The 143,747-nt window shown below is 46.1% G+C and overlaps 4 protein-coding genes across 7 annotated transcripts; 2 read left to right on the forward strand and 2 right to left on the reverse strand.

The window, feature by feature from the left end:
* The first annotated feature begins 22,035 nt into the window (after positions 1 to 22,035).
* Positions 22,036 to 54,453, forward strand: SPMIP6 (sperm microtubule inner protein 6). Of its 3 annotated transcripts, none has more exons than XM_060761131.2 (7): positions 22,036 to 22,355; positions 27,669 to 27,816; positions 29,164 to 29,276; positions 32,668 to 32,743; positions 36,061 to 36,274; positions 42,334 to 42,423; positions 54,294 to 54,453. In XM_060761131.2, exons 1-7 carry the CDS (start codon positions 22,221 to 22,223, stop codon positions 54,397 to 54,399), a joined length of 882 nt encoding a protein of 293 aa, XP_060617114.2. In that variant the 5' UTR covers positions 22,036 to 22,220; the 3' UTR covers positions 54,400 to 54,453. The 3 variants fall into 3 exon arrangements, with proteins under 3 accessions (XP_060617114.2, XP_060617116.2, XP_060617117.2); XM_060761133.2 differs by lacking the exon at positions 22,036 to 22,355 and adding an exon at positions 24,856 to 25,125; XM_060761134.2 differs by lacking the exon at positions 22,036 to 22,355 and adding an exon at positions 24,856 to 25,125 and having other exon boundaries at positions 36,061 to 36,269; positions 54,294 to 54,380.
* A 9,244-nt stretch (positions 54,454 to 63,697) lies between these two features.
* MYORG (myogenesis regulating glycosidase) lies at positions 63,698 to 107,623 on the forward strand. 2 transcript variants are annotated; one of them, XM_060761130.2, is made up of 2 exons: positions 63,698 to 63,912; positions 100,129 to 107,623. In XM_060761130.2, exon 2 carries the CDS (start codon positions 100,331 to 100,333, stop codon positions 102,365 to 102,367), a length of 2,037 nt encoding a protein of 678 aa, XP_060617113.1. In that variant the 5' UTR covers positions 63,698 to 63,912; positions 100,129 to 100,330; the 3' UTR covers positions 102,368 to 107,623. The 2 variants fall into 2 exon arrangements, with proteins under 2 accessions (XP_060617113.1, XP_067320799.1); XM_067464698.1 differs by lacking the exon at positions 63,698 to 63,912 and adding an exon at positions 94,354 to 94,376.
* Positions 107,624 to 117,269: 9,646 nt separating this feature from the next.
* On the reverse strand, positions 117,270 to 119,909 carry LOC132766395 (myogenesis-regulating glycosidase-like). Its single transcript, XM_060760789.2, has one exon. It carries the CDS (start codon positions 119,570 to 119,572, stop codon positions 117,494 to 117,496), a length of 2,079 nt encoding a protein of 692 aa, XP_060616772.2. The 5' UTR covers positions 119,573 to 119,909; the 3' UTR covers positions 117,270 to 117,493.
* A 10,187-nt stretch (positions 119,910 to 130,096) lies between these two features.
* On the reverse strand, positions 130,097 to 131,736 carry LOC137096216 (fibrous sheath CABYR-binding protein-like). Its single transcript, XM_067464862.1, has 2 exons — positions 131,690 to 131,736; positions 130,097 to 131,456 (listed from the first exon to the last, which is right to left on the reverse strand). The coding sequence occupies exons 1-2, from the start codon at positions 131,734 to 131,736 to the stop codon at positions 130,097 to 130,099; spliced, it is 1,407 nt and encodes a 468-aa protein (XP_067320963.1).
* Positions 131,737 to 143,747: the final 12,011 nt, after the last annotated feature.

Below are 143,747 nucleotides of genomic sequence, written 5' to 3' on the forward strand. Positions count from 1 at the left end.
TGACAGATGGCCATCCAGCCTCTGTTTCAAAGCTTCCAAAGAAGGAGCCTCCACCACACTCCAGGGCAGAGAGTTCCACTGCTGAATGGCTCTCACAGTCAGGAAGTTCTTCCTCATGTTCAGATGGAATCTCCTCTCTTGTAGTTTGAAGCCATGGTTCCATTGCATCCTAGTCTCCAGGGAAGCAGAAAGGAAGCTTGCTCCCTCCTCCCTGTGGCTTCCTCTCACATATTTATACATGGCTATCATATCTCCTCTCAGCCTTCTCTTCTTCAGGCTAAACATGCCCAGCTCCTTAAGCCGCTCCTCATAGCGCTTGTTCTCCAGACCCTTGATAATTTTAGTCGCCCTCCTCTGGACACATTCCAGCTTGTCAATATCTCTCTTGAATTGTGGTGCCCAGAATTGGACACAATATTTTAGGTGTGGTCTTACCAAGGCAGAATAGAGCATGGGGAGCATTACTTCCCTAGATCTAGACACTATGCTCCTATTGATGCAGGCCAAAATCCCATTGGCTTTTTTTGCCGCCACATCACAGACCCCAGAATCCTCCCTAAACTACAGACCCCAGAATTCTGCAGTAGGCAACAACTGGATTTAAAGTGGATTAATTCTCTAGTGTGATGAGGTCCCTTGGTGTTGACCACTTTGGAAGTGCAATGCAAGAGAACATCTCTCTTCCCCAGTCCAGAAAGAGACACACGCATGGGTAGACCATAGATAGGTTGAGTCTCCCTTATCCAAAATATTCAGGATCTGATTTTTGGGTGGATTTTGGAATGCCTATATTTGCATATATTGTATGTCTCAAAAAATGGGGTGCACCTTAGATTTGCAAAGAACGACAAGTGGCACCCCACATTTTGTTTTAACACCTAAACCCTGTCTCAGAATTTGACCATTCTTGCTCCATCAGCTCTCTCATTGAATAAAGTGATGCATTTGCAAGCATGATGCCACTGTTATTCCATTATAGTGGAGCTCAGTCACTGACAACTATTGGCAGCAAGTCCTGGTTGTATCTTTGATCCCTTATGGCACACCTGAGATTGCACTACAAAGCCACATTGAAACAAAAGGTTATTGCAAATGCAGAAGAACAAGGGAATAGTCCGGCAAGTCAGTGTTTTATTTCTTCTTAGAATCAAAGCAATTTATTTTGTTGGTGGTTCTGAAATGAGCATGTGTCTTACAATTGATGACATCCGAGAAATGTCCATAGTGAATGATGGACTGGGAAGAAAGGGGGCTAGTTGCACATCCAGCGTCGGATGAGTGTTTCCTCAAGGAGCCCAGACGAAGACTGAGAAGAAGGGGAAGTGGGAAATACTTGGGTTACACTGTAAAACAAAGTCATTCCAGACATTTCCATGATTGTCGAAGGCTTTCATGGCCGGAATCACTGGGTTGTTGTGGGTTTTTCCGGGCTATATGGCCATGTTCTAGAGGCATTTTCTCCTGACGTTTCGCCTGCATCTATGGCAAGCATCCTCAGAGGTAGTGAGGTCTGTTGGAAGTAGGAAAATGGGTTTATATATCTGTGGAATGACCAGGGTGGGACAAAGGACTTTTGTCTGCTGGAGCAAGGTGTGAATGTTTCAACTGACCACCTTAATTAGCATTTGATGGCTTGGCAGTGCCTGGGGGAATCTTTTGTTGAGAGGTGATTAGATGTGCCTGATTATTTACTCTCTGTTGTTTTGCTGTTGTAATTTTTGAGTTTTTTAATATTGGTAGCCAGATTTTGTTCATTTTTATGGTTTCCTCCTTTCTGTTGAAATTGTCCACCTGCTTCTTGTGGATTTCAATGGCTTCTCTGTGTAGTCTGACATGGTGGTTGTGAGAGTGGTCCAGCATTTCTGTGTTCTCCAATAATATGCTGTGTCCCGGTTGGTTCCTTAGGTGCTCTGCTATGGATGATTTCTCTGGTTGGAGTAGTCTGCAGTGCCTTTCATGTTCCTTGATTCTCACAACCACAATGCCAGACTACACAGAGAAGCCATTGAAATCCACAAGAAGCAGGTGGACAATTTCAACAGAAAGGAGGAAACCATGAAAATGAACAAAATCTGGCTACCAATATTAAAAAAAAAACTCTAAAATTACAACAGCAAAACAACAGAGAGTAAACAATCAGGCACATTTAATCACCTCTCAACAAAAGATTCCCCCAGGCACCGCCAAGCCATCAAATGCTAATCAAGGTGGTCAGTTGAAACATTCACACCTAACTCCAGCAGACAAAAGTCCTTTGTCCCACCCTGGTCATTCCACAGAGATATAAACCCATTATCCTAATTCCAACAGACCTCACTACCTCTGAGGATGCTTGCCATAGATGCAGGCGAAACGTCAGGAGAAAATGCCTCTAGAACATGGCCATATAGCCCGAAAAAACCCACAAGAACTGAATGTAATGTTTGTTTGTGGGATTAGCAGAACTCAAAAACCACTGGACGAATTGACATCAAATTTGGGCGCAAGACACCTAACAACCCAATGTACGTCCTTCACTCAAAAAAATTGATTTTGTCATTTGGGAGTTGTAATTGCTGGGATGTATAGTTCACCTACAATCAAAGAGCATTCTGAACCCCACCAAAGATGGACTTGAACCAAACTTGGCACACAGTTCTCCCATGACCAACAGAAAATACTGGAAGTGTTTGGTGGGCAGTGTCCTTTGGTTTTGGAGTTGTAGTTCACCTACATCCAGAGATCACTGTGGACTCAAAAAATGGCCATATAGCCCAGAAAAACCTACAACAACCCATTTCCATGATTGTTGGCACACTTTTTGCCCTTTGAGAAAAGTAGCTGGGAAGGGAGGGGGACATATTTACTAATCTTGGCTGGGTGGTGGTCAGTGGAGTTGACCCATGTTTGCAGCTGCATCTGGGATATTTCAAGGGTCATTGTGTAAGAGTAGTCGCTCCCCTCTTTTTGTCTATCAGGTCTCCTTGAAGGAAAGCTCGACCAATGCTGGATGTGGGACTGGCCCCCTTTCCCCAAAGGCTGGCAAATGAAGTGTTTCTGGTTTTGGGATATTTGGGGTTTCCCGATGAGGGAGACTCGACCTTCTTCTACCCAATGCTGTTTCAATGCCCTCTCATTTGGAGTGTCTCTCCTCCTAAGCCCCCCACCTCCAGATCTCCTTGAAGGGAAGCTCAGCCAATGCTGGATGTGGGACTGGCCCCCTTTCCCCAAAGGCTGGCAAATGAAGTGTTTCTGGTTTTGGGGATATTTGGGGTTTCCCAATGAGGGAGACTTGACCTTCTTCTACCCAATGGTGTTTCGATGCCCTCTTATTTGGAGTGTCTCTCCTCCTAAGCCCCCCACCCCCAGATCTCCTTGAAGGGAAGCTCAGCCAATGCTGGATGTGGGACTGGCCCCCTTTCCCCAAAGGCTGGCAAATGAAGTGTTTCTGGTTTTGGGATATTTGGGATTTCCCGATGAGGGAGACTCAACCTTCTTCTACCCAATGCCGTTTCAATGCCCTCTCATTTGGAGTGTCTCTCCTCCTAAGCCCCCCACCTCCAGATCTCCTTGAAGGGAAGCTCAACCAATGCTGGATGTGGGACTGGCCCCCTTTCCCCAAAGGCTGGCAAATGAAGTGTTTCTGGTTTTGGGATATTTAGGATTTCCCAATGAGGGAGACTCGACCTTCTTCTACCCAATGCCATTTCAATGCCCTCTTATTTGGAGTGTCTCTCCTCCTGAGCCCCCCACCTCCAGATCTCCTTGAAGGGAAGCTCAGCCAATGCTGGATGTGGGACTGGCCCCCTTTCCCCAAAGGCTGGCAAATGAAGTGTTTCTGGTTTTGGGATATTTGGGATTTCCCGATGAGGGAGACTCGACCTTCTTCTACCCAATGGTGTTTCAATGCCCTCTTATTTGGAGTGTCTCTCCTCCTAAGCCCCCCACCTCCAGATCTCCTTGAAGGGAAGCTCAGCCAGTGCTGGATGTGGGACTGGCCCCCTTTCCCCAAAGGGAAATGAAGTGTTTCTGGTTTTGGGATATTTGGGATTTCCCAATGAGGGAGACTCGACCTTCTTCTACCCAATGCTGTTTCAATGCTCTCTTATTTGGAGTGTCTCTCCTCCTAAGCCCCCCACCTCCAGATCTCCTTGAAGGGAAGCTCAACTAATGCTGGATGTGGGACTGGCCCCCTTTCCCCAAAGGCTGGCAAATGAAGTGTTTCTGGTTTTGGGATATTTGGGATTTCCCGATGAGGGAGACTCAACCTTCTTCTACCCAATGCTGTTTCAATGCCCTCTTATTTGGAGTGTCTCTCCTCCTAAGCCCCCCACCTCCAGATCTCCTTGAAGGGAAGCTCAGCCAATGCTGGATGTGGGACTGGCCCCCTTTCCCCAAAGGCTGGCAAACGAAGTGTTTCTGGTTTTGGGATATTTGGGATTTCCCGATGAGGGAGACTCAACCTTCTTCTACCCAATGCTGTTTCAATGCCCTCTCATTTGGAGTGTCTCTCCTCCTAAGCCCCCCACCTCCAGATCTCCTTGAAGGGAAGCTCAACCAATGCTGGATGTGGGACTGGCCCCCTTTCCCCAAAGGCTGGCAAATGAAGTGTTTCTGGTTTTGGGATATTTAGGATTTCCCAATGAGGGAGACTCGACCTTCTTCTACCCAATGCCATTTCAATGCCCTCTTATTTGGAGTGTCTCTCCTCCTGAGCCCCCCACCTCCAGATCTCCTTGAAGGGAAGCTCAACCAATGCTGGATGTGGGACTGGCCCCCTTTCCCCAAAGGCTGGCAAATGAAGTGTTTCTGGTTTTGGGATATTTGGGATTTCCCGATGAGGGAGACTCAACCTTCTTCTACCCAATGGTGTTTCAATGCCCTCTCATTTGGAGTGTCTCTCCTCCTGAGCTGGCGTTTGAGAAGGGCGGGGTACAAATATCTGAAATAAATAAAATCAATATTGGGTTCCTCTGGGGCTGAAAGAGGGACTGATGGAAAAAGGGTCCTAAGAAAAGCCAGAGGATGAGCCAGGTTTCAAATTTCACAAGCAAATGGGAGTCTCCCTCCAAATTGGCCCTTTGGGGTTTGGAGAGCTTGGCTCGTTGCTTAAGAGCCCTTTTGGGGTGCCTGTCATATCGCTGCCCCTCGAACCTTGCCCCACAAAGGCAGACCCCCAGCGGGGACCCCCTTGGTTTGTGCCGCTCCTCCTCGCAAGTCAGCCTCCATCTCCTCGCCAATGTCCGTCTTCTTTTGCTTTCCTGATTCAGACGATGTAGCACAGTCCTTCTTCTTTTCCCCATCATGTAGAATACTGCCTTAAACAGATCTGTTCGGTTGTGTTTTCTCTCTCTCTCTCTTTCTCTCTCTCTCTCTCTAATTTGCCATCAGGTTTATGTATTACTTAATTTATTTTTTTTGAAATGTGGTTTTTGGAAAATCATGATACATGTATAATATTTTTTTAACGTTTCCATTGCAGTATTTATCATTGTTACTGGTTGTGTGTAGTGTAACAGAATTAATATTAAAAAAAAGAAGCATACATATGACATCTGCCTCCGGAACTTTTGTCACCTGTTCTTTAACCGGGGGAGGAAAAGTGGGGAGGGCCTTTGGAAAATGCTTATCATACCAAATAATCATTAGAGAGCAATCATCAGAGATTGGTTCTGGTTGCTTCTGGAGTGAGAGAATCAGCCGTCTATGAAGACGTTGCCCAGGGGACGCCCGGATGTCTTGCAATCCTGCGAGGAGGCTTCTCTCATGTCCCCCATGGGAGAACACTATTACAGGGAAAACCAGCTGATCCCTAATCCATCTAAAACACAGACTTGTGCCTTTCACCTTAAGAACAGACAAGCATCCCGAGCTCTGAGGATAATTACCTGGGAAGGAAGGAATCCCACTGGAGCATTGCAGCACACCCAAATACCTGGGAGAAGTCACTCTGGACCATGCTCTGACCTACAAGAAGTACTGCCTGAATATCAAGCAAAAAGTGGGTACTAGAAACAATATCATACGAAAGCTGACTGGCACAACCTGGGGATCACAACCAGACACAGTGAAGACATCTGCCCTTGCACTTTGCTACTCTGCTGCTGAGTATGCATGGAACACATTTTACCACGCTAAAACAGTGGATGTCGCTCTTATGAGGCATGCCGTATCATAACGGGGTGTCTGCGCCCTACACCACTGGAGAAATTACACTGTTTAGCCAGTATTGCACCACCTGACATCCACCGGGAAGTAGCAGCCAATAGTGAAAGGACCAAGGCAGAGACATCTCCAGCCCATCCCTTGTTTGGGTATCAGCCAGCACGTCAACGACTTAAATCAAGAAATAGTTTTCTAAGATCTACAGAGACACTCGCTGGAACACCTCAGCAAGCGAGAGTCCAAAAGTGGCAGGCTCAAACCCAGAACCTCAATCAGTGGCTGATACCCAATGAGAGACTCCCCCCTGGGCACACAGAAGACTGAGCGACTTGGAAGGCGCTGAACAGACTGCGCTCTGGCACCACGAGATGCAGAGCCAACCTCAAGAAATGGGGCTACAAAGTGGAATCCACGACATGCGAGTGTGGAGAAGAGCACACCACTGACCACCTGCTGCAATGCACCCTGAGCCCTGCCACATGCACAACGGAGGACCTTCTTGCGGCAACACCAGAGGCACTCCAAGGGGCCAGATACTGGTCAAAGGACATTTAATCCACTACCAAGCCTGCAAACTTTGTGGTTTTTTTTAATCTGTTTGTTTGTTTTGTTCTGTTAGAAATTTAATACAATGGTCTGGTTGCCCCTGACACGATAAATAGATAAATAATCAGAGATTGGAAAATACTGCAACCCAAAACTTGGTGATAGCTTCGCTTCTCTTGCCATTAGTAATGCACAGCCAGAGATGTCCCTACCATTTTCCCAGCCATCCTGTTTCCCAATTCCTCTGTTCTTATTTATTTATCATATCAGAAGCAAACCAAGAGTACAGTTGTAATATATTTACACAACACAGAGTTTAAAAACTTGGCATGATACTAAATGTCCTTTGGATAGAAGCTGGCCACTTGGGAGTGCCTCTGGTGTTGCTGCAAGAAGGTCCTCCATTGTGCACATGGCAGGGATCAGGTTGCATTGTAGAAGGTGGTCAGTGGTTTGCTTTTCTCCACACTCCCATGTCGTGGACTCCACTTTGGGACCCCATTGCATAAGGTTGGCTCTGCATCTCGTGGTGCCAGAGTGCAGTCTGGGTGACACTTGGTTGGAAAACAGCTCATACGTCCAGAGAAGGGTGACTGACCAAATGCCCTTTCCTATGGAGCAAGCATGGACCAACTTCAGTCCTTGTCATGTATCATGTCTTGCAGTTGATGGTGGCTGGTGGTGGCAGACCTAGCAGTTGGTTAATATAAGTCTTAGTTCTAAAGGGCTGAGTAATTTGTAAGTAACAGTTTACAGGTAAAAGCAACTAAGGATGGAGGCATGCACGGGATAGGTTGCAGCTGGGTGTTACTAGATTTAAGGAGCTAACCTTGAGGCTGATCTTTGGAAGAAAAGTATTTGTCTTATCTTGGTGGTAGATGCTGCTTTAATTAAACTGTTTGATTCAAACTGGGTGTTTGTTTGATTCACCTCTGCCTGAATACTGGCAGAGCACTGGCATCGTGACAGCCCTCCCTCCAGGTGTTGTGGACTATAGGCTGTTAGGAATTGAGGGAGTTGAAGTCCAAAACACCTGGAGGGAGGGCCGAAGTTGGCCTGTGCCCGAAGTATCTTATAATGACGGAATGCTCAACACCTGTCAAACCTGACTTGTACATTATGATCAACCTGCACCATGGAATCTGTTGGCCGGAATGTTGTTACAGATAGATATTTCTTCTCCACACTTGCATGTTCTGGACTCCACTTTGGGACCCCATTGCATAAGGTTGGCTCTGCATCTCATGGTGCCAGAGTGCAGTCTGGGTGACACTTGGTTGGAAAACAGCTCATATGTCCAGAGAAGGGTGACTGACCAAATGCCCTATCCAATGGAGCAAGCATGGACCAACTTCAGTCTTTGTCATGTATCATGTCCTGCAGTTGATGGTGGCTGGTGGTGGCAGACCTAGCAGTTGGTGATGGAAGGGTTAATGTAAGTCTTAGTTCTAAAGGGCTGAGTAATTTGTCAGTAATAGTTTACAGGTAAAAGCAATTTAGGGTGGAGGCATGCAAGGGATAGGTTGCAGCTGGGTGTCACTGGATTTAAGGAGTTAACCTTGGGGCTGAAAAGTATTTGTTTTATCTTGGTGATAGATGCAAATGTCTGGTTGCTGATGACACGATAAATACATCTTGGTGGTAGATGCTGCTTTAATTAAACTGATACAAACTGGGTGTTTGTTTGATTCATCTCTGCCTGAATACCGGCAGAGCACTGGCATCGTGACAGCCCTCCCTCCAGGTGTTGTTGCAATCCAGAGCAGGGAACGAGGCCCTAAGATAACTATCCATCACACTTGGCTGTGAAAAACAATCCTTTTTATTGAAGAAAAATGGTTACAAAATAAAGGAAAAATGCAAGTCAAGAGCCACAGCAAAATCAGCAAACATGAATTTAAATGGACAAAGCAAAACCAAAAGCCTCACTGTGAAATACTGGAACCTGTTAGCAATCCACTAACCGTACTTGATATCCTAGAAATCTTCCCAAACTATGGCCAGGGAACCGGGAGAACTGCCAAGGTCTTCATCAATTCTGAAACGATGCCTGAACTGAGACAGTCAGCCCGGCGTAAGGCAATTAAAACTCAAGAATCGGTTCCGTGAACCGCCCTTCTGTTTTGAAGCCAATGTTTTTAATTCTTGAATTCGGGAGGATCGACGCAAACTGAGTGATTTACTTCTGTCTTCCCAAATTTGGCCCCTTCTGTTGTCATTACAGTTAACAGGTGCAGAAGGGAGGGAAAGTTCAAGGTCTCCCTCTGAAACATTCTCAGGAACACTGGTACTTTCATTTTCCAAATCTACAGAAGTTCCTTCCTCACTAATTTCAGGAACATTGGCATTTTCCAAACCTACAGCAGATTCTTCCTCACTAATTTCAGGAGCATTGGCATCAAAAGGTACATTTCCACTAGCATCAGTAAATATACTTTCATTAGCATCAGGAGGAACAAACAGAGAATTAGGTTCAAGTTCAAACTCAGGCTGAACCCCAACAGGTGTTTTGGACTGTAGGCTGTTAGGAATTGAGGGAGTTGAAGTCCAAAACACCTGGAGGGAGGGCCGAAGTTAGTCTGTGCCTGATGTATCTTATAATGACAGAATGCTCAACACTTGCCCAACCTGACCTGTACAATGTGATCAACCTGCACCATGGAATCTATGGCCTGGTACATTATGATCAACCTGCACCATAGAATCTGTGGCCCGGAATGCTGTTACGGATAGAGATTTCTTGATAGAACAAATCTAAGGTGGAAAGCAAGTTTGGAAACTTTGGGGAGGAAGTGTGTGTGATTGCATTTTTCCATTACTCCACTGGAGGGAGCATTTGGCAAAGTCACAGGAGCCGCATTACAAGGCTGATGGTCCAGCTCTCTTCTCCATAACACCAGAACGCAAGCTGCCTCAATGGAACATCCTTCCCAATAATTAAACATGTCCTCTTCTCTCTGTCATATTTCCTCCCAGCTAAACAGACCCTTCTCCTTCATTCCCCAAGGCTGTTTCTATTGCCCTTCCCTCAGTTTTGCTTGTTTGGAAGTTCTTGTTTTCCATCTGTTTCAGAGCAGAAAACAGCCCAACTATGTTGAGAGCTGGACCTTCGGGAAGGCTGAGCGAAGGAAGAGAGATGCTTTTGAGCTGTGGTGTTGGAGGAAAGTGCTGAGAGTGCCTTGGACTGCGAGAAGATCCAACCAGTCCATCCTCCAGGAAAGAAAGCCCGGCTGCTCACTGGAGGGAAAGATACTAGAGACAAAGTTGAAGTACTTTGGCCACATCATGAGGAGACAGGAAAGCCTAGAGAAGACAATTATGCTGGGGAAAGTGGAAGGCAAAAGGAAGAGGGGCTGACCAAGGGCAAGATGGATGGATGGCATCCTTGAAGTGACTGGACTGACCTTGAGGGAGCTGGGGGTGGTAACGGCCGACAGGGAGCTCTGGCGTAGGCTGGTCCATGAGGTCACGAAGAGTCGGAGACGACTGAACGAATGAACAACAACAACATGTTGAACCAACCACACTTAACCAGCTTTAGAAACACCAACAGACATGAATGGAAGAGGAACAATCCTGAAAAGCATTTCCAAAGCAACACTCTTCTGTCAGTTTTGGGGGGAGAAGCACAAAAGGGCAGAAATACATACATCTGTATAAATAAAAATGTAATGTTCGTTTGTGGGATTGACAGAACTCAAAAACCACCGGGCGAATTGACACCAAATTTGGACACAATACACGTATTAGGCCAACAAGTGACTGTCACTCATAGAAACACTGAAAAACACAGTGAATTAAAAAGGAAAAAAAAAACACCATTACAACACATGTGCAAAACCACACACACACACATTATTATTAAACGTTATTTAAACTTTATTTGTACCCCGCTACCATCTCCCCAAGGGACTCGGTGCGGCTTACATGAGGCCGAACCCACAATTTTATTTATTTATTTACAGCTTTTATATTCTGCCCTTCTCCTCACCCCGCAGGGGACTCGGGGCGGATTACATTGTACACATATATGGCAAACATTCAATGCCAATTTTTGACATACAAACATATACAGACATGAACCCAAAGAGGTTCCTGTTCTTTTGTGCAGAGTGTATAAGGAATAGTTAGGTAGTTTAGATCAATGAGACACTTTGGAGACCAAATTTGGTTTTGACACTATTCATGTAACATTTATTGAAATACAATCATCACAGAATCATATCAGAATCACGTCAAGAAGAACTCTCGTGCACACACACATTCATTCATACTTACGCACACACAGGCCTTCTCCAGACGAAGATGATCAGCTTTCCTCTAAGAAGGTATGGACGTTCCCATTGCCGCAGATCAGAAACGTGCCGATTGTCAGGGGTCCCCTGCATTTATAGGCCAAAATCCATTTTTCTTCATTTCAGTAGTCAGGTTGTTCTGTTCTCTTTCAAGTCCTATCAAATCTTTGTTCTCTCCAAAGTTCAAGACATTCGCATTCCAGGCCTCATGACTTATGGGGTACCTCCTGCATACGTCCTGTACTCCTTACATGCTCAGCCGCACACCTAATTGTCCATTGTCATGGAATCATAGAATCATAGAATCAAAGAGTTGGAAGAGACCTCATGGGCCATCCAGTCCAACCCCATTCTGCCAAGAAGCAGGAATATTGCATTCAAATCACCCCTGACAGATGGCCATCCAGCCTCTGTTTAAAAGCTTCCAAAGAAGGAGCCTCCACCACACTCCGGGGCAGAGAGTTCCACTGCTGAACGGCTCTCACAGGAAGTTCTTCCTAATGTTCAGATGGAATCTCCTCTCTTGTAGTTTGAAGCCATTGTTCCATTGCGTCCTAGTCTCCAAGGAAGCAGAAAACAAGCTTGCTCCCTCCTCCCTGTGGCTTCCTCTCACATATTTATACATGGCTATCATATCTCCTCTCAGCCTTCTCTTCTTCAGGCTAAACATGCCCAGTTCCCTAAGCCGCTCCTCATAGGGCTTGTTCTCCAGACCCTTGATCATTTTAGTCGCCCTCCTCTGGACACATTCCAGCTTGTCAATATCTCTCTTGAATTGTGGTGCCCAGAATTGGACACAATATTCCAAATGTGGTCTAACCAAAGCAGAATAGAGGGGTAGCATTACTTCCTTAGATCTAGACACTATGTTCCTCTTGATGCAGGCCAAAATCCCATTGGTTTTTTTTTGCTGCCACATCACATTCCTGGCTCATGTTTAACTTGTTGTCCACGAGGACTCCAAGATCTTTTTCACACGTACTGCTCTCGAGCCAGGCGTCACCCATTCTGTATCTTTGCATTTCATTTTTTCTGCCAAAGTGGAGTATCTTGCATTTGTCACTGTTGAACTTCATTTTGTTAGTTTTGGCCCATCTCTCTAATCTGTCAAGATCGTTTTGAATTCTGCTCCTGTCCTCTGGAGTATTGGCTCTCCCTCCCAATTTGGTGTCGTCTGCAAATTTGATGATCCTGCCTTCTAGCCCTTCATCTAAGTCATGAATAAAGATCCTGAACAGGACCGGGCCCAGGACGGAACCCTGCGGCACTCCACTTGTCACTTCTTTCCAAGATGAAGAGGAAGCATTAGTGAGCACTCTCTGTGTTCGTCCACTTAACCAATTACAGATCCACCTCACCGTAGTTTTGCCTCGCCCACATTGGACTAGTTTCCTTGCCAGAAGGTCATGTCATTCAGTTATGCCTTGCTGCGTCCTCGCTTCGACTGCCAAGGCCGTCCCACAAAATGCTTTGCGAGAACTCCATGTTGTTTTCTTCAGGCCTGTTTCTTCTGCCCTTCTACATGCATGCATACAGACATTCATTCTTTACATAGAGAGGCTATTTAACTTTTTCTGGCTGCCAGGGAGCTGTCGCTTTCATCGTCCATCTGCAATGCTGATGAAGCACTTCCGCATTCCCCACATGCTTCCCCGCTGGAATGCTTTGCTGGAGTCTTCTTTATGACCTCATAAATCAGTTAATTTACAATACAACAATAAAACAATAGCAACAATAACACAACAATAAATAAAGTTCACAAAGAGAAAACAGAAAATAGCAATAAATATTAACAATAACACAGCGACGTTTAAAACCTATGGCAAGGCCAAATGTACTAATTAAAATTTAAAAAAAATAATGCTGGGTGTGTGTGCATACACACACACAAACACATATACACAAATATACACACACACCTATACACACATAAAACCCATACACACAGACTGGGCCACAGCAACGCATGGCAGGGGACGGCTAGTACATACATAATATTATTTGCTACTTTCCTTGCCTCACAGCTCAAGGGAGGGCACAACATAATTAAAACGCATCACCATGAAACATATGCTAAAATGCATATATCAAAATACATTGTTATAAAATGCATATATGAAAATATAATTATAATAGAAATAACAGGAAAGTAGATGTAAACATCATGTAGAAGAAAGCACTTGGCTCTGCCATAGAAAACATGTTCCTAGCGATCCTAAGAAAAGGTAAACAACAGGTACGAAGCATTCGGAGTCACGTTCCTAGATGTCTCCTTTTGTTCTGCTGCGATAACAAAGGTGATAACCCAGGAAAGAGCGTCACATACATAATTTAGATGCAGTCTGTTGTTCCGTGCCTTCAAGTCAACTCCAACACACGGCAACTCTCTCGGCAAGGCTTGTTAAGGGATGCTTTGCCACAATCTCCTTCTGAGGCCGAGAGAGTGTGTTTCCAGAACCAAGAGGCAATTTGGACCCTGTTGTCCCAGAGCCTTCATCCCACCTTCAGACCATTGCTTCAGCCGGAAAGATTGCTTGGTGAGTCTTTATGGTCTTGGGTTTCCCAAAGGCTGTCACTTCACCAATTTATAAGAATTAAGCTGTATTAATTCTTAATACAGCTTAATGTAATAATGTATATAATTAATGTAATAATACAGCTTAATGGTGTCACATTAGAAAATGTGGACCATTTCCGCTACCTTGGCAGCCACCTCTCCACCAAAGTCAACATCGACGCCGAAATACACCGCCTGAGCTCTGCAAGTGCAGCATTTTCCAGAATGAAGCAGAGAGTGTTTGAGGACCGGGACATCCGTAGGGAGACCAAGGGGCTTGTTTATAAAGCTATTGTCCTCCCAACCCTGCTCTATGCCTGTGAGATGTGGACTGTCTACAGACGTCACATGCAGCTCCTGGAACGTTTCTATCAGCGCTGCCTCCGGAAAATCCTGCAAATCTCCTGGGAAGACAAGCGGACAAACGTCAGTGTGCTGGAAGAAGCAAAGACCACCAGCATTGAAGCGATGGTCCTCCAACATCAACTCCGCTGGGCCGGCCACGTAGTCCGGATGCCTAACCACCGTCTCCCAAAGCAGTTGCTCTACTCCGAACTTAAGAATGGAAAATGGAACGTTGGTGGGCAGGAAAAGAGATTGAAAGATGGGCTCAAAGCCAACCTTAAAATCTCTGGCATAGGCACTGAGAACTGGGAAGCCCTGGCCCTTGAGCGCTCCAGCTGGAGGACAGCTGTGACCAGCAGTGCTGCAGAAATTGAGGAGGCACGAGTGGAGGGTGAAAGAGAGAAACGTGCCAAGAGGAAGGCGCATCAAGCCAACCCCGACCGAGACCGCCTTCCACCTGGAAACCAATGCCCACACTGCGGAAGAAGATGCAGAGCAAGAATAGGGCTCCACAGCCACATACGGACCTACAAGGAAATCCATAATGGAAGACCATCTTACTCGTCCAACGAGGGATCGCCTAAGCCTAAGTTATAAGAATATAAAGTGGGTTAAAGTGCTCGTTTGGAGTGGCACCGTGGATTTTAAACATCCCCTTTAAGTTGAAGTACATTGCTCCATTGTGTCCTAGTCACTTGAACAGCAGGAAACAAGCTGACCTCTTCAAAGTGATGTCCTTTCAAACATTGAAAGAGGGTCCTCGTGTCCCCTTCTCCCAACCTTCTCATCTCCAAGCTAAACATCCTCAGCTCCCTAAACGGTTTCTTAGAGGGATTCATCTGTGGCTAATCGCATCTGCAGAGGTTCTGTTGGCTGTGAAGCAAGTGAAGTGTATACATGGCAGTGAAATGATGTCAAGGGTGGGAGAAAAACCCTCATCTGTTTGAAGCAGTGGTTCTCAACCTGTGGGTCCCCAAGTGTTTTGGCCTACAACTCCCAGAAATCACAGCCAGTTTACCAGATGTTAGGATTTCTGGGACTTGAAGGCCAAAACACCTGGTGACCCAAAGGTAGAGAATCACTGGTTTAAAGCAAGTGTGGATGTTGCAATTAGCAAGCTTGAATAGCATTGCACTGCCATGACCGTACCTCGTGAAGGCGGATCTGGCCAGGGTGGTCCATGTCTTAGTCACCTCCAGATTGGACTTCTGTCATTCACTCTATGTGGGGCTGCCCTTGAAAACGTCTCGGAAATTTCAATTGGTTCAGCGGCCAGCAGCCAGAATGTTAACTGGTGCTCTTTACAGGGAGAGGTCAACCCTCCTGTTTAAGGAACTCCATTGGCTGCCATTCATTTTCCGGTCCCAATTCAAGGTGCAGGTGCTTACCTACAAAACCCTAAACGGTTTGGGACCCACCTACCTGCGTGACCGCATTTCTGTATATGAACCCACACGATCTCTTTGATCATCTGGAGAGACCCTGCTCGCGCTCCCACCTCCATCACAGGCACAATTGGTGGGGACGAGGGACAGGGCCTTCTCGGTGGTGGCCCCTCAACTCTGTAACTCACTCCCCAAGGACATCAGGCATGCCCCAACACTGGCAGTCTTTAGGAGGAGCTTGAAAACGTGGTTGTTCCAGTGTGCCTTCCCAGAATAAGGAAACTCCAAGCAATTTGTCCCAAATGCACTTTATTAGAGATTTAGGATCGTCTGCACGCCCTACCTATCTTCAAAATACCTATCCTATTTCACCTGGTCATGCCTAGCATTTTTTTAAAACAATTTTAATTATTACACTTGGCCCTGCCATAGGTTCTTAATGCATTGTGGTGTTATTGTTGATGTTTACTGCTTGTTTATGAGTTTATTTATTGTTGTGTTGTTGTTGTTTTACTGATGTATTTGGGCTCAGCCTCTTGTAAGCCGCACCGAGTCCTTCGGGAGATGGTAGCGGGGTACAAATAAAGGATTATTATTATTATTATTATTATTATTATTATTATTATGAAGCTGCAAAGTCAATCAGTGAGGGTTTTGGCATGGATGTAACCTGGCCTCTGTTGCCTGGAGGCATCCTCTGTTTGGGAGGTGTTAATTGGCATTTGAATTCTTCTTATCTGGAGTTCTCCAGTTTCCGAGTGGTGTTCTTTATTTACTATCTTGATTCTAAATATTGGTAACCAACTCTTGCTCTTTTTCATGGTTTCCTCCTTTCTGATGACATTGTCCACATGCTTCTTGTGGGTTTCAGTGTCTTCTTGTCCAGAGGAGGGCGACTAAAATGATCAAGGGTCTGGAGAACAAGCCCTATGAGGAGCGGCTTAGGCAACTGGGCATGTTTAGCCTGAAGAAGAGAAGGCTGAGAGGGGATATGATAGCCATGTATAAATATGTGAGAGGAAGCCACAGGGAGGAGGAGGGAGCAAGCTTGTTTTCTGCTTCCTTGGAGACTAGGACGCGGAACAATGGCTTCAAACAAGAGAGGAGATTCCATCTGAACATGAGGAAGAACTTCCTGACTGTGAGAGCCGTTCAGCAGTGGAACTCTGCCCCGGAGTGTGGTGGAGGCTCCTTCTTTGGAAGCTTTTAAGCAGAGGCTGGATGGCCATCTGTCAGGGGTGATTTGAATGCAATATTCCTGCTTCTTGGCAGAATGGGGTTGGACTGGATGGCCCATGAGGTCTCTTCCAACTCTTTGATTCTATGATTCTATGATTCTCTGTGTCATCTGACATGATGGTGGTCAGAGTGGTCCAGCATTTCTGTGTTCTCAAATAATATTCTGGGTCCAGGTTGGGCCATGACTACTCAATGCTATTCAAGCTTGCTAACTGCAACATTAACACTTGCTTCGAACAAACTTCTTCCTTTCATATATGTGGAATACACACACACACACACTCCACTCACTTCACTGCCAACAGAACCTCTGAAGATATCACCAGCCACAGATTCAGGAGAAATGCCAGGAGAGAATGCTGCCAGAACATGGCCAGACAGCCCAAAAAACTCACAGCAACCCAGTGGCTCCAGCCATGAAAGAGTTTGACAATACATTGACCTAGAATTACATTGGCTTTTTTAGCTGCTGCATCCCACTCTTGACTCATGTTCACCTTGTGGTCCACTACGACTCTTCTTCCCTTCACTTCACTTCACTTTATGTCTTAATTAGTGGCTCTCCACCTAGGTGCTCTGAGTGACTTACAATCTAAAATAGCATTTACACAATATAAAAACATTCAACGTAAAAACATTCAACAATGACTATTTGGCAAATTAGATCTGATGACTTAAATGCACAACCACACAGCCAAGTCATTAGTGCCTTTACAAAAGGTGGCAACTCCGACATTGCTCTAATGTATGGAACCAGACATCCTGAGGAGTGAGGTTGAATGGGCCTTAAGAAGCATTGCTAACAACAAGGCAGCAGGAGACGACGGGATCCCAGCTGAACTGTTTAAAATCTTAAAAGATGATGCTGTCAAGGTGATGCATGCCATTTGCCAGCAAATATGGAAAACACAAGAATGGCCATCAGACTGGAAAAAATCAACTTATATCCCCATACCAAAAAAGGGAAATGCGAAAGACTGCTCAAACTTCCGTACAGTGGCCCTTATTTCTCATGCCAGTAAGGTAATGCTCAAGATCCTGCAAGGAAGACTCCAGCAATACATGAAGAGAGAGAGAGTTGCCAGACATTCAAGCTGGGTTTAGAAAAGGCAGAGGAACGAGAGACCAGATTGCCAATATCCAGATGCTGGATAATGGAGAAAGGCAGGGAGTTTCAGAAAAACATCTACTTCTGCTTCATTGACTATTCTAAAGCCTTTGACTGTGTGGATCATAATAAATTGTGGCAAGTTCTTGGTGGGATGGGCATACCAAGCCCCCTTCCCTCTCTCCTGAGGAATCTGTACAAGGACCAAGGAGCAACAGTCAGAACTGACCACGGAACAACAGACTGGTTCAAGATTGGGAAAGGCGTACGGCAAGGCTGCATCCTCTCACCCAACCTTTTTAACTTGTATGCAGAACACATCATGCGAGGATGTGTGGGGCTTGAGGAATGCAAAGCTGGGGTGAAAATGGCTGGAAGAAACATTAACAACCTCAGATATGCAGATGACACCACTCTGATGGCCGAAAGCGAGGAGGAGCTGAGGAGCCTTCTAATCAAGGTGAAAGAAGAAAGCGCAAAAGCCGGGTTGCAGCTAAACGTCAAAAAAACCAAGATGATGGCAACAAGAATGATTGACAACTGGAAAATAGAGGGAGAAACCGTGGAGGCCGTGACAGACTTTGTATTTCTAGGTGCAAAGATTACTGCAGATGCAGACTGTAGCCAGGAAATCAGAAGACGCTTCCTTCTTGGGAGGAGAGCAATGTCCAGTCTCGATAAAATAGTGAAGAGTAGAGACATCAGACTGGCAACAAAGATCCGCCTAGTCAAAGCCATGGTATTCCCTGTAGTAACCTACGGATGTGAGAGCTGGACCTTAGGGAAGGCTGAGCGAAGGAAGATCGATGCTTTTGAGCTGTGGTGCTGGAGGAAAGTGCTGAGAGTGCCTTGGACTGCGAGAAGATCCAACCAGTCCATCCTCCAGGAAATAAAGCCCGACTGCTCACTGGAGGGAAAGATACTAGAGACAAAGTTGAAGTACTTTGGCCACATCATGAGGAGACAGGAAAGCCTAGAGAAGACAATGATGCTGGGGAAAGTGGAAGGCAAAAGGAAGAGGGGCCGACCAAGGGCAAGATGGATGGATGGCATCCTTGAAGTGACTGGACTGACCTTGAGGGAGCTGGGGGTGGTAACGGCCGACAGGGAGCTCTGGCGTAGGCTGGTCCATGAGGTCACGAAGAGTCGGAGACGACTGAACGAATGAACAACAACAACATGGAGGCAATGAGTTCCACAGAATTGGAGCATAGGTCGAGAAAGCTCTACTACGCCTTGTAGCTTCCAGGTGTGCCTCCCTCCCTCGGGCCCGGTATGTAGAGGAGATTTTCCTGGGTGGATCCAGGTGACCACTGATGGAGAAAAGGAATGAGGCGGTCCCTAAGATATAAAGGGCCTTGGCCATTTTGAGCTCTCAATGTCAGGATCAGGATCTTGCAAGAGATCCGATGTTCTATGGGTAGCCAATGCAGTTGTTGCAGAATCGGCGTAACATGGGATCTTATAGATGATCCCGCTAGCAGCCTGGCCACCGCATTTTGGACCATCCGAATCTTCTGGGTTGTTGACTTTGGAAGGCCGGCATATAAGGCATTGCGATAGTCCAACCTCGTGGTGACTGTTGCGTGGATGACCGTTGCCAATGCTTCTACCAAAAGGTCGAATGCCAATTTCCTTGCCTGGCGAAGATAAGAAAAGGCTTGCTTCCTTATGGCAGTGATCTGGGCCTCCATCGTCAGCGATGAGTCCAACACAACCCCTTGAAGGCTTTGAACAGTGGCAGGCGGAACCAGAGCTTCCCCATCGAAATCAGGCAGAGACTGGGTTAATTCTGGCGGCTGGCTGGGACAGAGGATCTCCATTTTTGCAGGATTCACTTTGAGTCTGCTCGCTCGTAGCCAACTCATCACTGCTTCCAAACACAGCCTAAAGTTCTCAGGAATCGGTGTTGTCCCAGGTTCGAGATGCAAGAGTAGCTGGGTATCAATTCAAGAGAGATATTGACAAGCTGGAATGTGTCCAGAGGAGGGCGACTAAAATGATCAAGGGTCTGGAGAACAAGCCCTATGAGGAGCGGCTTAGGGAACTGGGCATGTTTAGCCTGAAGAAGAGAAGGCTGAGAGGAGATATGATGAGAGCCAGGTATAAATATGTGAGAGGAAGCCACAGGGAGGAGGAGGGAGCAAGCTTGTTTTCTGCTTTCTTGGAGACTAGGATGCAATGGAGCCATGGGTTCAAACTACAAGAGAGGAGATTCCATCTGAACATGAGGAGGAACTTCCTGACTGTGAGAGCTGTTCAGCAGTGGAACTCTCTGCCCTGGAGTGTGGTGGAGGCTCCTTCTTTGGAGGCTTTGAAACAGAGTCTGAATGGCCATCTGTCAGGGGTGCTTTGAATGCAATATTCTTGCTTCTTGGCAGAATGCGGTTGGACTGGATGGCCCATGAGGTCTCTTCCAACTCTTTGATTCTATGATTCTATGATTCTATGATAGTCCAACCTCGTGGTGACTGTTGTGTGGATGACCGTTGCCAATGCTTCTACCGAAAGGTCGGATGCCAATTTCCTTGCCTGGCGAAGATGAGAAAAGCCCTGCTTCCTTCTGGCAGTGATCTGGGCCTCCATCGTCAGCGATGAGTCCAACACAACCCCTTTAAGGCTTTGAACAGTGGCTGATGGAACCAGAGCTTCCCCATCGAAATCAGGCAGAGGCTGGGTTAATTCTGGCAAGTATCTCATTTTTGCAGGATTCACTTTGAGTCTGCTCGCTCGTAGCCAACTCCTCACTGCTTCCAAACACAGCTTAAAGTTCTCAGGAATCACTGTTGTTCCAGGTTCGAGACGCAAGAGTAGCTGGGTATCATCTGCATACTGGGACCACTCTCGGCCAAAGCTCCGCACCAGTCCAGCAAGACATACATGTGAAATAACAGGGGCGAGAGGATGGCACCCTGGGGAACTCACTCCACAGCCAAGGCAGGAGCTTTCAGAGCTTTGGCTTCACCACTCCACCCTCATGACTTCCCTAGATCTAGACACTATGCTCCTGTTGATGCAAGCCAAAATCCCATTGGCTTTTTTTGCCGCCGCATGACATTCCTGGTTCATGTTTAACTTGTTGTCCACGAGGACTCCAAGATCTTTTTCACACGTACTGCTCTCGAGCCAGGCATTGCCCCCCATTCTATATCTTTGCATTTCGTTTTTTCTGCCTAAGTGGAGTATCTTGCATTTGTCACTGTTGAACTTCATTGTGTTAGTTTTGGCCCATCATCTCTCTAATCTGTCAAGATCGTTTTGAATCCTGCTCCTGTCCTCTGGAGTACTGGCTCTCCCTCCCAATTTGGTGTCGTCTGCAAACTTGATGATCCTGCCTTCTAGCCCTTCATCTAAGTCGTTAATAAAGACATTGAACCTTGTCGAAGGCCTTCCTGAAATCCAGGTACGCTACATCCACGGCATTCCCCACATCTATCCAGTTTGTAATTCTGGATAGATATGTTGTCTCCGGTCCCGGAGGAACGAATTCATAGAATCATAGAATCATAGAATCAAAGAGTTGGAAGAGACCTCATGGGCCATCCAGTCCAACCCCATTCTGCCAAAAAGCAGGAATATTGCATTCAAATCACCCCTGACAGATGGCCATCCAGCCTCTGCTTAAAAGCCTCCAAAGAAGGAGCCTCCACCACACTCCGGGGCAGAGAGTTCCACTGCTGAACAGCTCTCACAGTCAGGAAGTTCTTCCTCCTGTTCAGATGGAATCTCCTCTCTTGTAGTTTGAAGCCATTGTTCCGCGTCCTAGTCTCCAAGGAAGCAGAAAACAAGCTTGCTCCCTCCTCCTCCCTGTGGCTTCCTCTCACATATTTATACATGGCTATCATATCTCCTCTCAGCCTTCTCTTCTTCAGGCTAAACATGCCCAGTTCCCTAAGCCGTTCCTCATAGGGCTTGTTCTCCAGACCCTTGATCATTTTAGTCGCCCTCCTCTGGACACATTCCAGCTTGTCAATATCTCTCTTGAATTGTGGTGCCCAGAATTGGACACAATATTCCAGATGTGGTCTAACCAAAGCAGAATAGAGGGGTAGCATGACTTCCTTAGATCTAGACACTATGCTCCTATTGATGCAGGCCAAAATCCCATTGGCTTTTTTTGCCGCCACATTGAACCATTTCAGGGCTAAACCTCGTACACCAGACAGAGCCAATCCATGAATCAGCAAGCCATGGTCCTCTTGGAGGTCCCTTTCACAAATGGACTGTTTCTAAGCCACCCAAATGTGGGTCCATTTGTGGGTCCACCCCAGAGACAGCAGCAGCAGCAGCCCCTTCCTCTCCCAACTGTGACATCAGCGTGATGCAAGAGGGCATGGCTGCTGGGGAGGGTCCTGCTCCTCAAGGGGAGGGCCAGTGGCCCCCTCAGCCCCACCGTAACCAGGAGCCCCTCTCCATCCTTCCCTCCCTCCCTCCTTCCCTCCTCATTCAGGGCAGCCAAAGGAGAGGGCCAAAAGATCTCCAAACTCCAAGTGCCGGAGGCTGAAGCAACTCTCGCCGATGACGTGTCTCCCGCCCGTTGTCTCCGTGACCAGCGCCACTGAACCCGAGACCGCAGGGACCCTCCCCGGCTCCCATCCGAGATGTTCCTCTTTGCGCGCAAAACCAGGACGCCCATCAGCACCTACACCGACTCCTACCGGCCCCCCAACACCTTGAAGAAGAGCTTTGAGGACCCACCGCTGGCCCTATGGAGCGAGAACAAGTTCATCACACAGGTAACGCATTGCCTGGCTCTCCTTGTCGCAGGGCCAAGAGTCACAAACCTTGAGGAAGGAAGGGAGGAAGGAAGGAAGGAAGGAAGGAAGGGAATGAAAGGAATGAAGGGAAGGGAAGGGAAGGGAAGGGAAGGAAGGAAGGAAGGAAGGAAGGAAGGAAGGAAGGAAGGAAGGGGAAGGGGAAGGGAAGGAATGGGAGGAAGGAAGGAAGAAAGGGAAGGAAGAAAGGGAAGGAAGGAAGGAAGGAAGGAAGGAAGGAAGGAAGGAAGGAAGGGAAGGAAGGAAGGAAGGAAGGAAGGAAGGAAGGAAGGGAAGGAAGGGAAGGAAGGAAGGAAGGAAGGAAGGAAGGAAGGAAGGAAGGAAGGAAAGGAAGGGAAGGGAAGGGAAGGGAAGGAAAGGAAGAAAGGGAAGGAAGGAAGGAAGGGAAGGGAAGGAAAGGAAAGGAAGAAAGGGAAGGAAGAAAGGGAAGGAAGGAAGGAAGGAAGGAAGGAAGGAAGGAAGGGAAGGGAAGGGAAGGAAAGGAAGGAAGGAAGGAAGGAAGGGAAGGAAAGGAAAGGAAGAAAGGGAAGGAAGGAAGGAAGGAAGGAGGGGAGGAAGGAAGGAAGGAAAGAAGGAAGGAAGGAAGGGAAGAAAGGAAGGAAGGAAGGAAGGAAGGAAGGAAGGAAGGAAGGGAGGGAGGGAGGGAGGGAAGGGAAGGAAAGGAAGAAAGGGAAGGAAGGAAGGAAGGAAGGAAGGAAAGGAAGGAAGGAAGGGAAGGAAAGGAAGGAAGGGAAGGAAAGGAAGGAAGGAAGGAAGGAAGGAACAAAACTGGGGAGGAACTCACTGAGTGGTCCACTTTGAACTTCTCAAGGAGCTCTCCAAGGTGCTATGTAAGCCTTGAGAAGCTCTTTGAAATAGTAGGTTGCAATGCAAGAGCAGGTCTCCATATTCCTACAGATCTGGAAATTCCCAGCAACTCTTTTGCAGCACCAGTTTCCAGAATAGAATAGAAGGGGAGCAGGACTTCCCTGGATCTAGACACTGGGCTCCTATTGATGCAGGCCAAAATCCCATTGGTTTTTTTAGCCGCTGCATCACATTGTTGGCTCATATTTAACTTGTTGTCCACGAGATCTTCCTAAAGTTTCTGTGGAATCTCTTTTTCCTGTAGTTTGAATGTGTTGCTGCACTGAGTCCCATTCTCTGGAGCAGCAGAAAGGAAACCTGTCTCCTTCGTCAATGGGACAGCCTTTCAAATAAATCAATGTAAACAGGACCCTCAATATAAGAGTCAGAATAGCAAGACTTGGACTTCAACACATCTGGAAGAAAGCAAGCAAACATCTCCAGGTTGCCATTCCTTGCAGCGCTTGGCTTCCAAACCTCTGCTTATTTTGGTTGCCCTTCTCTGGACATCTTGCAGCGTTTGTATTTGGGTGGGTACCCAAAACCAGACACAGTGAAGTCATAGGAAAACACATGGCAGACACACACAGAATCTGGCAGGGCCTGAGGATAGGGACCTCTCACAGAGAAGAAGTCAATTCTCTTTGGGTTAGAAACATAGAATCAGAGAGTTGGAAGAGACCTCATGGGCCATCCAGTCCAACCCCATTCTGCCAAGAAGCAGAAAAATTGCATTCCAATCACCCCTGACAGATGGCCATCCAGCCTCTGTTTAAAAGCCTCCAAAGAAGGAGCCTCCACCACACTCTGGGACAGAGAGTTCCACTGCTGAACGGCTCTCACAGTCAGGAAGTTCTTCCTCATGTTCAGATGGAATCTCCTTCCTTGTAGTTTGAAGCCATGGCTCCATTGCATCCTAGTCTCCAGGGAAGCAGAAAGGAAGCTTGCTCCCTCCTCCTCCCTGTGGCTTCCTCTCACATATTTATACATGGCTATCATGTCTCCCCTCAGCCTTCTCTTCTTCAGGCTAAACATGCCCAGCTCCTTAAGCCGCTCCTCATAGGGCTTGTTCTCCAGACCCTTGATCATTTGAGTCGCCCTCCTCTGGACGCATTCCAACTTGTCAATATCTCTCTTGAATTGTAGTGCCCAGAATTGGACACAATATTCCAGGTGTGGTCTAACCAAAGCGGAATAGAGGGGTAGTATTACTTCCTTAGATCTAGACACTATGCTCCTCTTGATGCAGGCCAAAATCCCATTGGCTTTTTTTGCCGCCACATCACATTCCTGGCTCATGTTTAAATTGTTGTCCACGAGGACTCCAAGATCTTTTTCACATGTATTGCTCTCAACCCATTCTGTATCTTTGCATTTCCTTAGCCACCTTCTGAGATCTTTGGAAGCCAAGGGAAAGAGCTCCTTTGTGCTAGAGCCAAGGTCTAGAACCAAGCCGGGCTCCCTTTTTGGCCCCTTTGCCTTGTGTCTGGTGTCTGCCCTCCCTGACTGTGACATCGTGGCTGATGCGGCTGATGCAGTCAGGGCTGGTGTCCAGAGGCTGGGACTTTTGAAGCCCATTTGTAGTTTGATACTAGAGAATAGAGCACATTTTTTTATTTTCGTATTGCTCAGAGCGTTCTAGCCCGCGGGTTCTCGAGCAGAGCTCATTCCCCTTTGTACAAAGAAGCCTAGCCAAGATTAGGAAACCCAGTTGCGGTGGTCCGAGGCGGAAAGCCAGCCGTTTGGAGAGATGTTCATCTTTTCGCACAAAACCGAGACTCCCATCAGCACTTACACGGATTCCTACAGGCCACCACGGTCCACCAAGGACAACTACCACGAGCCTTCTTATGAGGCATTCGAAACAAATAAGTTCATATCCAAGGTAAATGGGCTTGAAAACTGTCTGTGGGAATGGTATGAACGTGAGCCAACACTGATGGGTTGTCAAAGGCTTTCATGCTGGAATCACTGGGTTGCTTTGAGTTTTTTGGGCTGTCTGGCTATGTTCCAGTAGCATTCTCTCCTGAGTTTTCACCTGCATCTGTGGCTAACGGAATCTTTAGAGGTCTGCTGGAAATGAGGCAAGTGTAGTGTGCATAATGTATTGTCGAAGGCTTTCACAAGAGAAGAGAGAAACTACAAGAGAGGAGATTCCATCTGAACATTAGGAAGAACTTCCTGACTGTGAGAGCCGTTCAGCAGTGGAACTCTCTGCCCCAGAGGGAATGTGGTGGAGGCTCCTTCTTTGGAAGCTTTTAAGCAGAGGCTGGATGGCCATCTGTCAGGGGTGATTTGAATGCAATATTCCTGCTTCTTGGCAGAATGGGGTTGGACTGGATGGCCCATGAGGTCTCTTCCAACTCTTTGATTCTATGATTCTATGATTCTATGATTCATGGCTGGAATCACTGGGTTGCTGTGAGTTTTTTGGGCTGTCTGGCTATGTTCCAGTAGCATTCTCTCCTGATTTTTCACCTGCATCTCTGGCTAATGGCAGAGGTCTGCTGGAAATGAGGCAAGTGTAGTGTGCATAATGTATTGTCGAAGGCTTTCATGGCTGGAATCACTGGGTTGCTGTGAGTTTTTTGGGCTGTCTGGCTATGTTCCGGTAGCATTCTCTCCTGATTTTTCACCTGCATCTGTGGCTAATGGTGTCTTTAGAAGTCTGCTGGAAATGAGGCAAGTGTAGTGTGCATAATGTATTGTCGAAGGCTTTCATGGCTGGAATCACTGGGTTGTTGTGAGTTTTTTGGGCTGTCTGGCTATGTTCCAGTAGCATTCTCTCCTGATTTTTCACCTGCATCTGTGGCTAATGGCGTCTTTAGAAGTCTGCTGGAAATGAGGCAAGTGTAGTGTGCATAATGTATTGTCGAAGGCTTTCATGGCTGGAATCACTGGGTTGCTGTGAATCTTTTGGGCTGTCTGGCTATGTTCCAGTAGCATTCTCTCCTGATTTTTCACCTGCATCTCTGGCTAATGGCAGAGGTCTGCTGGAAATGAGGCAAGTGTAGTGTGCATAATGTATTGTCGAAGGCTTTCACGGCCAGAATCACTGGGTTGTTGTAGGTTTTTTCGGGCTATATGGCCATGTTCTAGAGGCATTCTCTCCTGACGTTTCGCCTGCATCTATGGCAAGCATCCCCACTACCTCTGAAATGTTTGCCATAGATGCAGGTGAAACGTCAGGAGAGAATGCCTCTAGAACATGGCCAACATTTTCTAATGTTACACTATTAAGCTGTATCTCTGGCATTGGCGAGGGATTGGCTGGTGACTGCTGGAAGAGGACTTTGGTTTTCTCGATGTTTAATAACAGGCCGAGCTTCTCGTATGCTCCTGTAAAGGTGTTTAGAGTGGCTTGCAGGTCTTCTTCTGAATGCGCACATACGACGTTGTCATCAGCATACTGGAGTTCTATAACAGATGTTGTTGTAACCTTGGTTTTGGCTTTTAGTCGGCTGAGGTTAAACAGCTTGCCATCTGTCCAATAGATTATTTCCACTCCACTGGGAAGCTTCCCATCAACAAGGTGAAGTATCCTAGCGATGAAGATGGCGAATAATGTTGGGGCAATAACGCATCCCTGTTTGACGCCTGATTCCACCTTAAATGGGTCACTTTGGGAGCCATTGCTGTCCAAGACTGTTGCCATCATGTCATCATGGGTATATATACACTCCGCTTATCACTGCCAACAGAACCTCTGTAGATACCATTAGCTATAGATGCAGGCGTAATGTCAGGAGAGAATGCTGCTGGAACATGGCCATACAGCCCAAAAAACTCATAGCAACACACTGATCTGGTGGCTAAAAGATCCAAAGCAATTCTAGGCTGTACCTATAGTTGTGTAGGGATTAGGTGAATGGAAGCCCTCGTCCCCTTCTCTTTTGCTTTGGTCAGATCCCTTCACTTGGAGTAATACTCTTGTGTCCAGTTCTGGGCAAAGCAATTCAAGAAGGAGATGATGGGCACAAGAGTGTCCAGAGAAGGTCTGGAAACTACGGAGCGTGCTGGGGATGCTTAGCTTGGAGAAGAGAAGGTCCAAAGAAATGGACTTGAAGAGAGACATATTTAAATACCTGAAAGGAGGTCACATTGAGGAGGGAGGCAGCTTGTTTCCTGTTGCTTTGGAGACCGGGACACAACACAGCCAAGGATTCAAACCGCAGGGAACAAAGAGATTCCACCTCAACATTAGGAAGAATGTCATGATGGTTAGAGCTGTTTGGTAGTGGAACACATTGCCTGGGAGTGCGGCAAACTCTCCTCCTCTGGATGGCCATCTGTCGGGAGGGCTTTGATTGTGTTTTCCTGCCTGGATGGTCCTTGGGGTTTCTTCCAACTCTAGGATTCTGGGCATATGGATGTGCTTGCATGCATGTTCACACTTTGCGCTGCCTGACCTGCCTTCCTCCCTTGCAGGGCTTGACCGTGCCCAGAGTGGACCATCCGATTGACCAAAACCACCTGGATAAGATGGTCAAGAGGGCGGTCCAGGAATACGCCTACAAGAACTCGACAGAGGCCTCGGCTTACCGGCCGTACAAGTATTGGGTCACCCGGGAAGAAGGTAATTAATTCAGTGGTCGGCGTTCCTTCCTTCGGCTCCTGCGCTGGACACTTCCTTTTGCTTTCCACCTTTGGCCCACACTATATATGTTGTGTATCTATGGCATTAAATGTTTGCTATGTATATGTACATTGTAATCCGCCCTGAGTCCCCTGTGGGGTGAGAAGGGTGGAATATAGATAGATAGATAGATAGATAGATAACAGTAAATAAAGAACAACACTGAAAAAGTGAGGAATTCCAGACAAGAAACTATCAGGGCCAGCTAATCACCTTCCAACAAAGGATTCCCTCTGCAGAGGTCAAGATAGGATGGGATATAAATGTCTGAAATCAATCAATAAATAAATAATTTCCTCAGGCAGGAAGTAGCCAGGCTTTGAAGCTGCAAGGCCATTCCATGCTCATCAAGATTGCCAATTGCAACATTTCCACCTGGCTCCAACAGACAAGAGTTCTTTCTCCCACCCTGGACATTCTACAAATATATAAACCCCATGTTTTCCTAGTTTCCAACAGACCTCGCAACCTCTGAGGATGCCTGCCATAGATGCAGGCGAAACGTCAGGAGAGAATGCTTTCTGGAACATGGCCAGACACTCCAGAAAACTCACAACAACCCAGTGAGTCCAGCCATGAAAGCGCTACACAATACATAGAACTCTAGTGATGCAACTCCATAGCAGTGAGCCATAGCAGCTCAAGTGGGGTCAAACTGCACTAATTCTGCAATGCAGATGCACCCTCTGCTCCATCCAGTAGTTGCTACTCCATGCAGCTCTCTCTGGGAGTCCCAGGATTTGAGGAAGTTCCTTTCCCTTCCAAAAAACATTCCCAAGTCACTAGCAAAAAGGCTACTCCTTGCACACTTCTTCCAAACTTCTTATCCAGTGGTAAACAATTGTGCAGACTTAAACATATTGCTGGAATAGAACTCCTAGCATTCTTCAGCATTGGGTAGGACTTCTGGGATTTGTAGTCTAATAGCATCCTTTAGCCCCTTCCCAGGGTTGATTGCTATAACTCAGGTGTAGCCACACTGCAAGGTTAATGCAGTTTAACCCCTCTTGAAGTGCTATCGTGATGGAAGCCTTGGAGTTGTAGAGAGACACCAGCACTCTTTTGCAGAGAAGGCTAAAGGCCTTGTAGAACTACAACTCCTAGGATAGCATAGCATTGAACCATGGCAGTGAAAAGGGAGTCAAGTTGCATTCATTCTGCACCCTAGATCGCTTGGTCCCTGCCTCTCAGGGTTTGGCTAGTTGCCCATTCATTCCCCTTGGCTCTCACTCTCTTTGTGCCTTTGCTAGGCACTGAAACTCCTTCTCCCATTGTTTGAATTCACAGAGAAGTTCAACCCAGTCTTTGTTGGAGACGACAGGTACGCAACGTGGCGAACCGGGCCGTACAACAGCGCAGCCTGGAACCGATACACCACGTACCTTCCGCGGATCCCCAAGGTAAACCTGGATTTTTTTTCCAGCATATATTTCCACTACACAGTTGTTGGGATCTGAAATTCCAAAAATCAGTGGGTAAGGAAATGTTTTGTTTACGTTCCAATCACAGCCCATTCCAGGTGGTACTATACGGTTCTGGACCAGCTTAGTTGTCTGAACGCATCTGCCTCTACGTCCCACCTTGTAACTTACTATCATCCAGGGAGGCCCTGCTCTCGCTCCTGCCAACATCGCAAACGCGGCTGGTGGGGATAGAATCATAGAATCCAAGAGTTGGAAGAGACCTCATGGGCCATCCAGTCCAACCCCATTCTGCCAAGAAGCAGGAATATTGCATTCAAAGCACCCCCGACAGATGGCCATCCAGCCTCTGTTTCAAAGCCTCCAAAGAAGGAGCCTCCACCACACTCCAGGGCAGAGAGTTCCACTGCTGAACGGCTCTCACAGTCAGGAAGTTCTTCCTCATGTTCAGATGGAATCTCCTCTCTTGTAGTTTGAAGCCATTGTTCCATTGCGTCCTAGTCTCCAAGGAAGCAGAAAACAAGCTTGCTCCCTCCTCCTCCCTGTGGCTTCCTCTCACATATTTATACATGGCTATCATATCTCCTCTCAGCCTTCTCTTCTTCAGGCTAAACATGCCCAGTTCCCTAAGCCGCTCCTCATAGGGCTTGTTCTCCAGACCCTTGATCATTTTAGTCACCCTCCTCTGGACACATTCCAGCTTGGCAATCTCTCTCTTGAATTGTGGTGCCCAGAATTGGACACAATATTCCAAGTAACGTGGTCTAACCAAGGCGGAATAGAGCATGGGGAGCATTACTCTCTTAGATCTAGACACTATGCTCCTCTTGATGCAGGCCAAAATCCCATTGGCTTTTTTTGCCGCCACATCACATTGTTGGCTCATGTTTAACTTGTTGTCCACGAGGACTCCAAGATCTTTTTCACACATACTGCTCTCGAGCCAGGCATCCCCCATGAGAGACAGGGCCTTCTCGGTGGTGGCCCCCCCACCTGTGGAACGTGCTTCCAAATGAAATACGATTGACCCAATCCCTCCTGGCGTTCAGGAAGTAATTAAAATCTTGGTTTTGAGACCAGGCTTTCGGACAATAAACATAAAGCAGCGCTTTGACTGGAAATGGATTGGCAAGACGATATGTATGAGGATACAGTTTTATGGTTCTATCATTGGGTTTGTGGACTGAGTATTGTTTTAATAACTGTTATTATAATTGGTTATAATTAATTGCTATTGTTTTAACTATGTATGTATTTATGGTTTTATACTGTGTTATTTATGGCATTGAATGGCTGCCTTTGTTAGCCGCTCTGAGTTTGAGAAGGGCGGGGTAAAAATGCTGTAAATAAATAATAATAATAATAATAATAATAATAATAATAATATTTATTGTAATAATGGCAGCATCACTTCCGCCTTTCCCCCCAAAGTCAGCATTCTTTGCAGGCAAAACTCATTATGCATTGTCGAAGGCTTTCATGGCTGGAGTCACTGGGTTGTTGTAGGTTTTTCGGGCTATATGGCCATGTTCTAGAAGCATTCTCTCCTGACGTTTCGCCTGCATCTATGGCATCACAGTAGCAGGCGAAACGCCAGGAGGGAATGCTTCTTGAACATGGCCATATAGCCCGAAAAACCTACAACAATCCAATGCTCATTATCCCCCCCCCCCCTTTTTTTTGCACCTTTATGGCCAGCTTCTCTTGCCAATCCGGTTCTGCAGAAAACAGTTCCCGGCAAAGGGATCGGGATTCAGATTAGTGGTGGCTGACCAGCTAGTTCCCTGTGATGGTCAGGGTCTTGGCTCGGTCTGGTCCATAGGGTCCTAGCCATGAGGCGCTTACTCTGAGAGCATTATTATAATTATTGTGCTGCTGTGAGTTTTTCAAGCTGTATGGCCATGTTCCAGCAGCATTCTCTCCTAACATTTCGCCTGCATTTGTGACCCATGGAATACTCTGAGGTCTGTTGGAAGTGAGGCAAGCGTAGTGTATATACCTGACTTTGCAGCTTCGTGGCTACCCAATGCTGATCAAGCTTCTTTTCGGTTTTCCTGGGATGGGCTGAGCTCCCACCTTTCGCCAATCCACTCAAAGAAGGGGAGGGTTCCTTTTTGGATAAGAGTTAAGGTACACTGCCCACACTGACCTATGGATAAGCCAACCCGGGTTAGTTTCTAAACTTATATGTGAGTATATACGGTAACAGTTTTGGAAAAGGAGATCTTCAGAGGAGAGAGAAACATTTAGTTTCCCCTCTCCAAATGTTGCTGTGACGATGTGTACGGACCTCCTCACAGTTGCTGACAGGAGGACCTTAATATTGTCAGGATCATTGAGGTATGCATGTGTGTTTTTCAACGTGTTTCTATGTAATTCAAGATGGATTAAGATGTGTTTCAAGATGGATTTTATGTTGTTCAATTGTGTATAAGAAATACTGTGAAAAGCAGAGAAAATGTAACCTTGACAGAAGTGAGATGACATGTTCTCTGGCTGTGGGAAGTAGAAGGAGGATCCGGTTGCAGCCAGAGGTCTGATAAGCAGGTGTTCTGAAACTGTTTACGCTGTGCTTTGTAGTTCCTGATTATAGCCCGCTAAGAATGGATGTGTGCAGATGTGCTTAGTAAACTTTGTGTTATTTTTGCAACTGTAAGACTGCAGAGTCCTGATTTTTGGAGTCCTGTGTCTCTTGATCTAGCAACCTCTTCCGCTGCGCATACACCCCCAAAATTCTCTGACAATCTGGTAGCAGAGGATGGAATCCCAGACTGAATTGCCATGGCATAAATGCAATTAAAGTGGTGTCAAGCTGTGTTAATTCTAAAGTGTAGATGCACACCATAGGGGTCTACACTGTGTCTACACTGTAGAATTAATGCAATCCGACACCAGTTACAACTGCTGTGACTGTGTTTAGCGGGATCCTGGGATGTGCAGTTTCTTGGAGGTACCTTCCTCTGAAGCATGTGAGTTTTCTAAAAGAATATTGTGACCACCCTTTACAGAACTACAAATCTCAGGGTCCACTAGGATGGAGACATAGGCGTGCTATGATTGTGTAGTGTGGACTTGGCCTAAGTCTATTTCCTCGGACCTCTTAATACCCACCCACTACACAACCTACATATCGAGGGACAAATGTGCCCACTCCTGCTTCAAATATAAAGCAATTAATGTGCGCCAACCTATTTTTAAGTAGCTCCGTGTTTAATTCTATTTTAGCAGATATAGGTTGTAAAATCGAAATTGTGTATTATGTTGTGTTTAGCTTTGTTAGCTGCTTTGAGTCTCTTAAGAGAGAAGTGGAAAATAATTACAATGATGATAATGATGATGGTGATGATGGTACCACCACCTTGTTTTGCAGGAGGCTGGAATGGAGTCCATACTCCGCGGGATGCCCATGCAGTACCCTCCGAAACCGGAACGTCTCAACAATTATGGTAACTAAGGCCCGTTCTCCCTTTATTTGGGTGGGAGGGGGTCACAAAGTCATCCAGATGTTGCTGAAAGGCGGTCAAAGCACCCTCTTCCCAGCATAGCCAAAGGTGAGGAATGCTGGGAGTTGGAGTAGAACCATATTCCAGGGTGAAGATAGTCATCTAGGAGAGGTTTTTGCCAGACCTCCTTTGCCCCTTTCCTCCCCTCCCTGTAGAGGGGAGGACTCCCCTAGGTGGCCCTGTTGACTGGACCTACTCTGTTGACCCTGACCTCTAGACTCATTGACTTGTCTTGGTGGTCTTTCATAGACCTATCTAGGTGACACTGGATCCCATTGCCATTATTTACCCTGGCAGATCTGTGTCCCATTGACCTGACCCCTCAGGGTGGGCCCTCTTCTGGTTGACCTGACCCCTTCTTGAGTTCTAGCTCCATTGACTTCACTTGGTTGTCCCTAAGTCCCTAGACCTATATAGGGTTCCATTGGCTTGACTCCTTTGGATGGTCCCTTCATCAGTTGACTTGACCTCCTCTGTTAACCCTGACCTCTATCCCAGTTGACTTGACTTGGTGTCCTTTAAGTCCCGAGACCTACCTAGGTTTCCCTGGGTCCCATTCCTATGACTGCATCCCATGGACCTGATTCCTCATGCTAGGACATTCTCTGACTTGGCCCCTTCCAATGTCCCTATCCCCATTGGTTATATCTCATTGTCCCTAGGTTTGTAGACTTTCTTAGATGACCCTGGGTCCCACTCCCATGACTGATTTGGGAGGCCTGCATCTCATGGACCTGACTCCTTGGAGTGGATCATTGGGCTTGACCATCTCCATTGACCTTGAGCTTTAGCTCTGTTGACTTGACTTGGATGCCTTTAGGCTCCTAAACGTCTTTAGGACACTCAGGGCTCACTCCCATGACTGACTTGGGAGACCTGCATCCCATGGCCCTTAGTCCCCCTGGGTTGGCCCCTCCCTGGTTGACTTGACCCCTTCCAGTCACCCTGACTTTTAGCCCCACTGACTTGAATTGGTTATCCCTAGGTCCCTAGACATCTTTAGATGCGTGACTCACACCCATGACTGGCTTGGGAAGCCTGGGTCCCATGGACCTGATTCCTTGGGGTGATTCTTCCCCAGTTGACTTGAACCTTCCAGTGACCCTGACCTCTAGCTCCATTGTCTTGAATAGGTTGTCCCTAAGTTCCTAGACCTCTTTAAGTGTCTCTGTCCCACACCCATGACTGACTTGAGTAGACCTGTGTCCAATGGATCCAATTCCTTGGGGTGTCCCTTCCCTGGTTGACATGACCCCTTCTAGTAACCCTGACTTTTAGTCCCATTGACTTGAATGGACCTGATTCCTTGGGGTGGCCCTTCCCTGGTTGACATGACCCTTTCCAGTGACCCTGACTTTTAGTCCCATTGACTTGAATGGACCCGATTCCTTGGGGTGACCCTTCCCTGGTTGACATGACCCCTTCCAGTGACCCTGACTTTTAGTCCCATTGACTTGAATGGACCCGAATCCTTGGGGTGACCCTTCCCCGGTTGACATAACCCTTTCCAGTGACCCTGACTTCTAGTCCCATTGACTTGAATGGACCTGATTCCTTGAGGTGGCCCTTCCCCGGTTGACATAACCCTTTCCAATGACCCTGATTTCTAGTCCCATTGACTTGAATGGACCCGATTCCTTGGGGTGGCCCTTCCCCGGTTGACATAACCCCTTCCAGTGACCCTGACTTTAGTCCCATTGACTTGAATGGACCTGATTCCTTGAGGTGGCGCTTCCCTGGTTGACATGACCCCTTCCAGTGACCCAGACTTTTAGTCCCATTGACTTGAATGGACCTGATTCCTTGAGGTGGCCCTTCCCTGGTTGACATGACCCCTTCCAGTGACCCTGACTTTTAGTCCCATTGACTTGAATGGACCCAATTCCTTGGGGTGCCCCTTCCCCGGTTGACATGACCCCTTCCAGTGACCCTGACTTTTAGTCCCATTGATGTGAATGGACCCGATTCCTTGGGGTGGCCCTTCCCTGGTTGACATGACCCCTTCCAGTGACTTGAATGGACACGATACCTTGGGGTGGCCCTTCCCTGGTTGACATGACCCCTTCCAGTGACCCTGACCTTTAGTCCCATTGACTTGAATGGACCCGAATCCTTGGGGTGACCCTTCCCCGGTTGACATAACCCTTTCCAGTGACCCTGACTTCTAGTCCCATTGACTTGAATGGACCTGATTCCTTGGGGTGGCCCTTCCCTGGTTGACATGACCCTTTCCAGTGACCCTGACTTTTAGTCCCATTGACTTGAATGGACCTGATTCCTTGAGGTGGCCCTTCCCTGGTTGACATGACCCCTTCCAGTGACCCTGATTTTTAGTCCCATTGACTTGAATGGACCCGATTCCTTGGGGTGGCCCTTCCCTGGTTGACATGACCCCTTGCAGTAACCCTGACTTTTAGACCCATTGACTTGAATGGACCTGATTCCTTGGGGTGGCCCTTCCCTAGTTGACATGACCCCTTCCAGTAACCCTGACTTTTAGTCCCATTGACTTGAATGGACCTGATTCTTTAGGGTGGCCCTTCCCTGGTTGACATCACTCCTTCCAGTGACCCTGATGTTTAGTCCCATTGACTTGAATGGACCCGATTCCTTGGGGTGGCCCTTCCCTGGTTGACATGACCCCTTCCAGTGACCCTGATTTCTAGTCCCATTGACTTGAATGGACCTGATTCCTTGAGGTGGCCCTTCCCCGGTTGACATAACCCTTTCCAATGACCCTGATTTCTAGTCCCATTGACTTGAATGGACCTGATTCCTTGGGGTGGCCCTTCCCTGGTTGGCGTGACCCTGACGTTTAGTCCCATTGACTTGAATGGACCTGATTCCTTGAGGTGGCCCTTCCCTGGTTGACATAACCCTTTCCAATGACCCTCATTTCTAGTCCCATTGACTTGAATGGACCTGATTCCTTGAGGTGGCCCTTCCCCGGTTGACATAACCCTTTGCAATGACCCTGATTTCTAGTCCCATTGACTTGAATGGACCTGATTCCTTGGGGTGGCCCTTCCCTGGTTGACATGACCCCTTCCAGTGACCCTGAGCTTTAGCCCCATTGACTTGAATGGACCTGATTCCTTGGGTGGTCCTTCTGTGGTTGACCCTCCTCGTCCTCCTCCTCCCGGAGTTGTAACCCGCTCTCCCCTCCCTCTCCAGCTCCCCGGGGCACCAGCTCCCCCCTCTTTCACTTCACGCCCTCCACCTCACGCTGCCCTCCTCCTCCTCCTCCCCGTTGCCTCCAGAGCGGGAAGTGGTGGTGAACATGCTGAACAGCCTGTCCCGGAAGCAGCTCCCGTCCCTGCAGCACCACTACACCATCCCGGGACGGATGCCCTACCAAGGCTACTACAGCCCCTGCACCGGGCGCCACTACTGCTTGCGCGGCATGGACTACTACGTGGACGGAGCCCCCACCAACGAGAGGCAGATCAGCCAGCTAGTTGAGAAGATTGTAAGGTTCGGAGGGCCCTCGCGCCCACACTCCTCTCCCCACACCCCTCATGTATTTTTTTTTTGGGGGGGGTCTTGGATGTTGGGGAGCACAGGGGTCAATATGACTTTTGTCTTCCACAGCCACAGACTCGGAAGGGAATGTGGGTTAGTGGTTTGGGGGCAGGACTGAGGAGATGTTCACACCACACTGTTAAAACGCTGCTATTCCAGTTTAAATCCTAACACAGGGGTCCTCAAAGTCTTTAATCTGAGGGCTGGTTTGCGGTCCCTCAGACTTTTGGGGGGCTGGACTATCATCTGAAAAAAAACACACACACACACACCCCTCTATTCTGCTTTAGTTAGACCACATCTGGAATATTGTGTCCAATTCTGGGCACCACAATTCAAGAGAGATATTGACAAGCTGGAATGTGTCCAGAGGAGGGTGACCAAAATGATCAAGGGTCTGGAGAACAAGCCCTATGAGGAGCGGCTTGGGGAACTGGGCATGTTTAGCCTGAAGAAGAGAAGGCTGAGAGGAGATATGATAGCCATGTATAAATATGTGAGAGGAAGCCACAGGGAGGAGGGAGCAGATCAAGGGTCTGGAGAACAATCCCTATGAGGAGCGGCTTGGGGAACTGGGCAAGTTTAGCCTGAAGAAGAGAAGGCTGAGAGGAGATATGATGAGGGCCATGTAGAAATATGTGAGAGGAAGCCACAGGGAGGAGGAGGGAGCAAGCTTGTTTTCTGCTTCCTTGGAGACTAGGACGCAAGGGAACAATGGCTTCAAACTACAAGAGAGGAGATTCCATCTGAACATGAGGAAGAACTTCCTGACTGTGAGAGCCGTTCAGCAGTGGAACTCTCTGCCCCGGAGTGTGGTGGAGGCTCCTTCTTTGGAAGCTTTTAAGCAGAGGCTGGATGGCCATCTGTCAGGGGTGATTTGAATGCAATATTCCTGCTTCTTGGCAGGGGGTTGGACTGGATGGCCCAGGAGGTCTCTTCCAACTCTTTGATTCTATGATTCTATGATTCTATGAAATGAATTCCCATGCACACTACACACATCTTATTTGCAATGCAAAAAAAAAAAATGGAAGAACAAAATGAAGGACAATTTTAACCAACTTCCCAGTATTTCATTGGGAAGTGTGGGCCTGCTTTGGATTGATGAAAGAGTCAAGTTAATGAGTGTTGTTGTTGAGTGCTTTCTTAGCTTGAATCTTCAAAGCAAGGCTTCCATGAAAACAAGGATGAGAACTTGGCGTGATTCTAAACAATGCTTCATCTGACTACACATCCCAAACTTGAGACTTTTCTCCCCTCGTTAGCTAGGTCACTAGCGGTCAGAAATTGGTTTCTCTTTAGTTGAGGCTTTGTATTGTCGAAGGCTTTCATGGCTGGAATCACTAGGTTCTTGTGGGTTTTGTCAGGCTATATGGCCATGTTCTAGAGGCATTCTCTCCTGACGTTTCGCCTGCATCTATGGCAAGCATCCTCAGAGGTAGTGAGGTCTGTTGGAAGTAGGACAATGGGTTTATATATCTGTGGAATGACCAGGGTGAGACAAAGGGCTTTTGTCAGTTGGGCTAGGTGTGAATCTTCCAACTGACCACCTTGATTAGCATACAATGGGCTGACTGTGCCTGGAGCAAACTCTTCTTGAAAGGTGATTAGATGTCCCTGCCTGTTTTTCTCTCTGCTGTTTTTGCTGTTGCAATTTTAGAATTTTTTAATACTGGTAGCCAGATCTTGTTCATTTTCATGGTTTCCTCCTTTCTGTTGACATTGTCCACATGTTTGTGTATTTCAATGGCTTCTCTGTGTAGTCTGACATGGTGGTTGTGAGAGTGGTCCAGCATTTTGAGAACACAAACCCACAAGAACCTAATGCTTTCAAGTTGTTTCAGACTTAGGGCGACCCTAAGACTCTGGTGGAGTATCCTTCCTAACTTGAGGTTTTTAGGCAGAAGCTGATTCCTTCAGGAGGGATTGGATTGTGTCTTTCTCTACGGCCAAAAGGGGTTGGACTGGATGGACCTTGGAGTCCCTCCAAACTCTAGTGGAATATGTTGCGCAGCAAGTGGATCTTAGCCACGTCCCATGCACAAGACACACAGACAAGAGTATGTTGCACTCCAGAGCAGGAAACAGGGCCCTCTTGTCATTAATACACCACACCATGGTTTCAGGAAAAATACAATCCTTTTTATTGAATGAGGAATATAAAATATATAGAAGTCCAAAGGTAAAAAAAGCCAAAATGAAATAGCAAAGTCCAGAAAGCTTGCAGAAAATCCAAAGCAGTAATGTCCAGAAAACTCTAAATAGAAATCCATGAATAGACTAGCCCCTTGCTAAATCTCACTTGAATAGCAAGAATTTCCCTTAGAGACCAGACCACTGGAAACTGGAAAACCCAGGAGGTTTGTACTTGATACTAAACAATGCTTGGTCTGAGGAAATCCCCCTCATGGCCACTCTTAAATCCCAAAAACTGATTCTGGCTAACTCTAATCTTTGGTTTCAGTTGTCAGATTCTCTCGGACCTATGTAAACATTGAGCCTCCCTGCGGTTCTGGCTTATCTCCAAACTGCAGTTGTTATCACTGACCCAACCGGAATGTAGGGTGGGTCTGTGTGCCAAGTTTGGTCTTGATTGGTCATTAGATGAGGGTTGCAGCAGTCTTGGGAAGGGAGTGGAGGTACTTGAAGTACCATCATCCGTAGTCTGTTCTCCTCCAAACCTCACCAGAATATTGAGTTGGCCATGGGGGCTCTCTGTGCCAAGTTTGGTCTTTATTGGTATTTGGATGAGTATCACTGTGGTTTCAGGAAATGAATGAAGGCACTGCAAGTCCCATCATCCATCGTCTGTCCTCCTTCAAACAGCCCCACGTAGAGAGCGTTGCAGTAGTTATGGGATGTAACCAGAGCGTGGACTACAAAACTTGCAAAACTACAACTCCTAGGCTTCTCTGCTGCTGATTCATGGCAGTTAAAGTGGGATCAAACTGCATTAATTCTAAAGTACAGATGCACCACAAGTTAGTTATAGCTCTTGAGGCATTTCCTGGCATTTTGAGCTGTGCCTGCGGCACATTAAAAGCAAGGAGTTGCAAACTAATTGATTATTGATTGCAACAAAGTAAACCCGTCCCCTGCCACGCGTTACTGTGACCCAGTCTATGTACATGTGTTTTGTATGTTTACGTTATGTGTATATGTCTGTATACATTTGTGCATATGTTTATATATGTGTGTTTGCGTATATATGTGGTTTTGTGCATGTCTTGCAATGTATTTTTGTTTTCTGCCTTTTTAAGTCCCTTCCGCTGTGTTTTTATGAGTGATGGTCACTCATTGGCCTGACAGCTGTCTTGTGTCCAAATTTGTTGTCAATTTATCCAGTGGTTTTTGAGTTATGTTAATCCCGCAAACAAACATTATTTATTTTATATATTTACACTATTTCTATTCCACCCTTTGCCTCAGGGCAAATTACAATGTACACATACATGGCAAGCATTCAATGCCAAAGATACACAACAGATACAGACAGACGTCAGAGGCTATTTAACTTTTTCTGGCTGCCAGGGGAGCTGTCGCTTTCATCGTCCATCTGCGACACTGATGAAGTACTTCCTCATTCCCCGCATGCTTTTTGCTGGAGCCTCATAAATTAGTTAAATAAGCCTCCCCACACATAGGTGGTACCTAATTTTCCTACTTGACAGATTTATTTATTATTTATTTATTTAAAAGTTTTGTATACGGGCCTTCTCACCTCTCTTGAGGGACTCAGACCGGTTTCCAACCATAATATCACATACAATCAATAAAACATCATAATACATATTACAGTAAAACATTAAAACAGCAATTACAATCGATAACTATAATGCTCAGTCGTCACACTGAAATCGCTGCTCATCCTCCTCCATCCATATCTCAGGGTATTGGCTCACTCGTCGAATGCCTGTCTCCATAACCACGCCTTCACCTGTTTCCTGAATGTCAGGATAGACGGGGCGGTTCTGATCTCCAGTGGGAGAGAGTTCCAGAATCGAGGGGCCACCACCGAGAAGGCCCTGTCCCTCGTCCCCACCAGACGCGCTTGCGAGGCCGGTGGGACCGAGAGCAGGGCCTCTCCAGACGATCTTAATAACTGTCTTTCAGGTTGCAAAGGTCGACAACAAGCTACAGAATTGGTTGGAAGCTCACTCTGACCCAGGCTGGCTTCGCACTCATGGTCAGAAGTGATCTTAATGCAGCTAACACTCAGCCAACTGCGTCACAGTCCCGGTGCCGGGATAAATAAAAAAATTACATTTTTATTTATATAGAATATCATATGGGCTTGAAGATTTTGGGGACACCCTGGAGTTTAAAGGAGCCTCTGCGTACAAATGCCATCCCTTCCAAATTGGGACAGTTCTGATCCAAATTCCCACTTCGTTCTCAATGCTTTTTGGACCCCGCATTCTCTTGCAAGAGATGGACAATTGCAGAGTTCAATGTATTGTCGAAGGCTTTCGTGGTTGGAATCACTAGGTTCTTGTGGGTTTTTTCGGGCTATAGGGCCATGTTCTAGAGGCATTTCTCCTGACGTTTCGCCTGCATCTATGGCAAGCATCCTCAGAGGTAGTGAGGTCTGTTGGAATTAGGACAATGGGTTTATATATCTGTGGAATGGCTGGGGTGGGGCAAAGAGCTCTTCCCTGCTGGAGCTAGGTGTGAATGTTTCAACTGATCACCTTCATTAGCATTTGAAGGCCTGGCTGAGCCTGGGAAAATCTTTTGTTGAGAGGTGTTAAGATGTGCCTGGTTGTTTCCTCTCTGCTGTTGTGCTGTTCTAATTTTAGAGTTTTTTAATACTGGTAGCCAGATTTTGTTCATTTTCATGGTCTCTTCCTTTCTGTTGAAATTGTCCATATGTTTGTGGATTTCAATGGCTTCTCTGTGTAGTCTGACATGGTGGACAAGTCTACATAGGGAACACCAAACACAGCGTTGCCCAAACATGAATCAAGGAACATGAAAGGCACTACATGCAGACTCCTTCAACCAGAGAACTCAGCCATAGCAGAGCACCTGATGAACCAACCTGAACACAGAATATTATTTGAGAAGACAGAAGTGCTGGACCACTCTCACAACCACCATGTCAGACGACACAGAAAAGCCATTGAAATCCACAAGAAGCATGTGGACAATTTCAACAGAAAGGAGGAGACCATGAAGATGAACAAAATCTGGCTACCAGTATTAAAAAAACTCTAAAATTACAACAGCAAAACAGCAGAGAGGAAACAACCAGGCACATCTTAACACCTCTCAACAAAACATTTTCCCAGGCTCAGCCAGGCCTTCAAATGCTAATGAAGGTGGTCAGCTGAAAGAGAGAAGAAAGAGAAGAGCTCCTTGCCCCACCCCAGCCATTCCACAGATATATAAACCCACTTTCCTAGTTCCAAGAGACCTCACTACCTCTGAGGATGCTTGCCATAGATGCAGGCGAAACGTCAGGAGAAAATGCCTCTAGAACATGGCCATATAGCCTGAAAAAACCCACAAGAACCTAATTGCAGAGTTCTCCTTCATCGGTATGCAGGGTATTCCTTTGCCCTCTTGCAAAGGGTTTTTTTTGTTTGCCTTTTGGAGGAATGCAAGTTCTCTTTTTGCATCGTGTGCAGAACACTCCTTGCAAACGAATACTTTTGCCAATGTACGAAAACACCCCCAAAAAGAGGTTGTGTTGGGAAGACATTTGGCAAAACATTATCTTGCGAGACTTTCTTTTAACCAGCCTATAAAACCCCCCAGTCTGCCAGATTCTGTTTTTCCCACACACAAAGCCTTCCTCCTCCAACCTATAAAACACACCTTTTATCAACATGCAAAGGCAGTCCTTTCCTTGGCAAGCGACCAAACGCTGTTTTGCAAGCATGCAAAAAAATCCCATTTTGCAAGACTCTCCTTCGACCAGCCTGCAAAACTCTGCATTTGTCCACACAGCAAACGCTTTCCTTGTTTGTAACTGAAGCTTTTCTCTTCTTCCTCCTTTTTCTTTGCAGGAATTTCCCATATTGCGACCACCACCAAGAGACGACGCTCTGTGCACGCATGCCCGCCCCGCCGCCATCTTTCCCGTATATGAACCTTAGGTAAGAAGGGATGGAAGGAGGCACAAAGGGCAGGAAAAGGGATTCAAACCTAAACATAGAATCATAGAGTGGGAAGAGACCTCATGGGCCATCGAGTCCAACCCCATTCTGCCAAGAAGCAGGAATATTGTATTCAAATCACCCCTGACAGATGGCCATCCAGCCTCTGCTTAAAAGCTTCCAAAGAAGGAGCCCCCAACACACTCCGGGGCAGAGAGTTCCACTGCTGAACGGCTCTCACAGTCATGAAGTTCTTCCTCATGTTCAGATGGAATCTCCTTTCTTGTAGTTTGAAGCCATTGTTCCATTGCGTCCTAGTCTCCAGGGAAGCAGAAAACAAGCTTGCTCCCTCCTCCTCCCTGTGGCTTCCTCTCACATATTTATACATGGCTATCATGTCTCCTCTCAGCCTTCTCTTCTTCAGGCTAAACATGCCCAGCTCCTTAAGCCGCTCCTCATAGGGCTTGTTCTCCAGACCCTTGATCATTTGAGTCGCCCTCCTCTGGGCACATTCCAGCTTGTCAATATCTCTCTTCAATTGTGGTGCCCAGAATTGACAGTCAAAGCTGTTCAACAGAAAAATATATTGGGTTGCTGTGAGTTTCCCCGGCTCTCTGGCCATGTTCTAGCAGCATTCTCTCCCGACATTTCACCTGCATCTCTGGGTGATTGAGGTGTTGATTCAGAAAAGGGCATTGAACAGATTGCAACAGCTCTAGTTTCTTACACGTGGCTACTAGGCTTGGGCAATCCATGGTTCTAAATGGTTCTAAAGTACTTACAAAACTAAAGTTCTGGTGGTGAAAATTTCAGAACTCTAACAAAACTCTCAAAATTTCATAATAAATGGCAGTTCCTAATTGGTTCTGTCATTAAAATCGCCGATAATGAAATAATAATTACATTTTGAAAGTTTTGTTAGAGTTCTGAAATTTTCACCACCAGAACTTTAGTTTTGTAAGTACTTTAGAACCATTTAGAACCATGGATTGCCCAAGCCTAGTGGCTACCATGTTTTTCTATGGGTGACTGGTCAAGGTCATATATATAAGATTAGAGCTGATAGGGGAAACGTGTGCCTTTTTTGGAATTAACAAGTGCAATCTACCCAGAAGCAGGGCCAACATTTGAGGCACCCAAAGGTGTTGCATTTGTGTTGCGAGAGCCTTGGGTTGTGTGGAGGCACGTTGGGAACGGAATGGGTTTTCTCTCTGGCCTTGAAAGTGTGAGATGTGACAAATTTCCAAAGTAAAGCCCGTTTAGGATAAAGTAGCACAAAGAAAGGCATTTCCTAATTAACTAGGAGCCCCAATTAGCACGGAGCATGGATTCTATGCATGCTTATCATGCGCAGGCACGAAATGTCTTTGGAAAAGACCTTCACAGCCTTTTGGAGGCACTAGTTGCACCATGCAGAACACCTAGACTGAGGGAAACACACCTGCATTGTTGATTTTGTTTACATCTATGTCATGGATGAAGATACGACCTCAAGAGAACACACAACAAGCATGCATTAGACTTTTCCCCCCTTTCAAACTACAAACTTATAGCACTTTGGCACCACTTTTGTTGCCATTGAGTTTTGGGATTTGTAGTTTGGGGAAGCAAACTGCCAAACTACAAATCCCAGAATTCTGCCAGAGGCAACCAGGAAAGTTAATGTGGGATCATAGTGCTTATCGCTCTTTGCAACATTTCCTAAGGAGAGAGCATCTACATTGCATAAATCATGCACTCAATGTTATCGAGTCCTGGGAGTCGTAGTTTTGCATGCTCTGCCAAAGAAGGCCGTCCACTCACCAAACTACAGCTCCCATGTTTCCAACACATTGAGACATGGCAGTGAAAGTGGTGCCAAATTTAATGTGCATCTATGCGGTGGCGCAGTGGGTTAAACCACTGAGCTGCCGAGCTTGTTGACCGAAAGGTCGCAGGTTCGAATCCGGGGAGCGGCGTGAGCTTCCACTGTCAGCCCCAGCTTCTGCCAACCTAAAGGTAAAGATAAAGGTAGTCCCCTGACATTAAGTTCAGCTGTGTCCGACTCTGGGGAGTGGGGCTCATCTCCATTTCTAAGCCAAAGAGCCGGCGTTGTCCATAGACACCTCCAAGGTCATGTGGCTGGCATGACTGCACGGAGCGCCGTTACCTTCCCGCCAGAGCGGTACCTATTGATCTACTCACATTTGCATGATTTCAAACTGCAAAAACATGCAAATGTGAGTAGATCAATAGGTACCGCTCAGGTGGGAAGGTAACTGCACTCCATGCAGTCATGCTGGCCACATGACCTTGGAGGTGTCTATGGACAACGCCGGCTCTTTGGCTTGGAAATGGAGATGAGCACCAACCCTCAGGGTCGGACACAACTGGACTTAATGTCAGGGGACTACCTTTACCTTTACCTATGGGGAATAAGTTCAAAATGTAGGCATACAATCACAGAGTTGGAAGGGTTCCCCCAAAGGTCATCTAGTCCAATCCCATTGCACAGGAATCCACATCTAGAACACTCTTGAGAGATGACCATCCAAATAAGAGGAGTCTAGCATACTTTAAGATAATGAATTCCAGCAAAGACGAGTTTTCCTAACTTTTAGGGAGAATCTCTTTTCTTCCCATTTAAATCCAAATGTCTCTGGAGCAGCAGAAAGCAAGCTCAGTCCACCTTCAACGTGGCACCTCTTAAATTGTGTGCATCTACACTGTAAAATGAATGCAGTTTGGCACCACTTCAACTGCCATGGCTCAATCCTATTGAATCATGGGTGTTGTAGTTTTTCAAGGTCTTGGCTTCTCTGCCTAAAGATTTCTGGTGTCTTCTAAACTATAACTCCCAGGATCCAATAGCACTATGTCATGGCACAGTCTTGGACAGCAGTGGCTCCCAAAGTGACCCATTTAAGGTGGAATCAGGTGTCAAACAGGGATGTGTTATTATTGCCCCAACTTTATTCTCCATCTTCATCGCTATGATACTTCACCTTGTTGATGGGAAGCTTCCCACCGGAGTGGAAATCATCTATCAGAGTGGAAATCATCTATCACCGGAGTGGAAATCATCTATCAGAGTGGAAATCATCTATCACCGGAGTGGAAATCATCTATCTCTCAGACAGATGGCAAGCTATTCAACCTCAGCAGACTGCAAGCCAAATCCAAGGTCACAACAACATTTGTTATAGAACTCCAATATGCTGATGACAATGTCATCTATGTGCATTCAGAAGAAGACCTACAAGCCACTCTAAACACCTTCGCAGAAGCATACGAGAAGCTCAGCCTGTCATTGAACATCGAGAAAACCAAAGTGCTCTTCCATCAGTCACCAGCCAACCCTTCTCCAATGCCAGTGATACAGCTTAATGGTGGAACATTAGAAAATGTGGACCATTTCCGCTCCCTTGGCAGCCACTTCTCCACCAAAGTCAACATCAACATCAAAATACAGCACCGCCTGAGCTCTGCAAGCGCAGCATTTGTCCAAATGAAGCAGAGAATGTTTGAGGACCAGGACATCCATAGGGATACCAAGGTGCTTGTCTATAAAGCTATTGTCCTCCCAACCCTGCTCTATGCCTGCGAAACATGGACTGTCTACAGATGTCAACATCGACACAGAAATACAACACCACTTGAGCTCTGCGAGTGCAGCATTTGTCCAAATGAAGCAGAGAATGTTTGAGGACCGGGACATCCGTAGGGAGACCAAGGTGCTTGTCTATAAAGCTATTCCCCTCCCAACCCTGCTCTATGCCTGCGAAACCTGGACTGTCTACAGACGTCACATGCAACTCCTGGAACGATTCCATCAACGCTGCCTCCAGAAAATCCTGCAAATCTCTTGGGAAGACAGGTGGACAAATATCAGCGTGCGGGAAGAAGCAAAGACCACCAGCATTGAAGCGATGCTCCTCTGCCATCAACTCCGCTGGACTGGCCACATTGTCCGGATGCCCAAAGACCACCGTCTCCCAAAGCAGTTGCTCTACTCCGAACTCAAGAATAGGAAACGTAATGTTGGAGGACAGGAAAAGAGATTGAAAGATGGGCTCAAAGCCAACCTTAGAAACTGTAGTATAGACACTGAGAACTGGGAAGCCCTGGCCCTTGAGCGCTCCAGTTGGAGGTCAGCTGTGACCAGCAGTGCTGTGGAGTTTGAAGAGGCATGAATGGAGGGTGAAAGAGAGAAACGTGCCAAGAGGAAGGCCCATCAGCCAACCTCAACCGGGACCTGGAAAGCAATGCTCTCACTGCGGGAGAAGATGCTCCACGGTCACCTACAGACCCGCCTTGGAGGATTATCCTACTCGGACAACGAGGGATCAACATCGAAGGCATGTCAGCTGCCTTCGATGTTGATCGCAATCAACATCGAAGGCATGTCAGCTGCCAAAGAACAACTGCTCTATGAACTGTGCCGAGATAAGAAATGTGACGTGCTGTGTGTCCAAGAAACACACAGGGATGAACGACAGAAACGACCCAAAGTTCCAGGAATGATCCTAGTAGCGGAAAGACCACATGCGCAGTATGGAAGTGCTGTCTTTGTCAAACCAGGCCTCCAAGTCAGCAGTGCCCACAACACTGAAGAAAACAATATCGAGGTTATAACAGTAGAGCTTAATAACATCACCATCACCTCTGTGTACAAGCCCCCAAATGAAGATTTCTGCTTCTCCTCCCCCGAGAACTTTGACAGGCACCAAAGGGCGGTAGTAATTGGTGACTTCAACAGCCATAGCCATGTATGGGGCTATGCCCAAGAGGACAGAAATGGAGAGGCTGTCCTGTCCTGGTCTGAACTGCACAAACTATCACTCATCCATGATAGCAAGCTCCCACCATCCTACAACAGCGGGAGATGGCACCGAGGTTATAACCCAGACCTCTTATTTGTGAGCGACAGCATCGTACAGCAATGCACCAAATCAGTGGGACCACCAATCCCAAACACACAGCACCGACCAATAATATGCCAACTGTTCCCAACAATAAGGCCTCAGGAAGTTCGATTTAAACGAAGATACAACTTCAGAAAGGCAGATTGGACTAAATTCTCAGACATGTTAGACGACATGATCACATCGGTCGCGCCAGTCCCTGAGGAGTACGAACATTTTATTGAAATAGTGAAAACCTGCTCACGGGCCTCGATACCGAGAGGCTGCAGAACCCACTACCTCCAGGGCATTACTCCTGAAACAGCCGCCTTGTTGGAAAACTATTACAGGCTCCACAACGAAGACCCATTCAGTGAGCAGACTCTTCAGGCAGCGCAGAGCATTGTGTCCTCCATCTCTGAAGCCAAGAAAGAACAGTGGATCAAGTTGATCACAGAGGTCGACATGGGCAGGAGCAGCCAGAAGGCGTGGAGGCTGCTGAGACGGCTGAGCAACGATCCCTCACAAACTAATACCCATGCCAACATAAAGGCAGATCAGATAGCACACCAACTCTTGAAGAATGGGAAACCCAACCTTGCCACCAAAGTAGGAAAGAAACCAATAGCCAGACAACCAGAGATTGAGAACAACAACCTCCATGAACCCTTTACATCTACTGAATTGGACATGGCTCTCAACAAATGTAAGAATGGCAAAGCAGCTGGCTTGGATGATCTACGGATGGAACAAATCAAGAACTTTGGTCCAAAAGCAAGGCGCTGGCTGCTGGAGCTGATGAACAACTGCACTGCATCCTGTCAGATCCCCAAAATCTGGAGGAAAGCAAGAGTCATCGCCATCTTGAAGCCAGGCAAAGACCGTAATGACCCAAAAAGCTACAGACCAATCTCCCTGTTGTGCCACCTCTACAAAGTTCTGGAGAGACTTATTTTGCATAGAATTATGGAAAATATAGACCCCTGTCTGATCCCACAGCAAGCTGGCTTCAGAAAAGGCAAAAGCTGCACATCGCAAGTGCTGAACCTGACCCAGCACATAGAAGATGGCTTTGAAAGGCAGCAGATCACAGGAGCTGTCTTCATAGACTTGTCAGCAGCCTATGATACTGTGAACCACCGCCTCCTCCTGAGAAAAATGTATAATATCACAAAGGACTACCACCTCACCCGCCTGATAAGAAACCTGCTACAAAACAGGAGCTTTTTTGTTGAGTTCCAGGGCCAGAGAAGCAGATGGCGGAAACAGAAGAACGGCCTGCCTCAGGGGAGCGTGCTTGCTCCATCCATGTTCAACATCTACACAAATGACCAGCCACTGCCAGAAGGGACAGAGAGTTTCATCTATGCTGACGATCGTGCCATTACTGCTCAAGCAGGGAGCTTTGAGATGGTAGAACAGAAGCTCTCCGAAGCTCTAGGTGCTCTTACTGCCTATTACAGGGAAAACCATCTGATCCCTAATCCATCTAAAACACAGACATGCGCCTTTCACCTTAAGAACAGACAAGCATCCCGAGCTCTGAGGATTACCTGGGAAGGAATCCCACTGGAGCATTGCAGCGCACCCAAATACCTGGGAGTCACTTTGGACCGTGCTCTGACCTACAAGAAGCACTGCCTGAACATCAAGCAAAAAGTGGGCGCTAGAAACAACATCATACGAAAGCTGACTGGCACAACCTGGGGATCACAACCAGACACAGTGAAGACATCTGCCCTTGCGCTATGCTACTCTGCTGCTGAGTATGCATGCCCAGTGTGGAACACATCTCATCACACTAAAACAGTGGATGTGGCTCTTAATGAGACATGCTGCATTATCACGGGGTGTCTGCAACCCACACCACTGGAGAAATTACACTGCTTAGCCGGTATTGCACCACCTGACATCCGCCGGGAAGTAGCAGCCAATAGTGAAAGGACCAAGGCAGAGACATCTCCAGCCCATCCCTTGTTTGGGTATCAGCCAGCACGTCAACGACTTAAATCAAGACATAGTTTTCTTAGAACTACAGAGACACTCGCTGGAACACCCCAGCAAGCGAGAGTCCAAAAGTGGCAGGCCCAAACCCAGCACCTCAATTCATGGGTGATACCAGATGAGAGACTCCCCCCTGGGCACTCAGAAGACTGGGCGACTTGGAAGGCGCTGAACAGATTGCGCTCTGGCACCACGAGATGCAGAACCAATCTTAAGAAATGGGGCTACAGGGTGGAATCCTCGGCATGCGAGTGCGGAGAAGAACAAACCACTGACCACCTGCTGCAATGCACCCTGAGCCCTGCCACATGCACGATGGAGGACCTTCTTGCAGCAACCCCAGAGGCACTCCAAGTGGCCAGATACTGGTCAAAGGACATTTAACCAAATACCAAATTTACAAAATCTGTGTGGTTTTTTTTCTTTTTCTTTTTCTTTTTAATCTCTGTGTTTGTTTTGCTCTGTTCGAATTGTAATACAATGGTTGCTGATGACACGATAAATAAAATAAATAACGAGGGATCGTCCAAGTAAGTAAGTAAGCCATGGCAGCTCAGATGGTGCCAAACATTCATTTTACAGTATAAATCAGGCATGGGTGAACTTGGGCCCTCCAGGTGTTTTGGACTCCAACTCCCACCATTCCTAACTGCCTATCGGCGGTTAGGAATGGTGGGAGTTGAAGTCCAAAACACCTGGAGGGCCCAAGTTCACCCATGCCTGATGTAGATGAACCTCTTGTAAAAATACTAGCTAGCTCACCGGACTCGTCTTATCCAAATGCCGCTGCCTTTCTGTAAACAGACCTTCCTGTTGTGAAGGTCACTCCCTTCCTGCTTCAACTGAGCTTTGGCCTTTGACCTGACCCCTTAATCTCTGCAAAGCCCCTTCTCAGGAGATATATAGCACTAGCCTTGGACACTGGACACGATGGTCATTATACATCCAAGATATGCTCAATTCTGAACTTACATTGATATATGGCTATCTATATGCCATCCAAAATAAGTGCCGTTCACGTCAAGACCTGCAACTGGAACTTAGAAAGGTCATTTGGTACTACAGATCCCAGAATCCCCCAACCAGATGGATGTTGTCATTTAGCAAAGTAGCTTGATGTTTTGAGTTAGGAATCATCGAATCATAGAATCAAAGAGTTGGAAGAGACCTCCTGGGCCATCCAGTCCAACCCCATTCTGCCAAGAAGCAGGGATATTAAGTTCTTGTGGGTTTTTTCGGACTATATGGCCATGTTCTAGAGGCATTTCTCCTGACGTTTCGCCTGCATCTATGGCAAGCATCCTCAGAGGTAGTGGACCTCATTCTGCCAAGAAGCAGGAATATTGCATTCAAAGCACCCTTGACAGATGGCCATCCAGCCTCTGTTTCAAAGCTTCCAAAGAAGGAGCCTCCACCACACTCCGGGGCAGAGAGTTCCACTGCTGAACGGTTCTCACAGTCAGGAAGTTCTTCCGCATGTTCAGATGGAATCTCCTTTCAATGCAAGAGAGAAAGGTTGTATCTGCACTGTAAACCCCACTTTCACTGCAGTGGCACAATGCAGTTGACTCCTGGGAGTTATAGTCTGGATGAGGGCGAACAAAATGAAGTTGAATCCAGACAAGACAGAGTTCCTCCTGGTCAGTCGCAAGGCTGAACAGGGTATAGGGCCACAGCTTGTGCTGGAGGGGGTGATCCTGGACTCACAGCTTGGGGATGATCCTGGACTCATCGCTGAGCCTGGAACCCCAGGTTGCGGTTGTGGCTAGTGATCGTTTCCACAATTAAAACTTGTGCACCAGACTTGGCTACGGTGGTCCATGCTCTGGTCACATACAGGATAGACTACTGCAACGCACTCTACGTGGGGTTGCCTTGAAGACTGTTGAGAAACTTCAAATAGAGTTACAAGCTGGGTAGATGTGGGGAATGCTGTGGATGTAGCGTACCTGGATTTCAGTAAGAAATTTCAAGAGTATTGAAGGAACTAGCGGAAGTCATTTCGGAACCATTGGCAACCATCTTTGAGAGTTCTTGGAGAACGGGAGAAGTTCCAGCAGATTGGAGGAGGGCCAATGTGGTCCCAATCTTCAAGAAGGGAAAAAAGGATGACCCAAACAATGACCCATGTCTGGTCGGCCTCACGTTGATACCAGGCAAGATTCTGGAAAAGATTGTGAAGGAAGTGGTCTGCAAACACTTAGAAACAAATGCGGTCGTCGCTAAGAGTCAACATGGATTGATCAAAAACAAGTCATGCCAGACTCATCTGATCTCTTTCTTCGATAGAGCTACAAGCTGGGTAGATGCGGGGAATGCCGTGGATGGAGCGTGTCTGGATTTCAGTAAGGCCTTCTTCGACAAGGTCCCCCATGACCTTCTGGCAAGGAAACTAGGCCAATGTGGGCGAGGCAAAGCTACAGTGAGGTGGATCTGGAATTGGTTAAGTGGACGAACACAGAGAGTGCTCACTAATGCTTCCTCTTCATCTTGGAAAGAAGTGACGAGTGGAGTGCTGCAGGGTTCCGTCCTGGGCCCGGTCCTGATCAGGATCTTCATCAATGACTTAGATGAAGGGCGAGAAGGCAGGATCATCAAGTTTGCAGACGACACCAAGTTGGGAGGGAGAGCCAAGACTCCAGAGGACAGGAGCAGGATTCAAAGGGATCTTGACAGATTAGAGAGATGATTGGCCAAAACTAACACAATGAAGTTCAACAGGGACAAATGCAAGATACTCCACTTTGGCAGGAAAAACGAAATGCAAAGATACAGAATGGGGGACAATGAGGCCTGGATCGAGAGCAGTACGTGTGAAAAAGATCTTGGAGTCCTCGTGGGGAGGAAGGGGAACATGAGCCAACAATGTGATGTGGCGGCAGAGGCGGCCCTAGGTAATTTTCAATGGTAAGCAAACAGTATTTTGCCCCCCCCCCCCCAAACCAATCACTGATATATATTTTCTGTTCATTGTGGGAGTTCTGTGTGCCATATTTGGTTCAATTCCATCATTGGTGGAGTTCAGAATGCTCTTTGATTGTAGGTGAACTATACATCCCAGTAACTACAACTCGCATATGTCAAGGTCTATTTTCCCCCAAGAGCGCCTCAAGAGAGCCCCTGGGCAAAATCAACTCTACTGCAAATGCTTACTTTGCGTAATGGGTTGAGCCGCCCCTGTGTGGCGGCAAAAAAAGCCAATGGGATTTTGGCCAGCATCAAGAGGAGCATAGTGCCTAGATCCAGGGAAGTCATGCTCCCCATGCTCTATTCTGCTTTGGTTAGACCACACCTGGAATATTGTGTCCAATTTTGGGCACCACAATTCAAGAGAGAGATTGACAAGCTGGAATGTGTCCAGAGGAGGGCGACTGAAATCTGTGGAATGACCAGGGTGGGACAAAGAACTCCTGTTTGTTGGAGCTAGGTGGGAATGTTTCAACTGACCACCTTGATTAGCATTTGATGGCCTGGCAGTGCCTGGGGCAATCTTTTGTTGAGAGGTGATTAGCATGTGGACAATTTCAACAGAAAGGAGGAATCCATGAAAATTAACAAAATCCACTATTTGAAAACTCTAAAATTACAACAGCAAAACAATAGAGAGGAAACAATCAGGGACAGCTAATCACCTCTCAACAAAAGATTCCCCCAGGCACTAACAAGCCACACCATAGAATCATAGAATCATAGAATCATAGAGTTGGAAGAGACCTCATGGGCCATCCAGTCCAACCCCATTCTGCCAAGAAGCAGGAATATTGCATTCAAATCACCCCTGACAGATGGCCTTCCAGCCTCTGTTTAAAAGTTTCCAAAGAAGGAGCCTCCACCACACTCCGGGGCAGAGAGTTCCACTGCTGAACGGCTCTCACGGTCATGAAACAAATGCCAGGCCATCAAATGCTAATTAAGGTGGTCAGTTGAAACATTGCCACCTAGCTTCAGCAGACAAGAGTCCTTTGTCCCACCGTGGTCATTCCACAGATATATAAACCCAATTCCCTAGTTCCAACAGACCTCACTACCTCTGAGGATGCTTGCCATAGATAGAATCATAGAATCGTAGAATCATAGAATCAAAGAGTTGGAAGAGACCTCCTGGGCCATCATCCAGTCCAACCCCATTCTGCCAAGAAGCAGGAATATTGCATTCAAATCACCCCTGACAGATGGCCATCCAGCCTCTGCTTCAAAGCTTCCAAAGAAGGAGCCTCCACCACACTCCGGGGCAGAGAGTTCCACTGCTGAACGGCTCTCACAGTCAGGAAGTTCTTCCTCATGTTCAGATGAAATCTCCTTTCTTGTAGTTTGAAGCCATTGTTCCATTGCGTCCTAGTCTCCAAGGAAGCAGAAAACAAGCTTGCTCCCTCCTCCTCCCTGTGGCTTCCTCTCACATATTTATCCATGGCTATCATATCTCCTCTCAGCCTTCTCTTCTTCAGGCTAAACATGCCCAGTTCCCTAAGCCGCTCCTCATAGGGCTTGTTCTTCAGACCCTTGATCATTTTAGTCGCCCTCCTCTGGACAGATGCAGGTGAAATGTCAGAATGCCTCTAGAACATGGCCATATAGCCCGAAAAAACCTACCACAACCTACTTATGGTTGGATGTCACCACAACATGAGGAACTGTATTAAGGGGTCGCAGCATTAGGAAGGTTGAGAACCACTGGCGTAGATGGTGTCTTCCCGTATGGCAGAAGGGGGTTGGACTGGATGGCCCAGGAGGTCTCTTCCAACTCTTTGATTCTGTGATTCTATGATTCTACTCAACATGTAGTGTTTAAAGTCAGAAGATTATTCCTATCCTGGAGTGCAACATATTCCTTCTCTGGAAAGGTTGGATGACCATCTGTCAGGAGGGCTTGGATGAGGTCTTCCCGTATGGCAGAAGAGGGTTGGACTGGGTGACCATTGCTTGGGTTTCTTCAATGGGCGTCCTCTCCTGATGCGTGTTTTGTCTGTCTTCCTCTCATTTCAGGTGGGACACAAGCCATTTCAAGAGGGCCGGAGGGGCCCTGAGGGACAGCTACATCATCCACCCCGAGTTCGTGTCAGAGTCATACCCGATCCCCCATTACTGGTAGCAAAGAGCCGAGACAGGCTGGCATTAAAATCGCCGCTGGTGACTTATAGCACCGCCTCTCCGCTTTTCTTGGGCTGAAGAAGGCCTTCCTTCAAAGGTTCCGTTCTCGAGATCCGGGACTCCAAGATCCTCAATCGGATGGCCACAGAGGGTCCCACCAGCTGGTCTTTGGGAATGAATGAGCTTCCCCCAAGATACACAGTAGGCTTGGGCAATCCATGGTTCTAAATGGTTCTAAAGTACTTACAAAACTATAGTTCTGGTGGTGAAAATTTCAGAACTCTAACAAAACTCTCAAAATTTCATAATAAATGGCAGTTCCTAATTGGTTCTGTCATTAAAATCACCAATAATGAAATAATAATTAAATTTTGAAAGTTTTGTTAGAGTTCTGAAATTTTCACCACCAGAACTTTAGTTTTGTAAGTACTTTAGAACCATTTCTAAAGTACACAAAAGTTCCATCACACTCCGGGGCAGAGAGTTCCACTGCTGAATGGCTCTCACAGTCAGGAAGTTCTTTCTAATGTTCAGATGGAATCTCCTCTCTTGTATCATAGAATCATAGAATCATAGAATGAAAGAGTTGGAAGAGACCTCCTGGGCCATCCAGTTCAACCCCATTCTGCCAAGAAGCAGGAATTGCATTCAAATCACCCCTGACAGATGGCCATCCAGCCTCTGCTTAAAAGCTTCCAAAGAAGGAGCCTCCACCACACTCCGGGGCAGAGAGTTCCACTGCTGAATGGCTCTCACAGTCAGGAAGTTCTTCCTAATGTTCAGGTGGAATCTCCTCTCTTGTAGTTTGAAGCCATTGTTCCATTGCGTCCTAGTCTCCAAGGAAGCAGAAAACAAGCTTGCTCCCTCCTCCTCCCTGTGGCTTCCTCTCACATACTTATACATAGCTATCATATCCCCTCTCAGCCTTCTCTTCTTCAGGCTAAACATGCCCAGCTCCCCAAGCCGCTCCTCATAGGGCTTGTTCTCCAAACCCTTGATCATTTTAGTCGCCCTCCTCTGGACACATTCCAGCTTGTCAATATCTCTCTTGAATTGTGGTGCCCAGAATTGGACACAATATTCCAGATGTGGTCTAACCAAAGCAGAATAGAGGGGTAGCATTACTTCCCTGGATCTAGACACTAGGCTCCTATTGATGCAGGCCAAAATCCCATTGGCTTTTTTTGCCGCCACATCACATTGTTGGCTCATGTTTAACTTGTTGTCCACGAGGACTCCAAGATCTTTTCCGTGGACAACAAGTTAAACATGAGCCAACAATGTGATGTGGCAGCAAAAAAAGCCAATGGGATTTTGGCCTGCATCAATAGGAGCATAGTTGTTGTAGGTTTTTTCGGGTTACATGGCCATATTCTAGAGGCATTCTCTCCTGACGTTTCGCCTGCATCTATGGCAAGCATCCTCAGAGGTAGTGAGGTCTGTTGGAACTAGGAAAAAAATGGAACTAGGAAAATCACCTCTCAACAAAAGATTGCCCCAGGCACTAACAAGCCACACCAAACAACTGCCAGGCCATCAAATAGTAATCAAGTTGGTCAGTTGAAACACTCACACCTAGCTCCAGCAGACAAGAGTCCTTTGTCCCACCCTGGTCATTCCACAGATATATAAACCCATTTTCCCAGTTCCAACAGACCTCACAAGTTCTGAGGATGCTTGCCATGGATGCAGGCGAAACGTCAGGAGAGAATGCCTCTACCTCTTTCTTTCATTTCTTCCTTCGCTTTTTGGTTTCATCCTTTCTTCTCTCTTTCCTTCCTTCCCTCCCCCTTTCTCTACTTCTTCCTTTGTATCCTTTCTTCCCTCTCTGTTTCCTTCCTTCTTTCACTTTTTTTTCCTTTTCTCCTTCCTTCCTTCTTTATCTCATTCCTGCCTTTCCTCCCCTTTTTCTTTGCTTTCTACTTTCTTTTCTTCCTTTGGTATCTCTTACTTTTCTTCCTTCTCTCCTTCCTTCTCTCCTTCCTTTCTTCCTTCCTTCCGTCCTTCCTTCCTTCCTTCCTTCTTTCCCTTCCTCCTTCTCGCTTTCCTTCCCTTCCCCTTCCCCTCCTTCCTTCCCTTTTTCCCTCCCTCCTTTCTTTTCTCCTTACTTCTTTATCTCATTCCTGCCTTTCCTCCCCTTTTTCTTTCCTTTCTACTTTCTTTTCTTTCTTTGGTATCTCTTTCTTTTCTTCCTTCTTCCTTCCTTCCTTCTCTCTTTCCTTCCTCCCCCCTTTCCCTCCTTCATTCCTTCCCTTTTTCCCTCCCTCCTTTCTTCTCTCCTTCCTTCCTGTCTGTTCTCCCCCAATACCATGGTAGAGTCCCTTCTAACTCTATTCTAGGAGTCTATTTAATATCTATATATATAAGAACCTTAAGGTCGTAATTAAGCGGTCAAAAATGGCTAAACCACCGGACAAATTTTCACCACATTTGCCCTGCTAATACCTCTTCCCCCAAGGTATGACCAACAACCCTGCGCCAGCTGCGACTGTACCTCGTGAAGGCTGATCTGGCCGGGGTGGTCCATGCCTTGGTCACCTCTAGAATGGATTACTGCAATGCGCTCTACGTGGGGCTGCCCTTGAAGACGGCTCGGAAACTTCAATTGGTCCAGCGGGCAGCAGCCAGGATGCTAACCGGGGCTCATTATCAAGAGAGGTCTACCCCTCTGTTTAAGGAGCGCCACTGGCTGCCGTTTATTTTCCGAGCCCAATTCAAGGTGCAGGTGCTCACCTACAAAGCCCTGAACGGTTTGGGACCACCCTACCTGCGTGACCGCATCTCCATCTACGAACCCACACGCTCGCTCCGGTCATCTGGGGAGGCCCTGCTCGTGATCCCACCCACGTCGCAAGCGCGCTTGGTGGGGACACGGGACAGGGCCTTTTCTGTGGCGGCCCCCCGACTTTGGAACGCCCTTCCAAAAGATCTTCGACAGGCCCTTACTCTAGCAGCTTTCAGAAAGAACCTAAAACCTTGGCTGTTCCGATGTGCCTTCTCAGATTAGGAATTCCCCATCCCAAGTCCTAGAAGCACTTTAGTACAATTAAGATTGCTGCACACCGCACTATTTTAATCCTACGTTCCTCCTGCCATTTCAGCACTTTTAACCCGTACCCCACTGCTCTGGCCGGCCCAGTTTTTAAAGTGTCCTGATGTATTGTCACTGTTGTTGTTATTCGGCTTAACTATTTGATTTGCTTTTGTTATTGTTGTGTTATGTTTTTACTGTATTGTGTTTTGCGGTTTCGGCCCGTGTAAGCCGCATCGAGTCCTTCGGGAGATGCTAGCAGGGTACAAATAAAGTTAATAATAATAATAATAATAATAATAATAATAATAATAATAACCCTCAAAACACCAATACGCAACAACACAAACACACAATACCTGAAAAACACGGAGCATGCGCAGAGGCCTCGGAAGGAAAACGATGAAGGACTCCATTTCCCAGCTTCCCCCGCGCCCAAATCTCCCTCCGCATGCGCACTGCCATCTGCCTGCCTCCCTCTACATGAGCCCAGCCTGAGAAAGCCCACCAAACCGATGTAAGCACTCATGCTCGGGGAGGGCATGGGAGCTGCAGGGGGCCGCTGAGGGCAACTAAAACGACACAAAACGGGAGAGAAAGAGGGAAAGAAGGAGGGAAAGAAGGAGGGAAGGAAAGAAAGAAAGCAGGGTAGGGAAGGAAGGAAGGGGAGAGGAGGGAAAGAAGGAGAGAAGGAAAAAAAGAAAGGTATAGAAGGAAGGAAAGAGAGAAGGAAATAAAAAAGTGAAAGAAGGAAGGAAAGAAAGAGAGAAGGAACAAAAGAGGGAAGGAAGGAAGGAAGGAAGGAAGGAAGGAAGGAAGGAAGGAGACAAGGAGGGATGAAACCAAACAGCAAAGGAAGCGAGAAAAGAAACAGTAGAGAAGGAAGAAAGAAGAAGAGAAAGATAAAGAGGGAAAGAAGGAAAGAGGGAGGGAAGGAAGGAAGGAGAGAGAAAAAGAAGGAGGAGAAAGAGGGAGGGAAGGTTTGCCACAGCAACGCGTGGCGGGTACAGCTAGTAGTAATATATAATAGTAACATTATATTATATAGTAATATACGTAACAAGAATATATATAATATATATGTATCATAGAGCAATATATATGTATTATATAGCAATATATATAATAGTAATATATAAAGTGTGTGTGTATATATATATATATATATATATATATATATATATATATATTAGACACACACCAGTCATCCAGTATCCACCCATATATGTGTGTGTGTGTCTACACTGCCATATAATCCAGTTCTAAGTAGATAATCTGGATTTTACATGGCAGTGTGGAAGGGGTGACACTGGGTGCATCTACACTGTAGACTTAATAAAGGAGGATGAATCTGGTGAGGGGAGGAGAAAAAGGAAAGAAAGAAAGGGAGGAAGAGAAGGGATGGAAGGAAAATGGCTCTCTATGTATTCTTTGCCTTTATGATTTGAAAATGTCTCTCTTTCCGACATCCACTCTTGCCAAAGTGAATAAACCTCTGATCCTTGCCTTCACCCCATTCGTGTCTGATTTGGAACTTCAGAGCTAAGGCAGCCGGGACCCCGAAACACCAGTTCATGCGGAGCTAAAATCACACAACAGTTGCATCTACACTGCAGAACTGACCCCATTTCAACTGCCAAGGCTCTGTGCTAGGGAATCCTTGGTGAAGCACCAGTCCTCGTGCGCAGAGAAGGATACCAACTTTGTAAAACTACAAACCACAGGGTTCCACTGCATTGAGCCATGGCAGTTGAAGCAGAATCAAATTGCATTAATTCTGCACTGTAGATGCACCCCAGGTTTTGAATTCCTTCTAGAACATGAAAACCCACGGGAAGAATTTGGGCAAAGTCACACACTCTCAGCCTCAGAGGAAGGAGCCCTTGGTGGTGCAGTGGGTTCGACTGGTTGACCAACAGGTTGGCAGTTCAAATCCAGGGAATGGGGTAAGCTCCTGTCTATTAAGCTCTAGCTTCTCATGCAAGGACTTGAGAGAAGTCTCCTACAGGATGGAAACGCATCAATTATCCGGGTGTCCCCTGGGCAACTTCCTTGCAGATGTCCAATTCTCTCACACTAGAAGCAACTTGCAGTTTCTCAAGTAGCTCCTGACACGAAAAAGAAAGAGGAAGGCAATGGCGAACCCCCTCTGAACCATCACTTCCAAGAAGACTCTATGATAGTGTTACCATAATTTGGAAGACCTCAATAGCAGATGACTCCAGCAAACAGGTAACTCTATGCCCTGTTCAGTCTTGCAACTGACCCGGAGGTCCTCTGTCTTGTCTGGATTCAAGTTCAATGTGCTTGCCCTCATCCAGACGGTCACAGCGGCCAGGCACCGGTTCAGGACTTGGACAGCCTCCTTAGCATCTGGTGGAAAGGAGTGATAGAGTTGGACATCATTGGCATACAGATGGCATACAGACAGCTTGGGTGTGATCCTGGATTCATTGCTGAGCCTGGAACCTCAGGTCTTGGTGGTGACCAGGGGAGCATTTGCACAGTTAAAACTTGTGCGCCAGCTGTGCCCGTACCTTGGGAAGTCTGACTTGGCCACAGTAGTTACATCCCGTATAGACTACTGCAACACTCTCTACGTGGGGTTGCCTTTGAAGACTTTCCGGAAGCTTCAACTAGTCCAACGAACGGCAGCCAGGTTGTTAACAAGAGCGGCGCTCAGGGCGCATACAGCCCCCTTGTTGCGCCAGCTCCACTGGCTGTCGGTTTGCTACCGGGCCCAATTCAAAGTGCTGGCTTTGGCCTATAAAGCCCTAAACGGTTCTGGCCCAACTTACCTGTCTGAACGTATCTCCCCTTACGAACCACTGAGGACTTTAAGATCATCTGGGGAGGCCCTGCTCTCGGTCCCGCCTTCGTCACATGCACATTTGGCGGGGACGAGAGACAGGGCCTTCTCAGTGGTGGCCCCTCTGCTATGGAATGCCCTCCCTAGGGAGACAGATCTGCTCCCTACCTCTTGATGTTTCGGAGGCAAGTTAAAACATGGCTATTCAAGCAAACATTTACAAATGCAGAGTAGCTAATATTGGAAATCAAACTATTTGACAATGGAACTGGACAACGCTTGAGAATAATGAGACGCTGATGATGTTGCTTTTATTGCTTTTTTTAATGAAGTCTTATACTGTTTAATGTTTTTACCTATACTATGTTTTATGTATATTGATTTGTTGGAAACCGCCTTGAGTCGCCGATTGGCTGAGAAAAGCGGTATACAAATACAGTAAATAAATAAATAAATGGCACTGAACTACAAAACTCTGGATAATGTTACTCAACGGCTTCATGACGATGTTAAACAACATAGAATCATAGAATCCTAGAGTTGGAAGAGACCTCCTGGGCCATCCAGTCCAACCCCATTCTGCCAAGAAGCAGGAATATTGCATTCAAATCACCCTTGACAGATGGCCATCCAGCCTCTGTTTCAAAGCTTCCAAAGAAGGAGCCTCCACCACACTCCCTCTGGGGCAGAGAGTTCCACTGCTGAACGGCTCTCACAGTCAGGAAGTTCTTCCTCATGTTCAGATGGAATCTCCTCTCTTGTCGTTTGAAGCCATTGCTCCATTGCGTCCTAGTCTCCAAGGAAGCAGAAAGGAAGCTTGCTCCCTCCTCCTCCCTGTGACTTCCTCTCACATATTTATACATGGCTATCATATCTCCTTCTCATCCTTCTCTTCTTCAGGCTAAACATGCCCAGCTCCTTAAGCTGCTCCTCATAGGGCTTGTTCTCCAGACCCTTGATCATTTTAGTCGCCCTCCTCTGGACACATTCCAGCTTGTCAATATCTCTCTTGAATTGTGGTGCCCAGAATTGGACACAATATTCCAGATGTGGTCTAACCAAAGCAGAATAGAGCATGGGGAGCATGACTTCCTTAGATCTAGACACTAGGCTCCTATTCATGCAGGCCAAAATCCCATTGGCTTTTTTTGCCGCCACATCACATTCCTGGCTCCACGAGGACTCCAAGATCTTTTTCACACGTACTGCTCTCAAGCCAGGCATTCCCCATTCTGTATCTTTGCATTTCATTTTTCCTGCCAAAGTGGAGTATCTTGCATTTGTCCCTGTTGAACACGTACTACTCTCGAGCCAGGCCTCATTGTCCCCCATTCTGTATCTTTGCATTTCGTTTTTCCTGCCAAAGTGGAGTATCTTGCATTATTCCGTATGCCCAAATATAAACCTTGACATTTGGGAGTTGTAGTTACTGGGATTTATAGTTCACCTACAATCAAACAGAATTCTGAACCACACCAGTGACAGAATTGGGCAAACTTCCCACACAGAAACTCCATGACCAAGAGAAAATACTCAAGGCCATCCAGTCTAACTCCCTTCACCAGGGCAAGAAAACAATCAAAGCCCTCCTGACAAAGAGCCATAGATATAGATAGATAAATATTTTGAGAGTGAAAATAAAATGTCATTTGGGGGCAGAATTATTGTTTGACACCCTCTATTTTAGCTGTTTGGGGAGCTTCTCGGCCTTTTCGCTAGGATCCAAGTGTAGTATCTGGGGCTCTGAGTCGAAATATGGGGAGAAGGAAAGAACTCTTCTTCTGGTTGTTATTCTTGCCTTGGTTGGAGGCAGGAATGTTGACCGAGTCAATGTTTAATGTCTGGGGAGATGGACCTTGCTCTGCTGATTCATGCAAAGAGAAAAATCCAGAGTAAAGACTCCAACATATTTGAGTTGCCCGGCCGGCGGCACTGACCCCAGGCCAAAGTCCAGTTCAGTCCTGGCCGGTCTTTCCTGGGTGGATTTGGGGCCCGTGTTGCAGGACAGACAAGATCCTATGCTGTGTAATGTAACTCTGGAATCATAGAATCATAGAATCAAAGAGTTGGAAGAGACCTCCTGGGCCATCCAGTCCAACCCCATTCTGCCAAGAAGCAGGAATATTGCATTCAAATCACCCCTGACAGATGGCCATCCAGCCTCTGCTTAAAAGCCTCCAAAGAAGGAGCCTCCACCACACTCCGGGGCAGAGAGTTCCACTGCTGAACGGCTCTCACAGTCCGGAAGTTCTTCCTCATGTTCAGTTCTTCCTAATGTTCAGATGGAATCTCCTCTCTTGTAGTTTGGGGACTGCTCTCAGTCCCCCCACCATTGCAAACACGTTTGGTAGGGACGAGAGACAGGGCCTTCTCTGTGGTGGTCCCACGGCTATGGAATTCCCTCCCAAACGATATCAGATCTATTGTCGAAGGATTTCATGGTTGTTGTAGGTTTTTTTGGGCTATATGGCCATGGTCTAGAGCAGGCATGGGGAACCTTCGGCCCTCCAGGTGTGGTGGACTTCAACTCCCACAATTCCTTGAGGCTCGGCATTTGCCCCAAAGGCTTACCTTGGCCCAAGGAATTGTGGGAGTTGAAGTCCACCACACCTGGAGGGCCGAAGGTTCCTGACCCCTGGTCTAGAGGCATTCTCTCCTGACGTTTCACCTGCATCTATGGCAAGTATCCTCTGAGGTTTTGAGGTCTCTTGGAACTAGGAAAATTGGGTTTATATATATGTGGAATGACCAGGGTGGGACAAAACAACAGAGAGGAAACAATCAGGGACAGCTAATCACCTCTCAACAAAAGTTTGCTCCAGGCACTTCCAGGCCATCAAATGCTAATCAAGGTGGTCAGTTGAAACATTCACCCCTAGCTCCAGCAGACAAGAGTCCTTTGTCCCACCCTGGTCATTCCACAGATATATAAACCCCTTTTTTCCACTGAGATGTCCAAGAGAACCAGCAGGGTCACACTCCCCCTGTCCAGCTCCTTGCGGAGGTCATCCACCAAGGCGACCAAAACCGTTTGGGTTCTGTGCAAGGCAGAAACAAGGGGGTGGGTGGGCTGGATGACCTCTGGGGACCCCTTCCAAAGTTGTGTTTCTTGGGTCCAGTCAAGGGATTCCCTTCAAGCAGAGGGATCCAGACAAGATTCCACATTTGCAAGGAAACTGCATTTTTAGGGATGGAATTGGCTCTGCCAAGGGGGTGGGCGGGCTGGATGACCTCTGGGGACCTCTTCCAAAGTTGTGTTTCTTGGGTTGAGTCAAGGGATGCCCTTCAAGCAGAGGGATCCAGACAAGATTCCACATTTGCAAGGAAACTGCATTTTGAGGGATGGAATGGGCTCTGCTTTCCTTCCTCGGATCCACCACTGGAGGGAGAAGGAAGGGAAGGAGGAAGCCAGGAAGGCAGGAGGAGGAGGAGGAGATCCAAAGGGTTGGGATCCCTCCCCCTGGGCGAACTACAATTCCCAGAGTCCTCCTCTCGGCTCTTGGCAAACCTCTTCCCCTCCCCTTCACACCTGAAGAGCAACACAAGCAGAAGCAGAAGCAGAAGCAAGAGGAGGAGGAGGTGGCAAGGCTTTGGGCAGCAGGCGCCTCGGGACGGAGGCTCTTCTTCCTCCTCTTCTTCTTCCTCTCCTCGGGTGACCTTTACAGGAGAAGGCGGTGAGCTTCGTGCCTCTGGGAAGGGGAAGGGGAGGGCATGGGGTGGGGACCCCCCCCCTCACCCCCCGGCTTGGCCCCTCTCTGCACATTGCAGGACTCCCTTTGCATTCCCCTTTGCATTGGCCATGAGTCTCCCCATGCCTTGGAGTGGTGGAAGGGACACACCACTGGCTTGCAGGACTTTGGAAGACTTTGACATTATTGTTGCATGACTTGGCTTCTTGGGAATGACACTTGCTTAACTTGCTTGACCCTTCTTTGAATTTACTCTTGGATTGTGAATACTCCTAATGTTCCAGCAGAGGCTGGGTGGCCATCTGTCGGGGGTGCTTTCATAGAATCATAGAATCAAAGAGTTGGAAGAGACCTCCTGGGCCATCCAGTCCAACCCCATTCTGCCAAGAAGCAGGAATGTTGCATTCAAATCACCCCTGACAGATGGCCATCCAGCCTCTCTTTAAAAGCCTCCAAAGAAGGAGCCTCCACCACACTCCGGGGCAGAGAGTTCCACTGCTGAATGGCTCTCACAGTCAGGAAGTTCTTCCTCATGTTTGTGTTTTTTTCCTTCATGGAAGGAGTTAAACTAGATAGCCTATGTGATACTTTCCAACTTTTATTATTCGTGTGGCCGTCCCCTGCCACGCGTTGCTGTGGCCCACATGGGGGTTCTGAGTAGAAGGTTTGGCCCAATTCTGTCATGGGTGGGGTTCAGAATGCTCTGATTGTAGGTGAACTATAAATCCCAGCAACTACAACTCCCAAATGTCAGGATTCTATTTTCCCCAAACTCCGCCAGTGTTCACATTTGGGCATACTGAGTATTCATGTAGAGTTTGGTCCAGATCCATCATTGTTTGAGTCCACAGTGACCTCTGGATGGAGGTGAACTACAACTCCAAAACCACAGGACACCCTTCCAGTATTTTCTGTTGGTCATTGGAGTTCTGTGTGTCAAGTTTGGTTCAATTCCATCCTTGGTGGGGTTCAGAATGCTCTTTGATTGTAGGTGAACTATAAATCCCAGCAACTACAACTCCCAAATGTCAGGATTCTATTTTCCCCAAACTCCACCAGTGTTCACATTTGGGCATATGGAGTATTCGTGTAGAGTTTGGTCCAGATCCATCATTGTTTGAGTCCACAGTGACCTCTGGATGGAGGTGAACTACAATTCCAAAACCAAAGGACACCCTTCCAGTATTTTCTGTTGGTCATGGGAGTTCTGTGTGTCAAGTTTGGTTCAATTCCATCCTTGGTGGGGTTCAGAATGCTCTTTGATTGTAGGTGAACTATAAATCCCAGCAACTACAACTCCCAAATGACAAAATCAATTTTTTGAGTGAAGGACATATATTGGTTGTTTGATGTCTTGTGTCCAAATTTGGGGTCAGTTCATCCAGTGGTTTTTGAGTTCTGTTAATCCCACAAACGAACATAACATTTTTATTTATATAGATTGTTCCCATGCCTTGGAGTGCTGGAAAGGGGCACACAGCTGACTTACATGACTTTTGAGGACGTTGTTGTTGTTGTTGTTGTTGTTGTTGTTGTTGTTGCTGCTGCTGCTGCTGCTGCTGCTGCTGCTGCTGCTGCATGACTTGGTTTGTTGGGAGGGCCAGACAATTGACTTGCTTGACACTTCTTTAAATTTATTATTGGATTGTGAGTATTCCTAATGTTCCAACAGAGGCTGGGTGGCCATCTGTCAGGGGGGCTTTGGTTGTGATTTTTTCCTGCATGGCAGGGAGTTAGACTAGATAGCCTATGTGATCTCTTCCAGCTCTTATTATTCTATTGTTCCCATGCCTTGGAGTGCTGGAAGGGGCACACAGCTGACCTGGATGATTTTTGAAAACTTTCATATAATAATAATAATAATAATAATAATAATAATAACAATTGTTGTTGTTGCATGACTTGGGTTGTTGGGAGGGGCACTCGGTTAACTTGCTTGACCCTTCTTTTAATTTACTCATGGATTGTGAAAATTCCTAATGTTCCAGCAGGGGCTGGATGGCCATCTGTCAGGGGTGCTTTGATTGTGTTTTTCCTGCATGGGAGAAGGGGGTTGGACTAGATAGCCTATGCGGTCTCTCCCAACTCTTATTATTCTGTTGTTCCCATGCCTTGCATTGCTGGAATGGGTACAGACCTGACCTGGATGATTTTTTAAGACTTTCTAGTAGTAATAATAATAATAATAATAATAATAATTGTTGTTGTTGTTGTTGTTGTTGTTGTTGTTGTTGCATGACTTGGGTTGTTGGAAAGGGCACTCAGTTAACTTGCTTGACCCTTCTTTGAATTTATTCTTGGATTGTGAATACTCCTAATGTTCCAGCAGAGGCTGGGTGGCCATCTGTCAGGGGTGCTTTGATTATGTTTTTCCAATAATAATAATAATAATAATTGTTGAAGTAGTAGTAGTAGTAGTAGTAGTTGCATTACTTGGCTTGTTGAGAGGGGCACACAGTTGCCTTGCTTGACTCTTACTTAAATTTACTCTTGGATTGTGAGTATTCCTAATGTTCCAGCAGAGGCTAGATGGCCATCTGTCAGGGGTGCTTTGATTGTGTTTTTTTCCTGCATGGCAGGGAGTTAAACTAGATAGTCTTTGTGATCTTTTCCAACACTTATTATTCTATTGTTCCCATGCCTTGGAGTGCTGGAAGGGGGCACACAGCTGACCTGGATGATTTTTGAAGACTTTCATGTAGTAGTAATAATAATAATTGTTGTTGTTGTTGTTGCATGACTAGCCTATGTGATCTCTTCCAACTCTTATTATTCTATTGTTCCATGCCTTGGAGTGCTGGAAGGGGCACAGAGCTGACTTGGATGATTTTTAAGACTTTCATATAATAATAATAATAATAATAATAATAATAATAATAATAATAATAATTGTTGTTGTTGTTGTTGTTGTTGTTGTTGTTGCATGACTTGAGTTGTTGGAAGGGCCACTCAGTTACCTTGCTTGACTCTTACTTAAATTTACTCTTGGATTGTGAATATTCCTAATATTCCAGCAGAGGCTGGATGGCCATCTGTCGGGAGTGCTTTGATTGTGTTTTTCCTGCACGGCAGGGAGTTAGACAAGATAGTCTATGTGATCCTATTGGATTGTGAATGATCCTAATGTTCCAACAGAGGCTGGATGGCCATCTGTCGGGAGTGCTTTGATTGTGTTTTTCCTGCACGGCAGGGAGTTAGACAAGATAGTCTATGTGATCCTATTGGATTGTGAATATTCCTAATGTTCCAGCAGAGGCTGGGTGGCCATCTGTCGGGAGTGCTTTGATTGTGTTTTTCCAGCACGGCAGGGAGTTAGACAAGATAGTCTATGTGATCCTATTGGATTGTGAATATTCCTAATGTTCCAGCAGAGGCTGGGTGGCCATCTGTCAGGAGTGCTTTGATTGTGTTTTTCCTGCATGGCAGGGAGTTAGACAAGATAGTCTATGTGATCCTATTGGATTGTGAATATTCCTAATGTTCCAGCAGAGGCTGGGTGGCCATCTGTCGGGAGTGCTTTGATTGTGTTTTTCCAGCACGGCAGGGAGTTAGACAAGACAGTCTATGTGATCCTATTGGATTGTGAATATTCCTAATGTTCCAGCAGAGGCTGGGTGGCCATCTGTCGGGAGTGCTTTGATTGTGTTTTTCCTGCACGGCAGGGAGTTAGACTAGATAGCTTATGTGGTCTCTTCCAACTCTATTATTAGTTACTACTTCATCACACTAGAGATTGAATCCACTTTAAATCTGGTTTCTGCCCTCTGCAGAATTCTGGGGTTTGTAGTTCAGGAATGGGCCTTTAACATCCCCACTAAACTACAAACTCCAGAATTCTGCAGGAGGCAGAAACTGGGATTAGAGTGGATTCATTCTCTAGTGTGATGAGGCTATTGTTTATTATTGTATGATTCCATTGTTCCCATGCCTTGGATTGCTGGAAGTGGCACACAGCTGTCTTGCTTGACTTTTATATGGATTTGTTACTACTACTACTACTACTACTACTAGTATTAGTGATGATGATTAGCCTGCCTGGGCTCTCTGCAAGGCAACTTTGATCCGAACCTTGCTATATTGTTTCTGTTCTGACTTCCACGTTCAGGGTTTGCCTGGAAACTTGCACTTCCTGTTTATGAGTTTATTTGGAAAGGCGGTGCGCTTGGGGCGTTGCGCCCTGGGAACCCACGCCTGAAGTGGATCGTCCGCACGGGAGGCCAAGGAGGGGATCTAATGTGTGACAGCTCCTGTCTGGACCCCCCCCCCCCTTCCCTCCTTCCTTGCTTTGGGGGAGCTTTGCAAATCTTGGCAAGAGCTCTGCCTGCTTGTGTGGCAGCTGCCGACTCTCTCTCACTGTGGTTCTGCCTTTGCTCTGGATTCCTCCCCCAGAAAGGGATCTGGAGCCTGTTCTTGCAAACTCTTTGGCTCTGGATTAGAATCCACTCCCTCAGACCCAAGAATCATAGAATCAAAGAGTTGGAAGAGACCTCCTGGGCCATCCAGTCCAACCCCATTCTGCCAGGAAGCAGGAAAATTGCCTTCAAAGCACCCCTGACAGATGGCCCATCCAGCCTCTATTTAAATCATAGAATCATAGAATCAAAGAGTTGGAAGAGACCTCTTGGGCCATCCAGTCCAACCCCATTCCACCAAGAAGCAGGAAAATTGTCTTAGAATAATAGAATCATAGAATCATAGAATCAAAGAGTTGGAAGAGACCTCATGGGCCATCCAGTCCAACCCCCTGCCAAGAAGCAGGAATATTGCTTTCAAATCACCCCTGACAGATGGCCATCCAGCCTCTGCTTAAAAGCTTCCAAAGAAGGAGCCTCCACCACACTCCGGGGCAGAGAGTTCCACTGCTGAACGGCTCTCACAGTCAGGAAGTTCTTCCTAACGTTCAGATGGAATCTCCTTCCTTATAGTTTGAAGCCATTGCTCCATTGCGTCCTAGTCTCCAGGGAAGCAGGAAGGAAGCTTGCTCCCTCCTCCCTATGACTTCTTCTCACGTATTGATCCATGGTCCTCATCATGTCTCCTCTCAGCCTTCTCTTCTTCAGGCTAAACATGCCCAGCTCTTTAAGCCGCTCCTCATAGGGCTTGTTCTCCAGACCCTTGATCTGCTCCCTCCTCCCTGTGGCTTCCTCTCACATATTTATACATGGCTATCATATCTCCTCTCAGCCTTCTCTTCTTCAGGCTAAACGTGCCCAGCTCCTTAAGCCGCTCCTCATAGGGCTTGTTCTCCTGGTCCTTGATCATTTGAGTCGCCCTCCTCTGGACACATTCCAGCTTGTCAATATCTCTCTTGAATTGTGGTGCCCAAAATTGGACACAATATTCCAGGTGTGGTCTAACCAAGGCAGAATAGAGCATGGGGAGCATGACGTCCTTGGATCTAGGCACTAGGCTCCTATTGATTCAGGTCAAAATAGTTTGTAGGTTGTGTTTCCTCATCAGCTTCCCTCTGTGGTCAGTGGTTCCCTTGGTGTATGTCAAGAACACTTTTCCTCTGGGTGGATCCTTGCCCTTACTCTCATGGCATTACTGTTTTCTAACTTCTAACTCTGACGTCTGTACTCAAGCTGACTCAAGGCTCAACCGTCATCATATTTACAATGATCTGCAGCCCCTCCCACTGCCTCAAATATATAGAGCTAACAAAACTCCAAATCAGAAAAGACATACACTTCAGGAAACGACACATTATAAATAGACGTAACATTAAATAGAGGAGGCTTGAGAAGATCGTTGTCTCCAACATACATTCACTTGAAACATTAAAAATACTATACAACTATTTAAACAATCCAATGTGCCCTCTGGCATGCTTTGCCCACCTTGCCATAGATCAGTGGTCCTCCACCTTCTTAATGTCACGACCCCTTAATGCCGTTCCTCATGTTGTGTTGACCCTCAACCATAACATTATTTTCGTTGATACTTCACAACTGTCCTTTTTCTATTGTTATGAATCGTAATGTAAATATCTGATATGCAGGATGTATTTTCATTCACTGGAACACCTGATACACCCAAATTTCAATACTGGTGGAGTTGGGATTAATTTTGTCACCTGGGAGTTGTAGTTGCTGAGATTTATAGTTCACCTACAAGCAAAGAGCATTCTGAACTCCACCAACAATGGAATTGAACCAAACTTGGTACACAGAACTCCCATGACCAACAGAAAATACCAGAAGGGTTTGGTGGGCATTGACCTTAGTTTTGGAGTTGTAGTTCACCTACATCCAGAGAGCACTATGGACTCAAAATGATGATGGATCTGGACCAAACTTGGTACAGATACTCAATATGCCCAAATGTGAACACTGGTGGAGTTTGGGGAAAATAGACTTGACATTTGGGAGTTGTAGTTGCTGGGATTTATAGTTCGCCTACAGTTTAAAGAGCATTCTGAACTCCACCAACAATGGAATTGAACCAAACTTGGTACACAGAACTCCCATCACCAACAGAAAATACTGGAAGGGTTTGGTGTGCATTGACCTTGAGTTAGGGAGTTGTAGTTCACCGACATCCAGAGAGCATTGTGGACTCAAACAATGATGGATCTGGACTAAACTTGACATGAATACTCAATATTCCCAAATGTGGACATGGGTGGAGTTTGGGGGAAAATAGACTTTGACGTTCGGGAGTTGTAGTTGCTGGGATTTATAGTCCAGCTGCAGTCAAAGAGCATTCCGAACTCCACCAATGATGGCATTGAACCAAACTTGGCGCACAGAACTCCCATGACCAACAGAAAATACCAGAAGGGTTTGGTGGGCATTGACCTTAGTTTTGGAGTTGTAGTTCACCTACATCCAGAGAGCACTATGGACTCAAAATGATGATGGATCTGGACCAAACTTGGTACAGATACTCAATATGCCCAAATGTGAACACTGGTGGAGTTTGGGGAAAATAGACTTGACATTTGGGAGTTGTAGTTGCTGGGATTTATAGTTCGCCTACAGTTTAAAGAGCATTCTGAACTCCACCAACAATGGAATTGAACCAAACTTGGTACACAGAACTCCCATCACCAACAGAAAATACTGGAAGGGTTTGGTGTGCATTGACCTTGAGTTAGGGAGTTGTAGTTCACCGACATCCAGAGAGCATTTTGGACTCAAACAATGATGGATCTGGACTAAACTGGACATGAATACTCAATATGCCCAAATGTGGACATGGGTGGAGTTTGGGGGAAAATAGAATCTTGACATTTGGGAGTTGTAGTTGCTGGGATTTATAGTTCACCTACAGTCAAAGAGCATTCTGAACTCCACCAATGATGGAATTGAACCAAACTTGGCACACAGAACTCCCACGACCAACAGAAAATACTGGAAGGGTTTGGTGTGCATTGACCTTGAGTTAGGGAGTTGTAGTTCACCGACATCCAGAGAGCATTTTGGACTCAAACAATGATGGATCTGGACTAAACTGGACATGAATACTCAATATACCCAAATGTGGACATGGGTGGAGTTTGGGGAAAATAGACTTTGACGTTCTGGAGTTGTAGTTGCTGGGATTTATAGTCCAGCTGCAGTCAAAGAGCATTCTGAACCCCATCAACGATAGAATTGGGTCATGATTCAAGAGAGACGTTGACAAGCTGGAATGTGTCCAGAGGAGGGAGACTAAAATGATCAAGGGTCTGGAGAACAAGCCCTATGAGGAGCGACTTAAGGAGCTGGGCATGTTTAGCCTGAAGAAGAGAAGGCTGAGAGGGGATATGATAGCCATGTATAAATATGTGAGAGGAAGCCACAGGGAGGAGGAGGGAGCAAGCTTCCTTTCTGCTTCCCTGGAGACTGGGACGCAATGGAACAATGGCTTCAAACTACAAGAGAGGAGATTCCATCTGAACATGAGGAAGAACTTCCTGACTGTGAGAGCCGTTCAGCAGTGGAACTCTCTGCCCCGGAGTGTGGTGGAGGCTCCTTCTTTGGCAGCTTTTAAACAGGGGCTGGATGGCCATCTCTCAGGGGTGATTTGAATGCAACATTCCTGCTTATTGGCAGAATGGGGTTGGACTGGATGGCCCAGGAGGTCTCTTCCAACTCTTTGATTCTATGATTCTATGATGGAACTGATGAGGAAATGACATCTATAACCCAAGAACAAAAATCATCATGTTATATAGTGTTGGTTTTAGGAGTCATCGGCCACTTATATTATATTTTTCAGCCTGACCTACCTTTCAAGGTTGTGTGTCTTGCAGGGAAGAGAAGCAGAAGTACATATCAAACCACCTTGAGCTCAGTGCAAGAAAGGAAGGATAAATAAGTAACCGATCAATGAATCGGATGGCGTATCACATTGACAGATGACACCGAATCAGGGAGGATAGTAGATAACCCAGAGGACAGGCTCAAGGTTCAAAAGGATCCTGGTTGCATCTGCATTGGAGAATTAATGCAGTTTGATACCACTTGGGTTGCTGTGGAATCTTGTGAATCATACATCGTTTGCAGAGGCACCATCACTCTTTGGCTAACTATACATAGTTTGCAGAGGCACCATCATAGAAGGCTAAAGGCCTTGCAAAACTACAGTTCCATAATTCCATAGCATTTAAGTACAGCCATTAAAGTGGTCTCAAATTGCATTAATAATTCAACAATACAGCGCCACCCATTTAGCACAAATACCTGGGAGTCACCCTGGACCGTGCTCTTACCTACAAGAAGCACTGCCTGAACATCAAGCAAAAAGTGGGGGCTAGAAACAATGTCATAAGAAAGCTGACTGGCACAACCTGGGGATCACAACCAGACACAGTGAAGACATCTGCCTTTGCGCTGTGCTACTCTGCTGCTGAGTATGCATGCCCAGTGTGGATCACATCTCACCACGCTAAAACAGTGGATGTGGCTCTTAATGAGACAGGCTGCATTATCACGGGGTGCCTGCACCCTACACCACTGGAGAAATTACACTGCTTAGCCGGTATTTTACCACCTGACATCCACCGGGAAGTAGCAGCCTATAGTGAAAGGACCAAGGCAGAGACATCTCCAGCTCATCCCTTGTTTGGGTATCAGCCAGCATGTCAACGACTTAAATCTAGAAATAGTTTTCTAAGATCTACAGAGACACTTGCTGGAACACCTCAGCAAGCGAGAGTCCAAAAGTGGCAGGCTCAAACCCAGAACCTCAACCAATGGCTGATACCAAATGAGAGACTCCCTCCTGGGCACACAGAGGACTGGGTGACTTGGAAGGCGCTGAACAGACTGCGCTCTGGCCCCACGAGATGCAGAGCCAACCTGAAGAAATGGGGCCACAAAGTGAATCCTCGACATGCGAGTGTGGAGAAGAGCAAACCACTGACCACCTGCTGCAATGCACCCTGAGCCCTGCCACATGATGCACAATGGAGGACCTTCTTGCGGCAACACCAGAAGCCCTCCAAGTGGGCAGATACTGGTCAAAGGACATTTAATCAACTACCAAACTCACAAATTTTGTATTTTGTCTGTTTGTTTACTTTGTTCTGTTAGAAATGTGATATAATTGACTGGTTGCCCTGACACGACAAATAAATAAATAGCACAGGGCAACGGATTGCTATTGAGAGAAGAGAATATTATTTTTTCCTAAAGATGTAAACACAGAGAGTGGCAGATTCTGGATCTTTGGAGGATTTCAGGTGTGGTGGGATTTCTACCTGTCATGGGGTTGGACTAGATGCCCTCGGAGGATCCCTTCTCTGATGGGAAGGAAGTGAAGGAAGGATGAGGGAAATAAAACTTTAAAATCCCCCAAAGTCGATGGATTCTGCGCTGTCACGGAATCTGTTTTAGGAGTGGAAGGGGTGCCTTATCTCCAGGATGTCTGCCTTTGCTGTCAAGATTACAGGGAAGCAAATTGACAGGATCTTCCAGAGTTTATCTTCTCTTCCTTGGTCTGACAGGCCCCCCTCTCCCTCCCTCCCTACAGTCCGTTTTGTAGAGAGAATGAGCCAACTGTCTCCTTAGACAAGAAAGGAAGAAAAGGGTGATGCCCTTCTCCTCTTTTCGAAGGGGCTTCAGAGGTCATCTAGTCCACCACCCTCAAATCACTCCCAGCTGTGCTTAGAATCATAGAATAACAGAGTTGGAAGAGATCACAAAGGCCATCTCGTCCAGCCCTCTTCCTAAATGCAGGAAAAACACTAAGTATCCCTGACAGATGGCCATCCAGCTTCTGATTAAAAGCCTCCAAGGAAGGAGCTGCCATCATATTCTGAGGCAGAGAGTTCCACTGCTGAAGAATCATAGAATCATAGAATCAAAGAGTTGGAAGAGACCTCCTGGGCCATCCAGTCCAACTCCATTCTGCCAAGAAGCAGGAATATTGCATTCAAAGCACCCCTGACAGATGGCCATCCAACCACTGTTTAAAAGCCTCCATAGAAGGAGTCTCCACCACACTCCGGGGCAGAGAGTTCCACTGCTGAACGGCTCTCACAGTCAGGAAGTTCTTCCTCGTATTCAGATGGAATCTCCTCTCTTGTAGTTTGAAGCCATTATTCCATTGCATCCTAGTCTCCAGGGAAGAAGAAAACAAGCTTGCTCCCTCCTCCTCCCTGTGGCTGCCTCTCACATATTTATACCTGGCCCTCATCCTGTCTCCTCTCAGCCTTCTCTACTTCAGGCTAAACATGCCCAGCTCTTTAAGCCGCTCCTCATAGGGCTGGTTCTCCAAACCCTTGATCATTTCAGTCGCCCTCCTCTGGACACATTGCAGCTTGTCAATCTCTCTCTTGAATCGTGGTGCCCAGAATTGGACACAATATTCCAGGTGTGGTCTAACCAAAGCAGAATAGAGCATGGGTAGCATGACTTCCCTAGATCTAGACACTAGGCTCCTATTGATGCAGGCTGAAATCCCATTGGCTATTTTTGCCAACCCTGAGGGAGAGAGTTCCTCTGTTGAACAGCTCTTCTTAACTGTCAGGAAATTCTTCCTAATGCTCAGGTGGAATCTCCTTTCCTGTCGTTTGAAGCCATGGCTCCACTGAATTCTAGTCTCCAGGTCAGCAGAAAGGAAGCCTTACTCCTGCTTCCTTAGGACATCCTTTCTCATACAGAATTCCCTCGCTACTTCGTGGTTCGCTTTTAGTGGACTCACTGTTTCATGGGTTTTTGCCGCTGCTCTCCGAGGCACTTCCCCTCCTCCGTCCTTCCTCCAGCCATGAAGAGCCTTTCCTTCTTTTCTTTCACTTTATTTTAAGTTTATAAAGACATAAAATAGCGTATAACTACTAAAATAATGTATAAATATTACAATAAATATAGCGTCCCTACATCACTGTTTTTCACTTATTGCGGGAGGCTCTGGAATGTAATAAGTGAGGGAACACTATTGATACATGGCTCTCATGTCTCTTCTCAACCTTCCCTTCTACAGGCTTAACATCCCCCAATGAGCTGCTGAACTTGCTGACCGAAAGGTAGGCAGTTCGAATTCAGGGAGTGGGGTGAGCTCCCGCTGTTAGCCTCAGCTTCTGCCAACCTAGTAGTTCGAAAACATGCAAATGTGGGAGTAGATCAATAGGTACTACTTTGGCAGGAAGATAACAACACTCCATGCAGTCCTGCCAGTGGCCACATGACTTTGGAGGTGTCTATGGACAATGCCAGCTCTTCGGCTTAGAAATTGAGATGAGCACCACCACCCCACAGAGTCAGACATGTCAAGGGGAAACCTTTACCTTTTATAGAAATACTAGCCGTCCCCTGCCACGCATTGCTGTGGCCCACATGTGTGGGAGGTTTGGCCCAATTCCATCGTTGGTGGTGTTCAGAATGCTCTTGATTGTAGGTGAACTATAAATCCCAGCAACTACAACTCCTAAATGTCAGGATTCTATTTTCCCCAAACTCCACCAGTGTTCACATTTGGGCACATTGAGTATTCGTGTAGAGTTTGGTCCAGATCCATCATTGTTTGAGTCCACAGTGATCTCTTGATGTAGGTGAACTACAACTCCAAAGCCAAAGGACACTCCCCTCCAAAAACCTTCCAGTATTTTCTGTTGGTCAGGGGAGAACTGTGTGCGAAGTTTGGTTCAATTCCATCGTTGGTGGGGTTCAGAATGTTCTTTGATTGTAGATGAACTATTAATCCCAGCAACTTCAACTCCCAAATGACAAAATCAATTTTTTGAGTGAAGGACTTACATTGGGTTGTTAGGTGGCTTGTGTCCAAATTTGGTGTCAATTCATCCAGAGGTTTTTGAGTTATGTTCATCCCACAAACGAACATTACATTTTTATTTATATAGATTGGAAAGAAATGCCATATTGAGAAGGGATCAGGCTTGTTTTTTGCCGCTCCAGTGACTTGGACATGATGGACCCATAGATTCAAACTCTGGTGAAAACGAGATCCCACCTAAACATACTGATGATGCTCAGAACAATCTGGCGGAGCTTCCTTCCCTGGAGGGTCTTAAGCAGAAGCTGGATGGGCATCTGTTGGGAGGGCTTGGGTGGTGTCTTCCTTTGTGACAGAAGGGGGTGGGACTGGATGGCCTCTGGAGATCCCTTCCAACTTTAGGATTCTGTGACTCTACATATCTGTAATTGGTTAAGTGGACGAACACAGAGAGTGCTCACTAATGCTTCCTCTTCATCTTGGAAAGAAGTGACGAGTGGAGTGCCATCAGCAGGGTTCCATCCTGGGCCCGGTCCTGTTCAACATCTTTATTAATGACGTAGATGAAGGGCTAGAAGGCAGGATCATCAAGTTTGCAGACGACACCAAATTGGGAGGGAGAGCCAATACTCCAGAGGACAGGAGCAGGATTCAAAACGATCTTGACAGATTAGAGAGATGGGCCAAAACTAACAAAATGAAGTTCAACAGTGACAAATGCAAGATACTCCACTTTGGCAGAAAAAAATGAAATGCAAAGATACAGAATGGGGGACGCCTGGCTTGAGAGCAGTACGTGTGAAAAAGATCTTGGAGTCCTCGTGGACAACAAGTTAAACATGAGCCAACAATGTCATGTGGCAGCAAAAAAAGCCAATGGGATTTTGGCCTGCATCAATAGGAGCATAGTGTCTAGATCTAGGGAAGTCATGCTACCCCTCTATTCTGCTTTGGTTAGACCACATCTGGAATACTGTGTCCAATTCTGGGCACCACAATTCAAGAGAGATATTGACAAGCTGGAATGTGTCCAGAGGAGGGCGACTAAAATGATCAAGGGTCTGGAGAACAAGCCCTATGAGGAGCGGCTTAGGGAACTGGGCATGTTTAGCCTGAAGAAGAGAAGGCTGAGAGGAGATATGATAGCAATGTATAAATATGTGAGAGGAAGCCACAGGGAGGAGGAGGGAGCAAGCTTGTTTTCTGCTTCCTTGGAGACTAGGACGCAATGGAGCAATGGCTTCAAACTACAAGAGAGGGGATTCCATCTGAACATGAGGAAGAACTTCCTGACTGTGAGAGCCGTTCAGCAGTGGAACTCTCTGCCCGGGGGTGTAGTGGAGGCTCCTTCTTTGGAAGCTTTTAAGCAGAGGCTGGATGGCCATTTGTCAGGGGTGATTTGAATGCAATATTCCTGCTTCTTGGCAGAATGGGGTTGGACTGGATGATGGCCCAGGAAGTCTCTTCCAACTCTAGGATTCTATGATTCTACTGTTTAAACTAGCCAAAAACGTTTTGTTCTGGAAACTCTTGCAGACACTGCTAAAGTGCTATTGATGGGTTGTAGTCTCTCCATGCTTGCCAGGCAGAAAAGCGTAGGAAAATCTCATCTTTGTGGAAGGAGACCATCCCATTGTGAGGTGGGCCTTACGTGCCCATTTGGTGCAAGGTCTGAGGACGGCTTTCCTCAGGCGCCCGTCTCTTTGTAATTAGTCCCCTGAGTGTGAAATGACTGTAATATTCATAACAGGTCGTTGGCGGTCTTGTGGAGGAAGCCTCTAATCGGCAACTTTCCTCCAAAGACCTGTAATTGCCAAAAGCTGCTGCAGGAAACCCAATTGCAAAGGTGTATCCTGAGAGTTGCAATTAGGCGATTTGGACTCATCGAGTTTGGATCGTGCCTTCCAAGACTGCCGCTCTCGTTCCAAAGAAAGAAAGTCAGTGCCAACAGAGAATTAAGTGCTGGGGAGGGATAGCAGTTTGAACCTCCTCATCTGGAGGTCTTTAAATAGAGTGGATGGCCATCTGTCGGGAGGGCTTGGATTGTGTCTTTCTACATGGCAAAAAGTGAGTCAGTCTCTTCCAGTTCCATTTTTTTTTATGGTTGCGAAATTTTATTGAATCTTGTATTGTCGAAGGCTTTCATGGCTGGAATCACTAGGTTCTTGTGGGTTTTTTCGGGCTATAGATCCATGTTCTAGAGGCATTTCTCCTGACGTTTCGCCTGCATCTATGGCAAGCATCCTCAGAGGTTGTGAGGCCTCACAACCTCTGAGGAAGCTTACCATAGATGCAGGCGAAACGTCAGGAGAAATGCCTCTAGAACATGGCTCTATAGCCCGAAAAAACCCACAAGAACCTATTTATTGAATCTTGTTGAAGGCTTTTGTGGCCAGAATCACTGGGTTGTTGTAATTTTTTCTGGCTGTATGGCCATGTTCCAGAAGCATTCTCTCCTGACGTTTCACCCACATCTATGACAGGCATCCTCAGAGGTTGTGAGGTCTGTTGACAACTAGGAAAATGGGGTTTATATATCTGCACAACGTCCAGGGTGGGAGAAAGAACTCCTGTCTGTTGGAGCCAGGGGTGAATGTTTCAATTGGCCACCTTGATTAGCATTTGATGGTCTAGCAGTTTTCAAGGTGTGGTTTCTTACTGCCTGAGGAATCCTTTGTTGAGAGGTGATGAGCTGTCCCTGATTGTTTCTTGTCTGGAGTTCCCCAGTTTTGGAGTGTTGTTCTTTATTGTTGGTTAGGGTTATTGGCCACCCTGATTAGCATTTAATGGCCTAGCAGTTTCAAGACCTGGCTTCTTACCTCCTGGGGGCATCCTTTGTTGAGAGGTGATGAGCTATTCCTGATTGTTTCTTGTCTGGAGTTCCCCTATTTTTCAATGTTGTTCTTTATTTACTGTTATGATTTTAGAGTTTTTAAATACCGGTAACCAGATTTTGTTCATTTTCACGGTTTTCCTCCTTTCTGTTGACATTGTCGATGTGCTTGTGGATTTCAATGGCTTCTCCGTGTGGTCTGACATGGTGGTTGTGAGAGTGGTCCAGCATTTTTGGGTTCTCCAATAATTTGCTGTGAATGAAGCTCTAAGTAATCTGCATATGTGCCAAGGCTGAATCATTGCGCATGCATAGCAGACATTGGGGGGGTTCAACTGAAAAGGAAGACTATTCTCCTAGTAAGATACCTGTAAATCTCTCCTGCTTTCCCACATGCTTAATGGAGGCAAGATATTGCAATTGTAGAGAAGGAAGTAGTGCTATGGAATGCAGGGCGCAACTCATATCTGTCTTAATAATTTAGCTCTCCTTCTATGAAGGTTTTTAAGCAGAGGTTCGATGGCCATCTGTTGGGAAAGATTGAATGGTGCCTTCCTGCCTGGCAGGAGGAGATTGGTGTTGCACTCCAGGACAGGAAAAGCCCTCTGACTTTAAAACACCACACCGCTGAATGGAAAACAATCCTTTTATTGAAGATAATTAGAAAGCAGCAAGTAAAAAGCACTTAAAAGAAATAGGTAAATCCAATTAGGTAAGAAGATAAACAGGAGCAAAAATAATCCAGGGTAAAATTCAGCAACTTCCATAAAACAAAGTCTACACTTCTCTAATATAATTCAGGAAAACAGGAAACATTAATCCAAGGCATGAGTAGGCATTCATATATTATTATTATTATTACTATTATTATTATTATTATTATTATTATTTCAGGCACTTCTACCCCGCCCTTCTCAACCCCCAGGAGGGGACTCAGGGCGGCTTACAACCGGCACAATTCGATGCCAACAATTCAACAGATAAAATACATAACAGCAATAGCCACAATAGTTAAAAACAATCAGTTAATACAATAACAACTAAAAAGCCAATCTAGTGGCCAAACGTTCACCGAGTTCTAAAATCCGTAAGTGCATTCAGCATTACCATAGTCCTTTCCAAATTCTGGTCGTCATTATCTTGTCAGTCTGCCAGATTACCCAAAAGCCTGGTCCCATATCCATGTTTTCAGCTTCCTTCTGAAGGAGAGGAGGGATGTTGATGACCTAATTTTCCCAGGGAGTCAATTCCACAGGCGAGGGGCCACCACTGAGAAAGCCCTGTCCCTCGTCCCTACCAGCCTCACTTGTGATAGAGGCAGGGCTGAGAGCAGAGCCTCCCCAGAAGATCTTAAACTCCGAGGTGGGACATAGAAGGAGATACGTTCGGACAGGTACGTTGGGCCGGAGCCGTATAGGGTTTTATAGGTCAAAACCAGCATAGAATCATAGAATCATAGAATCATAGAATCAAAGAGTTGGAAGAGACCTCATGGGCCATCCAGTCCAACCCCCTGCCAAGAAGCAGGAATATTGCATTCAAATCACCCCTGACAGATGGCCATCCAGCCTCTGCTTAAAAGCTTCCAAAGAAGGAGCCTCCACCACACTCCGGGGCAGAGAGTTCCACTGCTGAACGGCTCTCACAGTCAGGAAGTTCTTCCTAATGTTCAGATGGAATCTCCTCTCTTGTAGTTTGAAGCCATTGTTCCGCGTCCTAGTCTCCAAGGAAGCAGAAAACAAGCTTGCTCCCTCCTCCTCCCTGTGGCTTCCTCTCACATATTTATACATGGCTATCATATCTCCTCTCAGCCTTCTCTTCTTCAGGCTAAACATGCCCAGTTCCCTAAGCCGCTCCTCATAGGGCTTGTTCTCCAGACCCTTGATAATTTGAGTCGCCCTCCTCTGGACACATTCCAGCTTGTCAATATCTCTCTTGAATTGTGGTGCCCAGAATTGGACACAATATTCCAGATGTGGTCTAACTAAAGCAGAATAGAGGGGTAGCATTACTTCCTTAGATCTAGACACTATGCTCCTATTGAAGCACTTTGAATTGTGCTTGGCAATGCTTCATCTGACTATATTTCCCAAACCTGGGACTTTTATCCCCCCATTAAGCTATTCCTCGCACTCAGGAATTGGTTTCACTTTACTTGAGATCCCCTTATCTTTTTCTGTTGGAGCCTGGCAGAACGCCAAAGGCACTGTTCAGCCTGTCTGTTTTGACTAATTTCCTGCTGCCTATCTATTTGCTCATTAAGTCTCACAGCTGGGCCAGGTGCCCCGTTGTTTTTAAGCCCCAAATCCAGGGAACCCTCTGGTGGCAATTCAGGGAGTACACTATCATCCCCACACCAGTCAGGGACATTCTCATGGGAAACTACACTTTGCACAGGGGTCTCCTGGTCATTCTCTGCATCAGTATCATTGACCAAACCATTGCCATCTTGAAACTCATTGGCATCACTTCCCACATCCAAAGCACCCTCATCCTGAAACACGATCACAGGCTGAACTCCCAACAGTTGGGCTGGATGGCCTTTGGGGTCCTTTCCAACTAGGATTCTCTACTGGAAGGCAAGACATGCAAGATGCACAAGATGTTCATTCTCCCCTCTCCAGATAGCCTTCATTCCTCCACATCGGTCATGTCAGGAGATCCAGAAGGACTTACTGTCTCGTCTATCTATCTATCTATCTATCTATCTATCTATCTGGAGGCAATATGTAGCTGGCTGCTTCCATCTCATTTAGATCCAGGTTGCATCACTTTCCGGTTGCTTTGCAGATGGGCACCAAATGGGTTAAGCATCACAGATAACGAGGACAGATTTCATCTGTGACGACGGGAAGGAAGGTCACCTTGAACACCAGGCTCGGTCACCTTGCTTCTAGCAGCGCATGGTTCTCCATGTTGCTGTCTCTCATACAGTACCACGCACTGCTTTCCACCATATTCTCCATTGCCATTGTGGCAACCGAGCAGCATTGGCGTGCAATGATATCTGCACCGCAAAGCATGCAAGTTGCAGGAACACACTGTAGGCATCCCATCCCATAGCTGCGCACCATTGGATATGTAGTAGGTTATGAAGCTGCCCAATACTGATTCAGAACCTGATCTGTTTAAGACAATACATAGCCTCCTAGAGTTGGAAGAGACCTCCAAAGGCCATCCTGTCCAACCCCTTCTTTTTACCAGGAAGGAGGGCACAATCAAAGCCCTTCCAACAGATGGCCATGCAGCCTCTGATAAAGTACCTTCAGATGGAGACTCCACTAGACTTCCAAAGCAGAAGACTTAGGTCCCTTCTACACTGCCATATAATCCAGAATATCAAGGCCGATAATCCACATTATCTGCTTTGAACTGGATTATCTGAGTCTACACTGCCATATAATCCAGTTCAAAGCAGATAATTGGGATTTTATGCAGCTGTGTAGAAGGGGCCAGAGTGGAAATAGGATTTCCCTTGATCTTAGTTATTATTGCTTCACACCATTGGGTATTATTACTATTACTAGCTGTCCCCTGCCACATGTAGCTGTGGCTCAGTCTGTGTATATGTGTTTTGTGTGTATATATGTGTGTTTGTGTATATATGTGGCTTTGTCCATACATTTTAATGTATTTTTTTGTTTTTTTGCAGTTAAAGTCTTTTTCGCTGTGTTTTTCAGTGTTTTTATGAGTGATGGTCACCCGTTGGCCTGACAGGTGTCTTGTGTCCAAATTTTGTGTCAATTTGTCCAGTTATGTTAGTTATGTTAATCCCACAAACGAACATTACATTTTTATTTATATAGATTTCTAGCTATCCCCTGCCATGTGTTGCTGTGGTCCACTCTAGTGGTCATGGGGGTTCTGTGTGGGAGGTTTGGCCCAATTCTATCGTTGGTGGGGTTCAGAATGCTCTGTGATTGTAGGTGAACTATAAATCCCAGCAACTACAACTCCCAAATGTCAAGATTCTATTTTCCCCAAACTCCACCAGTGTTCACATTTGGGCATATTGAGTATTCTTGTAGAGTTTGGTCCGGATCCATCATTGTTTGAGTCCACAGTGATCGCTGGATGTAGGTGAACTACAACTCCTAAACCAAAGGACACTGCCCACCAACCCCTTCCAGTGCTTTCTATTGGTCAGGGGAGAACTGTGTGCCAAGTTTGGTTCAATTCCATCGTTGGTGGGGTTCAGAATGTTCTTTGATTGTAGGTAAACCATAAATCCCAGCAACCACGACTCCCAAATGACAACATCAATTGTTTGAGTGAAGGACATACATTGGGTTGTTAGGTGTCTTGTGTCCAAATTTGGTGTCAATTCGTCCAGTGGTTTTTGAGTTCCGCTAATCCCACAAACATTATGTTTTTATTTATATAGGTGATGATGATGATGATGATGATGATGATGATGATGATGATTATACTGCTCTTTTTTTTAATTCCCTGCAAGAGACTCAAAGCAGTGAGCAGTGGTTGAAAGCAATGCAATATGCAATTTAAAGCCTCAAGGCTATAGACATTAAAACAGAATTAAGCACAGAGTTATCTAAAAGGAGTAATTGAACAATTAAAGCCAATTAAAAATTCATAAAGCATTACACAACAACTTCTAAAGCAGTGTTTCTCAACCTGGGGGTCGGGACCCCTGAGAGGAGTCACGAGGGGGTGTCAGAGGGGTCACCAAAGACCACCAGAAAACACAGTATTTTCTGTTGGTCATGGAGGTTCTGTGTGGGAAGTTTGGCCCAATTCAATCCTTGGTAGGGTTCGAATGCTCTTTAATTGTAGGTGAACTATAAATCCCAGCAACTACAACTCCCAAATGTCTATTTCCCCCAAACTCTACTAGTGTTTACATTTGGGCATACTGAGAATTCGTGCAAAGTTTGGTCCAGATCCATCATTGTTTGAGTCTACGGTTCTCTCTGAATGTAGGTAAACTACAACTCCCAAAACTCAAGGTCAGTGCCCACCAAACCCTTCTAGTATTTTCTGTTGGTCATGGGAATTCTGTATGCCAAGTTTGATTCAGTTCCATCATTGGTGGAGTCCGGAATGCTCTTTGATTGTAGGTGAACTATAAATCCCAGCAACTACAACTCCCACAGGGCAAAATCAATACCCTCCCCCAAATCTGTTACTATTCATAACAGCAGCAAAATGAGTTATGAAGTAGCAATGAAACTAATTTTATGGTTGGGGGTCACCATAACATGAGGAAGCATATTAAGGGGTCGTGGCATTAGGAAGGTTGAGAACCACTGATCTAAAGAACCTAACTGACGGCTCTCCGCTGTCCCCATTTGGGGAAAGCACTAATATTACCAGGAAGACCACAATGTTTTCATTGTACACCTTTACCTGGATGATTGTTGTTTGTATGTGGGAAAGGGGGGCAAGCATTAACAGGTGTATAGGCTGCTCCAGGTTAGGGAAGACCCCTCTATTCTGCTTTGGTTAGACCACATCTGGAATACTGTGTCCAATTCTGGGCACCACAATTCAAGAGAGATATTGACAAGCTGGAATGTGTCCAGAGGAGGGCGACTAAAATGATCAAGGGTCTGGAGAACAAGCCCTATGAGGAGCGGCTTAAGGAGCTGGGCATGTTTAGCCTGAAGAAGAGAAGGCTGAGAGGAGATATGATAGCCATGTATACATATGTGAGAGGAAGCCACAGGGAGGAGGAGGGAGCAAGCTTCCTTTCTGCTTCCCTGGAGACTAGGACGCAAGGGAGCAATGGCTTCAAACTACAAGAGAGGAGATTCCATCTGAACATGAGGAAGAACTTCCTGACTGTGAGAGCCGTTCAGCAGTGGAACTCTCTGCCCCGGAGTGTGGTGGAGGCTCCTTCTTTGGAAGCTTTTAAGCAGAGGCTGGATGGCCATTTGTCAGGGGTGATTTGAATGCAATATTCCTGCTTCTTGGCAGAATGGGGTTGGACTGGATGGCCCAGGAGGTCTCTTCCAACTCTTTGATTCTAGGATTCTATGAATTAAAGCCAATTAAAAATGCATAAAGCATTACACATCAGCCCCCAAAGAACCTAACCGAAGCCTTTCCACAATCCCAATGTGGGGAAACCACTAATATTAGCAGGAAGACAATAATATTTTCATCATATGTCTTTACGGTGAGGATGGGGAACCCATTTTACATTTTTCACCTTGAGTATTATTGTTTTTATGTGGGAAAGTGGGCTCGCTTTAACAGGTGTATAAACTGCTCCAGAAGAACGCAACGCATACCGTTGAGCACATGTTTAATGGAACTTGTCACATTTGGCCCACGGCTATGCGCACATGTGCAACAAGTATTTTTACTGCCGAGGCAACAAGCCAAGCGCTTGATTATTGACTCAATGAGGCTGGTCGGCAAAAGGCTAAACACCTGCTCTGCCTTTTGCCTCGTTCGTTCTCGTCTTTCCTGAGCAAAATGCCACAACAAGAGGGCATCTTGTAGGGCGAGTGGGCTTCTTAACAAAAGACCCTCCCCATAAATGTACAGATGGGTAACTTATTGGCAGCAGTGTGTCCCAGCACCATTACTTATTTACTTACTTACATATTACCTACTTAGGCGATCCCTCGTTGTCCGAGTAGGATTGTCTTCCAAGATCGGTGTCCTGGCAGTGGGTCCATAGGTGACTGTGGAGACCTATTCTTGACCTGCATCTTCTCCCACAGTGAGGGCATCGGCTTCCAGGTGGAAGGAGGTCTCAGTCGGGGTTGGCTTGACACGCCTGTTGCAACCCAGAGCAGGAAACGAGACCCTAAGACAACAATCCACCACACTTGACTGTGGGGAAAAAACAATCCCTTTTTATTGATGAAAAATGGTTAGCAAAATAGAGGAAAATGCAAAGTCAAAAGCCACTGTAAAATTCAGCAGTCAGGAATATCCATGAACATCCAAAAGCAACACTGTAAGAATCTGGAACCTGTTAGCAAACCACTAACCGTACTTGCAGCACTAGAAGCCTCTTGGGATGTAGGCCACGGGAAACAGGGAAATCTGCCAAGGTAATGCCTCAGGCTAAACGATGCCTGATCTAACGAGACAACCCGGCGAGAGGCACTTAAAACTGAAGAAACTATTTCATGACACGCCTCCAGGCTTTGAAGCCTGTGCTTCCTTTTCCCTTAATCCGCTTGACCTTTGCAGACTCTGCGATTCACTCCTGTTTTCCCAAATCTGTCCTTTTCTATCCTCATTAAGAAAGCCAGGTGTTAACTCCTCTGGAGAGCTATCACCACTTGGCTCTGAAACAGTTTCACTTTCCAAGCCACTGACCTCAGAATCAACATTTTCATTACCATCAGGGAAAAATACATCTTCAGTAGCATCAGGAAATACAATCAGAGAATCAGGTTCAGGTTCACATGCAGGCTGAACCCCAACAATGCCTTCCTCTTGGCACGTTTCTCTCTTTCACCCTCCATTCGTTCCTCTTCAAATTCCACAGCACTGCTGGTCACAGCTGACCTCCAGTTGGAGCACTCAATGGCCAGGGCTTCCCAGTTCTCGGTCCCTATGCCACAGTTTTTGAGGTTGGCTTTGAGCCCATCTTTCAATCTCTTTTCCTGTCCACCAATATCCTGTATTCCATTCTTGAGTTCAGAGCAAAGCAACTGCCTTGGGAGACGGTGATACTTGGGCATCTGGACAACATGGCTGGTCCAGCAGAGTTGATGGCAGAAGACCATCGCTTCAATGCTGGTGGTCTTTGCTTCTTCCAGCATGCTGATGTTTGTCCACCTGTCTTCCCAAAAGATATGCAGGATTTTCCGGAGGCAGTGCTGATGGAATCGTTTCAGGAGTTGCATGTGACGTCTGTAGACAGTCCACGTCTCGCAGGCATATAACAGGGTTGGGAGGACAATGGCTTGTTTAAGAAGGCTTTTGAATAGAAGTGCAATGACTGGTAATTTGACCATAGGAATGGAACAACGGAAATGGTATTGGATTGTGAATTTCACGATGAGACGACTCGGAATGATCTTGTAGTAAGGTTGATGATTTGATGATGTTTGATAATTATGTACTGTGGATTATTTTATTTTATGTTGTATTTTGCACCTTTTTTCTATGTTGTACACCGCAATGAGTCACCAGTAGGCTGAGAATTGCGGTATATAAGCGTAGTAAATAAATAAATAAATAAATTTATAAACAGCAGGAGTTCTGCCTTGGAATACTGTGTCCAATTCTGGGCACCACAATTCAAGAGAGACATTGACAAGCTGGAATGTGTCCAGAGGAGGGCGACTAAAATGATCAAGGGTCTGGAGAACAAGCCCTATGAGGAGCGGCTTGAAGGGCTGGGCATGTTTAGCCTGCAGAAGATAAGGCTGAGAGGAGTCACAATAGCCATGTATAAATAGGTGAGGGGAAGTCATAGGAAGGAGGGAGCAAGCTTGTTTTCTGCTGCCCTGGAGACTAGGATGCAATGGAGTTTCCATCTGAACATGAGGAAGACCCTCCTAGCTTTGAGAGCTGTTCAGCAGTGGAACTCTCTGCTCTGGAGTGTGGTGGAGGCTCCTTCTTTGGAGGCTTTTAAACAGAGGCTGGATGTGTGGTTGTAGGTTTTTTTCGGGCTATATGGCCATGTTCCAGAGGTATTCTCTCGTGATGTTTTGCCTGCATCTATGGCAAGCATCCTCAGAGGTAGTGAGGTTGGATGGCCATCTGTCGGGGGTGCTTTGAATGCAATTTTCCTGCTTCTTGGCAAAATGGGGTTGGACTGGATGGCCCATGAGGTCTTTTCCAACTGTAGAATTCTATGATTGTATCTCATTGATCCAGGGCAGTTTGGATGGTGTCAAACTGCATTCATTCTCCAATGTGGATGATGTGCCCGTAGTCCAAGGCTGAAAACACTTTGGGAAATGCAATAATCGGTGGCTTTTGCAGGACGTAAGAATATCTGGCACCAAAAAGGAAAGCGGTGGCTATGAGAAGCCTTTTGACAGCCTCTGAAATGCGCCTGGGTGTTGCTGCTCCAAGCCTCTGGGCAACTGTCTGCCCTTTATCTCCGCCGGCCATTCCTTGGGACTCTGCCAGGCCGTGGCACTTGCAACAGAACTCGCTTGGCTGCCGCCGGAAAAACAACCCACGGAGTGGAACGTGAGCCGCTCTTATTTTTAAACTTGGGTTTCATAGACAAGGAAGGAGGAGACAGACAGATGGGAGGCGGCACCGCCATCGCTGCACGACGGGCGGCATTTAAAGAGCAACTGCAAAGCTGTGCAAATTTGGGTGTATTGGGTATTTGTGCCAAATTTGGTCCAGTGAACGAAAATACATCCTGCATATCAGATATTTACATCATGATTCGTAACAGTAGCAAAACTACAGTTAGGAAGTAGCAACGGCTGTGGAACGCCCTTCCCATGGACATTAGATCAGCCCCTTCGTTAATGGTGTTTCGAAGAAAACTAAAAACCTGGCTGTTCGAACAGGCGTTCGGTTAAACAATTGCAATGTACACGATGAATATAGGAAACGGAATTATGGAAGACGAATTGGATCACGATTCTAGTTACGAGACGTTAATGTGTTGTTATTGATGTGTCATTTTGTATATTATGCTGTTAATGGTTTTTAAATTTTGTATGCTGTTGGATTGTCTTTTGCTCTTGTTGTAAACCGCGTTGAGTCGCCTACAAGGCTGAGAAATTGCGGTATACAAGCAAAATGAATAAACGCAAATAATGTTACGGTTGGGGGGTCACGACAACACGAGAAACTGTTTTAAGGGGTCACAACATTTGGAAGGTTGAGAAATATTGGCTTAGACAAAGGGATCCTTCCAGGTGGTTTTGCCAGTTTCTTCCTCTGAAGAAACCAGCTGTTAGGAATTGTGGGAGTTGCAGTCCAAAACACCTGGAGGGAGGGCTGAAGTTTGCCCATGCCTGGAATAGAAACCTTGGTTACCCTTTTCCAAAAATGACTCTTCTCCTTCTTTTGGAAAGGTCAGGTTTCAGTCATTCAGCTTTTCGGCGCTTTTGTCTCTCAGTTTCTCTCGTCCTTTATCTTTTTCCATTCAGCACAAAGTCGCAAACAAAGCAAAGAAAGGGAGGAAGCCAAACAGGTTTTTTTTTTTTTTAGTGTCCAGAGCCAAAGCAAGATCACCTTTCTGGCAAGACAGATTGATTGGGAGAGACAGCAGGAGGCAAGTGAGGACACAAAGCCCTTTCCGTTCCGCCCCCAAAACAGCAACATCCTCCTCTTGTCCCAATATGGGACCCAACACCGATTGCACCAACAAAACATACCTGGTTCCACTTGGGATACAACTCCCAGGCCCCAATGACACTGTGTAAGAAACTTTGGCGGCGGAGGGACGGGGGACGGGACTAAAACACATCACACGCTGAGTGAAGGAACAATCCTTTTTATTAAAGCTTAGTAAAAAAGCCAATAGAAATAAATGCTTGTAATGATAGATAAGATTCCAAAAAGCAACAAGGCATTCAAAGGAAGCAAGATGAAACAGTGTCCAAATGTAGCAATCAAAAGCAATATCCAAAAAGCATGAAAATATAATCCAAGGCAATGATTATCCAGACAAGAATCAAACTTTGGCAGGAAAAACAAAATGCAAAGATACAGAATGGGGAACAATGCCTGTCTCAAGAGCAGTACGTGTGAGAAAGATCTTGGAGTCCTCGTGGAGAGGAAGTTAGACATGAGCCTGGAATGTGATGTGGCGGCAAAAAAAGCCAATGGGATTTTGGCCTGCATCAATAGGAGCATAGTGTCTAGATCTAGGGAGGTCATGCTACCCCTCTATTCTGCTTTGGTTAGACCACACCTGGAATATTGTGTCCAATTCTGGGCACCACAATTCAAGAGAGATATTGACAAGCTGGAATGTGTCCAGAGGAGGGTGACTAAAATGATCAAGGATCTGGAGAACAAGCCCTATGAGGAGCGGCTCAAGGAGCTGGGCATGTTTAGCCTGAAGAAGAGAAGGCTGAGAGGGGATATGATAGCCATGTATAAATATGTGAGAAGAAGCCACAGGGAGGAGGAGGGAGCAAGCTTGTTTTCTGCTTCCTTGGAGACTAGGACGCAATGGAACAATGGCTTCAAACTACAAGAGAGGAGATTCCACCTGAACATGAGGAAGAACTTCCTGACTGTGAGAGCCGTTCAGCAGTGGAACTCTCTGCTCCGGAGTGTGGTGGAGGCTCCTTCTTTGGAAACTTTTAAACAGAGGCTGGATGGCCATCTGTCAGGGGTGATTTGAATGCAATATTCCTGCTTCTTGGCAGGATGTTGGACTGGATGGCCCAGGAGGTCTCTTCCAACTCTTTGATTCTATGATTCTAAGAAGCAAGAACAGACCAGACGCTGCTAGTAACCTGGAAAGGCTAGAAAAATCCATGAAGACGAAACCACTTGAACAGGAATTCCATGAGGCTTGGACTTAAGTTTCCAGATGATGCCTGATCTGACAAGATTCTCTAAAGGCAAACTTTAAATCCCAAAAACTGGTTTCGTTTCCCCCCAGGCTTTGACTTTAATTGACGAATTCTTTCGGACCTACGTAAACACTGGGCCTCTTCTCGATTCTGGCTACTCTCCAGCCACCGACTCTGCTTATCTGACTCTTCATTAACTTTCCCAGGTGCCAGACTGTTTTCCAAACTAGGATCAAGAGCACTCACAGACGGAGGGAGTAAACCTTTCTCCCAAGGCCTGACAGAAACATTCTCATGAGAATCTGCCCTTTGCACCGAAACCTCTCTGTCAGTGTCTGCATGAAACTCGTTGACCAAAGGGTCTCCATTTTGCACCTCAGAGTCAGTCCCAGCTTCCCCCACATCAGAAGCAACAAGGGACCGATTTCCCTGCTCATTACACACATCAGACTCAGAAACATCAGGAGACTGAAACACACTCATAGGTTCAGGTTCAATAGAATCATAGAACCAAAGAGTTGGAAGAGACCTCATGGGGCATCCAGTCCAACCCTCTGCAAAGAAGCAGGAATATTGCATTCAAATCACCCCTGACAGATGGCCATCCAGCCTCTGTTTAAAAGATTCCAAAGAAGGAGCCTCCACCACACTCCGGGGCAGAGAGTTCCACTGCTGAATGGCTCTCACAGTCAGGAAGTTCTTCTTCATGTTCAGATGGAATCTCCTTTCTTGTAGTTTGAAGCCATTGTTCCTTGTCCTAATCTCCATGGAAGCTGTAAACAAGTTGCTCCCTCCTCCCTGTGGCTTCCTCTCACATATTTATACATAGCTATCATCATATCTCCTCTCATCCTTCTCTTCCTCAGGCTAAATATGCCCAGCTCCTTAAGCCGCTCCTCATAGGGCTTGTTCTCCAGACCCTGGATCATTTTAGTCGCCCTCCTCTGGACACATTCCAGATGGTCAATATCTCTCTTGAATTGTGGTGCCCAGAATTGGACACAATATTCCAGGTGTGGTCGATTCTGTGGTAGATCAGAATTCTTTTGGATCTACGTAAACACTGGGCCTCTTCTCGATTCTGGCTACTCTCCAGCCACCGACTCTGCTTATCTGACTCTTCATTAACTTTCCCAGGTGTCAGACTGTTTTCCAAACTAGGATCAAGAGTGCTCACAGACGGAGGGAGTAAACCTTTCTCCCAAGGCCTGACAGAAACATTCTCATGAGAATCTGCCCTTCGCACCGAAGCCTCTCTGTCAGTGTCTGCATGAAACTCATTGACCAAAGTGTCTCCATCTTGCACCTCAGAGTCAGTCCCAGCATCCCCCACATCAGAAGCAACAGGGGACTGATTTCCCTCCTCATTACCCACATCAGACACAGAAACATCAGGAAACTGAAACACACTCACAGGTTCAGGTTCAATAGGTTCAATCACAGGGTGAGTCCCAACAGTCTTGCTTATCTCACATTTCCCTACAGCATCTCAGAGAAGAGAAGGTGTAAGAGCAGGAGGAGCAGGAGGTCATATTGCCGTGCTCCCATGTGTCGCCCCAAGCCCGGGCTTCCACGTCTGGGTCGAGCAGGCTTCCCTGCTGTTCCTGCTACTGCGATAACAGCACTTGGCTGCTTTCAAATTATAATCCAGCCCTCCAACAGTTTGAGGGACTGTGACCTGACCCTTTGTTTAAAAACTTTGAGGACCCCTTGTCTATACTATAGTCAGAAGCCAGTTCAGAGATTCAAGGTTTCAGGCTTCCAAAGGTTCAGGAGACAAGTCAGGGTAATGAAAATCCAGAAACCTGGGGGAAAACCAGCAGCATCTACCACCACAATAGATAACACAAATACTTTTCTCCCGAAGATCAGTCCCAAGGCTAGCTCCTTATATCCTTATATGCAACCCATCTCCTGCATCGCTCCAACCTTAATTGCTTTCACCCATGAACTCTTACTTACAGATTACTCAACCCTTTAGAACTAAGACTTACATTAACCCTTCCATCACCAACTGCTAGGCCTACCACCACCAACCACTATCAACTGCAAAACATGATACACCACTAAGGAGAAGGTTGACTCAAGCAAGTTTTTAATTCTTCACAGGAAGATCATAGAATCATAGAATCAAAGAGTTGGAAGAGACCTCCTGGGCCATCCAATCCAACCCCCTGCCAAGAAGCAGGAATACTGCATTCAAATCACCCCTGACAGATGGCCATCCAGCCTCTGCTTAAAAGCTTCCAAAGAAGGAGCCTCCACCACACTCCGGGGCAGTGAGTTCCACTGCTGAACGGCTCTCACAGTCAGGAAGTTCTTCCTCATGTTCAGATGGAATCTCCTCTCTTGTAGCTTGAAGCCATTGTTCTGCGTCCTAGTCTCCAAGGAAGCAGAAAACAAGCTTGCTCCCTCCTCCCTGTGGCTTCCTCTCACATATTTGTACATGGCTATCATATCTCCTCTCAACCTTCTCTTCTTCAGGCTAAACATGCCCAGTTCCCTAAGCCGCTCCTCATAGGGCTTGTTCTCCAGACCCTTGATCATTTTAGTCGCCCTCCTCTGGACACATTCCAGCTTGTCAGTATCTCTCTTGAATTGTGGTGCCCAGAATTGGACACAATATTCCAGATGTGGTCTAACCAAAGCAGAATAGAGGGGTAGCATTACTTCCCTAGATCTAGACACTAGGCTCCTCTTGATGCAGGCCAAAATCCCATTGGCTTTTTTTGCCGCCACATCACATTCCTGGCTCATGTTTAACTTGTTGTCCACGAGGACTCCAAGATCTTTTTCACACGTACTGCTCTCGAGCCAGGCATTGTCTCCCATTCTGTATCTTTGCATTTCGTTTTTCCTGCCAAAGTGGAGTATCTTGCATTTGTCACTGTTGAACTTCATTTTGTTAGTTTTGGCCCATCTCTCTAATCTGTCAAGATCGTTTTGAATTCTGTTCCTGTCCTCTGGACTATTGCCTATCCCTCCCAATTTGGTGTCGATCATACTTTACAAAAGGTTGAATCTCTAACAAGGTCACTTTCTCCCAAAGGTTATGGTTATTCCAGAATGCCAATTAATCTCCAAAAGGGTCACGCTTCCAAAAGCCTGTGGAGATTCCTGATTTTCCCAAAAGGTTATGAATGCTATTTTCCAAAAGTTTTTCAAACTAAGGAGACCCTAGTTGGGGTTGGGGAAGAAACCACAGTTTAAGAAGCAGTGGACTAGATGACCTTTGGTGTTGCTTTGACTACTTCTCAATGGGGCCTTCTCCTCCCCATGATCCCAGGAGGCTGGCAAAGCTAAAGACTAGTGGCAGATGAACTTGGTTCCTTGCCCCTCGTGACAATTTGGAGAGACCTGCCGGGTCAAATGCCTTTGGACAGTTCCCCTCAAAATCCCAAGCGCAGGGACACTAACTGTGTGTGTCTCTCCCTGCCCTCGAAAGGCCCTCTCCGGCCTCCTCCCTCCTCCCTCCTCCGTCACAAGGCTCTTTGTTGTTGTTCTTGTTGTCGTTACGAAACCCGGGCGTCTTCTGGCAAAGAGGGTTGTGCTCTTGGCACCGGATGGATAGAGGCCGAGGCTGGGAAACGGCGGCAGCGCTGCTTGGAAGGCCTGGCCCACAGCAGCAATGGGGACATGGAAAAGGCAAGGGATTTTGCCCCCCAATAACACTATATCACACGACTTTGTTCCTGGGTTATAAACATAATTTCGTAATTGGTCCTATCATCAAAACATGGGGAAAGTTTAGTAAACTGCAAAAACTTTGCGGGAGCGACATCCTGCATCACATTTTGTGATAGTTTTCCAATTAAGTCTCCTGGGTTTTCAATGTCGTTTCCTAATTGGTTCTATCATCAAAACATGGGGAAAGTTTATTAAACTGCAAAAAATTTGCAGGAGCGACATCCTGCCTCACATTTTGTGATAGTTTTCCAATTGAGTCTCAACCAGTTCAACATAACTTTGTGGCAACACAAAAACTATGAAGTTTCTGGAGTAGAGGAACTACTTTAAAAGTAAATACCATGATTAGATCTAGGGAAGTCATGCTCCCCATGCTCTATTCCGCTTTGGTTAGACCACACCTGGAAGATTGTGTCCTATTCTGGGCACCACAGTTCAAGAGAGATATTGACAAGCTGGAATGTGTCCAGAGGAGAGCGACTAAAATGATCAAGAGTCTGGAGAACAAGCCCTATGAGGAGCGGCTTAAGGAGCTTGGCATGTTTAGCCTGAAGAAGAGAAGGCTGAGAGGAGATATGATGAGAGCCATGTATAAATATGAGAAGGGAATATGTTGTAGGGAGGGTGACTAAATCATCAAGGGTCTGGAGAATAAGCCCTATGAGGAGCGGCTTAAGGAGCTGGGCATGTCTAGCCTGAAGAAGAGAAGGCTGAGAGGAGATATGATGAGAGCCATGTATAAATATGAGAAGGGAATATGTCGTAGGGAGGGTGACTAAATGATCAAGGGTGTGTAGAACAAGCCCTATGAGGAGCGGCTTAAGGAGCTTGGCATGTTTAGCCTGAAGAAGAGAAGGCTGAGAGGAGATATGATGAGGGCCATGTATCAATATGTGAGAGGAAGCCCCAGGGAGGAGGGAGCAAGCCTGTTTTCTGCTTCCTTGGAGATTAGGACGCGAAACAATGGCTTCAAACTACAAGAGAGGAGATTCCGTCTGAACCTGAGGAAGAACTTCCTGACTGTGAGAGCCGTTCAGCAGTGGAACTCTCTGCCCCAGAGTGTGGTGGAGGCTCCTTCTTTGGAGGCTTTTAATCAGAGGCTGGATGGCCATCTGTCAGGGGTGATTTGAATGCAATATTCCTGCTTCTTGGCAGAATGGGGTTGGACTGGATGGCCCAGGAGGTCTCTTCCAACTCCTTGATTCTAGGATTCTATGACTGCTCGGAAGCTTCAAATAGTCCAGTGAGAGGCAGCCAGGTTAGTAACTGGGGCGGCATACAGGGAGCATACAACTCCCATGTTACGCCAGCTCCGCTGGCTGCCAGTTTGCTACCGGGCACAATTCAAAATGCTGGCTTTGGCCTACCAAGCCCTAAACGGCCCCGGCCCAAATTACATGTCCGAACGCATCTCCCCCTATGAACCATTGCGGATATTAAGATCCTCCAGGGAGGCCCTGCTTTCTGTCCCGCAATTGGTAGGGACGAGAGACAGGGCCTTCTCGGTGATGGCTCCCCAGCTATGGAACTCCCTTTCTGGTGAGATCAGGTTGGCTCCCTCCCTCCTGTCCTTTAGAAGGATGGTCAAAACTTGGCTGTGGGACCAAGCTTTCAGGACAGGGCAATAAAGCGGCAATAGGAAAGATGACCAGGCCAATTAGATTTGACGCGGATGACTAGGACGGTTTTAAAATGGTGTATTATAATATTTTGATAAATGTTTTAAATGTTTATGTATGTATATAAGAATGTGTGTCCCGTCATTGAATGTTTGCTGTATATTTGCTATGCTCCGTCCTGAGCATAGCAAATATACCGGAGTGTGGTGGAGGCTCCTTCTTTGGAAGCTTTTAAGCAGAGGCTGGATGGCCATCTGTCAGGGGTGATTTGAATGCAATATCCCTGCTTCTTGGCAGAATGGGGTTGGACTGGATGGCCCATGAGGTCTCTTCCAACTCTTTGATTCTATGACTGTGAGAGCCGTTCAGCAGTGGAACTCTCTGCCCCGGAGTGTGGTGGAGGCTCCTTCTTTGGAAGCTTTTAAGCAGAGGCTGGGTGGCCATCTGTCAGGGGTGATTTGAATGCAATATCCCTGCTTCTTGGCAGAATGGGGTTGGACTGGATGGCCCATGAGGTCTCTTCCAACTCTATGATTCTATGACTGTGAGAGCCGTTCAGCAGTGGAACTCTCTGCCCCAGAGTGTGGTGGAGGCTCCTTCTTTGGAAGCTTTTAAGCAGAGGCTGGGTGGCCATCTGTCAGGGGTGATTTGAATGCAATATCCCTGCTTCTTGGCAGAATGGGGTTGGACTGGATGGCCCATGAGGTCTCTTCCAACTCTATGATTCTATGACTGTGAGAGCCGTTCAGCAGTGGAACTCTCTGCCCCAGAGTGTGGTGGAGGCTCCTTCTTTGGAAGCTTTTAAGCAGAGGCTGGATGGCCATCTGTCAGGGGTAATTTGAACGCAATATTCCTGCTTCTTGGCAGAATGGGGTTGGACTGGATGGCCCATGAGGTCTCTTCCAACTCTATGATTCTATGACTGTGAGAGCCGTTCAGCAGTGGAACTCTCTGCCCCGGAGTGTGGTGGAGGCTCCTTCTTTGGAAGCTTTTAAGCAGAGGCTGGGTGGCCATCTGTCAGGGGTGATTTGAATGCAACATTCCTGCTTCTTGGCAGAATGGGGTTGGACTGGATAATGGCCCATGGGGTCTCTTCCAACTCTTTGATTCTAGGATTCTATGATTCTACTTGCAGAACGGCACTTGGAGCCGCTCTCCTTTTGCTCCGGAAACTTTGGATCCCGCTCCGTGTTGCTCCTCTGCTTCCTGGGCCAATATCCACATGCGCCGCTCATTAAAACTTCCAGTGTTGACGGCCGTGTTTAATAAGCGTCCCTTCTTAAGGGAGATCAGGGGGGCGGGTGGACTCTTGCTATGCTCCCGCCTCTGCCTCCCTTTGGCTAATCTCTCTTAATCCCATCCTAATCCCTTCACTCCAAACAACTGAAACGCTACAAAGTTAAAGGGATGAAAAGATTTGCGCAGCTCGGCTTGCCCTGCGCTTCAGGGGACTTGCTCGCTTTCTTTGCACGATTGGATTTACACGATTGGGTTTGCTCGCTTTCTTTGCACGATTGGATTGATTGTTGTTGTTACTATTCCACGGCTATAGTTCTTTCAACAATATTTTTGCATTCTTTACGATAACATCCTTTAGTTCCGGCGTACGTTTGACTCATTCCTGCGCTCTTTGTGAAAGGGAGCATCTGCACTGTAGGAACCAAGGCAGTTTGGACACGTGTTGTCGAAGGCTTTCATGGCCGGAATCGCTGGGTTGTTGTAGGTTTTTTCAGGCTATATGGCCATGTTCTAGAGGCATTCTCTCCTGACGTTTCACCTGCATCTATGGCAAGCATCCTCAGAGGTAGTGAGGTCTGTTGGAACTAGGAAAATGGGTTTATATATCTGTGGAATGACCAGGGTGAGACAAAGGACTCTTGTCTGTTGGAGCTAGGTGTGAATGTTTCAACTGACCACCTTGATTAGCATTTGATGGCCTGGCAGTTTTTTGGTGTGGCTTGTTGGTGCCTGGGGCAATCTTTTGTTGAGAGGTGATTAGATGTGCCTGATTGTTTCCTCTCTGTTGTTTTGCTTGTTGTCTGTTGGAGCTAGGTGTGAATGTTTCAACTGACCACCTTGATTAGCATATAATGGCCTGACAGTGCGTAGAGCAAACTTTTGTTGAGAGGTGATTAGATGTACTTGTTTATTTATTATTATTATTATTTACAGCATTTGTTGACCGTTGTTCTCAGCCCTAAGGCGACTCACGGCGGTGTACAACATATAAAAACAGTTTACAATAAGGGAATATCACAACAAAATATCAACATGACTATCAATAATACAATTACACTAAATCATCCGCGCCGTCTCATTGTAGAATCATAAACCAATCTCGTTATCCATATTCCGTTCCAATGATCATTGCCAATTGTTGTAGCACTTAGTGTTTGTTTCCTCTCTGTTGTTTTGCTGTTGTAATTTTAGAGTTTTTTAATACTGGTAGCCAGATTTTGTTCATTTTCATGGTTTCCTCCTTCTCCTTTCCTCCTTTCTGCTCCAGGTAGTTGAAACATTCACACCTAGCTCCAACAGACAAGAGTTCTTTGTCACACCCTGGTCATTCCACAGATATATAAACCCAATTTTCCTAGTTCCAACACACCTCACTACCTCTGAGGATGCTTGCCATAGATGCAGGCGAAGTGTCAGGAGAAAATTAGCATTCAATGGCTTGGAAGTGCCTGGGGGGAATCTTTTGTTGAGAGGTGATTACATGTGCCTGGACACAGCATATTATTTGAGAACACAGAAGTGCTGGACCACTCCCACAACCACCATGTCAGACTACACAGAGAAGCCATTGACATCCACAAGAAGCAGGTGGAAAACTTCAACAGAAAGGAGGAAACCATGAAAATGAACATAATCTGGCTACCAGTATTAAAAAACTCAAAAATTACAACAGCAAAACAACAGAGGGGAAACAAACAGGCACATAAAATCACCTCTCAAAGAAAGACTCCCCCCAGGCACTTCCAAGCCATTGAATGCTAATCAAGGTGATCAGCTGAAACATTCACACCTATCTCCAGCAGACAAAGGTCCTTTGTCCCACCCTGGTCATTCCACAGATATATAAGCCCATTTTTCCTACTTCCAACAGACCTCACAACCTCTGAGGATGCTTGCCATAGGTGCAGGCGAAACGTCAGGAGAAAAATTGCCTCCAGAACATGGTCATATAGCCCGAAAAAACCCACAAGCACCTAGTGATTCCAGCCATGAAAGCCTTCGACAATCATTATTATTGTTTGATACATAAAAAATTAGTACACAGCAAACAAGGTCACTCTGCTGGTTTTTGTATTTGATCACACATCGGACTGTGTGATGTATCAGTGAATGATGTGTGGAGATCTGAATAGGGTGGCTTTTTGCAGCTGGCAGATGGTAATTTTGTCAGCACTGATTGTTTTTAAGTACAGGCCAAGGTCTTTAGGTACTGCAGCAAGTGACTGGGACCATCTTTACTGGCTTATGTTGTTGCTGTTGTTGTTATTTATACCCTGCTTGATTTCTCCTGCATGAGAATCAAAGTGGCTTAACATGAAAAGCATCAGGTTTCTTGGCCTCCTTTATATCTAGGGAAGTATTCTGTTTGTTTTTGCATTAACAACAGTTTAATGGGTTGTTGTAGGTTTTTCCGGGCTATATGGCCATGTTCTGGAGGCAATTTTTCTCCTGACGTTTCGCCTGCATCTATGGCAAGCATCCTCAGAGGTAGTGAGGTCTGTTGGAAGTAGGAAAAATGGGTTTATATATCTGTGGAATGACCAGGGTGGGACAAAGGACTCTTGTCTGCTGGGGCTAGGTGTGAATGTTTCAGCTGATCACCTTGATTAGCATTCAATGGCTTGGAAGTGCCTGGGGGGAATCTTTTGTTGAGAGGTGATTACATGTGTCTGGACACAGCATATTATTTGAGAACACAGAAGTGCTGGACCACTCCCACAACCACCATGTCAGACGTCACAGAGAAGCCATAGAAATCCACAAGAAGCATGTGGACAATTTCAACAGAAAGGACGAAACCATGAAAATGAACAAAATCTGGCTACCAGTATTAAAAAACTCAAAAATTACAACAGCAAAACAACAGAGGGGAAACAAACAGGCACATAAAATCACTCTCAACAAAAGATTCCTCCCAGGCACTTCCAAGCCATTGAATGCTAATCAAGGTGATCAGCTGAAACATTCACACCTATCTCCAGCAGACAAAGGTCCTTTGTCCCACCCTGGTCATTCCACAGATATATAAACCCATTTTTCCTACTTCCAACAGACCTCACTACCTCTGAGGATGCTTGCCATAGATGCAGGCAAAACGTCAGGAGAAAATGCCTCTAAACCATGGCCATACTGCCCGAAAAAACCTACAACAACTCAGTGATTCCGGCCATGAAAGTCTTCGATAATACAATAGTTTAATGCTTCCTTCCTTTTTTCTTTGTTGCAGAAAACACCATGCTGGGAGTGACCGGGTCCAGGCAGAGAATTGGAGATCATTTAACGAAGACGAACACATGGAAATGAACAAGTCCGAACTCCGAGTTGCCAGGGAGGAAAGAGACGCTCCCAATGCTTCAGCAACCCTTTGCCAGAACTGGATTATTGTGCCTCGATTCTGCAAAGTGCGCTTCTCCCGATAAGACGGGACCATGTACACCTTTTTGCCGGAGAACTTCACTCCGGTGAAGCAGAAGCCGGTGAAAGACCTGAAGCCCATGATCGTGGCCATCGTGCTGGGCCTGGGCCTCTTCATCGCGGCCGTGGTGGCCTGGTGCTACTACGTGGCGTCCCTCCGGAAGGCCGAGCGGCTCAAGACGGAGCAGATGGACCTCCACCAGGACGGCTTCACCATCAAGAACCAGAACGGGGAGCTGGTCTTCCAGCTGGACTTCCAGTCGGGGCTCCTGGACTTGGAGTCCTGCTCCAGGGAAGGGGCGAACCTGACTTGCACCCGGACGGACAAAGGGAGGGTCAATTTCTTCATCAAGATCGTGACCCCCAAGGACACGGTGATGTGTTACCGCGTGCGGTGGGAGGAGTTTGTGGCGGACACTGTGGTGGAGCACAAGATGTTCTGGGGAGATGCCCACTGGTATGGTGGCTGCGAGATGAGCGTCCAGCACTGGCCCATCCAACTCCCAGGGTCCCAAGAACCCACACCTTTTGTGACCAGCGATGTCTATTCGTTCCGGAACAGCTTTGGAGGCATCTTGGAGCGGTATTGGCTCTCCTCCAAAGCGGCGGCCATCAAGATCAACGACTCGGTGCCCTTCCACTTGGGGTTCAACGCCACCGAGAGGTCTCTCACCTTCCAAGCCAGGTATAAGGACTCTCCTTACAAGCCTCCGTTGGGACAGCCGCCTTTCCCAGAGCTCAGCTACCGGGTTTGCATCGGTTCCGACATCACCTCCATCCACAAATACATGGTGCGGAGATACTTCTACAAGCCGTCCAAGATCCCTTCAAGGAACGCCTTCCGGTACCCGATCTGGTCGACGTGGGCCTTGTATAAGAACGACATCGACCAAGACAAGCTGCTCCGTTTTTCGGAAAAGATTAAGAAATACAAGTTCAACTGCAGCCACATTGAAATCGACGATACGTACACGCAGGCCTACGGGGACTTCGACTTTGACCCCGTCAAGTTTCCCAACGCGACGGAGACGTTCGAGAAGCTCAAAGAAGACGGGTTTGAGATCACCCTCTGGACGCACCCTTTCATCAACTACAACTCCTCCAACTTCGGAGTGGGGATCGAGCGGCAACTGTTCATCAAGGAGCCGACGGGGAGGCTGCCGGCGATGGTGGAGTGGTGGAACGGCATCGGCGCCATCTTGGATTTCACCAACCCTTCCGCCAGGGACTGGTTTCAGAACCACCTGAGGCAGCTCCGCAACAACTACGGCATCTCCTCCTTCAAGTTCGACGCCGGGGAGATCAGCTACCTGCCCAAACAGTTCAGCACCTTCCGACCGTTGTCCGACCCCAACATCTGGTCTCGGCGCTACACGGAAATGGCCATCCCTTTTTACGAACTGGCCGAAGTCCGGGTGGGGTACCAGTCCCAAAACATCTCCTGCTTCTTCCGGATCATTGACAGGGATTCGGTGTGGGGCTACGAGCTCGGCCTGAAGTCCTTGATCCCAACCGTCCTGACGATAAGCATGCTTGGATACCCTTTCATCTCAGCCGACATGATCGGCGGGAACTTCTTCCCCAACAAGACGGACGGCGCAGTGGAGATCCCGGACCGGGAGTTGTACATCCGTTGGCTGGAGCTCTCGGCCTTCATGCCCTCCATGCAGTTCTCCATCCCTCCCTGGCTGTATGACCGAGAGGTCGTGGACATCGCCCTCAAGTTCACCAAACTCCATGAGTCTTTGGTGGCACCACTCTTGCTGGAGTTGGCCGGGGAGGTCACGGACACCGGAGACCCCATCATCCGCCCCGTCTGGTGGATCTCTCCCAACGACGAGTCCACCCACAAAATAGACTCCCAGTTCCTCATTGGGGACACACTGATGGTGGCCCCCGTTTTGGAGATGGGCAAGCAAGAGCGGGACATCTACATACCGGCCGGCAAATGGCGCAGCTACAAAGGAGAGCTCTTCGACAAGACGCCCACGTTGGTCACCGACTACCCTGTTGACTTGGACGAAGTGGCCTATTTCGTCTGGGTGTCCTAACGGATGGACGTCTGCAGTCCACTGACTCGTCACAGCTGCCAAGCTTTGTGGAAGCAACCTTGCCTTAGCCTATGAGCCTGAGAGCTAGCGATCCAAATCCACTCGCAGGATGGAAGTGGAAAGCCAGGACTTGCTAAATCAAGGATGGGCACCGTAGTGTTTCCTCATTCAGATGTTCAGCACACCACTCCCCTAAGTCTGGGCCAACGTGGCAAATGGTCAGGGATTATGGGAGTGGGAGTGCCGTACATTGGAAATTCTCTAGGCTGCCTCTCCATAGGTCACATAATTGTGTTTAGACCTGCTAGCTTTCCTTGTGATCTAGACACGCTGATAGAGGCTCACGGTGTCATGAAATCCGCACATTTATTCAAATGAATCCACCTGGGAACCAAGACATACCGAGCCTGATGTGCCCAGACCCAAATGTATTTCTTCCACGATTTTGGAAGCGTTAATTTGAGGCATTTGTAACACCAACCTTGTATTCCAGCATTGTAACTACCATAGATGTCTCTTGGGGGATGCTGGGGTTTGTAGTTTGGGGAGAAACAAAGGTACTAGAAGCCTCCAGTGGACAATTTCAAGTCCAAACTAAAGTGGTGGCTTCTATGAGGATGGATGTACTCCAGGTTGGAAGGAACTGTCCAAGGTCCTGAAACCCAGATCACATAGTTCAGCACCTTAGACAGCTCATAGAAAGCAATACAGAAACCTTGTATAAATCCTTGTGATCTAGACACACTGATAGAGGCTCGCGGCGTCATGAAATCCGTACATTAATTCAAATGAACCCACCTGGAAACCAAGAGATACCGAGCCTGATGTGCCCAGACCCAAATGTATTTCTTCCATGATTTTGGAAGCGTGAATTTGAGGCATAGCTGTCTCTTGGGGGATGCTGGGATTTGTAGTTTGGGGGAAACAAAAGTACTAGAAGCCTCCAGTGGACAATTTCAAGTCCAAACTGACACTAAAGTGGTGGCTTCTATGAGGATGGATCTATTCCAGGTTGGAAGGAACTGTCCAAGGTCCTGAAACCCAGATCACAAAGTGGTTCAGCACCTTAGACAGCTCAGAAAGCAATACAGAAACCTTGTATGAATCCTTGTGATCTAGACACGCTGATAGAGGTTCACGGTGTCATGAAATGCGTACATTAATTCAAATGAACCCACCTGGAAACCAAGAGATACCGAGCCTGATGTGCCCAGACCCAAATGTATTTCTTCCATGATTTTGGAAGCGTGAATTTGAGGCATAGCTGTCTCTTGGGGGATGCTGGGATTTGTAGTTTGGGGAGAAAAAAAAGTACTAGAAGCCTCCAGTGGACAATTTCAAGTCCAAGCTAAAGTGGTGGCTTCTATTAGGATGGATCTACTCCAGGTTGGAAGGAATTGTCCAAGGTCCTGAACCCCAGATCACAAAGTGGTTCAGCACCTTAGACAGCTCATAGAAAGCAATACAGAAACCTTGTATGAATCCTTGTGATCTAGACACGCTGATAGAGGCTCACGGTGTCATGAACTCCGCACATTAATTCAAATGAAGCCACCTGGAAACCAAGAGATACCGAGCCTGATGTGCCCAGACCCAAATGTATTTCTTCCATGATTTTGGAAGTGTGAATTTGAGGCATAGCTGTCTCTTGGGGGATGCTGGGATTTGTAGTTTGGGGAGAAAAAAAAGTACTAGAAGCCTCCAGTGGACAATTTCAAGTCCAAACGAAAGTGGTGGCTTCTATGAGGATGGATCTACTCCAGGTTGGAAGGAACTGTCCAAGGTCCTGAAACCCAGATCACAAAGGGGTTCAGCACCTTAGACAGCTCATGGCAATAGATCCATTGTATAGATCCATTGCCATTCCCTCTGTTCGGACTGAGTCGTCAGCTGTGAGTGGAAAAGTTTGGGATCGACCTTTGTACAAGCTTCTAATTTCCTCCAGCTATAAGCCAAGAGAAGTCTTGACAAATGCCAGCGGAAATGCTTGCCCTCGTAGGAAGAGGCAGGTTTGGGTTTTCCAGGGTTTGCCTTAAGTTTTACAATGCAGCGAGGTATTATTTGAAAACAACATTTTATTTTCTAAAAGAGAGTAATTCCAAACATATAATAATAGAGATATATGCCTATATATTTATAAATGTATCTATCTGTCTCCTTGTCTGATATGGGGCGAGGCTGGTGGACGAACAACAGAACATGCCGCACCCCTTTTATTGGGTTCCTGGGCTGGGCCACCGGGTACTCAGATGCGGCTTAGCCAAAAATACTTCTGGGAACGGATGCCGTTGCACACGGATCATGCGCTTTAAATGGGACTGAGGCAGGGTCAAGGCAGTCGTTCCTTTCCTATCGGTTTCCCCGGCTGCCGTGTTTTCTTGGCTCCTTCTCAGAGATGCCTTGGGAACTTTGCTGCCGTCGGAGTTTCCCTTTTCAGCTCATCGACTGCAAAGAGCACAGACGTCTTCTAAAAAGAGCACAGGTTGTCATCGAGACTCATATTGCTGAGGGCAAAGGGTTAAAAGTGGGATATTTGTGTGCAAGCAACATCAGACGTGATCAGAATGGCAAAAGTTGCTCATGAGGAAGAACGCATACAAGCAAAGAGAGGTCGCAGCAGTGTGCTTTTGCCCAGTGCCATTGGGAAGGACAAGAGACTTCCTTCTCCTCTATTTTCCCCTTAGTTTTCGGCTCACTTGAGTTGCAAAAATAGTTTGTACTTAGTGTTGTCGAAGATTTTCATGGCCGGAATCACTGGGTTGCTGTGCATTTTTTGGGGCTGGCTGGCCATGTTCCAGAAGCGTTCTCTCCTGATGTTTCACCCACATCCATGCCAGGCATCCTCAGAGATTGAAGGGTCTGTTGGAAACCAAGTCAGTGAGGTTTATGTATCTTATATATCTGTGGAAAGTCCAGGATGGGAGAAAGAACTCGTCTGTGGAATAAGAAATTCAATGTGTAGATTTGATAAATGTGAATTTAATATATGTGTGGGAATGAATGGAAAAATGTATGGATGGAGCTAATAATTTTGGAAACATCAGTAAAAGACCAAGGCCTGCAATGGACTACCTGCTTGCTGGACTGTAATTAAAAGTTGCTAATAGGAACTGAAAAGTAAACTGGGATAAGAACTGAACAGTGCTAAGATCAATGTTTACAATGTTAAAAAGGAAGTCCTACTTTTCTGTCTCCTTCACAATATTCCCCCACTTTCCATATAACCACATAACTTTTTAATAAAAATTAATTTCAAAAAAAAAAAAGAAGGAAGTCAACACAAGGTTAACAATGCCGCGATAAAGATGAATGCAGACACTCACAAATGCAGAAGCCTTTTTTGCCTTTGGCCAAGGAACAAACTCAGTCGTTGTCTTTTGCAGAGTTTATAAAAGAACATATATATACATACAGAGTCCAAATGTTGTCTTTGAGACACAAGCCTTGTAGAACTCCAAACTCCTTCCAGCAAACTCCTCCAAACGCATCTCTCCAACAATCCAGCTCCAGCAACCACCTCCAACAACCCACACCACAGAGTAGTACTTTGGTCCCTTTATTCCCCTTGCAACTGCCTAACCCTGGCTGTAACCATACCGTGTTGACCAGGTGGTTTGGCTCATTCCCTGCTGCATTGATCCTTGCATCACTTACATCACTTACTAGTTACTTCTGAAATGAACTCTAACAAACACCAATCGAGAAGAATCAACATCTGGCCAGGAAACTGAGATGGAGTCAGGATGGAAGACGTCTATCATTAATGTACAACTTTGGGACGACATCAGCAGAATATTCCTATAAAAGACTCGATCTAATAATGCTCAAAGTGTGGCAGACCTGAGGAGTCTGGTTCACCCGCCATGTTCTGCTCCATGAGAAGGAGAAAGATGGTGTATTTGGAGGGTGGCAGATTTGCAAGGGAGCAGCCTGGTCACTTTGGGGCTTCTTTCTCAAGGGAAGAGGAAGAAGAAGTGCGCTTTTGGAGTCTTAGATTTTGTGCAGGAAGTCAGGTTCTACTGTATGGAAAACAGATCTGGTCCTTGGAATTATTCTTAGAGAAAATGTTTGGCATTTTGAAGTTTTGGCATTATGGAAGTTTTGGGACTATGTATTGGCAGGCTGCAAGGAAGCAGAGCCTGGCCTAACAGGTGCTTCTCCAAGGAGGGAGAAAATGATATGGTAATAATTGGATGCATGACGACGAATGCATGTACATGTGTGTGAATGGTGATTGAAAATGTAACTCTCCTTTGTTTGTTAGCCAATGTAATTGTAAATCCAATGTAGTTGCATAGAATCGGTATGTCTGTATGTCCAAAGTCATTCTTTGTGAAAAAGTTCTGATATCCTTTCTCACAGTGGAAATTGCAATGAAAAGAACCTATGCTTTAAAGTTATTGAAAAGTTATTCATGACCTTTGCTTGAGGCACGTGTGAAGGTTGCAATTTGCTATCTTGATTAGCATTTTTTTTGGTTGTGTCAGGAGCAACTTGAGAAACTGCAAGTCGCTTCTGGTGTGAGAGAATTGGCCATCTGCAAGGATGTTGCCCAGGGGACGCCCGGATGATTTGATGTTTTTATCATCCTTGTGGGAGGCTTCTCTCATGTCCCCGCATGAGGAGCTGGAGCTGATAGAGGGAGCTCATCCGCCTCTCCCCGTATTCGAACCTGCGACCTGTCAGTCCTCAGTCCTGTCGGTACAGGGGTTTAACCCACTGCGCCACCGGGAGCTCCATGGTTAGCATTTAATGGCCTTGTAGTTTCAAGGCCTGGCTTGTTGCTGCCTGAAATGCTAATCAAGGTGGCAAGTTGCAGCATTCGCATGTGCCTCAAGCAGACAAGAGTTCTTTCGCTCACCTTGGATGTCATTCCACAGATATATGAACCTCACTTGTTTAGTTTCCAACAGACCCCTCAATCTCTGAGGATACCTGCCATAGAGGTGGGCGAAACATCAGGAGAGAATGCTTCTGGAACATGGCCAGGCGGTCCAAAAAATGCACAGCAACCCAGTTTGTACTTAGCCAACTTGTGAACTGTTTTTGCACTTTTTGCATCCGTTTAAGTTTGCCGGGAACTAAAGAGAGAAGTGAGGAGAGAGGAAGCTGGGACATTTTAAATGCAACTGAAAAACAAAAGGATTTGTGGGCGTTGTCCCTGCCAAATCAGGAGGGTTTGATGCGATGGGGACGAGAGGGGAGTTTTGCTGTTAATTTACTAACAGGACATGGAATAAAGCGGTTCTCCATATACTTACGTGTGTGCTGTGCAATACACCAGGCAAGCGTGTGTGGTTTCTTTCTTCCAGGTTTCATATTTATGCACCAAGGGGTTTCTTCACATTTTGGCCACAGAGTAGGCTCTTCTGTTTGAGCATCAGAACAGCCTTGCATCCTTTTTTGATGATTTACTTTCTACCAGCTTTTCTCAACCTGGGGGTCGGGTTGCAAGGGGGTGTCGGGGAGGGGGTCACTAAAGACCATCGGAAACCACAGTATTTTCTGTTGGTCATGGAGCTTCTGTGTGCCAAGATTGGTTCAAAGCCATCGTTGGTGGAGTTCAGGATGCTCTTTGATTGTAGGTGAACTATAACTCCCAGCAACTACAACTCCCAAATGTCAAGTCTATTTTCCCCAAACTCCACCAGTGTTCACATTTTAGCATATTGAGTCGCTCTACCAAGTTTGGTCCAGATCCATCATTGTTTTGAGTCCACAATGGTCTCCGGATGTAGGTGAACTACAACTCCAAAACTCAAGGTCAGTGCCCATCAAACCCTTACAGTGTTTTTTGTGGCTCATGGGAGTCCTGTGTGCCAAGATTGGTTCAATGCCATCATTGGTGGAGTTCAGAATGCTCTTTGACTGTAGGTGGACTATAAATCCCAGCAACTACAACTCCCAAAAGTCGTCTATTTTCCCCAAACTCCACCAGTGTTCACATTTTAGCATATTGAGTCTCTGTACCAAGTTTGGTCCAGATCCATCATTGTTTTGAGTCCACAGTGCCCTCTGGATGTAGGTGAACTACAACTCCAAAACTCACGGTCAATGCCCACCAAACCCTTTTGGTATTTTCTGTTCGTCATGGGAGTTCTGTGTGCCAAGTTTGGTTCAAAGCCATTGTTGGTGGAGTTCAGAATGCTCTTTGACTGTAGGTGAACTATACATCCCAGCAACTACAACTCCCAAATGACAAAATCAACACCACCCCCAACTCCACCAGTATTCAAATTAGGGCATATTAGGTATTTGTGCAAATTTGACAACAGTGAATGAAAATACATCCTGCAGATCGGATACTTACTTAGGCGATCCCTCGTAGAACGAGGATGATGGTCCTTCAAGTTCGGTGTCCTGCCAGTGGGTCCGTAGGTGGCTGTGGAGCCCTATTCTTGCTCTGCACCTTCTTCCGCAGTGAGGGCATTGGTTTCCAGGTGGAAGGCGGTCCCGGTCGGGGTTGGCTTGACTCGCCTTCCACTTGGCACGTTTATCTCTTTCGCCCTCCATTTGTGCCTCTTCAAATTCTGCAGCACTGCTGATCACAGCTGACCTCCAGCTGGAGCGCTCAAGGGCCAGGGCTTCCCAGTTCTCAGTGTCTATGCCAGAGTTTTTAAGATTGGCTTTGAGCCCATCTCTTTTCCTGCCCACCAACATTCTGTTTTCCATTCTTGAGTTTGGAGTAGAGCAACTGCTTTGGGAGACGGTGGTCAGGCATCCAGACAACGTGGCCGGTCCAGCGGAGTTGATGGCGGAGGACCATCACTTCAATGCTGATGGTCTTTGCTTCTTCCAGCACGCTGACGTTTGTCCACCTGCCTTCCCAAGAGATTTGCAGGATTTTCCGGAGGCAGCGCTGATGGAATCGTTCCAGGAGTTGCATGTGACGCCTGTAAACAGTCCACGTTTTGCAGGCATAGAGCAGGGTTGGGAAGACAATAGCTTTATAGACAAGCACCTTGGTCTCCCTATGGATGTCCCGGTCCTCAAACACCCACTGCTTCATTCGGGAAAATGCTGCACTCGCAGAGCTCAGGCGGTGTTGAATTTCGGTGTCAATGTTGACTTTTGTGGAGAGGTGGCTGCCAAGGGACCAAAATGTTTCTAATGTTACACCATGAAGCTGTGTTTCTGGCATATCAGATATTTACATGACGATTCATAACAGTACCAAAATTACAGTTGTGAAGTAGCAACAAAAATAATGTTATGGTTGGGGGTCACCACAACATGAGGAACTACATTAAGGGGTCCCGGCATTAGGAGGGTTGAGAACCACTGCTTTACACCCTGCCTTCCTCCTTGTAGGGACTCGAAAGTGGCCATCCACCAGTCTGGTCACAATTTGAAACAAAGCAAAAACTGCAACATGTGTTTTGCAAAATAATATTAAAAATGTAAATGTTCACTTTCCTTTCTTGGGAGGGAAGCGATACATTTTTCTGTGCTTTGTTTCAGGAAGTCAATTAGAAAATTGGGAAGTTGTGGTTTTGCAGGAAGAGGTCCTCTTGGGTCGTTTGCTGAAACTCAAATGGAGAGCAGAAATTGATATTGGTTTTCCTTCCCAAATTTGAGAGGCATGCCTGGTATTCCAAGTCCTTGATAAGACCCTGGATAGCCCTGAAAGGCCCCAAAAGATGCCTCTTTGGAGCACCCCAATAGTCACTTTTCTCCAGGAAGAAGAGGACGTGCCATTGGACAGAAGTACCTTTTGAGTTGGGCCGTTCCACCAATTCCTAATCTGCCTCGCAGGAGCACTGTCAAAGGCCGTACAGAAACAAAGATACACTACATCTACAGCATACCCTTCGTCTACCAAGCGTGTAACTCTATAAATAAGAAAGAGAAATCAAGTTTGAATGCAGAGGAAGGAGGTACAGTTTCCATCATCCAAGTCATTGAGAAGGATGTGGAATGACATAGAGGAGGCAGGTGATGAATCCAACCTGTTTCTCAATGTTGGACATCCAGGTAAGGTCTTCATCTTCTGGGTATCCAAAGAGGGGATCCACCCAGCTTCTCATTGCTTTCAGAATGCAACCGCCCACCCCAAATTCATTATGGAATGTCAGAGTGAAATTCGGGGTGCTATGCGCAGCGGATGAGGTTACTAGATGACATAGACACAAATCAGGGCACTGCAGTCTTCCAGTTTCAAAAATAACATAAAGTTTACTAAGTACATCTCAATACACGTCTACTTCTAAGTGGGCACAATCAGGAACTACAAAGCACAGCTTCAGTACAGTTTCAGAACATCTGCTTATCAGGCTCTCTGGCTGTAAGCCGGATACTCCCTATTTCTTCCCGGCCAGAGAAACTCGTTATCTAACTTCTGTCAAGGTCTCTTCTCTCTGTACCTCTCGGTCTCTTACAACAACAATTCCAACACACAATTGAACATAAGAGAATCCATCTTGAATACATATGAACACCATTCTTAATCATATAGAAACACATTGAAAAAACATACATGCATACCTTCAATAATCCTGACATGGAAGCCATTGCTTGGGTCTGGACTGGACAGGCATCCCTTGTGACCTTTTCCCAACCTCTATGAGTCTACGAATGCTTTTAGTACCAGATGCAACGTGGACTTCTCCTTCTAGACCAAGCAACACTTGCTGAAATTCCCTCTTCTGGGAGGATATCAATTCAGGACATGTCTCTACATCAGAGTTCCTCAAACCGTGTTCCTCCAGGTGTTTTGGACTTCAGCTCCCACAATTCCCAACAGAAAGTAAGCTGGGTGGGATTTCTGGGAGCTGAAGTCCAAAACACCTGGTTGCGAGGGGGTGTCAGAGGGGTCACCACAGACCATCAGGAAACACAGTATTTTGTAGGTGAACTATAAATCCCAGCAACTACAACTCCCAAACGTCAAGGCTTATTTTCCCCAAAATCCACCAGTGTTCACATTTGGGCATATTGAGTATTTGTACCAAGGTTTGGTCCAGATTCATCATTGTTGGGAGTGCATAGTGCTCTCTGGATAGAGGTGAACTACAACTCCCAAACTCAATGTCAATGCCCACCAAACCAAACATGGGAGTTTTGTGTGCCAAGTTTGGTTCAATTCCATTGTTGGTGGACAATGGAATTATAAGGTGAACTATAAATCCCAGCAACTACAACTCCCAAATGTCAAGGTCTGTTTTGCGCAAACTCCACCAGTGCTCACATTTGAGCATATGGAGTATTGTGCCAAGTTTGATCCAGATCCATAATTGTTTGAGTCTACAGTGCTCTCTGGATGTAGGTGAACTACAACTCCAAAAGTTAAGGTCAATGCCCACCAAACCCTTCCAGTATTTATTGTTGGTCATGGGAGTTCTGTGTGCCAAGTTTGGTTCGTTTCCTTCATTGGCGGAGTTCAGAATGCTCTTTGACTGTAGGTTAACTATACATCCCAGCAACTACAACTCCCAAATGACAAAATCAATCTGCCTCAACCCCACCAGAAATCAAATTTGGGTGTATTGGGTATTTGTGCCAAATTTGGTCCATTGAATGAAGATACATCCTGCATATCAGATATTTTCATGACGATTCATAACAGTAGGAAAATTACAGTTATGAAGTAGCAAAAAAAAAAATTATGGTTGGGGGTCAGCACAACATGAGGAACTGTATTAAGGGGTTGCGGCTTCCGAAAGGTTGAACATGTATAAATATGTGAGAGGAAGCCACAGGGAGGAGGAGGGAGCAAGCTTGTTTTCTGCTTCCTTGGAGACTAGGACGCGGAACAATGGCTTCAAACTACAAGAGAGGAGATTCCATCTGAACATTAGGAAGAACTTCCTGACTGTGAGAGCCGTTCAGCAGTGGAACTCTCTGCCCCGGAGTGTGGTGGAGGCTCCTTCTTTGGAAGCTTTTAAGCAGAGGCTGGATGGCCATCTGTCAGGGGTGATTTGAATGCAATATTCCTGCTTCTTGGCAGGGGGTTGGACTGGATGGCCCATGAGGTCTCTTCCAACTCTTTGATTCTATGATTCTATGATTCTATGACTTACAAAACTAAAGTTCTGGTGGTGAAAATTTCAGAACTCTAACAAAACTCTCAAAATTTCATAATAAATGGCAGTTCCTAATTGGTTCTGTCATTAAAATCACCAATAATGAAATAATAATTAAATTTTGAAAGTTTTGTTAAGAGTTCTGAAATTTTCACCACCAGAACTTTAGTTTTGTAAGTACTTTAGAACCATTTAGAACCATGGATTGCCCAAGGCTAGTTATCATCACACAATGGGTGCCCACATCTTGTAATGCCATTGTTATGGTGACTATGATTGATTTCAAAATTTTCTCACACTAAGGTCATTTATGGAAATGCAAGTCCCTGGCAGAAGGTCAGCTGTACTTATTACAAGCAGTAGAATTAAATTGTGGATACACTAGAAATCTTAGAAGGGACACCCAAAGGCCATCCAGTCCAACCTCCTTCTGCAGGCAGGAAGGCACAATCCAAGCCCCCCTGACAGATGGCTATCCAATCTCTATTTTAAAACCTCATCCAGATTCTGAATCCTAGAGTTGGAAGAGGCACCCAAGGGACATCTAGTCCAACCCCATCTCTGCCATGCAGGAATATCAACTTGCATTTCTCACTGTTGAACTTCAAAACAAACAAAATGAAGTTCAACAGTGACAAATGCAAGATACTCCACTTTGGCAGGAAAAACGAAATGCAAAGATACAGAATGGGGGACAATGCCTGGCTCGAGAGCAGTGTGAAAAAGATCCTCGTGGACAGCAAGTTAAACATGAGCCAACAATGTGATGTGGCAGCAAAAAAAGCCGATGGGATTTTGGCCTGCATCAATAGGAGCATAGTGTCTAGATCTAGGGAAGTCATGCTCCCCATGCTCTGTTCTGCTTTGGTTAGACTACACCTGGAATATTGTGTCCAATTCTGGGCACCACAATTGAAGGGAGCTATTGACAAGCTGGAATGTGTCCAGAGGGGGGTGACTAAAATGATCAAGAGTCTGGAGAACAAGTCCTATGAGGAGCGGCTTAAGGAGCTGGATATGTTTAGCCTGAAGAAGAGAAGGCTGAGAGGAGATATGATAGCCATGTATAAATATGCGAGAGGAAGCCACAGGGAGGAGGGAGCAAGCTTGTTTTCTGCTTCCTTGGAGACTAGGACGCAAAGGAACAATGGCTTCAAACGACAAGAAAGGAGATTCCATCTGAACATGAGGAAGAACTTCCTGACTGTGAGAGCCGTTCAGCAGTGGAACTCTCTGCTCCGGAGTGTGGTGTAGGCTCCTTCTTTGGAAGCTTTTAAACAGAGGCTGGATGGCCATCTGTCAAGGGTGCTTTGAATGCAATATTCCTGCTTCTTGGCAGAATGGGGTTGGACTGGATGATAGCCCATGAGTTCTCTTCCTATTCTAACTCTCTTGAAAGATGTCTGTTTAAAAACCTTGAGAAGGAAACCCCACCACACTCCTAATCAGTCCATATTCTACTAGGGTTGGGAAGGATCCTCAAGGATCATCCAGCCTGACCCCTTTCTGACATACAGAAACATATTCAGTCTCAAACAGATGCTATCCAACCTCTATTAGAAAAACCTGCAAAGGGGGTTCCAGAAGTTCCAGAACTGCGGGAAACAACTCTGTTGTCGGGTTCCTTTATGCACCAGCTGTGGTTCTGTGAGAAGATACTGTATTTTCAAAGTCCACATAGCCAACAGAGAAACATTGCCGATACTACAAGATCTCTTTTGTGCAGACGAAAAAGGGTTCCCCCCAGGGTTACTCATATAGAAGGCTCATGCCTCAATTGTACCCAGAACCAGAAATTGTTGGAGCTGTTTGTAATGTATAATGTAGATTTCGAAGTATGTATGTATGTTTAAAATGCAATGCTATGTGCCAAGAGTATCCCTTTGTGGAAAGAGTTAACTGTACCATGGAGGAACGACATTCCTAGACAGGTCATAAATCTAAGTGTATAAAGCAATGGACGCAGCATTGTGAGTCATATGCCGTACGTCACTCTGGAATGCAGGAGGTGTGGACTAGTACTGATAACAGCGTGTTCGCGACGTAGCTACTGGAAGGAGAGGAAGCAGTTTTACGATGTGCTACTGTGTATAGCTGTAAATAAAGTAGTTTATAGAATCATAGAATCAAAGAGTTGGAAGAGACCTCCTGGGCCATCCAGTCCAACCCCATTCTGCCAAGAAGCAGGAATATTGCATTCAAATCACCCCTGACAGATGGCCATCCAGCCTCTGTTTAAAAGCTTCCAAAGAAGGAGCCTCCACCACACTCCCTCTGGGGCGGAGAGTTCCACTGCTGAACGGCTCTCACAGTCAGGAAGTTCTTCCTTGTGTTCAGATGGAATCTCCTCTCTTGTAGTTTGAAGCCATTGTTCCTTTGCGTCCTAGTCTCCAAGGAAGCAGAAAACAAGCTTGCTCCCTCCTCCTCCCTGTGGCTTCCTCTCACATATTTATACATGGCTATAGCCTAAAGGTGACTGTGATGATCGTGTTCCTTGCCTTGTTGTGCAGCCGATGCTACTAACAGAAATCCCACCGACCTCCTTGTCCATGACCAGTCTTAAGGCTCCTTCCTTTTCTAAACAGAGGATCCAAATGTTAAAACTGAGAACCTCAGAAAACCATGGGCTAAATTCCTATCTTAAATATGGCCATCACTCTGTGGATCATTGGGTAAATCCCATTTGGCAATTCAGCTCCAGGTGCAGGGAGATGTTGACAAGTGGGAATGTGTCCAGAGGAGGGCGAGTCAAATGATTGAGTCGCCTCTGGCTGAGAAAGGCAGTATACAAATGCAGTAAATAAATAAATAAATAAAAGGGTCTGGAGAACAAGCCCTATGAGGAACGGCTTCAAGAGCTGGGCACATTTAGCCTGCAGAAGAGAAGACTGAGAGGAGACATGAAGAGGACCAGGGATCAAGAGGTGAGAGGAGAGGGAGGAGGGAGCAAGCTTCCTTTCTGCTGCCCTGGAGACTAGGACCCAATGGAACAATGGCTTCAAACTACAGGAAAAGAGATTCCACCTAAACATTAGGAAGAACTTCCTGAGTGTGAGAGCTGTTCAGCAGTGGAACTCTCTGCCCCGGAGTGTGGTGGAGGCTCCTTCTTTGGAAGCTTTTAAACAGAGGCTGGATGGCCATCTGTCAGGGGTGCTTTGAATGCAATTTTCCTGCTTCTTGGCAGAATGGGGTTGGACTGGATGATGGCCCAGGAGGTCTCTTCCAACTGTAGGTTTCTATCGCACGCTCAGTATCTTGATGCAGGGGCAGGATGTTGCATTTCTTGACCTCAAAAGCTTCCTTTAAATCTATATACACTGGACAAAGTGCTTTGTACTATATAGCATTTTCCAAAAGCTCCTCTTTCCTTCTCTTCACACTCTCAAGTCTCTGTGTACTCTGTTGGAGCAAGTGTAGGGCTTCCTTTAACCCAGGATCATAAATCACATGGATCTTTCCATTTCCAGTGAATGGAAAGGCCGGGGGCAATTAACCTTTATGGCATCCCAATTGCATCTTATGGTTCCTGCCATTTGATTTACTCATACCCACTACCCAACCATATCTCCATTTGTTGCTTCAGTAACATGACCGAAAGGTTATGATATCTGCCGAGTGTGGGATTTGTTCCAAAATGATAAACTGCCTTCAATCGATACTTTAAAAACCAGCCATACTGGATTAGTGTCGCACCTCAGAATAGATTCACCTTGCTGAAATCACCAAAACTGCACACAGATTGAAGTCTTTGTAGTTTATTAAAAAGTAAAAGATGAAAAGTTTATAAAAACAAGCAATGTTCCAAAGGTCAATAAAACATAGCACAGTAAAGCAGGATTCCAAGAGGCACCAATGAAACAAAGTCCCATGAGAATATGACAAAATCCCAAGACCATGGACACAAGAACTATAAGATAATCCAGGTAAATGAGAACAAGCTGCTTGGTTGAGTGAGAAGTTGCTCTGACAAAGGTTTGTTTTCAAACACACTGCTTAATACTCTTTGTAATACATGAAAGTATTCCTTTGGCCTCTGACCTCCTTCTTGTTGGCTATTCTCACACTCCTTTGAACTCTGAGTTCCAAACCGTCAGCCCGATCTAAGATTCCTGTTTCGTCAAGGTCAGGCTGCTCGTTGGTGTCAGCCTGGTTGCCTTCCTGCTTGCTATCAGGCCTCCTTTTCTGAGTCCATCTGCACCTGGCTAGTTTCAGTCTCAAAAACATAATTCCCTTCTGTAGGAATCATAGAACCATAGAATCAAAGAGTTGGAAGAGACCTCCTGGGCCATCCAGTCCAAGCCCATTCTGCCAGGAAGCAGGAATATTGCATTCAAATCATCCCTGACAGATGGCCATCCAGCCTCTGTTTAAAAGCTTCCAAAGAAGGAGCCTCCACCACACTCCGGGGCAGAGAGTTCCACTGCTGAACGGCTCTCACAGTCAGGAAGTTCTTCCTCATGTTCAGGTGGAATCTCCTCTCTTGTAGTTTGAAGCCATTGTTCCGCGTCCTAGTCTCCAAGGAAGCAGAAAATAAGCTTGCTCCCTCCTCCCTGTGGCTTCCTCTCACATATTTATACATGGCTATCATATCTCCTCTCAGCCTAAACATGCCCAGCTCCTTAAGCCGCTCCTCATAGGGCTTGTTCTCCAGACCCTTGATCATTTTAGTCACCCTCCTCTGGACACATTCCAGCTTGTCAATATCTTTCTTGAATTGTGGTGCCCAGAATTGGACACAATATTCCAGGTGTGGTCTAACCAAGGCGGAATAGAGCATGGGGAGCATTACTTCCCTAGATCTAGACACTAGGCTCCTATTGATGCAGGCCAAAATCCCATTGGCTTTTTTGGGAAACTGAATTTGAGATACTGAACTTGCACACCCTGTTCCTCATTGTCTACAACAGGAACATTTTGAACCTGATTGTGAACCTGAATCCCATCATCCTCGTCAGAGTCACTCTGAGACCCCATCTGAGTCACAACACTATCAGTCTGTGTCTGTGGTTCCAGCTGAGTCACAACAATTAGGAGACAACTTTGTTATGTTTTAATAGCTGATGTATTTTTTAACTAAAGTATTTTACATGGCTCTGGAAGCAACTCAAGAAACTTGAAAGAAGTAGGCCACTTCATCCAAGTCAACAGGGTAGTCCGTGACCAACATGGGTGTCTTGTCTAAGAGCTCTCCTTTGTAGCTGCGCCATTTGCCGGCCGGGATGTAGATGTCCCGCTCTTGCTTGCCCTTCTCCAAAACGGGGGCCACCATCAAGGTGTCCCCAATGAGGAACTGGGAGTCTATTTTGTGGGTCAACTCGTTGTTGGGTGAGATCCACCAGATGGGACGGATGATGGGGTCTCCGGTGTCTCTTACCTCTGCGGCCAATTCCAGCAAGAGCGGTGCCACCAGAGACTCATGGAGCTTGGTGAACTTGAGAGCAATGTTGATGACCTCTTGATCGTAAAGCCAGGGAGGAATGGAGAACTGCATGGAGGGCATGAAGGCCGAGAGCTCCAGCCAACGTATGTACAGCTCCCGGTCTGGGATGTCCACTGCGCCGTCTGTCTTGTTGGGAAGAAAATTCCCACCGATCATATCCGGAAGTACGAAAGGGTATCCCAAAAGGCCCAGAGTCAAGACTGTAGGTATTAAGGACTTCAGTCCAAGTTCATAACCCCAAATGGAGTCTCGATCAATAACACGGACGAAGCAAGGAACATGCTGAGATTGGTAGCCAACGCGGACTTCTGACATCTCATAAAAAGGAATAGCCATTTCGGCATAAAGTCTAGACCAAAGGCTGGGGTCAAATAATGGCTGGAAGGTTCTGAACTGGTCAGGAAGGTAACAGGTTTCGCCAGCATCAAATTTGAAGGACGATATGCCATACTTGGAGCGAAGCTGCCCCAACTGGCTCTGAAGCCAATCTCTAGCTGAAGGATTGGTGACATCTAATACGGCGCCAATGCCGTTCCACCACTCCACCATGGCAGGAGAGCTCCCCATTGCCTCTGTGACGAAAAGCTCTTTCTCCATCCCTTTCTCAAAGTTTGGGGAATCCTTGTGCACAAAGGGATGGATCCAGACCGTAACACTAAACCCATCCCTCTTAAGTTTTTCAAACATTTCTGTTACACGAGGAAACTTTGCAGGATCAAACTCAAAGTCTCCATAATGCTGCGTGTACATGTCATCTATCTCGAGGTGGCTATATCCGAAACCATACTTTTGTATCGTTTGGGCAAATTCCAGAATTTTATCCTGGTCCACTTCTTTTTTGTACAAGGCCCATGTTGACCAGACTGGAAGCCTGAACATCTTTTCTGAAGGCACCTCTGAGGGCTTTCTGAAATAGCTTTGTGCCATGTATTTGTGGACCGAAGTAAGATCCGAACCTAAGCAGATGTGGTAACTCAGTACTAGGAAGGGCGACCGTCCCAATGGGGGCTTGTAGGGAGAGTCTTTATACCTGGCTTGGAAGGTCAGGGACCTTTCGGTGGCATTGAACCCAAGATGGAAGGGCACAGAGTCATTAATCTTAATGGCCACCGCTTTGGAGGAGAGCCAGTACCTCTCCAGGATGCCTCCAAAGCTGTTCCGGAAAGAATAGACATCGCTGGTCACAAAGGGCATGGGTTCTTGATCAGCTGGTAGCCAAATGGGCCAGTGTTGGATGCTCATCTCATGGCCGCCATACCAGTGGGCATCTTCCCAGAACATCTTGTGTTCCACTGTTGAATCTGCTACCATCTCCTTCCAAGTGACATGGTAACAGGCCATTGTTTCCTCAGGCCTGACCATCTGGATGGCGAAACGGCTCTTCCATGGGTCCATCCCAGAACAGGTCACAATGTCGCCTTCCTCAGAGCAAGACTCCAGGTCCAGGTGGCCCGACTGGAAGATCTGCCTGAAGACCACCTCCTCTCCATTCTGGCTTTTGAGGGAAAACCCATCCTGCATTAAGTCCAGCTGCCCCTTCTTCAACCTTTCCGTCTTCTTCAGAGCAACCTTGCAACCACGCCATGCAGCCGCAAAGACCCCAAAGAGGAGCCCCACAACCAATAATGTCCCTACACCAAATTGAAACTGTTGGGAGGATGGCTCCGAAGAGCTGGGTTTCCATCTGGAGCTCTTCTCTTCCTTCCTCTGCTGTGGAAAAGCTTCTCCATGCTGCTTCTGCATCTCAGCAGGTCTTCTGTGTGGCTCTTATCAAGAGGACCTTCAAAAACACCATCTGTTTGCTAAGCTCTCTGGAAATTCTGGATATCCAAGGGGAGAAGACTATTGCACCAGAGGACAGTGACACAGACCTTGCCCAAGCTTAGCTGCTCCGTAGAAGTCTCTCTCGATAGAGACAGCTGTCAAAATCTAGGTCTTGCAAGCTGCAGGTCTGCTCTGCTCAGCTGATCCAGGGACCTTGTTTTGGAAGCCAGTCTCCAGGCAAAGAGATCTGGCCAGGATCCCAGCACCAGCCAAGGGCCAATGGGACAGGAGGAAAGGAGACAGGCCCCAGGGAAAGAGAGAGGAAGTGAGGTGGAGAGCAGAAATAAATAGGTGAAAGGGAAAGCTTTCCCAAAAATTGTGTTCTTAATGCATTCCATAATGCAGGAGCGCTCTCTGCTGGCAAGACCTTTTCCCATCTCAGGGCTCTTTATGGGCTTCTTAAACTTTCCAACTTTCGGCCCAATTTTTATATGACCCCAGATATATATAGAATCATAGAATCAAGGGGTTGGAAGAGACCTCATGGGCCATCCAGTCCAACCCCTTATATATGTATATAAGGTAAGTATGAAACCAAGCATTTACTGAAAACAGATCAGCAATTGCAAGATTTACTAAACAGGCTGATTTTTCCTTTTTAGGAAGTATAGCTGAAGCATCTTCTCCAGGGTCCCCTGTAAATACTGCACAATATTTGTGCAGAAGTCTAAAAGTCGCCTGAGGGCTGAGAAAAGCGGTATATAAATACCGAGTCCGCATGGACAACAAGTTAAACATGAGCCAACAATGTGATGTGGTGGCAAAAAAAGCCAATGGGATTTTGGCCTGCATCAAGAGGAGCCTAGTGTCTAGATCCAGGGAAGTCCTCAAACTAAGGCCCGGGGGCCGGATGCGGCCCTCCAATGTCATTTACCAGGCCCTCGCTCAGGATCAACCTAAGTCTGAAACGACTTGAAAGCATACAACAACAACAACAATCCTATCTCATCAGCTAAAACCAGGCCTAAACTTCCAATTGAAATACTAATAAGTTTATATTTCAGTTCTTGTGGGTTTTTTCGGGCTATATGGCCATGTTCTAGAGGCATTTCTCCTGACGTTTCGCCTGCATCTATGGCAAGCATCTTCAGAGGTCTGCTGGAGCTGGGAAAAAGGGGTTTATATATCTGTGGAATGACCCGGGTGAGACAAAAGGCTTTTGTAAGTTGGGCTGGGTGTGAATCTTTTCAACTGACCACCTTGATTAGCATACAATGGGCTGACTGTGCCTGGAGCAAACTCTTCTTGAAAGGTGATTAGATGTCCCTGCCTGTTTTTCTCTCTGCTGTTTAAATTTTAGGATTTTTTAATACTGGTAGCCAGACTTTGTTCATTTTTATGGTTTCTTCCTTTCTGTTGAAATTGTCCACATGCTTGTGGATTTCAATGGCTTCTCTGTGTAGTCTGACATGGTGGTTGTGAGAGTGGTCCAGCATTTCTGTGTTCTCAAATAAAATGCTGTGTCCAGGTTGGTTCATCAGGTGCTCTGCTATGGCTGACTTCTCCGGTTGGAGTAGTCTGCAGTGCCTTTCATGTTCCTGGATTCGTGTTTGGGCATTTCTGCGTTTGGTGGTCCCTATGTAGACTTGTCCACAGCTGCATGGTATACAATGGTAGACTCCTGCAGAGGTGAGAGGATCCCTCTTGTCCTTTGCTGAACGTAGCATTTGTTGGATTTTCTTGGTGGGTCTGTAGATGGTTTGTATGTTGTGTTTCCTCATCAGCTTCCCTCTGCAGTCAGTGGTTCCCTTGATGTATGGCAGGAACACTTTTCCTCTGGGTGGATCTTCATCTTTACTCTTGTGGCTTGTTCTTGGTCTTGCAGCTCTTCTGATGTCTGAGGTGGAGTATCCATTGGCCTGTAGAGCCCAGTTGAGGTGGTTCAGTTCATCTTGGAGGAGGTGGGGTCCTAGTCATCCGCAAACCAGATCAACAATTGGGTCACACCGTTTACAGAAAACCCACACACACAAATAGATATCTACATAAAAACTCCAACCATCACCCAAGTCAAAAAAGAAGCCCCATTAAAGCCTTGGCAGACCATGCAAAAAGAATCTGCGAACCCCACCTCCTCCAAGATGAACTGAACCACCTAAACTGGGCTCTACAGGCCAATGGATACTCCACCTCAGACATCAGAAGAGCTGCAAGACCAAGAACAAGCCACAAGAGTAAAGATGAAGATCCACCCAGAGGAAAAGTGTTCCTGCCATACATCAAGGGAACCACTGACTGCAGAGGGAAGCTGATGAGGAAACACAACATACAAACAATCTACAGACCCACCAAGAAAATCCAACAAATGCTACGTTCAGCAAAGGACAAGAGGGATCCTCTCACCTCTGCAGGAGTCTACCATTGTATACCATGCAGCTGTGGACAAGTCTACATAGGGACCACCAAACGCAGAAATGCCCAAACAAGAATCCAGGAACATGAAAGGCACTGCAGACTCCTTCAACCAGAGAAATCAGCCATAGCAGAGCACCTGATGAACCAGCCTGGGCACAGCAGATTATTTGAGAACACAGAAACGCTGGACCACACCAACAACCACCATGTCAGACTACACAGAGAAGCCATTGAAATCCACAAACATGTGGACAATTTCAACAGAAAGGAAGAAACCATGAAAATGAACAAAGTCTGGCTACCAGTATTAAAAAATTCTAAAATTAAAACAGCAGAGAGAAAAACAGGCAGGGACATCTAATCCCCTTTCATTAAGAGTTTGCTCCAGGCACAGTCAGCCCATTGTATGCTAATCAAGGTGGTCAGTGGAAAGATCCACACCCAGCCCAACTTACAAAAGCCTTTTGTCTCACCCTGGTCATTCCACAGATATATAAACCCCTTTTTTCCCAGCTCCAGCAGACCTCACCTCTGAGGAAGCTTGCCATAGATGCAGGCAAAACGTCAGGAGAAATGCCTCTAGAACATGGCCATATAGCCCGAAAAAACCCACAAGAACTGAGTGATTCCGGCCATGAAAGCCTTCGACAATACAAGTTTATATTTGTTTAAATTGTTCTTCATTTTAATTATTGTATTGTTTTATTGTGTTATGGTGTATTGTTTTTATTGTTTACTTCTATTGTTTTAATGTTTGATTTGTTTTAAGTTACATGTTTGTTATGCTGTTGTGTTATTGAGGCCTTGGCCTGTGTAAGCCGCATCGAGTCCTTCGGGAGATGCTAGCGGAGTAAAATTAAGTTAATAATTGTTTTTAAGTGGTTTTTGCACTACAAATAAGATATGTGCAATGTACATATGAATTCATTCATGTTTTTTTTTAAATTATAATCCGGCCCTCCAAAAGTTTGAGGAACTGTGACCTGGCCCTCTGTGTAAAAAGTTTGAGGACCCCTGGTCTAGATCTAAGGAGGTCATGCTACCGCACCTCTATTCTGCTTTGGTTAGACCACACCTGGAATATTGTGTCCAATTCTGGGCACCACAATTCAAGAGAGATATTGACAAGCTGGAATGTGTCCAGAGGAGAGCAACTAAAATGATCAAGGGTCTGGAGAACAAGCCCTATGAGGAGCGGCTTAAGGAACTGGGTATGTTTAGCCTGAAGAAGAGAAGGCTGAGAGGAGATATGATAGCCATGTATAAATATGTGAGAGGAAGCCACAGGGAGGAGGAGGGAGCAAGCTTGTTTTCTGCTTCCCTGGAGACTAGGACACAATGGAGCAATGGCTTCAAACTACAAGAGAGGAGATTCCATCTGAAAATGAGGAAGAACTTCCTGACTGTGAGAGCCGTTCAGCAGTGGAACTCTCTGCCCCGGAGTGTGGTGGAGGCTCCTTCTTTGGAAGCTTTTAAGCAGAGGCTGGATGGCCATTTGTCAGGGGTGATTTGAATGCAATATTCCTGCTTCTTGGCAGAATGGGGTTGGACTGGATGGCCCATGAGGTCTCTTCCAACTCTTTGATTCTATGATTCTATGACTGTGAGAGCCGTTCAGCAGTGGAACTCTCTGCCCCGGAGTGTGGTGGAGGCTCCTTCTTTGGAAGCTTTGAAACAGGGCTGGATGGCCATCTGTCAGGGGTGCTTTGAATGCAATATTCCTGCTTCTTGGCAGAATGGGGTTGGACTGGATGGCCCAGGAGGTCTCTTCCAACTCTTGGATTCTATGATTCTAAAATAAATAAATAAATGAGCCACTGAGTGATGTTCAGAACACTTTTACTGGTGCCAGATGTTTCAGGATCCCACCAGTGACCAAGGATACAACATTTGAGGTCAGGACCCTTGCTCGAGAGCAGTATTTGTATACGACATTTATACGCCACCCTTCTCACCCCGAAGGGACTCAGAGCGGCTCTCTCTCTGTCTCTCTCTCTCTATATAAAGCTGCTCCGAGTCCCTTCGGGGTGAGAAGGGTGGCGTATAAATGTTGTAAACAAACTGCATGCTGTTGACTCATCTTGCTGCGTTTCAAATAATATATTATTTGAAACACAAGATGAAATGCCGAAGGCTTTCATGGCCGGAATCACTGGGTCGTTGTACGTTTTTTGGGGCTATATGCCTCTAGAACATGGCCATATAGCCTGAAAAACCCTACAACGACCCACAAGATGAGTCCGTAGCGAACAAGGTCACTCTGCTGGCTGTTGTATTGGATCACACATCAGACAGACACTTCCCAAGTGTCTAGGACTGTGTAATGTATCAGTGAATAATACGTGCAGATCCGAGTCAGGTGGCCTTTTGCAGGTGACAGGTGGTGACCTGGTCAGTACTGATTGTTTTTAAGTGCAGGCCAAGGTCTTGAAGCCCTGCACCCAGTGTGCCTGTCACCACTGGGGACCACCTTGACTGGCTTGTGCCAGAGTCTTTGCAGTTCAATCTTTTTACATCCTCATATTGTGTCAGCTTTTCCAGTTGGTTTTTGTCAACTCTACTGTTGCCTCAGTCATGGCAAAAAACAAAGTATGGATCGTCGATGTTGCAATCCCAGGCAACAGCAGGATTGACGAGAAGCAACTGGAAGATATTATTATTATTATTATTATTATTATTATTATTATTATCTGGTGCTTACCTACAAAGCCCTGAATGGTTTGGGACCTGCCTACCTCCGTGACCACATTTCTATGTATGAACCCACACAACCTCGTCGATCATCTGGAGAGGCCCTGCTCGTGCTCCCACCTCCATCACAGGCATGATTGGTTGGGATGAGGGAGAGGACCTTCTCGGTGGTGGCCCCTCGACTCTGGAATTCACTTCCCAGGGACATTAGACATGCCCCAACGTTGGCAGTCTTTAGGAGGAGCCTGAAAACGTGGTTGTTCCAGTGTGCCTTCCCAGAATAAGGAGAATCTCTCAGCAATATGCCCTCATAATGCACTTTAATACTGACTTAGGGTGGATCATGTTCATAGAATCATAGAATCCAAGAGTTGGAAGAGACCTCCTGGGCCATCCAGTCCAACCCCATTCTGCCAAGAAGCAGGAATATTGCATTCAAATCACCCCTGACAGATGGCCATCCAGCCTCTGTTTAAAAGCCTCCAAAGAAGGAGCCTCCACCACACTCCGGGGCAGAGAGTTCCACTGCTGAACGGCTCTCACAGTCAGGAAGTTCTTCCTCATGTTCAGATGGAATCTCCTCTCTTGTAGTTTGAAGCCATTGTTCCCTTGCGTCCTAGTCTCCAAGGAAGCAGAAAGGAAGCTTGCTCCCTCCTCCTCCCTGTGGCTTCCTCTCACATATTTATACATGGCTATCATATCCCCTCTCTCAGCCTTCTCTTCTTCAGGCTAAACATGCCCAGCTCCTTAAGCCGCTCCTCATAGGTCTTGTTCTCCAGACCTTTTATCATTTTAGTCGCTCTCCTCTGGACACATTCCAGCTTGTCAATATCTCTCTTGAATTGTGGTGCCCAGAACTGGACACAATATTCCAGATGTGGTCTAACCAAAACAGAATAGAGGGGTAGCATGACTTCCCTGGACCTAGACACTAGGCTCCTATTGATGCAGGCCAAAATCCCATTGGCCTTTTTTTGCCGCCACATCACAGAGAAACGTTCCCTCGTTTCTCTCTGAAAAATCCTATCCCAGTTACATTTTACCTGTTCACGCCAGCATATTTTCAATTTTAATCTATTACATTTGGCCTGGCCATTTTTAATATGTCATTATTGATTGTGGTTTTCATTATGTGATTTATATTTTTTGTATTTTATTGTTTATTAATGTTGTGTTATGGATGTTGTTTGATGGATTTCGGGCTTGGCCTCATGTAAGCCGCATCGAATCCCATGGGGAGATGGTAGCGGGGTACAAATAAATTATTATTGTCGAAGGCTTTCATGGCTGGAATCACTAGGTTCTTGTGGGTTTTTTCGGGCTATAGAGCCATGTTCTAGAGGCATTTCTCCTGACGTTTCGCCTGCATCTATGGCAAGCATCCTCAGAGGTAGTGAGGTCTGTTGGAATTAGGACAATGGGTTTATATATCTGTGGAATGGCTGGGGTGGGGCAAAGAGCTCTTCTCTGCTGGAGCTACGTGTGAATGTTTCAGCTGACCACCATCATTAGCATTTGAAGGCCTGCCTGAGCCTGGGAAAATGTTCTGTTGAGAGGTGTTGTGTTGAGAGGTGTTAAGATGTGCCTGGTTGTTTCCTCTCTGCTGTTTTGCTGTTGTAATTTTAGAGTTTTTTAATACTGGTATCCAGATTTTGTTCATTTTCATGGTCTCCTCCTTTCTGTTGACATTGTCCACATGCTTCTTGTGGATTTCAATGGCTTCTCTGTGTACCCTGACGTGGTGGTTCTTGGTGTGGTCCAGCATTTCTGTGTTCTCAAATAATCTGCTGTGTCCAGGCTGGTTCATCAGGTGCTCTGCTCTGGCTGACTTCTCTGGTTGAAGGAGTCTGCAGTGCCTTTCACGTTCCTTGATTCGTGTTTGGGCATTTCTGCGTTTGGTGGTCCCTCTGTAGACTTGTCCACAGCTGCATGGGATACAGCAGAGAGGAAACAACCAGGCACATCTTAACACCTCTCAACAGAACATTTTCCCAGGCTCAGGCAGGCCTTCAAATGCTAATGAAGGTGGTCAGCTGAACATTCACACCTAGCTCCAGCAGACAAGAGTCCTTTGTCCCACCCTGGTCATTCCACAGATATATAAACCCATTTTCCTATTTCCAACAGACCTCACTACCTCTGAGGATGCTTGCCATAGATGCAGGCGAAACGTCAGGAGAAATGCCTCTAGAACATGGCCCTATAGCCCGAAACAACCCACAGGAACCTAATAAATTATTATTATTATTATTATTATTATTATTATTATTATTATTATTATTGTGCTGCAGCAGGGAACAATAGTACAGTCTGCAAAAGAAATATGCATACACTCCATAACTATAATAATAACAAAGCTTTATTTGTATGCCACCGCCATCTCCCCAAAGGGACTAGGGTTGGCGCAATAGTGCAACAATACACAAAGCACTCACAAGTTAAAGAGTATACAAATACAACAAATACAGAAAAGCATAAATTAATAACAATAAAATTGACCCAATTATACTTACAACTGCAATAAGACCCCAAATAATTTTAAAATACTATAAAACCCAGCAAACTACGAGAATAGCGGCTGTATACAGTATCAGTCCCCATAAAGTGCAGAAGTGAAATAACGAAAACCTCAAATATAGTGATTAAGGCCATAATCGGGCCATAATTCTGCAATTCCTCTTCATCTTGGAAAGAAGTGACAAGTGGAGTGCCGCAGGGTTCCCCCCGGGCCCGGTCCTGTTCAACATCTTTATTAACGACTTAGATGAAGGGCTAGAAGGCAGGATTATCACGTTTGCAGATGACACCAAATTGGAAGGGATAGCCAATAGTCCAGAGGACAGGAGCAGAATTCAAAACGATCTTGACAGATTAGAGAGATGGGCCAAAACTAACAAAATGAAGTTCAACAGTGACAAATGCAAGATACTCCACTTTGGCAGAAAAAATGAAATGCAAAGATACAGAATGGGGGATGCCTGGCTCGAGAGCAGTACGTGTGAAAAAGATCTTGGAGTCCTCGTGGACAACAAGTTAAACATGAGCCAGGAATGTGATGTGGCGGCAAAAAAAGCCAATGGGATTTTGGCCTGCATCAATAGGAGCCTAGTGTCTAGATCTAAGGAAGTCATGCTACCCCTCTATTCTGCTTTGGTTAGACCACATCTGGAATACTGTGTCCAATCCTGGGCACCACAATTCAAGAAAGATATTGACAAGCTGGAATGTGTCCAGAGGAGGGCGACTCAAATGGTCAAGGGTCTGGAGAACAAGCCCTATGAGGAGCGGCTTAATGAACCGGGCATGTTTAGCCTGAAGAAGAGAAGGCTGAGAGGAGATATGATAGCCATGTATAAATATGTGAGGGGACATCACAGGAAGGAGGGAGCAAGCTTCCTTTCTGCTTCCTTGGAGACTAGGACGCAAGGGAACAATGGCTTCAAAGTACAAGAGAGGAGATTCCATCTGAACATTAGGAAGAACTTCCTGACTGTGAGAGCCGTTCAGCAGTGGAACTCTCTGCCCCGGAGTGTGGTGGAGGCTCCTTCTTTGGAAGCTTTTAAGCAGAGGCTGGATGGCCATTTGTCAGGGGTGATTTGAATGCAACATTCCTGCTTCTTGGCAGAATGGGGTTGGACTGGATGGCCCATGAGGTCTCTTCCAACTCTTTGATTCTATGATTCTATGATTCTATATGCGGCACATCATGCTCTGCTTTGAGGTGCTGGAAGAGAGCCCCGAGACCAGCTTCGAGCAGGTCATGGTCTGCGAGGATGAGGCGGCCTTCTGGCTCTCTGCTGAGAAGATCGCCACCCTCAAGGGGCTCCTGCAGTAGCTGGATGTCATTCCTCCTTTCCTGGAGACCCTCCATCCTGGTTAGCTCTCAGGTGTGCGGTATACCAGCCAAGGCATGACCTACTTTTGTGGTTCCCCACAACACCAAGAAAGGAGGTCATGACTCAGGAGGTCAGGAGAACCCAGCTCTCCTTTGCTTCAGGTGTGCGGTATACCAGCCAAGGCATGACCTACTTTTGTGGTTCCCCACAACACCAGGAAAGGAGGTCATGACTCAGGAGGTCAGGAGAACCCAGCTCTCCTTTGCTTCAGGTGTGCGGTATACCAGCCAAGGCATGACCTACTTTTGTGGTTCCCCACAACACCAAGAAAGGAGGTCATGACTCAGGAGGTCAGGAGAACCCAGCTCTCCTTTGCTTCAGGTGTGCGGTATACCAGCCAAGGCATGACCTACTTTTGTGGTTCCCCACAACACCAGGAAAGGAGGTCATGACTCAGGAGGTCAGGAGAACCCAGCTCTCCTTTGCTTCAGGTGTGCGGTATACCAGCCAAGGCATGACCTACTTTTGTGGTTCCCCACAACACCAAGAAAGGAGGTCATGACTCAGGAGGTCAGGAGAACCCAGCTCTCCTTTGCTTCAGGTGTGCGATATACCAGCCAAGGCATGACCTACTTTTGTGGTTCCCCACAACACCAAGAAAGGAGGTCATGACTCAGGAGGTCAGGAGAACCCAGCTCTCCTTTGCTTCAGGTGTGCGATATACCAGCCAAGGCATGACCTACTTTTGTGGTTCCCCACAACACCAGGAAAGGAGGTCATGACTCAGGAGGTCAGGAGAACCCAGCTCTCCTTTGCTTCAGGTGTGCGATATACCAGCCAAGGCATGACCTACTTTTGTGGTTCCCCACAACACCAGGAAAGGAGGTCATGACTCAGGAGGTCAGGAGAACCCAGCTCTCCTTTGCTTCAGGTGTGCGGTATACCAGCCAAGGCATGACCTACTTTTGTGGTTCCCCACAACACCAAGAAAGGAGGTCATGACTCAGGAGGTCAGGAGAACCCAGCTCTCCTTTGCTTCAGGTGTGCGGTATACCAGCCAAGGCATGACCTACTTTCGTGGTTCCCCACAACACCAGGAAAGGAGGTCATGACTCAGGAGGTCAGGAGAACCCAGCTCTCCTTTGCTTCAGGTGTGCGGTATACCAGCCAAGGCATAACCTACTTTTGTGGTTCCCCACAACACCAGGAAAGGAGGTCATGACTCAGGAGGTCAGGAGAACCCAGCTCTCCTTTGCTTCAGGTGTGCGGTATACCAGCCAAGGCATGACCTACTTTTGTGGTTCCCCACAACACCAGGAAAGGAGGTCATGACTCAGGAGGTCAGGAGAACCCAGCTCTCCTTTGCTTCAGGTGTGCGCTATACCAGCCAAAGCATGACCTACTTTTGTGGTTCCCCACAACACCAGGAAAGGAGGTCATGACTCAGGAGGTCAGGAGAACCCAGCTCTCCTTTGCTTCAGGTGTGCGGTATACCAGCCAAGGCATGACCTACTTTTGTGGTTCCCCACAACACCAGGAAAAGAGGTCATGACTCAGGAGGTCAGGAGAACCCAGAAGGAGCTGTGTAAAGATCTGCGCTCCAGGGTCCTGGTGTACTGGAACCACCTGAAGGTCCCCTAGGAGAAAAGTGAGGCTTTTGCCCTGTGGCAAGGAGAAGCTCAAGCGTCACAACATCTGGAAAGTGGTGGAGGCCATCCGGGGGCAGCTGTCCAGCTGTTGGGACTTCTTCCTCTGGTGTTCCAGCTGTTGAGACTTCTTCCTCTGGTGTTCCAGCTGTTGAGACTTCTTCCTCTGGTGTTCCAGCTGTTGGGACTTCTTCCTCTGGTGTTCCAGCTGTTGGGACTTCTTCCTCTGGTGTTCCAGCTGTTGGGACTTCTTCCTCTGGTGTTCCAGCTGTTGGGACTTCTTCCTCTGGTGTTCCAGCTGTTGGGACTTCTTCCTCTGGTGTTCCAGCTGTTGGGACTTCTTCCTCTGGTGTTCCAGCTGTTGGGACTTCTTCCTCTGGTGTTCCAGCTGTTGAGACTTCTTCCTCTGGTGTTCCAGCTGTTGAGACTTCTTCCTCTGGTGTTCCAGCTGTTGGGACTTCTTCCTCTGGTGTTACAGCTGTTGGGACTTCTTCCTCTGGTGTTACAGCTGTTGAGACTTCTTCCTCTGGTGTTCCAGCTGTTGGGACTTCTTCTGGTGTTCCAGCTGTTGGAACTTCTTCCTCTGGTGTTCCAGCTGTTGGGACTTCTTCCTCTGGTGTTCCAGCTGTTGGGACTTCTTCTGGTGTTCCAGCTGTTGGAACTTCTTCCTCTGGTGTTCCAGCTGTTGGGACTTCTTCCTCTGGTGTTCCAGCTGTTGGGACTTCTTCCTCTGGTGTTCCAGCTGTTGGGACTTCTTCCTCTGGTGTTCCAGCTGTTGGGACTTCTTCCTCTGGTGTTCCAGCTGTTGGGACTTCTTCCTCTGGTGTTCCAGCTGTTGGGACTTCTTCCTCTGGTGTTCCAGCTGTTGGGACTTCTTCCTCTGGTGTTCCAGCTGTTGAGACTTCTTCCTCTGGTGTTCCAGCTGTTGAGACTTCTTCCTCTGGTGTTCCAGCTGTTGGGACTTCTTCCTCTGGTGTTACAGCTGTTGGGACTTCTTCCTCTGGTGTTACAGCTGTTGAGACTTCTTCCTCTGGTGTTCCAGCTGTTGGGACTTCTTCCTCTGGTGTTACAGCTGTTGAGACTTCTTCCTCTGGTGTTACAGCTGTTGGGACTTCTTCCTCTGGTGTTACAGCTGTTGAGACTTCTTCCTCTGGTGTTCCAGCTGTTGGGACTTCTTCTGGTGTTCCAGCTGTTGGAACTTCTTCCTCTGGTGTTCCAGCTGTTGGGACTTCTTCCTCTGGTGTTCCAGCTGTTGGGACTTCTTCCTCTGGTGTTCTTCATGCGACAGCTCCTTCTGTTTTGATTCTCAACCCTTGGTGGATTAACCAGTTACAAGCCATAGTCCGAAGCGTCATCTATATAAATAGAAATGTAATGTTTGTTTGTGGGATTAACAGAACTCGAAAGCCAGCAAAGCCAGCGCGAGAGGCACCAACGGCCATCCTCCCTCACTGCTGGATCAGGGCAAGAGGCCAGGGAGGATAGGAGCACCCAGGAGGCCACCTTACCTCACCCTCCCCCTCTGTTCAATTTTGTCAGTGGTGGAGTTCGGCATGCGCAATGATTGAAGATGAACTAAAAATCCCTAATCTCAAATCATTCCTGACAGATGGCCATCCAGTTGGAAAGGAGCCCCAAAGGCCATCCAGTCCCACATAATTTGACAAGGAAGATAACATCAAAGCCCACCCGAGAGATGGCCAAACAGTAGGAAGGGAGCCCCAAAAGCCACCCAGTCCAAACCCCTTTGGCTGTGTGTTTGTCTGCCTAACTATCCATCCATCCATCTACCATTCCCATCCCATCTACCTACCTAACTAGGGGTTGGACAGGATGGCCCTTGGGGTCTCTTCCTACCCCATGAATCAATCAATCAATCATCTTAGGGATTGGACTGGATGGCCCTTAGGGGTCTCTTACAACCCTATCAATCAATCTGTCTTTCTGTCATCTTAGGGGTTGGACTGGATGGTCCTTAGGGGTCTCTTACAACCCCATGAATCAATCCATCAATCAATCAATCAATCTGTCATCTTAGGGGTTGGACTGGATGGCCCTGAATCAATCAATCAATCAATCTGTCTGTCATCTTAGGGGTTGGACTGGATAACCCTTAGGGGTCTCTTACAAGCCCATGAATCAATCAGTCAATCAGTCTGTCATCTTAGGGGTTGGACTGGATGGCCCTTAGGGGTCTCTTACAACCCCATGAATCAATCAATCAATCAATCAATCATCTTAGGGATTGGACTGGATGGCCCTTAGGGGTCTCTTACAACCCTATCAATCAATCTGTCTTTCTGTCATCTTAGGGGTTGGACTGGATGGTCCTTAGGATTCTCTTACAACCCCATGAATCAATCAATCAGTCAATCAATCAATCAATCTGTCATCTTAGGGGTTGGACTGGATGGCCCTGAATCAATCAATCAATCAATCAATCTGTCTGTCATCTTAGGGGTTGGACTGGATGACCCTTAGGGGTCTCTTACAACCCCATGAATCAATCAGTCAATCAATCAATCAATCAATCAAACTGTCATCTTAGGGGTTGGACTGGATGGCCCTGAATCAATCAATCAATCAATTATTATTATTATTATTATTATTATTATTAACTTTATTTGTACCCCGCTAGCATCTCCCGCAGGACTCGATGCGGCTTACACGGGCCGAAGCCACAAAACACAATACAATAGAAAACATAACACAACAATAAACAAGCAAATCAAACAATCAATCAATCTGTCATCTTAGGGGTTGGACTGGATGACCCTTAGGGGTCTCTTACAAGCCCATGAATCAATCAGTCAATCAGTCTGTCATCTTAGGGGTTGGACTGGATGGCCCTTAGGGGTCTCTTACAACCCCATGAATCAATCAATCAATCAATCAATCATCTTAGGGATTGGACTGGATGGCCCTTAGGGGTCTCTTACAACCCTATCAATCAATCTGTCTTTCTGTCATCTTAGGGGTTGGACTGGATGGTCCTTAGGATTCTCTTACAACCCCATGAATCAATCAATCAGTCAATCAATCAATCAATCTGTCATCTTAGGGGTTGGACTGGATGGCCCTGAATCAATCAATCAATCAATCAATCTGTCTGTCATCTTAGGGGTTGGACTGGATGACCCTTAGGGGTCTCTTACAACCCCATGAATCAATCAGTCAATCAATCAATCAATCAATCAAACTGTCATCTTAGGGGTTGGACTGGATGGCCCTGAATCAATCAATCAATCAATTATTATTATTATTATTATTATTATTATTAACTTTATTTGTACCCCGCTAGCATCTCCCGCAGGACTCGATGCGGCTTACACGGGCCGAAGCCACAAAACACAATACAATAGAAAACATAACACAACAATAAACAAGCAAATCAAACAATCAATCAATCTGTCATCTTAGGGGTTGGACTGGATGACCCTTAGGGGTCTCTTACAAGCCCATGAATCAATCAGTCAATCAGTCTGTCATCTTAGGGGTTGGACTGGATGGCCCTTAGGGGTCTCTTACAACCCCATGAATCAATCAATCAATCAATCAATCAATCATCTTAGGGATTGGACTGGATGGCCCTTAGGGGTCTCTTACAACCCTATCAATCAATCTGTCTTTCTGTCATCTTAGGGGTTGGACTGGATGGTCCTTAGGGGTCTCTTAAAACCCCATGAATCAATCAATCAATCAATCTGTCATCTTAGGGGTTGGACTGGATGGCCCTGAATCAATCAATCAATCAAGCTGTCTTTCATCTTAGGGGTTGGACTGGATGACCCTTAGGGGTCTCTTACAACCCCATGAATCAATCAGTCAATCAGTCTGTCATCTTAGGGGTTGGACTGGATGGCCCTTAGGGGTCTCTTACAACCCCATGAATCAATCAATCAATCAATCAATCAATCATCTTAGGGATTGGACTGGATGGCCCTTAGGGGTCTCTTACAACCCTATCAATCAATCTGTCTTTCTGTCATCTTAGGGGTTGGACTGGATGGCCCTGAATCAATCAATCAATCAAGCTGTCTTTCATCTTAGGGGTTGGACTGGATGACCCTTAGGGGTCTCTTACAACCCCATGAATCAATCAGTCAATCAGTCTGTCATCTTAGGGGTTGGACTGGATGACCCTTAGGGGTCTCTTACAACCCCATGAATCAATCAATCAATCAATCATCTTAGGGATTGGACTGGATGGCCCTTAGGGGTCTCTTACAACCCTATCAATCAATCTGTCTTTCTGTCATCTTAGGGGTTGGACTGGATGGTCCTTAGGGGTCTCTTACAACCCCATGAATCAATCAATCAATCAATCAATCATCTTAGGGATTGGACTGGATGGCCCTTAGGGGTCTCTTACAACCCTATCAATCAATCTGTCTTTCTGTCATCTTAGGGGTTGGACTGGATGGTCCTTAGGGGTCTCTTACAACCCCATGAATCAATCAATCAATCAATCTGTCATCTTAGGGGTTGGACTGGATGGCCCTGAATCAATCAATCAATCAATCAATCAGTCTGTCATCTTAGGGGTTGGACTGGATGACCCTTAGGGGTCTCTTACAACCCCATGAATCAATCAGTCAATCAGTCTGTCATCTTAGGGGTTGGACTGGATGGCCCTTAGGGGTCTCTTACAACCCCATGAATCAATCAATCAATCAATCAATCAATCATCTTAGGGATTGGACTGGATGGCCCTTAGGAGTCTCTTACAACCCTATCAATCAATCTGTCTTTCTGTCATCTTAGGGGTTGGACTGGATGGTCCTTAGGGTTCTCTTACAACCCCATGAATCAATCAATCAATCAATCAATCAATCAATCAATCTGTCATCTTAGGGGTTGGACTGGATGGCCCTGAATCAATCAATCAATCAATCAATCAATCAGTCTGTCATCTTAGGGGTTGGACTGGATGACTCTTAGGGGTCTCTTACAACCCCATGAATCAATCAGTCAATCAATCAATTAATCAATCAATCTGTCATCTTAGGGGTTGGACTGGATGGCCCTGAATCAATCAATCAATCAATCTGTCTGTCATCTTAGGGGTTGGACTGGATGACCCTTAGGGGTCTCTTACAACCCCATGAATCAGTCAATCAGTCTGTCATCTTAGGGGTTGGACTGGATGGCCCTTAGGGGTCTCTTACAACCCCATGAATCAATCAATCAATCAATCATCTTAGGGATTGGACTGGATGGCCCTTAGGGGTCTCTTACAACCCTATCAATCAATCTGTCTTTCTGTCATCTTAGGGGTTGGACTGGATGGTCCTTAGGGGTCTCTTAAAACCCCATGAATCAGTCAATCAATCAATCTGTCATCTTAGGGGTTGGACTGGATGGCCCTGAATCAACCAATCAATCTGTCTGTCATCTTAGGGGTTGGACTGGATGACCCTTAGGGGTCTCTTACAACCCCATGAATCAATCAGTCAATCAGTCTGTCATCTTAGGGGTTGGACTGGATGGCCCTTAGGGGTCTCTTACAACCCCATGAATCAATCAATCAATCAATCAATCAATCTGTCTATGTTCTGTCCTACCTTCTGTTCCGTCTGTCTCTTCTGTCTATTGCCTCATGCTTGGAATTCCTCTGTTCTCTGAGGGCCACAGCAACACGTGGAAAAGAGAGAAAAGGGAAGGGAAAGATTAAGTGGAGGGAAAAGCGTATCTTTTTTTAGAATATTTTTGGTTTTTTTCTTAAGAATAAAAGACAGGTATTTTTTAAAAATATTCAAAAATGCAAAATTAACCAAAAACTGGCCCTGATGTGAAGCAAACACAGCCAAAAGACAGGGCAAGCGAGAGCAAACACACACAGAAGAGGCTTTCCTTTTTAAAGAATATTTTTGGTTTTTTTCTTAAGAATAAAAGACCGGTATTTTTTAAAAATATTGTGGGCGTTTCTCTTCTGAAGTAATTATTATTCCTTTCATGGGTTTGCGTTACCGTTTCCTATTTCTCCCATAAAGTTTGTGTTGACGCTTTCTTTCTGGCATTTTTCTGAGGTAAATTAGCTCTCTCTTCAGGACTTAACTTTGGGCATTTGGATCTGACATGCCCCGGTTCTTGACAATGAAAACAAGTAATCTTTCCAAAACTTCTTGTTGGCGTTTCTCTTTTGAAGTAACTATTATTCCTTTCATGGGTTTGAGTTATCGTTTCTTATTTCTCCCATAAAGGCTTGTGTTGACGCTTTCTTTCTGGCATTTTTCTGAGGTAAATTAGCTCTCTCTTCAGGACTTAACTTTGGGCATTTGGATCTGACATGCCCCGGTTCTTGACAATGAAAACAAGTAATCTTTCCAAAACTTCTTGTTGGCGTTTCTCTTTTGAAGTAACTATTATTCCTTTCATGGGTTTGAGTTATCGTTTCTTATTTCTCCCATAAAGGCTTGTGTTGACGCTTTCCTTCTGGCATTTTTCTGAGGTAAATTAGCTCTCTCTTCAGGACTTAACTTTGGGCATTTGGATCTGACATGCCCCGGTTCTTGACAATGAAAACAAGTAATCTTTTCAAAACTTCTTGTTGGCGTTTCTCTTTTGAAGTAACTATTATTCCTTTCATGGGTTTGAGTTATCGTTTCTTATTTCTCCCATAAAGGCTTGTGTTGACGCTTTCCTTCTGGCATTTTTCTGAGGTAAATTAGCTCTCTCTTCAGGACTTAACTTTGGGCATTTGGATCTGACATGCCCCGGTTCTTGACAATGAAAACAAGTAATCTTTCCAAAACTTCTTGTTGGCGTTTCTCTTTTGAAGTAACTATTATTCCTTTCATGGGTTTGAGTTATCGTTTCTTATTTCTCCCATAAAGGCTTGTGTTGACGCTTTCTTTCTGGCATTTTTCTGAGGTAAATTAGCTCTCTCTTCAGGACTTAACTTTGGGCATTTGGATCTGACATGCCCCGGTTCTTGACAATGAAAACAAGTAATCTTTCCAAAACTTCTTGTTGGCGTTTCTCTTTTGAAGTAACTATTATTCCTTTCATGGGTTTGCGTTACCGTTTCCTATTTCTCCCATAAAGTTTGTGTTGACGCTTTCTTTCTGGCATTTTTCTGAGGTAAATTAGCTCTCTCTTCAGGACTTAACTTTGGGCATTTGGATCTGACATGCCCCGGTTCTTGACAATGAAAACAAGTAATCTTTCCAAAACTTCTTGTTGGCGTTTCTCTTTTGAAGTAACTATTATTCCTTTCATGGGTTTGAGTTATCGTTTCTTATTTCTCCCATAAAGGCTTGTGTTGACGCTTTCTTTCTGGCATTTTTCTGAGGTAAATTAGCTCTCTCTTCAGGACTTAACTTTGGGCATTTGGATCTGACATGCCCCGGTTCTTGACAATGAAAACAAGTAATCTTTCCAAAATTTCTTGTTGGCATTTCTCTTTTGAAGTAACTATTATTCCTTTCATGGGTTTGAGTTATCGTTTCTTATTTCTCCCATAAAGGCTTGTGTTGACGCTTTCCTTCTGGCATTTTTCTGAGGTAAATTAGCTCTCTCTTCAGGACTTAACTTTGGGCATTTGGATCTGACATGCCCCGGTTCTTGACAATGAAAACAAGTAATCTTTCCAAAACTTCTTGTTGGCGTTTCTCTTTTGAAGTAACTATTATTCCTTTCATGGGTTTGAGTTATCGTTTCTTATTTCTCCCATAAAGGCTTGTGTTGACGCTTTCTTTCTGGCATTTTTCTGAGGTAAATTAGCTCTCTCTTCAGGACTTAACTTTGGGCATTTGGATCTGACATGCCCCGGTTCTTGACAATGAAAACAAGTAATCTTTCCAAAACTTCTTGTTGGCGTTTCTCTTTTGAAGTAACTATTATTCCTTTCATGGGTTTGAGTTATCGTTTCTTATTTCTCCCATAAAGGCTTGTGTTGACGCTTTCCTTCTGGCATTTTTCTGAGGTAAATTAGCTCTCTCTTCAGGACTTAACTTTGGGCATTTGGATCTGACATGCCCCGGTTCTTGACAATGAAAACAAGTAATCTTTCCAAAACTTCTTGTTGGCGTTTCTCTTTTGAAGTAACTATTATTCCTTTCATGGGTTTGAGTTATCGTTTCTTATTTCTCCCATAAAGGCTTGTGTTGACGCTTTCTTTCTGGCATTTTTCTGAGGTAAATTAGCTCTCTCTTCAGGACTTAACTTTGGGCATTTGGATCTGACATGCCCCGGTTCTTGACAATGAAAACAAGTAATCTTTCCAAAACTTCTTGTTGGCGTTTCTCTTTTGAAGTAACTATTATTCCTTTCATGGGTTTGAGTTATCGTTTCTTATTTCTCCCATAAAGGCTTGTGTTGACGCTTTCTTTCTGGCATTTTTCTGAGGTAAATTAGCTCTCTCTTCAGGACTTAACTTTGGGCATTTGGATCTGACATGCCCCGGTTCTTGACAATGAAAACAAGTAATCTTTTCAAAACTTCTTGTTGGCGTTTCTCTTTTGAAGTAACTATTATTCCTTTCATGGGTTTGAGTTATCGTTTCTTATTTCTCCCATAAAGGCTTGTGTTGACGCTTTCCTTCTGGCATTTTTCTGAGGTAAATTAGCTCTCTCTTCAGGACTTAACTTTGAGCATTTGGATCTGACATGCCCCGGTTCTTGACAATGAAAACAAGTAATCTTTCCAAAACTTCTTGTTGGCGTTTCTCTTTTGAAGTAACTATTATTCCTTTCATGGGTTTGCGTTACCGTTTCCTATTTCTCCCATAAAGTTTGTGTTGACGCTTTCTTTCTGGCATTTTTTCTGAGGTAAATTAGCTCTCTCTTCAGGACTTAACTTTGGGCATTTGGATCTGACATGCCCCGGTTCTTGACAATGAAAACAAGTAATCTTTTCAAAACTTCTTGTTGGCGTTTCTCTTTTGAAGTAACTATTATTCCTTTCATGGGTTTGAGTTATCGTTTCTTATTTCTCCCATAAAGGCTTGTGTTGACGCTTTCCTTCTGGCATTTTTCTGAGGTAAATTAGCTCTCTCTTCAGGACTTAACTTTGAGCATTTGGATCTGACATGCCCCGGTTCTTGACAATGAAAACAAGTAATCTTTCCAAAACTTCTTGTTGGCGTTTCTCTTTTGAAGTAACTATTATTCCTTTCATGGGTTTGCGTTACCGTTTCCTATTTCTCCCATAAAGTTTGTGTTGACGCTTTCTTTCTGGCATTTTTTCTGAGGTAAATTAGCTCTCTCTTCAGGACTTAACTTTGGGCATTTGGATCTGACATGCCCCGGTTCTTGACAATGAAAACAAGTAATCTTTTCAAAACTTCTTGTTGGTTTCTGGTACACCATCATGAAGTCAAATAACAAGTTAATCACAAAACTATACAAAAAATTACTCGAATGGGCCACTGAAATTGAGCAAATCAAAGAATCAATGATAAAATGGGCACAAAATATTGGCCAACAAATAGATCTAAACAAATGGGAGAAAATCTCGAACCAAAAAATGAAGTACACTTATTCATGAGTTAAAAGAAAATCTTTTCAAAATGATACACAGATGGTATTTAACACTCCAGATAAAAAATATTCAAAAATGCAAAATTAGCCAAAAACTGGCCCTGATGTGAAGCAAACACAGCCAAAAGACAGGGCAAACGAGAGCAAACACACACAGAAGAGGCTTTCCTTTTTTAAGAATATTTTTGGTTTTTTTCTTAAGAATAAAAGACCGGTATTTTTTTAAAAATATTCAAAAATGGAAAATTAGCCAAAAACTGGCCCTGATGTGAAGCCAAAACACAGGGCAAACGAGAGCAAACACACACAGAAGAGTCATAGAATCATAGAATCATAGAATCAAAGAGTTGGAAGAGACCTCATGGGCCATCCAGTCCAACCCCATTCTGCCAAGAAGCAGGAATATTGCATTCAAATCACCCCTGACAGATGGCCATCCAGCCTCTGTTTCAAAGCTTCCAAAGAAGGAGCCTCCACCACACTCCGGGGCAGAGAGTTCCACTGCTGAACGGCTCTCACAGTCAGGAAGTTCTTCCTAATGTTCAGATGGAATCTCCTCTCTTGTAGTTTGAAGCCATTGTTCCGCGTCCTAGTCTCCAAGGAAGCAGAAAACAAGCTTGCTCCCTCCTCCCTGTGGCTTCCTCTCACATATTTATACATGGCTATCATATCTCCTCTCAGCCTTCTCTTCTTCAGGCTAAACATGCCCAGTTCCCCAAGCCGCTCCTCATAGGGCTTGTTCTCCAGACCCTTGATCATTTTAGTCGCCCTCCTCTGGACACATTCCAGCTTGTCAATATCTCTCTTGAACTGTGGTGCCCAGAATTGGACACAATATTCCAGATGTGGTCTAACTAAAGCAGAATAGAGGGGTAGCATTACTTCCTTAGATCTAGACACTATGCTCCTATTGATGCCTGAGGCCAAAATCCCATTGGCTTTTTTTGCCGCCACATCACATTCCTGGCTCATGTTTAACTTGTTGTCCACGAGGACTCCAAGATCTTTTTCACACGTACTGCTCTCGAGTCAGGCATTGTCCCCCATTCTGTATCTTTGCATTTCATTTTTTCTGCCAAAGTGGAGTATCTTGCATTTGTCACTGTTGAACTTCATTTTGTTAGTTTTGGCCCATCTCTCTAGTCTGTCAAGATCGTTTTGAATTCTGCTCCTGTCCTCTGGACTATTGGCTATCCCTCCCAAGTCTTTTCCAACCAAGCCAACCCAATGCAAGTCTTTTTCCAACCAACCAAGCCAACTCTCCCGGACCTCTCTTCTCCCTCGCGTCCGCGCAACAAATGAGCTGTGCGGCCACGCGGAGCCGCTTTTAAAGGGCTAGCCGGCCAATCAGAAACAGCCACGGTGCACTGCTTGGGTGCTTGGGAGCGCCGGATTGGCTCCCAGGGCACCAGCATCCTCCATCCCATTTCCGAAACGGGCGGAAGCTCGTTAAAAGTATGGGGGATGCCGATTCGTTATTTTAAAACCCTTCCGGGTTTGAAAATGTGTTTTATATTCATTTTGTAATGGTTAAATATAACAAATATTTAACAATTTATTTATTTATTTATTTATTTATTAGATGCACTTATTGACCGCCATTCTCAGCCCTTACGGGCGACTCATGGCGGTGTACAGTACACATAAAAAGACAGTTACAGAGGCCAGTATCAACAACATATGACTATACAACAAATACAAACTACATAAAAATCCGCTTCGTCTCTTAGTAGAATCATAGCCAGTCTCATTTTCCTTGTACCATTCCAGTTCTCATTACCGTAATGTTGTTGCTTAGCACTTAATTAAATGCCCTCTCGAACAGCCAGGTCTTAAGGCTTTTTCGAAAGGACAAAAGGGAGGGCGCCTGTCTGATGTGTGCCGGGAGAGTGTTCCACAGCCGGGGGGCCACCACCGAGAAGGCCCTCTCCCTCGTCCCCGCCAGCCGTGCCTGTGATGCAGGCGGGATCGAGAGAAGGGCCTCCCCAGACGATCTCAAGGTCCTCGTGGGCTCGTAGGCCAAGATGCGGTCAGAAAGGTATTTTGGGCCGGAACCGTTTAGGGCTTTGTAGGCCAAGACCAGCACCTTGAATTGGGTCCGGTAGCAAATCGGCAGCCAGTGGAGCTGGGACAACAAGGGCGTTGTGTGCTCCCTGCTACCCGCTCCAGTTAGTAACATGGCTGCCGCACGCTGGACCAGCTGAAGCTTCCGGGCCGTCTTCAAGGGCAGCCCCACGTAGAGAGCGTTGCAGTAATCCAGGCGGGATGTGACAAGAGCGTGTACCACCGTGGCCAAGTCAGACTTCCCGAGATACGGGCGCAGCTTGCGCACGAGCCTAAGCTAATTACAAAATTAACGAACGAAACCGCCCAGGCCTAGTATCTTTATTTTTTAAAATCTAAATCCATTTTTATAATTCTCAATAAAAAGTATAAGCAGCAAGCATTCAATACAGTACAGACAAAAACAAAAATATTTCCGATAAATGTTGGAAAGGATGCCAGCAGACAGGTACCTTTTATCATATGTGGTGGACATGCAAAGAAATAGGGAAATATTGGTCTATGATACATGAAGAATTACAAAAGATTTTGAAAAAAGTTTTTAAGAAGAAACCGGAATACTACTTATTGGGCTTCACAGACTTGGATTTACAATTACAGGAAAATAAGGACAGACTTTTTACTTATATAACGACGGCAGCCAGAATTACATTAGCAAAAATTTGGAAACAAGATAATGTACCTACCAAGGAAGATACTGCAGATGCAGACTGTGGCCAGGAAATCAGAAGACGCTTACTTCTTGGGAGGAGAGCAATGTCCAGTCTCGATAAAATAGTGAAGAGTAGAGACATCAGACTGGCAACAAAGATCCATTGCCTAGTCAAAGCCATGGTCTTCCCTGTAGTCACCTACGGATGTGAGAGCTGGACCAAAGGGAAGGCTGAGCGAAGGAAGATCGATGCTTTTGAGCTGTGGTGCTGGAGGAAAGTGCTGAGAGTGCCTTGGACTGCGAGAAGATCCAACCAGTCCATCCTCCAGGAAATAAAGCCTGACTGCTCACTGGAGGGAAAGACACTGGAAACAAAGCTGAAGTACTTTGGCCACATCATGAGGAGACAGCAAAGCCTAGAGAAGGGAATGATGCTGGGGAAAGTGGAAGGCAAAAGGAAGAGGGGCCGACCAAGGGCAAGATGGATGGATGGCATCCTTGAAGTGACTGGACTGACCTTGAAGGAGCTGGGGGTGGTAACGACCGACAGGGAGCTCTGGCGTAGGCTGGTCCATGAGGTCACGAAGAGTCGGAGACGACTGAACGAATGAACAACAAAAGGAAGATTGGTTAGGGAAAATTAGAGAAATAAGAGAGATGGATGAATTAACTTTTTTTTTGAAAAAAAATACCGGAAATCCGATAAAGAGAACAGACGGGACCCTTTATGATAATTACGAGAAAGAAGAGAATAAATAAGAGGATTATTTTTTTTAAGACAATGGAAACATTTTTTGAGATACAACACCTGATGAGGAGATGGAAGTCAAACCTTTTTAGTTTTAGAAGTTGTGTTTTCTTTTTGTGTGTGTGTTTTTTTTCTCTCTCTCTTTTTTCTCCACCCTTTTTGTGGAGTTCTTTTTTTTTCTTTTTTCCTTTTTTACTATACTTTCCCACTGTTCTATCTTCTTTTAAATGTTCACCCTCTTTCATTGTATTTACTACATAATCTAATAAAAATTACTAAAAAAAAAAAATACAGTACAGACAGATAGGTATGTGCCTCGGCATTTTTTCAACTTTGGCGTCCTGGAGGTTATACTCATTCCGGCCATCGGGAGTGTGTGTGTGCGCTGTGGCTGGATTTCTCTTTCAAATCGTAAGGCTCTATATATTTTAATTTGTGATTCCATATTCTGATTCTATGTCTGATTAGCGTACACATTTTGAGTGAGTCACCGAGTCTCTTTTGGGGCAAAATGGGGCAGGGTAGGGCTATAGTAAATAAATATCGCAGTAAATAGAGAATAGTGAATGGTTATTGTAGTAATTGTTACAATGTGGCATTGAATTTTTGCTGTTCTTATT

Source organism: Anolis sagrei, chromosome 2, assembly GCF_037176765.1.
Source record: "Anolis sagrei isolate rAnoSag1 chromosome 2, rAnoSag1.mat, whole genome shotgun sequence".
Lineage (NCBI taxonomy): Eukaryota > Metazoa > Chordata > Lepidosauria > Squamata > Dactyloidae > Anolis > Anolis sagrei.

Bases quoted from the DNA above. Each gene is read 5' to 3' on its own strand.
- SPMIP6 (XM_060761131.2), top strand. From the start codon at position 22,221: ATGTTCCTCTTTGCGCGCAAAACCAGGACGCCCATCAGCACCTACACC. The intron at 22,356-27,668 runs GTAACGCATTGC...CCTCCCTTGCAG, and splicing joins AGAACAAGTTCATCACACAG to GGCTTGACCGTGCCCAGAGT. The intron at 42,424-54,293 runs GTAAGAAGGGAT...CTCTCATTTCAG, and splicing joins TTCCCGTATATGAACCTTAG to GTGGGACACAAGCCATTTCA.
- MYORG (XM_060761130.2), top strand. From the start codon at position 100,331: ATGTACACCTTTTTGCCGGAGAACTTCACTCCGGTGAAGCAGAAGCCG.
- LOC132766395 (XM_060760789.2), bottom strand. From the start codon at position 119,572: ATGCAGAAGCAGCATGGAGAAGCTTTTCCACAGCAGAGGAAGGAAGAG.
- LOC137096216 (XM_067464862.1), bottom strand. From the start codon at position 131,736: ATGCCGAACTCCACCACTGACAAAATTGAACAGAGGGGGAGGGTGAG. The intron at 131,457-131,689 runs GTAAGGTGGCCT...TGTCGCATGAAG, and splicing joins GAACAGAGGGGGAGGGTGAG to AACACCAGAGGAAGAAGTCC.